This window comes from Aythya marila, assembly GCF_965140915.1.
Source record: "Aythya marila genome assembly, chromosome: Z".
NCBI lineage: Eukaryota > Metazoa > Chordata > Aves > Anseriformes > Anatidae > Aythya > Aythya marila.
In genome coordinates this window covers 30,304,183-30,415,040 of record NC_139080.1, presented here as the reverse complement: position 1 = coordinate 30,415,040, position 110,858 = coordinate 30,304,183, and the positions used below count along the sequence as shown (strand labels likewise).

At 38.6% G+C, this 110,858-nt stretch overlaps 3 protein-coding genes and 1 long non-coding RNA gene across 7 annotated transcripts; 2 read left to right on the top strand and 2 right to left on the bottom strand.

Moving 5' to 3' along the window:
- Positions 1-4,201: 4,201 nt before the first annotated feature.
- LOC309889794 (monocarboxylate transporter 13-like) lies at positions 4,202-12,527 on the bottom strand (the record flags this gene model as incomplete). Its single annotated transcript, XM_082782822.1, has 4 exons — positions 4,202-4,428; positions 6,244-7,044; positions 8,152-8,394; positions 12,317-12,527. The coding sequence occupies 4 exons, from the start codon at positions 12,525-12,527 to the stop codon at positions 4,202-4,204; spliced, it is 1,482 nt and encodes a 493-aa protein (XP_082638948.1).
- Positions 12,528-27,280: 14,753 nt separating this feature from the next.
- Positions 27,281-66,443, top strand: ERMP1 (endoplasmic reticulum metallopeptidase 1). Of its 2 annotated transcripts, none has more exons than XM_082783334.1 (15): positions 27,281-27,694; positions 27,866-28,167; positions 31,932-32,059; positions 32,403-32,508; positions 33,396-33,542; positions 35,017-35,109; positions 38,353-38,565; positions 39,483-39,703; positions 42,292-42,466; positions 42,752-42,942; positions 43,570-43,722; positions 44,260-44,462; positions 46,239-46,354; positions 46,844-47,007; positions 64,327-66,443. In XM_082783334.1, exons 1-15 carry the CDS (start codon positions 27,387-27,389, stop codon positions 64,363-64,365), a joined length of 2,559 nt encoding a protein of 852 aa, XP_082639460.1. In that variant the 5' UTR covers positions 27,281-27,386; the 3' UTR covers positions 64,366-66,443. The 2 variants fall into 2 exon arrangements, with proteins under 2 accessions (XP_082639460.1, XP_082639459.1); XM_082783333.1 differs by lacking the exon at positions 64,327-66,443 and adding an exon at positions 48,047-50,462.
- On the bottom strand, positions 54,893-104,152 carry RIC1 (RIC1 homolog, RAB6A GEF complex partner 1). 3 transcript variants are annotated; one of them, XM_082783330.1, is made up of 26 exons: positions 103,750-104,152; positions 93,280-93,387; positions 87,948-88,024; positions 78,355-78,462; positions 77,520-77,662; positions 77,084-77,220; positions 75,917-76,008; positions 74,576-74,664; positions 73,477-73,621; positions 72,943-72,991; positions 72,132-72,284; positions 71,628-71,831; positions 70,270-70,308; positions 69,872-69,982; positions 69,261-69,350; positions 68,559-68,719; positions 67,365-67,503; positions 63,548-63,664; positions 61,954-62,682; positions 61,471-61,629; positions 61,227-61,360; positions 60,040-60,326; positions 59,027-59,221; positions 57,622-57,799; positions 57,286-57,474; positions 54,893-56,947 (listed from the first exon to the last, which is right to left on the bottom strand). In XM_082783330.1, exons 1-26 carry the CDS (start codon positions 103,888-103,890, stop codon positions 56,662-56,664), a joined length of 4,260 nt encoding a protein of 1,419 aa, XP_082639456.1. In that variant the 5' UTR covers positions 103,891-104,152; the 3' UTR covers positions 54,893-56,661. The 3 variants fall into 3 exon arrangements, with proteins under 3 accessions (XP_082639456.1, XP_082639458.1, XP_082639457.1); XM_082783332.1 differs by having other exon boundaries at positions 75,917-76,005; XM_082783331.1 differs by having other exon boundaries at positions 77,084-77,217.
- LOC309890005 lies at positions 66,657-71,595 on the top strand. Its single transcript, XR_014319361.1, has 3 exons — positions 66,657-67,290; positions 70,189-70,293; positions 70,545-71,595. It is a non-coding gene; the product is annotated as an uncharacterized lncRNA (long non-coding RNA).
- Positions 104,153-110,858: the final 6,706 nt, after the last annotated feature.

The window sequence follows — 110,858 nt, the reverse complement described above, 5'->3', positions numbered from 1 at the left end:
GAATTAAAGTCTCTTAGGTATATAGGGAGAAGAAAAAAGGTATTTTGCCTGGACAGGAAGAAATATTTGGAAAAAAATATGCATATAGTATTATATGCATATTATATGCATATTATATGCCTTCAGGGATGTGTTTCTTTATTTCTATTACTCTCTATAAATGTTCAAAGGCCAGATGTTCAGTCAACATAAATTGTCAAAGATCTGTTGATTTCAGATGGTTACTAACTTATACCTGCCGACAAGCTGCATTTAGGAATGCAGGGAAGATATAATCTTAAGTTTCAGTTTTAAGAAAGTAATCTTCCAACTAAAAATAGTCTGAACAGTTACAAAGGAAAATCCACAAGTAATCATGTTTCTGTCATTTAAGCAGCACGACAACAGATCCTATTTGATAGTATCTTCCACATCTTCCTACCTTACTGGGGTGAGTATAAAAACTGGTGACCTTGCTGAAGAGAATTCTAGCCAAGGAAGCAAAATATTTTCAAAACTCACTAAGAGTCAGTTAAGCCTCTGCTGAAGCATAATTTTTAATCAAGATAGAAAAGTTTGAGTAGAATAAAAAAAATACAAATCTTACCTCCTTCAGACTTGTATTCTGTCTGTTGACTAAAAGCATGTACAGCTTTATTTGACTTGATCTCTTTTTTTTTCCTTCTTTGATCTGTTCTCTTATGACTATCACGAGTTTAAATTCCTTTCAGTACAGCTTCTGAATGCATTAATTAGCGTGAAAGGGGCCAGTAGACAACTTTTCACTTTCTTCTCATAGTCTGTATCCTTCCCTCTTCACAAGCAGCTCAGAAGTCTGTTACTTCTTCATGTTATTACATGCCTTCTTAGAAATGGCTCAACACCATTACCTGCCTAAGCAGAATGACTTCCTGAAGTGGGCAACATACTCCTAGATTAAGACATGTTTTGATTTTTGGCTGATTTTGTTGCTGAGGGTTGATGTAAACAGAGTTTCTGCAAGTGTTTAACTAAAGCTTTTTTTATCCGTGCTTTTTGTACCATTGTAACACCGAGCATAAAGTTCTGTGGAGCAGAACTCAAAGATGGATGCTGTTATGTTATGATCGAAGTGTCTTAGATCAGAGCAAGTACGGTTAAATTCTGGACTGGCAAGCAAATGCTGCAACGAGAAGAAACTCTCTTCTATGGGCTGCACAATTAATGGGGCCTGGTTTTGTGGATTTTGTGTGAATTATCACCATCTCTGTTTTTGTATGCACATACGTTACACTAATTTTGTTCATAACATCAGACAAGAAACAACAGTCTTTAATTAATCCAAAGTTTCTGTGTTCTATGGTGGGCCAGAAGTGCTGGTATCTACCAAAAGATACAATGACCATGAACGTCCATGTTCTGTTCACCCTTTTCCCCAGTGAATCAATAACTTGACCTCTCTGTCATAAATTTTTGCTTAAGTTTGAAGGACTTTGGTTATCTTTAAATGGATGAACCTGGCTCTAAATTTGGTTGGCAAGTTCAAAAAACAGTAAGAATAGGGTGTGAAATTAACATCCGTTTCCTTAGGAAATCAGGTGAAAGCCTTAACATCAATATTTTCAGTGATCATGGAGCTGGGAAGAGCCAGATCATTTCTTCTGCTTGTGTGTTCCTATGCTTTTTCCCAATGAAGGTAAAAATCTTATCTTGTTTAGATGGGATATTTGTTTGGATTGTTCTCTTTGGAGGTGCCCAGTGCCAGGACAAGAGGCAGTGGTCACAAACTGGAACACAGGAGATTCCAGCTAAGCACTGGGAAGCACGTCTGTGCTGTGCAAGTGACCGAGCACTGGCACAGGTTGCCCAAAGAGGTTGTGGAGTCTCCCCCTTGGAGACCTTCAAAAGCCACCTGGAGGTGGCCTGGGACAACCAGCTCTGGGCATCCCTGCTGGAGCAGGGGTTGGAGCAGGTGACCTTCAAAGGTCCCTTCCAAATTCAACCATCCGGGTATTCTGTGATTAACACCACAAGACCCATTAAAGTCTGAAACAACCGTTTTTGTTGTTGTTGTTTTCAGAAGGAGTAAAGGGAGGAAGAAGAACGAAAAACAGTAAGGAACATAAATTTGCTTATTTACCTAAAATGATTTGGTGTTTCTTTTACAGCATTCCAGATTAATTTAGTGAGAGTTTCAAGTGTGAATGAGATACAGAGAAACTTTCTGTAGATACCTATGTAAAATGGTAAATGTACACTATCAGTCTAACAAAATCCCAAAGAAACATGCTGGCCCTTGGGTAATACTTTAAAAATGTCACAGAGTTCCTTATCAAGACATGTGTTTTGCTGAAGAAAAGCTTCACTTCTGGGAGGGAGTTCTGACTGAAGAGTATTCTTTGTTCCAGAATAAGCAAAGCTGACACAGAAAATCCATGTGATACCAAAAGCAGTGGTTTCTGCTCCTTCCTTACCTCAAGCAGTGTTGGGGGGGGAGAGTTTCAACTGATCGAATATTCTACGTCTGAAAGAATTTCTTGTTAACAGTAAAATAAAGGGGGTGGGGGGATGGGATGGGGTGGGGTGGGGTGAGAGGACAACTTTGTCCTTAGTATGTGGTGCCAGCTGATATGTAAATGCACAATGCTGCTATTGAGAAATTGGGTGGATGAGAAGGTGAAACACCATTTTCTAGTTCTGATCTTAGTTTCCTTACAAAGCCCAATTTCTCTGAGGTGATGTTGCTAATGCCTTGAGTATACAGTCACTGGAATTTATGCAAGGATTTCACAGGTGTTACCTTTTAATACCTAACATTTCAGGAGCAGAAGATGGAAGAGGAGGTATAATTACAAGAAACACCAAAGAAATCCAAACTTTTTCTCACAGCCAGCAGTCTGTGGCAGACCTATACACTGATGAATCTTGATAATAGGTATGATGCTTCCCCTATAACTGAAAATAATATACTTGACCTTTTAAAAAGAATGGTGGTTGTTTTTATTCTGCTGACAGTGTGATTCCATCTTTCTAGGATGAGATTTTTATTAATTTGTTTATTTCCCTTAATTGATAGTCTTTATTTTTCACTGGCATTTAAGGGTTCCTGTAGCAGGCAGAGCAAAGAAACATATGTACCTTGATAAAGGCTTTAGTTTTGCGTTTGCTGGGAATTTCGGTAGAACCACTTCAGTATTTCAGTGCTGGATCTACATCAACAACAAACGTGCTACATTAAGTGTGAGTAAGGGGACCTTTCAGTTATGATGAACATCCTCATCTCTTCATGGCTTGGGGTGATGGAGGAGGGGGCAGAGAAATCACCTCCCTAGATCTGCTGACTGCCCCTGTGACCACAGCCCCAGATGCTGCCAGCCTCCTGTTCTGCCCTTGGCAGATGTCAAGATGCCTCAAAACACAGAAATTGGAGACAGGGATTGTAAATAAAATAGAGAATTTTAATTGAAAATACAGAAGTATAATAGAAAGGAAATGGCCTGTATGAAATATCTCTCTCATTCGTTCTCCCTCCAACAATTCCTCTTTCAATCTAAAAAAATGAAGGGTTATTTTGAGCATCAGAAAGCTGCAGTGACTTAGATTTCCACAGAAATCTAAGTTATTAAGTTGAAATGACTGAAACATATTTTGCCAGAAATTTCAAGTCCTTGCTACAAGTCTTTGCCTAGCCAGTTGTGTCTCTCCCACTCTTTGTTCTGTAATCCAGCCCTCACTGATAGTTTATTAGTAGTTCAGCTAATGTCCTGTAAATTAAATTAAAATTTTGAAATTATTATTATTTCAATGGGATGAGAAATAATTATTGTAGATGTGTGATTGATGTTAAACTTGGCTATGCAGTTAAAATATTTCAATGAATAAACACTCTGAAGTTCATAAGTAAGGCAACTATAATATTTGGTGTAGCTTGAAAGCCCTAACGTGCTATGTTTTTCCTTCAGCTTTTTTTTTTTTTTTTTCCTATTTTTATTATGTGATCCAGTCCTTCCTCTCTTCTCTATTACTTCTGCCCCAGATAAAATAAAATTACAGAAAAGATATTATTTGGATACAGACTCTTTTTGTTCTCATAAATCAAATACATGCTCAAAGAGCCTTAGGATAATTGCAATGTAGAACTAAAGAGGAATTCAGGAAATCCCAAGCATTTTAAAAATCCTACTAATATTGACTTTGGAGAAAATCGGACAAGTCCTCAAAAGTTGTAAGATGTCCAGTGTAGTCACACCACTACATCATGTTCTTGATACCTTCTGTTTTGCAGTTTCAGGAAATGGAGAGAAGGGTATGGTAATGTTGACTTATCTGGTTTAGTATTAGTTTGACTTCCTCTTTCACTTCTTTGTTGAAATTGATCTAAAATAACTAAAAATACAGCTGCTAGGACAAGAGTGGCTCCTGCCATGTAGAAGCCTGCTTTGTAATCTCCAGCCATGTCCACAATCAGACCTGGAAAGAAAAAAAAAGACAGTAATGTGACTGATAGAAAACAGGCTAATGTTAATTAGCTCATCAGGGTGAACATATCCTCTCTTCAAGGGAGTATACTGGCTATATAACTGTGTTTCAGATTTCTAACCCATGAGTGCATAGAATATTGGTCCATTATAACATTTTAAAATATAAAACACAATTCACTTCTCGTTTACTTTATATGTGAGCTGCTAGTAAAACATAATGTTATCCAGTTTGAAACACTTTCCAACCCAAAATATGATGGGCAATATTTTGGGTATGATGGGCAATGGCAGAAAAATAAACAAATCGTGCAGCTTTGTATCTTAGCCCTATATTCTGAGGTGTAGCTATCGTTACACACTGTACATTCGACCTCAGGTGTCGAGCAGTAGTTTAAAGAAAGAGGGGAGATGCCCTCTGCTGGACACAGGTTGATAGGTTGCCTATAGTGCTACTACTGACCTCTGCTAAACATTTTTCAGTCATAGGCGTTATTGAAAGAGAAGACGCTGTTTTTTAGGTAGCTTTAACCCAACTGAAAGACCTAAGCCATTGTGCACCATGCAGAAGAAGCAGTTGAATAGTAGCAGTGCTGCCGCAGTGCATGCACTAATAGCACTGGCTGCTCGTTGGGTACAGTGGCAGCTCCCACTCCTATCTCACTCACATCAGTCCTGCCAGACAGAAAAACTCTGAAACCAAATCTTTTGAGTTTTACTCTTAGAGTAGGAGGGAAGAGCTCTTAAAGCACTAAAGGTTCCCTCTGCTTTTGTACCTTCTTTTTTGCTTGCTGCATATATGCAAAAGGGGTCACAGTGATCCCCAAGTAATCAGCATTTGTGACCAGGCATTGTACCTGTAAGGCCTGTTACTGTTGTAGTTTATTAAGATCTTCCTGGCATAATTTGGATACTGTTTCATCTGAAGTTCTCCATAATCTGCCTTGTTTCTGTATCTTCAAAAGCAGATTAAAGTGTTACCGTACTTACTCTGACCCACTTGCAGCCTATAATGTGGTGTTGTTACCACAGAAGTCATGGTAGTCTGTGAGCAGTCTCATTTTATTCAGCGGCCTTTGGATGAGGGCTTAGATCTACTTTTTACATTGGTAATTTTTCTGCCATATCACTTCATAATGTCCTTACAGCCTACGGCTAGTTTTCCTTGCATTTTTCCAAGATGACTCTTGCCTACTGCCAACCAATAGCCTTGTACTGTCTCATCATCTGCTTTCTCTTTCTACTTTTTTTTTTTTTTTTTTTTTTTTTTTTTAATGCTGCCTCCCCATTTATTATATTGATTAGCTCAAATACTGTCTGAAAACAGCAGGCATCTCTGTGAATATTTCCTTGGGTTCACATAACCTAATGTTTCAAGCTGTTAAATGTGACCTTCTGTATAAACCTTCCAAACAATACCATCATTTATGCAACACCATTAGTCTCAAAGTTCCAAAAATCCAACAGTATCTCCTCTGCAAGTATGGATCTGCTGCTTGCTCCAAAGGCACACTTTCATAACAAGAGAATGGGAGTCCATCAAGTGTGATTCAGGAAGCAGGAACACCATATGAACCCTGCCATTCTTCCCTGCTTTCATGTTGAAGAGGTATCTCTAAAACCACAGAGAAGAGAGGAAGCAAGATATTTTTTAGAGGAATTAAACTGACTCTTTGTTTTATTTACTTCTTGGTCCAGATACTCCTGAGCTAACAGAGGGCAAAATTTGGTCCAGATACAGATTTTTCAGTTTGGGTTACCACTCCTCATACTCTTATAAACTGTACTTAGTGAAGTATCAACTTACCAGCAAGAGGAGGCCCCAGAAAACCTCCAGTGCTTCGAATGAGCATGAAAAGCCCTAGAGCACTGTCAAAATCTGACATGCCCACAACATCTGCTAGCACTGTAATGTGAACGGCGACTGTTGTGCCAAAGAAGAATCCATAGAAGCCAGTGAATATTGCCAAGGACAGGTAATTGTTAGCCAGCGGCAACAGCATCAAGGAAGTGCTGATCAGTGTAATTGTCATTGTCAGTAAATGAATAGTTTTGGTAACATGGAGATTGGCGTACCAGCCACATAGCAGTCTGCCTGCGAAGTCCACCATAGCCAAAATGGATAGCAGGGATGCAGTCCAAGATTCATCTATTCCCAGGCTGTAGCTAAGTGGAACTAAAAATAACGGAGGAACAAAAAAGCTCATAGCAGCTAATATGCCAAACATGGCATAAAGAACAAACTCCGGTCTCCTCACAAGCATCCAGTTGAAGGTTTTGTGGGTGGAAGAAGACCTTTCTTCTTTTTCCATCCTAGATGCACCAGTGACAGGTGGTGTTTCAGAATGGCTCGCCTCAAGGCAGCAGTTGCTTGTCAAGGGTCGCATGAGCACTCCACAGACACAGATATTGAGTTGGATGCCACCTATGATCAAGAGGGCACCTTTCCATCCATATTGGCCAATCAACCACTGGAAGAGTGGCCCAAATGTAAATGCAAATGCACATTCTCCAGCACTGGCAATAGCATTAGCCAAAGCTCTCCTCTTGGAAAAATAATGGCTAACAATGCTAATGGCTGGTGTCCATGAAAAGGAAATCCCAAGTCCTGAAAAACACCAATACAAATAGTACCAGTTCGAAACTGTTGAGGTATTCTGTGAAGCTGGAAATTAAAACAGTCAGTACTCTTACATTTGCAAAGTTAAAAAAGGAGGAAAATAAAAATAATTTTTTCCTCATGGGAGCATCAGTTCAGCTGTACTTTGTGTAAGACTGTATTCATAGCACTTGTTCTGTAAGAATAGGTTTTATGTTCAACTAAAAAAAGACGAGTGGGGGGGGGGGGGGGAATAAAAATAAAAATAAAAATAAACCACTGTTTTGACAAATTTGCACCAAGATTAGAAATCATATGACTGTGGAGTTGAAACTAAATAGACCAGTAGTGTTCATTCTGACCTAATTGAGGATGGTCCTAGATCAGATCTTTGCATTAAGGTGAGTTCTGTTCAGGGTTAGGAGGTGAAGGAGGATGCAAAGGAAGCTGGTGTATTACCTCTACTTTTCATTGTTTTGCCAGACTGCTTGACTTTGATCCTGCTTTAATTTAATTTAATTTTAATGGCTCTCTAAAAACTACTTAGCAGGCTCAGGACTGCCAAAGGACTCAAATTCCAGACATTTTCTCAGACATCCAGCATGCAACTGGGAATGGCTTATTTTATTCCCTGCCAGCGTGGCTTCCTATTCCAGGAAAGTCCTAGTTGAAAATAAATTTCTGGCCTGTTTTCACCTGGAGTGAAGCAACGGATTTCAATCAACTGAAAACCAGGAAAGGTGTTCAAAATGTAGTATTATGTGATAGAAAGTACAAAATTTGGGATCTCTAGGTCGCTGTGCTTCAGCATCCATTAGGCTCTTCAGATGTTAACAGAGCTGTTAGCTCTGATTAAAAGGATAAAACACTTCCCATTTGCTAGTGGCATATAATTAAGAGGTAAAATTTACTAGCATCTAATTATTACTTTACTATGTCATTCAGTTTTCTAGCACAAATTCCAGAGTGGAAAATGGGGAGAACAACTTTTAAGGAAGGTTGAAGGTTCCAGATATTTATAAAATCAAAATAGAACTGAAGTTTTAGAACTCCTACTATTAGCATAAGGGCTCTGAGTTGCTAGTGAAAGAAACCTGTAAAGCCATAAAGTCATACCCTGTAGGAAGCCAGTTGTTGCATACATCCAGACCATGTTGAGCCCAAGAAATCCCAGTGCCATTCCTGAAAAAGCGAGGAGTCCTCCAGTGACCAGAACTGCCCGATGGGAGTATTTTACACATAGTGAGCTGGCAACAGGGGCTAGATCAACAGCAGAACAGGAGCAAGATAAATACGTTAGGAACATTAAGCTGATTGACATGATCGAGCAATCAAATAAAACATTCAAAAATGAAATAGCTTTTATTCAAAGAAGCAAATACCCAGTCCTTTGTTCTGTGGGGCTGTGGTGCATGTGTGAGACAATGCCACAGCCTGAATTCTGCTGTATTCTGCTGGACACGAGGGCTGACCAAGATCCTCCCTCATAGGGAAATGACAGCCCTGGCAACACAGATTCAAAAGAAAACGCACATATCTATTCAAAAATCATTAAGTGGATTTTTTTGTTGTTGTTTTTTAATGGAAAGAACATTTCAGTGTTTTCTTTATGGAATGGTTCTACTGGATATAAAGACACAACCATGTGTCTTTTCTGCATGACAGAAATTTATGTAGCCCTTTAGCAGAAAGGGAAACCCTGTCCTCAGAATCTCTAGGTTAATCTATAAAAATTTCTTTCTTAACCTACAAAAAAGTATTATTGTGAACATACAATATATATGGCTGGCACAAAAGGTTTCTGGAGAACATCAGCTTTTTACCTTCTACACTTTGCAAAATCATCTGTTCATGAAATTGTGAGAAGTTTTATAAAGGACAAAAAGTTGAGGTTTGTTTTTAGGTAATATTTTTCCAGGAATTCTGCAGTTCATTTCTTAAATGAGTATTTGACTGGTACAGTTCCTGTCAGCAGACTGTGGGAACTCTTCAACACAGAGAGGAAAAGTTGCATGAAGTACAGAGCTGAGGTTTTTTTCCTCAATCTCACAACTTGGTGCTGCAAACAAACAAACTTTTCGAAAAACGAACAAACAAAAATACCAACAAAGAAATGTTAGGAATGTTTTTTGCTTAAGCAAAGATCAGTTCTTGCCTAATTGTTTTTCCACCAACACCAAGTTCTAGTTGTATAGTATACTTTATGTATACTTTATACTTTATGGTATGGTATACTTTACATAGAATATAGTAAATGTAGTATACGGTATGCTGTAAGGTATACTTTATGGTATACCTTAATAAGACCATTCCTGTCACCGAAAGGCACTCTGTTCTGTGGGGATAAAGTTCACGGATTTATGAAATAATAATGGCCACTAGATGGAACCCAAGTAACACGGGACAAAACCCGTTTTTCGGTAGGGTTTCTTAGAGAATACAGGTAAGTTTCATCAGAGTTATTGATATTTTGGACTCTGGAGTTCCGGGATGTAATGAAATTCAATTAATGAAGGCCTTGTTTACACACTGAAATAAGTGGTAAGACAATGAAGAGAGGGCAGTCAGCAAATAAGGTTTTGTGGTAGGTTGTAGGGGCAGGCTGTTTTCCGCTCCCCCTTTTAAGTAAGATGAGACTTTGGTAACTAAGACAAGCGAAGTAAACCTGACAGAGAGATATTAACAACCATAAAGGCTGTAGGATGCATGTTATCTGAGAGAAGCTATACAAACCCAACAAGTCCTATCAGCATTTACAGCAAAAATACAATGATTTGATAAGCGCATACAATTGATGCTGGAATTCAGGTGTGGTTTGTAAGATGTAGTGGAAGGGATGAGACAGGATGAAGTGTATGCATTTGGAGAATCATACACATATGATGAGCAAAAGAAGAGAAAAGTAGGCTGAGGGTAACAAGAAAGATCCATAAAGTGCTTAATGATGAGAGATCTGCAATTGGAACAGAACTGCTACCACAGAGCAATTTTTTTTTAGTAGAGAAAGAGAAGAAACAGAAATTGAACACAGGATAGCAGGAAGAAGAAAGGAGCTAGTCACAGAACTGGAAGTGGAGAAGACAGCAAGGGATCAGAGCTTGAAAGGATAAAGGGCAATGCTTAGAAAACTTACAAGCAACCACAGTGCCAAAGAGAAAGGTGATGGGAGATACATGCTACTACCAGGAGGAGGCCTATGTATGTGACGGGGAAATCCTTGCTCTGGTAAATTGAACTGCCTGTTACAGATGCAAGCCCCCAGGCAGAAACGTGCTCTCCTTTCATGAAAGACGTGGAGATTCTGAAAAGATGTTGAAAAGATCCAAATGGGAAAAAATTAATAATTCACCGATCATCCTTCATACTGAGCCAAATGACACTAAAGGTTTCCCAGTTGAACATGTTAGGAAAGACTAAGCCAGGCCAGGAAAGATGCTCAAAGAACTGGTGGCTCAGATGATCTTCAGCAGAAAGTCTTCTGATCCCTATAAATGAAGCAAAGGCAGGAGAAGAAGGAAAATTAATGAGTGATGCAAGAAATTGTGAACTGCTATACAGAAAGGTTTTAGAATGTTTGGCCATCAAGCCGTAAGAGATGTATTTTAAAAGGATTTTGAAGACTGAGAAACAATTTCTACTGAAAACTACAGCTTTCTTTGAAGTATACTAGCCTTACACTGCTAGACAAATGTAATTTTGCCGGTTGACATTAGCAATGTCATTTAATCTGTTCTATCCTTAAGACATTTCCATATAATGTAAATATATTTTAAAAACAAATAAACAAACAAACAAAAACACTTTTTTTTTTTGAGTTCTTTTATCTGCCCTCCTCCTCCCCCCCCCCCCACACACACACAAAACAGTATCACAGTTAGGTCACTGATTAGGCTAGTTTGTAAACCAAATTGTTAGATTCCCATTTATTTATTTCTGTAGACCATGAAATAGATGGAAAAGCAGAATTCTCATTGATTTTTCAATTAACTATTTCTGTCAGAATGAAACAATACTTTGAATAAAGCAAGGATAGCAGTTTATGGAACTAACAAAATCCTGTCAATCCATGTTTTGCTTTATCTTTTGACTTTGATTTTGAATTACTGTTTTGTTCTTCCTAATAAACTTCACAAAGATAAATCAGTTGATCTTTGGAAGTAATGCAATGATAACCAATAATACTGGTAGGTGTGGACTGAGTAGGAGGTATATAATTGTACAGCATCTATGCAATGAAACATCTTCACAATCAAAATTATGATAACATTTCTTACATAAGAATGCTTACCTGTTGCAATTATATATCCATATGAGAATATGTAGAGAGGGCCTCCCAAGTTCTGTGCAGTTTCTGCCTGCACGCTTGGAATCTTCATTATAAAGGTGAAGGATGATCCAGTTTACAATGGCAAAAAAAGACTGTAAATGACTACTAAGTGAAGAGCCAAATGCAGTACATCTGATATTCTTCCTTTAGTTTGGCAAAAACAGGCATTTGGCCAGACCCAGTAGATCACTGACTGCATTTGACTGGTATAGTTTAATTTCTCTTTCTTTTCTGTTTGTATATTCTTGTCTTCCCTTTCCTCTCCATAGGTGAACTGTTTATTTTTATTTTTATTTTTATTTTTATTTTTATTTTTATTATTTTTATTTTTATTTTTATTTTTATTTTTAAACTTCATGAGCTTTCTCTCAGATCATTGACTTGGAATCAATTTTGTCAAGAGAGACAGAACTGGCATTATGCAGAAGGAAAGGGGAAGTTTGTGAAGTGAAAAAGGAGAAATGGGAGGGAAGCAGGGCTGACTGAGAGTCACCATTTTGGCAGCAGATGGCTTATCTGACAGGGTCATGCTTCTTGTCATCAAGCTCTTAAAAAAGTGATAGTCACTGCAAAATCAGTGAATTTGCACAAACTGTTTTAAGAGCTTGATCCAACAGGGTCTGAAGTTCTTAGGATTACCTCCACTGAGTTTGATGCAAAGCCCGTAGGAAAGTTGAATCAGGAGTCTAGGTACATAAATTCTCTAAGGTAACCTGATTTCTTTGTATACACAAAGAGTCCTCACTAATATGGGTACTTTTTTTTTTTTTTTTTAAACAGCGTAAGGTAGCATTGTCTTTACATGCTTTGGTTTTATATGGCTTTTGTTATTGTTGTTGTTGTTGCTTTGTGTTTTGTTTTGTTTTGTTTTGTTTTGTTTTTAAGGAACCTCTTCAAAGTTTCTTGAGTAGTTAAGACCTTAAGCCAAAACGCTTGAAGATCACTTTTACCTACCTCCTAAATGAAAGGTGGCAATAGTTACTGACGTGATCCAGGAAATGCTGCTTGCAAGTTCATCAAAGTGTTCCTGGATTTCAACAAAGAACAGGCCAAAAGTCTTGAGAACAGCAGCAGTCAGACCCATGACCATGAAGGCTGACACCACCACAACCCATCCATAGCCACCATCTGGTGGACTGCTCTCTTTGGCATGCATCTTTTCCATGTCTCAAATCTTCTCTCAGTTTTGGTTGTTTATTTGTGCTTGTTTGTTTCCTTTTTTCAGGAGTGCTGGTGAAGATTTTTAACAGATCTGCAAATTAGTAGAAGGCCCATCTTAAAATAAATTAATTCAAATACTCTTGGAATAATTTATACAAGTAATTACCTAATGAAAATGCAATATGCATTTCAGTGGTTTGATTGAAAATATTATCTGGGAAACAAATGCTCTAGGAGACAGAAGGAAAATTAGAAAGTAGAAAAAAGTAAGTAAAAGAAGAAGAAGAAGAAAAGAGAAGAAAAGAAGAAGAAGAAAACCGTATGTATGGAGGACAGAAAAAAAAAAAAAAGACACAAGAAGAAACGAAAATGGGAGGGAAAATGATCAGAAAAGAGATGGTTCTCAAAGACAGGTCCAGGATCCTTACTATTTTAGTTAACTTCAAGAGCCCTATCCCACACATTTTACAAGAAAAACACTTTACACCAGAAAGGAGAAAAATTAATGCCTGAGAGGATATTGTGCTTCCTCATGTTCCCTGAGCAATGCAATAAAATTTACAAACTTTAAAGTCATCCAGGCAGTTGTTTGTACACATCAGCCCCTGATCATAAGTGTGCATATGGATAAAGCATAATTGTAATTTCTATGTTGCTCCTATGAGTCATACCTATGAGTCATATGAGATATTAATATGTGCTGCAGAAAACTTATGGATTACCAAATGCTTAGAAGTGGTCTCTGGCCAAGGAAGTCTCCAACCTGCAAGTAGTGAGGAATCAGGAAGTATCACTTTATGCTTATTCTATTCCTAATCATAAAAATCCCCTTTGGGCCTAAACCAATATATTTACAGTGTGAGTAAACTTTCAAGGAACCATAGAAAAGAACTTCAGGGTGATCTTTGTAACACCTGAGCATTTATAAGTCTGGATGTTCCCAACACTGCAAAGCATTTTTATCAGAATGCCTACTTGTGAAGGCATCTTTACAGGTACAAGTATATCTTGTTAAATGCAGTACTAAAAAAATGCATTTCTCCTTAAAATTTTGTAACACACTGAAGTGCATGGAAGTGCACATCATGAAGTGCATGGAAGATGTGGGATCTGGCAGAGAGAAGGACATTCTTACCTTTTTCTTGTTTTTCATGGACAGTATAAATAATTTTGAGTGGGTATATGGTACTAAATGCAAGAGACCAAATAATACAGACATGTCACAGGAAGCAGCTTTGTTCTAAAAGTGAAAATGTGAGCTACAGATGAGTTTAATATATTTATCTTCCTTGTGTGCAGCTGAGAAAGTTAAGGGTACCCCTGGAAGCCATCCAGTATGAAGCAACAGTCACAAGTTCTGTGATTTGCTCCACTGAGGTACTTGACCTCAGGGGGGGCTAAATCACGGAGAAAAGGAGGGGGAAAAGTAGCCATCAGACCCTTGTGGGGATCAGAAGCAAAATCATCCTGCCGCCATGTGTCTGACTCAAACTTCTGGCTAACATATGGCACTGGATGCATTTACATGACAGACATAGCCAGACAGATTCATCAGTTGCAGAAGGTCTCAGACAACATCCTGAATATCTTAAAACTTAGACAGAAGAGAGGAAGGAATGCCTTGTGTTTGGGGTCTATACCAAGGAACCTGGTTTTCATTTTCACAGTTTGTGGGTGATCTCCGGCAAGTTATTTGATCTTGCTGTGGCTCTATTTTCTCAGTTGTCAAATGTAGCTAATACTTTCAAAGATCATGGATTTTGAAAATGTTAGCACTTGTGTCAGTGCTCAGATACTGTAAGAAAATTCAGAAACTTGATCCAGCTGTAGCCATATCTTATATTCCTGGGCTCAATGCCATGGATGTAATTTGTTCTGAAGTACTGAAGAATGCTAAAAAAGATGCAACACTCAGGCTAAATAAGCCTTCGTGGGAAGAATGTTACTGATATTGCTGCACTCTGCACGGATATGCTTCTGAAAGGGATTTTGATTTTTGCTGCAAGACAGATAGAAGAAATCCTGCTACTTACCAGGCAGCACACTGACTAAAACAAGCATGATAAAATCTACTTCCTGACACCACGCAGGACTCTTCACCTTCATTAAGCAAACTCTGCCCTAGGAGGAGTACAAATCAGGGCACACTGCTCACAAGACTTAAATTAACTTTTTTTTTTTTTTTTTTTTCTTGACTACAAATATGTCTTCATGTCACAGCTAAGAATTCATTCTCCAGTCTGTTTTAATGATCACATTGCTACATACAACTCCAAAGTGAAATGACTAACTGAAAAGGGAAATGACTATTCCAGCTGCTTTCCAAATGAAACAACTATTTTAGTTGCTTGATTAATTAATGAAGTTATCATCTCCCATGAGCCTTACAGATGTAAAAGCAGTGCAGCTACATACTGCAGGGAATTGCTGAAATGCCTGAGATGAGTAGAAGAAAGCTTAAATGTTGCAATTGGTGGGCATGTTTCTGACACTATGCTCTGCTTTCTTCACTCCCTCACTTGTAAATGAGAGATGACTAAAAGCACATAAATGAGAAAAAACTCATCTGAGAAAAACATTCAGGATGTCTTTGAACTCTTAAGTATTAATCAATGGTAAATGGTAAGTTTTTAATGTCTTCACTTTTCCCCTTGCCCCAGAAACTGTTTTTTTAAGAGTAAGAGGGAAAGACCTGGACGGAAACTGCTGCCGCAACTCCAAATACAGCAGAGCTGTGCTAGTTACTACACTTCTGACACAAATTCAAGAACATCTCTTAACAAATTATCCTTTTTTTATTTCATTAACATAATCTTAGTAAGAGTTTATCTAATGAATATTATGTACAACACAACTTAATGACATATCATATCAGGATTGCAAAGAGTGGCTGAATGCTCTAAACAGACAGTCTGAAGTAATAAAAATAAAGCATTGCATAAGGAAATTACCTTATTCAGATAACCCAGATTTTTATGGGATATGAAGTTCATCCTTTACCTTCTAGTTGTATGTAAGTTCTTGAGTTGTGCTGCAAACCACTGGGTCATCTTACTCATTGTTCCTTGTATGCACAGTCTAGATGAAGAAGCCAATCTCTCTCACTCAGGATGTGCAAATTGTTAGATTTTATAAGGATTCCCTCCCACCTCTAGAAAAGTCATTTGGCTCCACCTACACTCAGAAAAACAAAGTTCTGTCCTGACTGAAGATCAGAGAGAGCAAAATCAGGATTGGGTGAAAGGAATGGAGAAGGAAGGCAAATTTTATAATGTATCTACATTGTACTGGTACTAGACTTGGATTACTATCCGAAGTTTTTATTTAACTCAACTATTCAGCCAGTCAAAAATTTAAGATATATCAGTCAACTTCAAACTCCCCAGTATTTTGGGGCAGTTACTGCCAGTGAGTTCAAACATGAAATTAACTTGTCTTTTCTCTTCCAGTTGTGCTGTTGGCCAGATGTTGGATACTGCTGAGTATCACATAGCCTGCAGCAGCCACAGAAATGATAGGAAGCCTGAATATGCAGATCTCAAGCCTGCAATATGCATGGTCAGAATGTTTTGCCATATCATTCAGGCATATTCCCCTTTGTTGTATGACCTTTTATTTATTTATTTATTTCTTCAGGGGTGTCAGTTTCCTAAATACTGCATTGCTCTGCTAGATTTCATACAGCTTTTATCTCCCAGATAACACTGCTAGTTTATGGTGACTCTTTCTGTATTTCCTAACCCTTGGCCTTGCACTATGCTCATGCTGGCTATAACCTGTTATTATAATACCTTGTGGCAAGGAGTAGGGTGAGAGGTCTGTTGCAGTGGTTTGTCATTTTTCTGTAATCTTATTATTTACATACCAGTGTGCTTATCTTATGATTTGACCAGTAATCTCTGAGTCAAGGGGCAGGACAATGCATGGGTTGGTCAGTTGACTTTGTATAATTAAGACAGAGATGAAAAAATTTGGTTTTATATTTTTTTATCCTCTGATGTACTGCATGAGAGAAAGCTATCTCCATAGCTTTAGGACTGACTTTTGAGATATTGAAGCAGTTCCAGCTTTTATCCAAGGATAAAACCTTCCATCTGACTTTGGGTGGAACGGACAGCACAGAAAAGTTAATTTCCTGTAAGAAAGGATATGATGAGCTTCTAAGCACTCAGTAGCAGAAAGAGGAAAAAAAGGGGCTACTATAACCATTCACCCAACACAATTAATCTGAGTATATATTCAACTTAGGTTGTATCCTCTTGCTTAGTTGGTATTACAATAGAAACAAATAAGTAAGCTGGAAAACAGAGGGTAGTTCTATATGATAAGATTTCATACAAGATATTGTTTAGTAGTATGTTCCTGTTGGTGCCGGAGAGTCCTTATAGCATGCTTCCAGCCATGAGGGATTAACTGCATCTCATAAATGAATGATTCTACTGAAAATTTCATATCGGGCAAGTAAACAGAGTGAGAGCTTATGTGCAGTTAAAGAGGTATGTCAACAGTATCACCTCACAGTTGCCTCAGTCCAGCAGAAGAAACAAAGCCTAGGGTGTCTAATAAAAACTTCACAGTCTGCCATTTAATTTCTTTATTTCATGATAGTTTTAATGCAAGTTGTTTGAAATATATAGAATGTAGGTTATCAAAGTAGACTTAGTTGTTAAATGTGTTAAGCAAGTCTCTGTATATAGCGGTGACATTCTGATTTTCTTTCATTGGGATGATTCTCTATGACTGTTTTTAAGGGCTAGGGAAATCAAAAGAATATCAAAGAAAAATTGTGTGTGTGTGTGTGTTAAGTGTGATTAAGTGTCTACTGATGACAGAAGTGTTGTTACCATCCATTCTTTGCCTTGCTGCTGTCATGTGGACTTTTACACAGAGAACCACACTGGTAGATTGGTGAGTTGATCCAGCTGGGCAAAACTCTCCACGGGGGCAGTTCTTCAGTTTGGAGAAATTTATTCCGTGCCTTCAGAAGGCAGAAGGCAGAAAAAAAGTGGACAAGAAGAAAACCTGAGAGATGAGGCTGCTTAATCCAGAGCAGAAAATTACACGAGAATTGTAGCACAATTAGTATATTCACACAGCTTGGGAATCTATGATCCTAGAAACTCTGCTTAATAGGCAAAGAAAAGTATGTGACTCCAGAGGTATAGGTGTAGATTGCCAACTGAATTGTGGACTAATTTTAAGGCAAAGTTTCGAAGTAATGTGTCAGGAATTATGTTGCTTATACCACCTTTCTCCTTCCTTCCCTTCCCATGTTGGAGGAAGCTATATATCATATTGCCGCACAGCTTCTCTCTGAAGAGCCTGAGAGGCCTTGATCTGAAGACATCTTTATGCCAGGTTTTCTTACAGCCTTATATACATATAAGGTTGTGTGTATGTGTGTGTGTATATCTATATAGATAGATAGATAGATAGATATACATGTACATATATATAATGGAAGACTTGTTAGTGTTAGGTCAGAATTTGGACTAGGTGGTCTTGAAGGTCTCTTCCAACCTAGATGATTCTGTGATTCTGTGTGATTCTGTGATATATGTGCTGGATGAGTAGGTCTGGTTCTTGCACAGAAGAATGTTCTTCCCATCCTAACTCTGTAGGCTTACACTACCTTCTGGAGTCCCACTGTGATAAAATAAACCACCTGTATGTTTACAGGTGGGTGAAGCTAATCTGTGTTGTCCAGATGGCTATGCATATGATAGATGTTGGACTAGATGATCTGAGAGGTCTTTTCCAACCTGAATGATTCTGTGATTCTGTGGTGAGGACTGTGACAAACAAGACTGTATTTCTCACTTAGAGCTATAATCCAAATGGAAACAAACAGCAGAACAAATGGATATTGTTCATCATAGCAGAGGTTAATATTCTGTAGTCTCTCTGGAAAATGCTTGCCAGTGTTTTACCACCCCCGTGATTTTGTTTTCCTCTGCATCTAATTTGAATTTCCCTTGTTGCAACTTATAACTTCGCCTGTTGTCCTTTTGCTGTGCCATTTAATACATGCCAATTTGAGTTTCTTATTCCTGAAGAACTGCCCATTATCCCAATATTGTGTCATTTTTTAATCATATAGGTTCAAGTCTATACATGAAATAGTGATCTCAGGAATAGTGCATCAGTCAGCCCATCTGATTATTATTTTTTTTAATATTCTACTCACTGAAATTACAGGACATTGTTGATGCCTGTCATGACTGTAATTTAAAACCAGAATGTTCAACCTGACAGCACACTGAATACTCACTTTCTACATTCCATCTTACTCCATACATTTCATCTTTAATCATAATCATGTAATTTGGGTTTCCCAAAACTACTCTTACATATTTCTATCATAGTAGATTTTTGCTCAGTTGATCAGGCTAAAATACTACTTCCACAATTTTCTGTGAGTATATGGAATGTTTATAGTACATGTGCAGCTTTGTACAGTACTCCCCAGTCGCTTATTCTTCCTCTTTTTTTTTTTTTTTTTTTTAATTCCAACATAAAATCCAAGCCTCTTTTTTTTTTTTTTTTTCCTTAAGAAAAAAAAAAAAAAGACTCCAGTTGTATAAATAATGTTTACACCTTTTCTAGTTTAGAATTTAAGGATGTAATAATACTCTAAGAGAGCTTTCAGGTATCCACTCATATATAGAAGACAACAGTTTATTTCAGGTGGAAATGAGATTCTCTTCTGTTCAGATCTGGTTTGTCAGCTCAGATTTCACTGAGTACTAGTTTACTCTTTAAGTGCTTGAGTAAGCACAAAATGTGTTCATAGGTAGACTTCTACACAAAATATTTGGTGTGAAGTGAAATGAGAAACTGCCTGGAACATCTGTACTTCAGGAAATAATGGTGATTCATGATCAGAAGAGATTATGATTAAATTCTGCCCAATGAAGTCACAAAGAGTTATTTAACCATTCAGGAGCTAGCTGGTGTCTTGATTTTTACTATTAGACCTGTAGAACAAAATTGGCAATGATCTAATCATATATGCCTTTCACAATGACTTTTACATTCTAATCTGGAAAGTGAGATTAGTGGCTTAATGGCTCTGCTGCTGTAAATGGTTGCAGTTCCATCGATTTCAAAGCTATTTAATCCCTTTCATCATCAGAAAATTTCTTCATTAATTTCTCTGTTGGAACAGGGCTGCTTTCATAGAGGATATACCTTTCTATCGTTTTTTGTTTGTTTGTTTGTTTGTTTTTGTTTTTGTTTATTATTATTATTATTATGGTAGTAAAAGAGAGATGAGGTAAACAAGTCTCCAAATTGTACTTCTTATTTAAATAAACTGGACAAACACAAAAGGCCAGCTTGATATAAATGCACAGAGATACACAGAGTCTGGCAAAGTCTCCTAGCAGTCAGCTGTTCTCACACAGAAGGGCTGACAGCTTATGAAAACATGTTTCCTACATTCAGCAGTCCTTGGTGATGATCATACACATCCCTCCAACTCTAACTACCAGCTCTTACCATGCACCCAGTCATTTTTATTTTTTTTTCCTGGCCAAAATATTTATGAGAGCATTACATAAACAGATAGCAAGCCAAGACAAAATATTGCAAGGCCACATGATTTCTCAACTAAACACCATGTTTATCAAAATGATTGAATCAAAAGCCTTTGTCTTTGGTTTGTTGTGTTAAGTGATTGCTGATGCAGTATGAGTAGACTGAATGTGAATTGTCTGAGGACGGTGTGTAGGGAGATGTTAGCATGGAAAGGACTAGGAGATGATTACGGAATAAATAAACAGACTGGCATTGCTGACAAAAACAGCTACATGGGATGCAAAACCAAACTGGGTAAGCAACATAGGTAATCATGGAGTGGCTTGAAGTCTTGAAGGAAAAAAAAAAACAAAAAAAAAACACAAGATAAATCTTGACGTGACTGAAGGAGAACCAGGCAGGTGATTCAGTTGCATAATGTTGTTAGGTTGATGGATGAAGGTGGCAATTTCTCTGCTTGTTTTCTTGTGTAGATAGGGTAGCTGGCAATGAGACTATTGGAGAGGTGAAGGGCAGAGACAGCAATCAAGCTATTGAGTGAACAGGGCTTGATAGAAGCTGTCAGACTGTACAAGAATGTGAGATACTTAATACATACTGGAAGAAAAAATTGCTTATATTTAGAATGTGTTCAGGTTCTCCTATTATCAACTTCACAGAATCACAGTTTCACAGAATGGTTGATGTTGGAAGGGACCTCCAGAGGTCATCTTTTCCAACCCCCCTGCTCAAGCAGGGACACCCAGAGCAGGTGGCTTAGCTTAGCAAATGATCATTAGTTTAAAATTGAACCTTTCCAAGCTGGGAGCAAAAGAAGAATCCTTCTGGCCTGAAATCACAGCAGACATGCTAACAATATCTCCCTGCCCCTGCCCTCTCTCCTCCAGCCATTCTCCTCCAAAGCCCTTGCCTCCTTTCAATAACAAAGGGAATGCTGAGCCTAAATTAGAGTATCCTATTCACAGAGTGACATAGAGCCTTAACAGGTTGTGAAGGCAGGATATGTCTATCTGAAGAAAGGTTGTTTGGGTTTTTGACAAGCAATAATCAGTCTATTTTCTATAATTATTGGTTATGATTACAGCTCCCATTACAAAATAACAGAATAAGGGAGAGAGGGAGTACAGAAAATATGTTTCTTTACACAAGAGGGAAAAACACCATTTAAGTCTATCAAAAAAAAAAAAAAAAGGCTAGGTGTGGTGTTAATGCAAACAACAATCTGCCTGTCCCCTATCAGTCCAGAAGCTATGGATGGTTCTTCCAACCTCTAGTTGCTGAAATGAGTGACAAGGATATTACCATTCTCTTCAAAGTACAGGATGATTGTAGAAATGCCCAGTTCCTGGGGGTGTCTTGGGGGCTAATGAAACTTCTACTGTCCTTGTATCTTGGGAAAGAGATGGAAATGTTTAGTTAAATAAGCTCTGAATGGCCTCTGGATGACGTCTGGGAAAGATTTTTACACGGATTCAGCTGAGAGTACAAACGTCAAAGAATACAGGCTCATCTTCTTAAACTACACTGTCATACTCAACGCCATCTATGGACTAGATGTGGAGCTGTGTGATACAGTGAGACGATAAAAACCAAGAAGAAGAAATGCAGACTTCCTTGATGACATGAAGTGTGCCTGTGTAGAAGATCTCTTAAAGTGAAAAACATCTGAGCTCAATAACTTACCAACAGTTCTGGCTAACTGGGGAGGTCCCAGCTGACCAGAGGTTAGCAAATGTGACTCCAGTCTACAAGAAGGGCAGGAGGAACAACCCAGGGAATTACAGGCCTGTCTTCCCTGACCTTGATACCAGGGAAGGTTATGGAGCAGATCATCTTGAGTGCCATCACACAGCACACACAAGACAACTGAGTGATACGAAATTTCCAACATGGGCCTGAAGGGCAGGTCTTCCCTGACTAACCTGATCTCCTTCTCTGATAAGGTGATTGCCTCAGTAGGTGAGGAAAAGGCAGTGGATGTTGTCAACCTGGATCTTAGTGAAGCATTTGACACTGGTTCCTGTGGTATTCTCCTGGAGAAACTGGCTGCTCATGGCTTGGACAGGTGTACAGTTTGCTGGGTGAAAAACTGGCTGGTTGGCTGGGCTCAAAAAGTGGTTGCAAATGGAATTCAGCCCTAGACTGATGGGCTGAGTCCAGTCACATGGCATTCAACAGGGCTCAGTGCCAGGTCCTACACTTGGGTTACAACCCTATGCAGTGGTACAGGATGGGGGAAGAGTGGCTGGGAAGTTGCCCAGCAAAAGAGAACCTTGTTCACAGGCAGCTGAACATGAGCCAGCAGGGTGCCCAGGTAGCTAGGAATGGCATCTTGGCCTGCATCAGAAATGATGTGGCCAGCAGGACCAGGGAAGTGATTGTCCCCTTGTATGTGGCACTGGTCAGAACACACCTTGAATATTGTGTTCAAACTGGGGCTCCTCACAAGAGGAACATTGAGTTGTTTGAGTGGGTGCAGAGGAGAGCAACAAAGCTGGTGAAGGGTCTAAAGAACAAGACATGTGAGGATCAGCCGAGGAAACGGGGGTTGTCTAGTCTGGAAAAGAAGAGGCTGAGGGGAGACCTCATTTCTCTCTACAGCTACCTGAATGGTGCTTGTGGTATAGAGGGTGTCAGTCCCTTTTCTCAGGTAAGAAGTTATAGGATGAAAGTAAATGGTCTCAGGTTGTGCCAGTGGAGGTTTAGACTGGACATTAGGAAGAATTTCTTTACAGAGAGGGAGGTCAAGCTTTGGAATGGGCTGTCCAAGGCAGCTGTGTAGTCCCAATCCCTGAAGGTGTTTAAGAGATGTGTGGATATGGTGCTTAGGGACATGGTTTAGTGATGGGACTTGGTAGGTCAGGTTGGCAGTTGGACTTGATGACCTGGAAGGTCTTTTCCAACCTACATGTATATGATCAAAAAGAGGATAGATCCAATGCCTGAGGTGTGGTGGAGGAGTGAAGAGCTAGCTCTATCGTCATATGTGGGCAGAGACACCTTGTGAGATCAGCAGCGGTCCAGCTCTGGCTGCAGCACAGGGAAGTAAGATTTGCCCAAACCCACAGTTCTCACTGGGAAGGGCTGAAACCATAGTCCTTGTAAACTCGGCATGTTAGATTTAGTTTCTCCTCTCTGTGGGATTTCCTGCTTCCTGCTGAGCTCCATTTTCACTCAAATCTGATCTGGGGGATCCTGTCTGTCAAACCATGTAACGCTGAGTGGCTGACTGGTACATGCTGCTGTGACAGAAGTAGATTCCCAAGCCAGCTGGACAGAATCAATGCTTTGACACCATGACCATGTGTTTATGTTAAAGCAAACAAACGGCTCTGCCTCCCTGCAGAACGATTATTTTTCCCTTGTATTTGACACAGGTGCAGGTGCTGGAATACCACTTCTACTCTTGTTTCATCAATGCAGGAAAGTTGCTGAAAAAATGAAAATAGTCAGACAACACTTAGGAGGATGAAAGAACTGGAAAAGTAACCGATTGAAGAGAAGTGTAGAAGGACACTTCATTGTGATGTACTGTGTTGGGTCTGTCTGAGCTGGAGTCACCTTTTCCCTGCAGAAGCCCACACAGTGCTGTACTCTGCACTCGTAGCTGGAACAGCACTGATATCACTCCAGTGTTGTGTCTATTGCTGCACAGTGCTGGCACAGCATCAGGACTCCTTCCAAGCCCCCAAGAGCCAGCAGGCTGGGGATGGGCAAGTGATGGGGAGGGGACATCGCCGGGGCAGCTGACCTAAACCAACCAAAGGGATATTCCATAACACCTGATGTCACACTCAGCAATAAAAGGGGGGGCTCTCGTGGGGGAGGGGGCTGTTCCTCCTGAACAACCACTGCGCGTCTGAGGCCCTGCTTTCCAGGACATGGCCGAACACTGCTCGCTGATGGGAAGTAGAGAATAATTTTTCCTCTCTCTGTGCTTCCGCGCGGACTGATTGCTTCTTTTGTCTCTGTTTTTTTCCTCCCATTCCCTTTCCCTTTAATTAAACCTTTCTTATCTCAAACCTCAAGTTCTCTGTGTTGTATTTTCTCCCCCTTCCTCTGTGAGGAGAGGGGGAGTGAGAGAGCGGTTGTGGTGGAGCTCGGCTGCCCACCTGAGTAAAACCACCACATGTACAAATACATTCAGTGGATCAAAAATCTTGTAACAATGGGATTTTCAATTTATCAGTCAAACATCCAATGGATGGAAAATTGAAGCTAAGAGATTAGTGATACAAATAAGTCACACTTTAATGAGAAGGATGTCTGATTATGGGAACAATTTACCAATTATTTGATGGATGGTTCATCATTGCTTATTTTTAATCAATACTAAATGCTTTTCTGAGGACAATGTTCTTGATCTCTTTCCCTAAATAGGTGATTATGGCCTTAACCTAAAAAATTGCATTTGTATTTATTTGCTCAGAAAAAAAAAAAAATGTAATCCTGCTACTGTCTAACTTGGGTTTGCAAGTTAGAAAACAAAGCAGGCCCTATGTCCCTGCAGATGAGATACTGGGTTTTTAATTTTTCTGCTTATAAGCAGAAAAAAAAAATCTGCCTTTTTAGCTTATATTACATGCCCAGTGAACAAGGGATTTCCCTCTGTTTTGAGGTGAGAAAATGAAGCAGTGTCATTTACAAGAACTAGGTTAAGCATCAGTCTTCTTGACATAAAATCAAACTGAATATATGCTGAATCATTTGGAAATTAGATCCAATTACCTTAAATCAGTCATTCCAGACTAACAGAGCAATAAAAGGCACCACATTTGTTGATGTATTTGACTCTGACGCTTCATTCATGTCAAAACGTGTATGCACTATACTTCTAGCTTAATTCACATTGCACACTGCCCTCCCAAATGCTGTGCTCAGAACAGATCATAAAAGGGCTGTCACTAATCCAACTATCAGAAGACTTTCCAATCTAAATGAGAAAATTACTTCTGAATTTTGCATTGACAGAGCATTAAAAAATGTTATGTATCTGGGGAGTGTGACTGTCACCAATGTCAGTAGTCTGGTCTGCTTTTTGACTGAGGGTTCTCAATACCCAGATGTTGCCCAAACAATGAAAGAAAAATGACCACTGAAAGGGAAAGGATGAAGTTCTTTTACAGCCCTAATCCTGAAATATATAGAGAGGTAAAATAAATGAATAATGCTTAGCTGCTGTTTTCTCACAGTGTACGTTACCCCTGAAATCAAGAATGCAGAGCCTGTTCAAACATAGTCAAATTGAGATTCAGCAACTGGTGTTCCTGGAGAGGAACAGTCCCTGCATAAAGCTGCCTAGGTGAGTTTTTCAGGACTGGTGGCCCCCCGTGCTTTAGCACTGATGGTGTTTTACATGAGATGAAAATACAAGATGAAAGTCCATACTTAATTCCTGGTCTGATTTCTCGGAACAGATTTAGGACTTAAAAATTTCAAATGAGAAATGCAGATCTACACTGAATACCCGGCCACATCTTTCTTCAACATCATATCTTTTTCTTTGTATTAATATCTTGTCATCATGCAGATTACTAAGATGGCATTTTCAAAGGGAGGCTTGAATAATTGTGTTGCAAGCATTTCCCTGGACTGATTATGCACTTGCGTGCTTGAGAAAACATTTACATTGGAACTTTTCAGAGTAGAGCTGATTCGCGTGTAAAATCTTCTGGGAGCCAAGTTTGGGCATGCGTTTTTCCTGATCCCATCTCGTTGGGAAGAGAGAGGTAGCATCGATAAGTGGAAAAAAAAAAAAAAAAAAAAAAAAAAAAAAAAAAAAACAGGAAGAAAAACTGAACAAAAGAGAAATCAAACCTCTCGGCCCAGAACTGTGTTACTGGGTCTCAAATGTAGTAACACAACCTAGGGTTGTGAGCCATAACTTTGTCCTTGATGAATCTGAAATGAAGCGAAGGAGAAAACTCAGTGAACCAGAATTTGGAAATTTACAAAAGCACCTGAAGACGGCAAAGAGCATAGTCATCACATTTTAAGGCACCACTCCTTCAGACTTTTTTTTTTTTTTTTTTTTTTTTTTTTTTGTCCCGAAGGGTATCCCGACTGCTGCTGGGCAGCTCCCTCCGGGCAGCAGTGCTGAGTTTATCCGTAACGCTGGGTGCACCCGGGCAGCCGCGCTCCGCTGCCTGAGCGCCCCGCACAGCACCAGGGACACCTCTCCCCCCTCAGGGCCAGCCGGGCGAGGGGCTACGAGGCCATGGCTGAAACAAGCCGCCCCTCCGCCCGCCACTCCTCGCCCCGGAGCGCGGCGGGGCTGGGCGCCGCCCGCCCTCCCCGGCTCCTGAGGGGACCGAGCCCGCGTCCGTGAGCGCCTCGCCCCGCGCCCCAGCCGCCGTCCTTCCCGTGTGTGCTGCTCGTAGTGCTTTGACTGATTTGGTGTTTTTTTCTTTCTTTTTTTTTTTTTTTTTTTTACACTGATTGGATGTTTTTCACTGATTTAATGCTTTTATCGGTTTAATGTTTTTTATTGCTGTGATGTTTTTATTGCTTGATGGAGAACAAGTCCTACGAGGAGCGGCTGAGGGAGCTGGGCTTGTTCAGCCTGGAGAAGAGGAGGCTCAGGGGCGACCTTATCGCTCTCTATAGGTACCTCAAGGGAGGCTGTAGCGAGGTGGGGGTTGGCCTGTTCTCCCACGTGCCTGGTGACAGGACGAGGGGGAATGGGTTTAAGTTGAGCCAGGGGAGTTTTAGGTTAGATGTTAGGAAGAACTTCTTCACTGAAAGGGTTGTGAGGCATTGGAATAGGCTGCCCAGGGAAGTGGTGGAGTCACCATCCCTGGAAGTCTTCAAAAGACGTTTAGATGTAGAGCTTAGGGATATGGTTTAGTGGGGACTGTTAGCATTAGGTCAGAGGTTGGACTCGATGATCTTGAGGTCACTTCCAACCTAGACAATTCTGTGATTCTGTGATTCTGTTTTTAACGCTTTTAACGCCAAGACTCCCGCAGTTCCGCCTCCACCCCCGCCTGGGACAGCGACGGGACAGGCACCCCCCCGTCAGACGCCGGCGCGCGCCGCGCGTTGCCGGCATAACGGCCTCAACGGCCCCAACGGCCGCAACGGCCGCAACGGCCGCAACGGCCCGGCGCCGCCCGGCAGCCTCCACCCCGCCCCGCGGGGAGGGGGTGGGTGCCGCGTGCCCCGCCCCCCCCATGAGCCCGCCCCGTGGCTCCGCGTCCCGGCCACCCCCCCCGGCGCGGCGCGGGTCGGGCCGGAGCGGGAGCGGGAGCGGGGCGGGCGTGGCGGTGTCGCCGCTCTTTTTTGAGCCTCGGCCTCCCCCGTAGCGCAGCGGGCGCGCGGGGCCATGGAGCGGAGCGCGGCGGCGGCGGTGCGGCGGCTGCGCGCGGCCGGCGGTGGCGGCGGGGAGCGCGATCGCGACCGGCGCCCGGCGGCACCGCCGCGACAGGACAAGGACGGCGACGGCGACTGCGCCGCGGGGAAGGCTCGGGACGGGTCGCGGCGGCGGCCGCAGGCGCTGTCGGAGCGGCGGGCGGCGGCGGTGGTGCTGCTGTACCTGCTGGCGCTGCGCGGCCTGGCGCACGTCGCGCACCGGCACCTGCTGAGCCGCCCGCAGCGCGGCGGGCACCCGCACTTCAGCGCGCACCGCGCCAGGTACCGGCCGGGACAGCCCCCCCGGACCGTGCCAGGGGTTCTTGCTCGCGTGTGGGTCGGTTTCTGTTCGGAGTGAGCCTTGGAGATGGGCAGGGAGGTGTAAAGCTTTCGGTGGGTTGTGCGTGAAATATCAAGCGTGCGGGCGCTGAACGTGTGCTGTCTCTCCTGCAGGGGATATCTCGACAACATAACAGCGATTGGGCCCAGGACGGTTGGAAGTCCAGCGAATGAAGTTCTTGCAGTTAACTACCTCCTAGAACAAATCAGGGCAATAGAAACTGAAAGCACAGATGCTCACAAGATATCTGTAGACGTACAGAGGCCGACAGGCTCCTTCAGCATTGACTTTTTGGGAGGCTTTACTAGTTACTACGCAAACATAACCAATGTGGTAGTGAAGCTGGAACCCCGAAATGGAGCTGAGCATGCAGTCTTATCCAATTGTCACTTTGATTCCGTACCAAATACCCCAGGTAGGTCCACATGCTCCTCCATTCCTCTGCGTTACATGAGCCACTGAGCTTGGCTCACTGTTGTCTCATACCAAGTGCTGTCATAGCCATATGCCAGGACACTCTGTGTGTCAATTACTCTGTGCTTGATTTCAGTAAGATTCAGTACTTAGAGTGGCAGGTTGGTCCTGTTAAAAGTCAGCATGTTTCAGTGTTTCAGATTTTAACTTTTGTTTTCTGGTAGACAGCAAATTATAGATGTTATGTGTGGGTTTCTAGGAAGTTATGTTGAATCCACCTTTTTTTTTTTTTTTAATATAGTTCATTTCCTAGGCATGTGCTCCTGATACCTGTTGTTCAGGTCTTTCCATACTTCTGTACTGATTTAAACCTGGCTTTCCTTAAACAGGATGCTTCATGCTGGGGGCTGTTCCCTCCCCCACAAACCAATCTATTTTATTCTCCTTTTTCCTGTGTCAGCTGGTATCACACTTATCTCAAATTTTTATTTTTGTACCCTTATGCTATACAGTTTCTGCATTCCTAGCTTCTGACTAAAAAAATAATTGCAGTGATCAAAAGTTAAGTTGATATGTATGTCTCTCACTGCTACTTTCACTGTTGTGTGTTTTCTCATTCTTGTCCTACTGCATTTTTATAAATCTAATCATGTTAAAGAATTATTGCAACATGGGTGTAAACAGCTTGGCAAATACATGGTTTAATATTGCCAGGAAACTGGAAACCACACAAAAACATTTGCTGTAACTCGTAGCCACAAGTATATGTTAATTATTGCAGCCGAAAAATATGTATAGGTTTCAGTCACTGACAGTGCTGTTTTTACTTAAGATTTTTTATTTACAGCCTGCACTGTATTTTTATTTCGGAAGGCAACCTCTTTGGTCTTTAGCACACAGAAGTAATCACTATGAATGATGAGATGTGAGAATTAATGAGTTGAGTGTTAGAGAAACAAAACATTTGCTATACTCTTTGCGCCTTTTTTCTGTTAACAAGTAGTGTTAGAAGAAGACTTCTTTTTCTCCTCTGGTCATGTTTAGGCAAGATGGAGTTCCAATTAAGTATAATAACTGTGTGATTGTTACACATTCACTGTGATTTAGGAACTGTGTTGATTGTAATTACTTCACTTATGTTCTAAACATGACTGCCTAGACTTAAAGAATACTTCACAAGTATAACGTAATGATGAATGAGAATTGTTTTTCGACTGATGTCTTGTGTAAGCGGTATGCCTGTTTCTTTGGGTTGTTCTACAGGGTTATATATCCATCAATAACTTTCATTCAGGCAGTGAAATATTTCACCAGCCTTGCACAGGAAAGCCAGAAAAATAATGATTCCTATAGCATAGGGTTGTACAGAATATGTGGAGGAGATAGAAATCAACCTGTATGCTTGCCCTCAACCAAAAGCAGCGCTTTACAACAGCAGTGAGGAAATGCTATTTCATTTTCCTGTAGTAAAACTTCTATATAGTATAAGAAAGAACCTTTTGTTTTCTATTCTCCTGTATTTCTATAAGTTCTTTGCTTACAGTTTCTTTTTTTTTTTTTTTTTAATTACTGAAAACGTTTAGTTTAACCCAAATCAGTATGACTCTTGTATACTTCAATGAGTAGTATACATGATGAATCAGATAGAAATAGATAATCTGATGTTGATGCTTGTAGATGTGCTTTCCTGGCATGATTAATGGCCCATGAGCCCAATTGTGTGCTGATGGAAAAGATATCAAGTCTGTATAAAGTTTTTTATTTGTTTCCTTTGGGTGTTAGTATTCACACCCTTACATTAGTTGGGGCTATTCACAAATGTATCCCTCAATCATTTTAAAGCGTTACCAAGTATTTTGGTATTCAGACATTTAAAGTTATCGTTGTTGCCACTAACGTTCCTGTGTATCATTTCCTGGAAAGCAAGGCAAGTACATCTCACTTTTGCTAATAGTACAGTAACAGTGCAGTATTAGGGAAACAGTTTAAACAACAAACAAACAAAAAAAGAGTAAAGATAGCTCAGTAAACTGTCTGAGCTTCGATGTTTAGTCTCTTTTTAACTAAAGAAGCAGGTGAGGAAAAAAGCTTGTGAAGGAAACATGTGAACTATAAGCTCCTAACATATTTCTCTTGTTCTGATAGGCCATCTACATGGAAATTAGTATTATTTGATTCTTCTCGATTAAACTTGGAGGTGGAAATACCCTTGCAAGTATTGGTATAGATGTGGCTTATGGCATGGTTTTCTTATATTACTGATATTTGCCATAAAATCTGTTTTAAGTGTGACTGTGGCTGCTTCAATCTGGTGTGTGTGTGCATTTTGAAACCAATAAGTCCTTTACTTTTCCTAGCTTCACAGTAAGATAGACAAGTGATTACTTTTCAGCAGGGCTTATCACTTCCTTGTTGAATTCTCATCACAGTACAAGTTAGATAAAAAGAACTTGGTGAGGCTAAGAGTAGGCTATGGATAAACTTCAGGAGCAATATAATGAGGAGTTTAAATTTGATATGTTTTTGGAGCTTTTTGGAAAGCCTTTGGCAGAGTGAAGTATTCTGAGAACTAGATGAACTAACCAGTGCATTGGAAACATTTTCTTTGTATATGTGTTTGTTTATTCTAAAGTATGTATATACAATAAAATTTTGACTGAGGTTCTTGTTTATATCAAGAATAATCACTTATTTTTTTTAGAAGGGGCAAGCATGTCTTTTTCCAGGTTATGAGCTCCAGAAAATATACTTGTTTTATATATACCTTAAACAGTTTCAGCAGCTAATGAGCCTTCCCTAATATCATGCTGATACATACTGTGGCAAATAATGCTGAACAAGCCATAGTCATCATCTCAGTGCAAACTGGCATTATCTATACAGCCCAGGCCAACAGGAATGATGTTAAAATTCTCTGTTTGCTCCCAGGTTTGATTAATTGGAGTCGGGTAGGGAGATGCTATGGCTTGCGCTAGAGTGATGGAAATGGGGCAAGGGCTAAAAGATGGGTACTTAATCAAGATGAAAAACTGGTGGGCGGTGTGTTGGAGGAGGTATGAGGAATTGGGTGCAGGTCTAGGGTAGTGTTGGATGAGGAATGTGAACAGACCACTGAGGTTAAAGCAAAAAAGGTCTTTCTGCAAAGAAACCAGAAAGGTGGTAGACAGCATCCAATCATGAAACTACTGCATTGCAATGTATACTTTCACTTGATGAATGTTTTAAAGATGTGAATTCTGATGTATGCTTTAATTTGTGATCTTGGCTGTACATTACTTGGAGGATTTGTCCAGTTACTAAACTGCATTGTAGCAGTATAGAATTCCTTAGCGTGAGTAGTGTGGTTTCATTTTTTACATTTACAAAATAATATTCAGCTTAATAAAAATTCGCTTTTTGTAATTTGAGTATGCTGTAAGTGAAATTTATGTCCTTGTTTATTCATATTGATCTTAAGCAAAGTGATCATTATCTATTTTTCTGTTTAGTACTTAGTTAGCCTAGATCTTGTGAAGAGTAGTACTGGATTTGATACTCTGTACATCACTTGTTCAACTTTTGAACATTAGTTTTCTTCCGCTGTTGCTTCTAACTAGCATAAATACCAGGTACAAGCTGTAGCAGAAAATAGACTAAAGTTTGACACAATCATGCCATGGTTAGATTAAATGATTGAGAGGACACAAAGTCTTTTTGTCTTCTCAGGTGTTAGTTGCAATTCTGTGCATTTGTTGTAAACCATGCTGTTCTGCTGGTTGTTTTTAGGTGCCAGTGATGATGCTGTTAGCTGCTCAGTGATGCTTGAAATACTTTACACTCTCTCAAAATCATCAGAACCCTTGCAGCATGCTGTCATATTCCTGTTTAATGGAGCAGAAGAAAATATTTTGCAGGTAAGAATATGCCAGAATTATAAAATGTGTATCAAAGCTGTGAATTAAGACTCTGTCAAAAGAAAGAGTAACTACAAGTACAGTGTTTATTTAATCTGTTGATATATTAATTAATGCCAGTGTTAACATTCTGAGAAAAATATATTTGCTGTAAAAGTGAAAAATAGATTAAGATTGTTGTCTATGTTAATTTAATTAGAATACTTTGATGTTCTGTTTTGTTTGTGTTGTGAGTGATCTGGCTGCCTTGTTTAACCTTGAGTTATAATCATACATGATGGAAAATAACACTTAGGTTGGTATGGAAGAGATTTGACCTGTATTTTCTTTGTTTTTCATCAAGGCTAGTCACGGCTTCATTACACAACATGAGTGGGCCAAGTCAATTAGAGCTTTTATTAACCTGGAGGCAGCAGGTGTAGGAGGAAAAGAACTTGTTTTTCAAACAGGTAGGAGCATGTATTGTGTCCAGTTTCTACACTGGGATAATTTGATCATGAGATAATGTAGACTTGAAAGAGTATTGAAAGTCGCTCACAAACAAAAGATAAGAGAACTGCTATGCCCTTTATCAACCCTCTGTAGCAAGTAAGTTGCTCTGCATCTTTAGATGCATGTAGGGTAAAGCACTGCAACAGAAGTTCCCTTAGAGATGGGAAACCTGTGTAGAACAGAACTAAGGAAATTGTATTTCTTTCCTACATCAAGATAGTAAGGAAAAAAGATTTCTATATCTCTTATCTCTTACATACTCATACTTTCATATGCTTTTTTAATTTTCACATAACTCTTCCAAAATCTTTGCAGAGAGATGTTGGCATTAGAACTCCATCTGCTGCTTGGAGAGCAGCAAAACTTACCACATACACTGCTGTTATACTTCTGCTCCATCCTAGTTGGACTACAGATTTCCTTCTACTACTGCGGCTGCTTAATTTTTTACTTGCATTGAATGCTTTGATGGAGAGACTGTTCAGTAAAGAATTTTTATCTGTGATAAAGAATGTTGTGTTTAATTGGATTTATCATCCAATTTTGATGATAAATTGGAAATTCTGCTGAAGGTTGTGGTTTCTGCTTGGTCTTTGGTAGATGGTGTATCTACCTTGCCATTGAACACCCAAGGCATTCATGATTTTCCCCTCAAAGTGTGACTAAATATCTCAGGTATGTGAGTGCTTCAGCTGACACTAATGAACTTAGTATACCTTGTGGGGCAACAGCATTACAACTTTAGGGAGTTCCTATGTATTGTTTTTGTTGTTGTTACAATAAAGTTATCTTAATAGAAGTTCAAAAAATAATTGTTCTGAGCTTTCTGCTCATCTTTTATTAGGACCTGAAAATCCGTGGTTGGTACAGGCATATGTATGTGCAGCCAAACATCCCTTTGCCTCTGTAGTGGCACAGGAAATCTTTCAGAGTGGTATTATCCCAGCAGATACAGACTTCCGGATCTACAGGGACTTTGGTAATGTTCCAGGTATGGTATCAGAAGGCATGTCCATTTATCTAAGTATATAACAAGTAGACTGTTCTGTTGTTCACTATGTAAAGGTCCTCAACTTCTGTTTGGGTTGTAGTCTGGGAGAAAATTTTCCTGTCTTTTTCCTAAGGCAATAGCATTCGGCATTCCTGTGTCATGTAGTTTTTAAGAATGTTTTTGGAGACTGCTGTTTTCCAGAAAGAAACTACATGGTAGAAAATCAGTCTAAAAATTAGGGAAATGCTCCAGGAAATAGCAGTACACTTAAATACTTTGTTTTTAAACACTTTAGTAATGGTGCTAATAACTTGCTTCCAGGAATTAAATAACTAATGAAAAAAAAAAATGAATAAACTAAAAGCAGCTTTTTTTAAGACAGTGACTTAGTAAGTAATAAATTTTCATTATCTGGGGGGGAAGGAGTGAGTGGAAGGCCAGGGTGTAATTAAGCACAAGACAGTGAAGGAAAGTTTTTTGGTTTTGCAGTGTGGTTTATAGATTCTTATCCATTCTGTAGAGAATTTTCAGTGGAAAAAAACGCGGAACAAAAAATGATATCTGAACAAACGTAATTCAAAAAAAAAAAAGTAAATGTTCCTCACTATCTGGCGTGAGTTGCCATTGGAATTACTTCCAAGAAAAGTGATCTTTCTGAACTGGTTTTCAGAGAAAAACTTATTCTAAACTTTTCAGGCTAGAAATGTACCACAGAACATAAAATAGCTGTCTTTCTACAATTTGTTCTGTTATTTGTTTGGAATTGTACCTGGTTCATAAATGGTAAATGAATTCTCCCTAACCTTGGCTTTTTCTAAACTCATAAAAATAATTGAGCTAGAGAAGTAATTTGTTCCACTTTGTCCACTGGTAGAATTGATTTGTTAAACCTCTGCAAAATCTTGAGGAGTCAGATTGCTGACAGGAGCTTTTTGCATATGCAACTGAGTGTATGCATGCTTTGGATATGCTGAATATATAACTTTTTTATCTTTACAAATTATTTGGGCATCTATAGAACTTTTGGACTGGCCATCTAAAAATCTGTTTACAAATCCATAGTAAAAAGAATACAGCTGGCATTTAGAGAAAGTGTTCTACAGTACTGCTTTTTTCACAGTGGAACTCTACTGATGTTTTAATAGTAAATATTTGGAAAACAAACATGTTGTTTCTTCTGAGGTTGACATGGCTAAGAATTTCCATGTGTTTCACCAGTAAAGAGACATAAATTTCTGTACAGATGTTATGTAATCAATAAGTTAGTAAGGACACATTTTCATTTTAATTTGCTTTTTTTTTTTTTAAAAGCAGGTGGAGTTCTGGTTAGTCTTCCATAAAGCAGGCTGATTTCTGAGGAAAGTACATGTGTTACAAAGTAGACCAGTGTTTTACATGAAATTTATCTGAGGTTTCACACTTGCTTTGTGTTTTTAGGTTTACATAATTTCTCTTGCTTTTCCTCTTTCTGTAGGAATAGACCTGGCTTTTATTGAAAATGGCTATATTTATCATACAAAGTATGACACATCAGACAGAATTTTAACAGATTCAATTCAGAGAGCAGGTTGGTATTTCTAAGATTTCAATAACTTACTGACTTACTTGTTACTATCAAAAATTCAGTAATAGCTACTAAGTCTTAAAGTAGGACTACATTGTTGTGTCTTCATTTTGATGTAAGGCTACTATCTCAATAAATTTATAATGTTAAGAACTACTTGACCATCTTGGTAAAAAAACAATGTTAACTGAACACATGCCTTTAAAATACATAGGGAATATGTTTGAGGAGCTCTGAAAAGAAAACTTTGTCACCATCCAGTGATGTTGATTTGAAAGTAATTTTAAAATCTAATTAAGGTAATCTAGCCATTTGAGTAATTTACATTCATTGATACCTGATTGTTCAGCATTTGTCATTCCTTTTCTCTTGGTAATTCCCCTTATTGATTAATGATTGTCATGAGAGGATTATGGTTAAGTAGATAGCATAGAGATCAACTTGCCAGTAGAGATTTTTCATTTAGAATAAGTCTCAATTGACCTAACATAGCAGTATGTAGGCTGTGGATTGTTGGCGAATAACATCGATTTTCTACTAACAGATTGGAAGTGTAGTAGGTTATTTCACAGATTTCAGTAAAGAAAATTACAGTAAGACTTCTAGTTTCTCAGAAAAACTAGCACAATCCTAAGCAGCTCCAGGTTTTTGACCACTGTCTTCTGTAAGCTAATAGAAGTCCACTGAGGGGTCCAGCATCAGTAAGAGCTTTAAATGTTTATTTGCACCAACACAACTGTAAGATAAAAAATAACACTTTCCTCTAAATTTCTGTTGGAAAGATGATTTTACTGCTCATAGTGGTTAGGGAGACCATTTCTTGGTAAACATTTCACAGCTTAAAGCAAAACAAACGTGGTTTTGGCTGTATTATGAGAGACAGGAAGGTGGTTTGTACCTGTACAAAAGAAAACAACTTCCTTGTTTCCTTACATTACTGTCATCGAGGAAAAAGAAGGCAGGTAATTCATAGTGAAACATGGAGTTAGCTACTGGGTGCAGGGACAAGAGCAAGAAGGTAAACAGAAAATGAAACTCCTCTTTTGGTAAGGCCTGAAGTCTACTGCTTATGGGCTGAAAGAGACATTGTCTGAGCAGCCAGGGATCAAGTTAGGAAAGCCAAAGCACTTTTAGAATTGAACTTATTTAGGGACATCAAGGGCAACAAGAAAAAGGCTTCTATAGGTACATCACTGATAAAAGGAAGACTAGGGAAATTGTGGCCCCTCTTTGGAAGGAAAAGGGAGACCTGGTTACACAGGATATGGAGAAGGCTGAGGTACTCAATGACTTTTTTGCCTCAGTCTTCACTGGCGGGAGTGAAGACTTGCCTTGGGCCCCAGAAGGCGAAGGCAGGGACTGTAAAAGTGATGAAACACCTGCTGTAGGAAATTGGGTTCAAGACCATCTAAGGAACACAAAGGTGCACAAGTCCATGGGACCTGATGAGGTGCATCCATGTGTCCTGAACTGGCTGATTTAGTTGCTAAGCTTCTATCCATCAGACTTCAGAAGTCATGGCATTCTGGCGAAGTTCCCACTGACTGGAAGAGTGGAAAGATAGCCCCCATTTTTAAAAAGGGAAAAAAGGAACACTCAGGGAACTACAGGCCTCCTCTGTACCTGGCAAGATCATGGAGATGATCCTTCTGGAAACTGTGCTAAGGCACATGATAAACAAGGAGGTGATTGTTGACAGCCAACATGTCTTCACTAAGCGCAGATTGTGACTGACAAATCTGGTGGCCTTCTCCAGTAGGGTTACAGCACTGGTGGATAGGAGAAGAGCAACTGACATCATCTACCTGGACTTGTGCAAAGCATTTGACACTGTCCCACATAATATCCTTGTTTCTGAATTGGACAAACATGGTTTTTATGGATGGACCTTACCCATTGGGTGGGTAAGGAGTTGTCTGGATGGTCACAGTCAAAGACTTGTGGTCAATGGCTCAATGTCCAAGTGGAAATCCATAAAGAGTGGTGTTCCTCAGGGGTCAGTAGTGGGACTGGCACTATTTAACGTCTTCGGTGACATGTACAATGGGATCGAGTGCACCCTCAGCAGGCTTGCTGATCACACCAAGCTGTGTTGTGCAGTTGGCACACTGGAGGGAAGGGATGGCATCCAGAGGGACCTGGACAGGCCTGAGAGGTGGGCCTGTGCAAACTTCATAAGGTTCAACAAGGCCAAGTGCAAGGGCCCGCATTTGGGCTGGGATAATTCTAAGCACAAATACAGGGTGGGCAGAGAATGGATTGGGAGCAGCCCTAAGGAGAAGGACCTGGGGGTGTTGATTAAAGAGAAGCTCAACATGCGCTGTCCGTGTGCACTGGCAGCCCAGAAAGCCAACCGTATGTTGGGCTGCACCAAAAGCAGTGTGACCAGCAGGTCAAGGGAGGTGATTGTCCCCCTTCTGTTCTGCTCTTGTGAGACCCCACCTGGAGTCCTGCATTCAGCTCTGGGGTCCCCAGCACAAGGAGGACATGGACCTGTTAGAATAAGTCCAGAGGAGGGCCATGAGGTTGATCAAAGGGCTGGAGCACCGCTCATGTGAAGACAGGCTGAGGGAGTTGGGGTTGTTCAGCATGCAGAAGAGAGGTCTCTGGAGAGACCTTGTAGCAGTCTTCCAGCGCCTAAAGGGTACTGGAAAAGGGTACAGGAAAGCTGGGGAGGGACTCTTTGTCAGGGAGTGTAGTGATAGTACTGCGAGTAATGGTTTTAAACTGAAAGATGGAAGATTTAGATTAAACATTTAGAAGAAACTCTTTACTGTGAGGGTGGTGAGGCACTGGCACAGGCTGCCCAGCGAAGCTGTGGATGTCCCATCCCTGGAGGTGTTCAAGGCCAGGCTGGATGGAGCTTTGGGCAACCTGGTCTGGTGGGACGTGTCCCTGCCCATGGCAGGGGGTTGGAACTGGGTGATCCTTAAGGTCCCTTCCATTCCAAACCATTCCATGATTATCTGATTCTGAAGATACGCTTTCTCCCTTCATTGATGTAGTATTTAAATATATGAAGCTTTCCAAGTGTACTTACTTTAGGGAGAACTGTGTAGATTACCTTCTGAAAATACTTTGCACTGCTAATGATCAAATAGATATTAAGAATAATCAGTTGCATGTTCATTTCTCATGTTTTGGATAATTCAATACATTGGCTTTTTTTTAAGTACATAGAAGAATGCTATGTACTAATTCATCAACCCTGATACAGTTATGTTGTGTATCTGCTTTTTTTAATAGGTGACAATATTCTAGCTGTCCTAAAATACCTTGCAACATCAGATAAACTGGCCAAATCTTTTGAGTATAGACATGGAAATGTTGTATTTTTTGATGTACTTGGCTTATTTGTCCTGGCTTACCCTGCTCGTGTTGGCACCATCATGAATTGCATAATAGCAGCAATTGCTTTTCTTTACTTAGGCAAGAAAGTATTCCAGCCCAAAACCAGAGGTAAGTCTAGTGTTTTGTTTTCAGATCAATCACGTTATTATTTAATAACAATTAGTAGATCAAGAAGTACTCAGGAGGTAATGGCAAATGATCTCCATAAGTCCCTTCCAACCACAACCTTCTGTGAAGTTTCTCTGATTTGATAAACTTAAGGAATAAACTTTAGGTGTGCAGGAATTACTTTTGTTCTAAGAGATGAAAACTCAGTTGTGAATCATTATGATGATGAAATGACAGGCCTAGATGTCTAGCATTTATGAATTACAACTATATCTTTTATCCATTCGTGAAGATTTAAACTAAATCTTTTAAAGATCTGAATATGGGGGAAAAAAAAGTTTACCTACCATCTGTATAAACTCTTTGTTCTGTTAAGACAGGTAGAACTTCAGAAATATGATTCATGAACTCCTGGCCATAGGCTGGAGCACATAACAACACAAACAGGAAAAATTATATCAATACTCAATAAAGGGTATAAAACAACTTAAATCCTCTAGTTACACATTTTCATTTGAAGCGTAGGAGCACACATTAAAATAAAAATAAAAAAAAATCCAGAAAGCATTTTTAGAATATGAAAAAGTTAGAAGAAAAGCAACTCTGACATTTGTTGAGACCTTCTAGCTTATAGTCTCTTCACTGATTCCTTAGACAAATTTTTATTATCAGGAATATGATAACCTAGGAAATAGACTAGTTGTCTGGGAATTAATCCTGTAGGGAGGAAGACTGTAAAAGGAGTAGGCTACGTGATATAAAGACTATTCTGTAAAGAAATCTGCAGAGTGCACTTCTCCTACAGACTTCATGTGGTCATTACAGAAATTATGCTGAGGGTAGTTTTAATATTGATTATAGTATTTAAAAATAATAGGTATGACTGTTGAATTAAACTTTTTTCTTCTTCTTCACAGCTATTAATAACTTGAAGAAATTCTTTACTGCATTTGGCTTAATACTGTTAAGTTGGATCTCCACACTAGTAACTGTGGTTATTGTGGCAGTGTTCGTCTCTCTCATTGGACGGTCTCTTTCTTGGTATACCCATTTCTATGTTTCTGTGTTTCTGTATGGCACTGCAGCTGCAGCTAAACTCATCCTTGTGCATACACTAGCCAAGAGGTTTTACTACAAGGTAAGCCTAATTTCATTGCCAGTTTTGAGGGGTGGTGAGTGTAGTGTTTAATCTCATTTAAACATAAGGATTATTGCTGTGTTAAATGAGAGTTAACAGCCCCTTGATTTAAGTCTTTGCCCTTGCTAATGACTTGTAGCAATTCCTGCTTGGGGCCAGGGGTGACAGGCAAGAGCCTTGTAGAAGACAATGTAAGGTATTGTTTCTTTTCCTCTCTGCACTCTCCCTTTCTCCTATAATTTCATTGGTAAGAGATCAAAGTAACAGCTGGATAATTTATTTTTTTGATATCTTCAGGTGTTCTTGATACTTACAGAATTGACATCTATATGGTCTTTGAATCTTAACAGATTCTTGCTTCTGAATTTACGTGTATAATTGAGTGTCCCACAGTTTGTTTATTTTCATACTTCTAATGAATCTTTTAATATTTTTGTTCATTATTTCATCTAATTTACCATGTAAATTTTTGTCATGAAACTTGGGATACCTGCTCTGTGTTGTATTCTGACCCATTATTATGCATGTTTGTTTGGTAAGGCCATTCGTATTCATTGCCTTCTAAGCAAATTTTTTTCAGATTGTTCACGTGAAAGCTTTTTTCTTACAACTATCAGAATTTATCATTCTGTAATGCAATAACCTGTGCTGTGTAAAGCTTTCTAAGTGGAGCTTTTGTAAAAAAAAATTTGAGTTTTCAGCCTGCCATCTATGGTTATTCTGTATGATTATTCTGATATCTGTTACTTGTTTTGACCACAACTGGACCTGAAAGAGAACTCTTTATGTTCCACATTCTTTTCTGCCATAGATAAAAGTACTTTAGGCCCCTAGAAAGTTTGATTTCGATTTTGTCATGTTACCTTTTCATTGCTGTCATTTGTCATGATTACTGCATATCTATCTTTTTTGTGCAGAATTCTTCTGTGTGGACTAACCAACACAATGTAACTTGCATAATAATGTCATAATTATAGTTCATAATAATCCCAAATGCGTAGATGATAGTTGAATTGTTTTGTATTTCTGTGGTGCCTTGAGGTATCTGGCAGATGGTGCTCTTAAAAGGGAGAAGTCAACTGCTTGAGCCTGTTTTAGGTTTACAGGTTTTAGGCATGATGGTATTTAGTCATTCGGTTTACCATTACTTATCCTTCTCAGCCGTTTGTACAAGCCTAGGGTGGTGGAATTTAAGAAACCTAAGTTGTCAGTCAAATTCAATTTCATCCAAATACTTCATGTTTTAAAAAGTACTGATATTTTACTTGACTGGTGTACGTTCTGACTGTATCCATTATTTACTCATCTGGAAGTTGTTTGTTTTATAGAGTATGTGTATGAATAATTTTCAGTAAAAGGTCACTAGCATTATTATTTTTTAAAGATGAACCATTTATAAAATAGATGGGACATAACCTCTATTCCAAAAGACTAGAATAAGGTACTTACTGACAGGAGAGCTTACTTTACCTAATCATTCAGTTGTTTCAGGTGCTGGATCTAGTTCTTACCTGTTGATTGTCTGAAGAACAGATCAGATGACTAGATACCGCGCCTCTCTCAATTTTATTGGCGCGCTATAGCGTGCAGTATTCCACACTTTATGCTGCCTCAGTAGTTTACATTGTCCCTAAGAAGTGTTGCATAAAAATTTTGGAAGCTAATCTGTTACTTGGGTATTACAGGCAATGCCTAGGTGTTGATGAAGCAGTGTGTCTTCTGTTACTGGCTCAAGAACTTGTGATGTAATAACTTTTTGTTTTGAAATATGTTTGGTAACCCAAAAGTTTCTTATCCCTACTGCCCAACGTTTTTCACAGCCCAAAACTCAACTAAGTGCTTGCTGATAGCTGTTCAGTGAAGCAGTCCTTCTTGCTGCTAACAGCATTCACAGTTACAAGTCTTGTGCTGCAAACAGTGCAACACTGCATTTAACTAAAGACAACAAATAAAAACACATTTTTAAGGGTTAATTTTTTTTTTCTAAAACATATCTGATATTAACTCAACCATACATGTCCTCTTCAAAACAAATAATGTATGAAAAAAGCAGACTTCTGAAGTGACAGCTGTGGTGTGACACATAAAAGCACCAGTGTAATGTTTATCCAATAATAACATTACTTGCTTAAGAAGTAGTATATTAACAACTGCTGTGCAAAAGCAGTTTAGAATTTCAGGAGGTATATGTAATTCTTTTCACACATAAGTAGTACATAACTTGTTGATATGCTTCACAAATACCAGTGCTTTTTATAAAAAGACCTTATTGCATATGTACCTGAAACATTAGCCTGCCATCTTCTTGGTATTGTAATTTGTACTCCACTCCTGTCCATCCCATTCTGTGTAATCTCTTCTTCAAGCTAAGTCAGAGCAGATGGTTAAGAAAAGAAAAGCACCTACAAGTGAAAACTGTCATGACTAACTCTATGGCAGGGAGAGTCATGAGATGGTAAATGTTTTATGTGGACAAAGCAATTGTAACAATTACATAGAAGAAATCGGAGTTTTTGTGTGTGTTCTTAAGAAACACGATACACAAAATATTTCTGCTCGGCAATAACTGATTCCCTTTTTTGTTACAGAATATGAATGACCTGAACCTGGGAGATGTGTTTTTTGATGCCTCATTGCTGATTTGGACTATAGCATTGGCTGTGATTACTCAGATAGGCCTTTGTTCAGCGTTCATTTGTATGTTGTGGGTGGCATTTCCATTACTCACTAAGCTGATGATCCATAAGGAATTCAGACAAAAAGGTATGAGTTTGTGGGGGGGGAGATAATTGCAGCGTTTAGAGCAGAAAACCTGTGGGTTTGTTTGTTTGTTTGTTTTTGTTTTGTTTTGTTTTGTTTGTTTGTTTGTGTGTTTGTTTTAACATAAGAGTAGTTTTGCAGTGGTTTTGGAAGAGTTACATTGGCATCGGCTATGTAAAATGGGGTCCTTTTTTCCTATCCATCTCAGGGTGAGGACTAGTATTATACATTGGGCCTTGCAGCAGTGTTTGGATATATTATTAATGCTATGTGCTTTATGTTTTGTAGGTGCCACAATTAAGTTTCTTGTGCTGTACATGCTGGGAATGTTTGTTCCCTATCTGTATATAATGTATCTTAGTTGGACTATATTTGAAATGTTTACTCCTATCATGGGACGAAGTGGTTCAGAAATTCCACCAGATGTAGTGTTGGCAGGATTTATTGTGGCCATCACTATGATTCTGTCATCCTATTTTGTAAGTAGAGTTTTTAAATGATGTTGAAAACTTCTAAGCTTTCTCTAGAGTTGAAAAAAAAAATTTTTTTTTCTATACTTCTGTTTGAAATTAATGGTATTGTTGAACATCTCAAGTGTTAATACAAGGAAATTCTAAGAAATGTGAAGGATCCTATGTTTTATGTTAGAGAGAAGTAATTGAAGCAGGGATTACAAAAAAATGTATCTGCTCAGTCGTGATGTAGTAATAACTGGTGTAAAATACAAAAAATTGATGATAGCATTTGAACAGGTATTCATTTTAGGTGGAGTGTGGTATGTGGCTGAACAAAAAATGTACTACATTTCCAAAAAAAGAAAAAAAATGTTTTTTTTTTTTTTTTTTATGCTGCCCTTGCTGCAAAGTTTTCAGGACTTTTTTTTTGGCAGATGTTTTTAAAAAGATTTTTTTTTTTTTTGAAAGTTTTGGAAAGTAGTCACCTTTGTTTCCTTCTGGTTTTAGGTATTGAGGTTGTGAAGTCTTTCTGTATCATATAGCATGTGTAATACACGTTCAATTCCAGAAGTGAATTTTAGAGTTACACATAAGTGTCTTTCATTTCTCAGTCTTGTAGTTTTATAACTGGACTGTCTCTTTGTTCTCTAGATTAACTTCATTTACCTTGTCAAAAGTACAAAACTGACGCTAATAACTTCAACTGCTGTGTCTGTAGTCACTCTGATTCTCGTTTGCAGTGGAATCTTCTTTCCTTACAGTTCTGATATGGCTAACCCAAAGCCTAAGCGAGTCTTTCTCCAGGTAAGAAGAGTCTTGCATATCGTATTGATTCTGTGCTGCATGCAAGAGGGTTCTTTTGGTTGTTTGGTTTTCTTTGTTTTGTTTCTTATTAGTTATTACTGTTTTTAAAGAACTTAAACCCTGAAGTAGTCTCTATTGTTTGCTTGATTTAAATTCTAACATTTTTTTTGTAGATTTGAACAAATTGCTGCTGTTCCCCATGTTTAATTTGCATGTATAGTCTTCTCAGAAGAATAGGTATTTTTAGGTGTATTTAAGTATGAGTTAAATAAGCAATTATCATTACAGAAGTGAATGCAATGGGAGATGTCTAAATATTTACAGGCACAGACATCTATTCAAATTACATGTTTTTATGGTGTTCTGTTTTATCTGTGTAACTGTATTCATAAATGCTTAGATTTGTGTTGAGTACATACTGAAAATGCATTAGACTTTAAGGGTTGATATGGTGGATATTTCAGAATGACTTTTGACTTGCAAACTGCACAGACTCTTAGCATCTTTCTGCGCATCTTTTTCTACTTCTACTTCCAGCACACGAGCAGAAGATTTCATGACCTAGATGGAAACCTGGTTAAAAGTGACTCTGGTATATGGATTAATGGATTTGATTATAATGGAATATCTCACATAACTCCCCACATACCTGAAATCAATGACACCATTAGAACTCCATGCGAGGAGTGGGCTCCTTTTTGTGGCCTGCCTTGGATTCTACCAGTGCATTTCATGTTCCGGTTGGTGTGAACACTGCTTTGTTTGAGCATTTGCTACAAAGCCCATTGGTTATGCAGTTTATGCAATCTTACTTCTGTAAAGGACAAAAAAAAATAAATCTAATCTTGGCTTAAAAGTAAATTATCCTTCCCTTTCAGCAGATGCTTGAACTTCTGTGTAGGTACAGTGTCATCTGCCACAATCTATGAGAGAGATTGCTGGGTCTGCTGGAGGACTTCTAGATGTTGATGTGTGGGAAAACAAATATTGGCACCAGTGGAGAAAAAAGCAAGGGGGAGCTTCTAATGGGCACTTCATAGTAGGAGTATGTGTTTCTTCCATGTTTCTTCTGTGTCAAGTCCAGTTGGAGGCCAGTCACTAGTGGCGTTCCCCAGGGCTCGGTGCTGGGGCCGGTCCTCTTTAATATCTTCATCAATGATCTGGATGAGGGCATTGAGTGCACCCTCAGTAAGTTTACAGATGACACCAAGTTAGGTGCGTGTGTCGATCTGCTTGAGGGTAGGAAAGCTCTGCAGGAGGATCTGGATAGGCTGCACCGATGGGCTGAGGTCAACTGCATGAAGTTTAACAAGGCCAAGTGCCGGGTCCTGCACCTGGGGCACAATAACCCCAAGCAGAGCTACAGGCTGGGAGATGAGTGGTTGGAGAGCTGCCAGGCAGAGAAGGACCTGGGAGTGATGGTGGATAGTCAGCTGAATATGAGCCAGCAGTGTGCACAGGTGGCCAAGAAGGCCAACAGCATCCTGGCTTGCATAAGAAACAGTGTGACCAGCAGGGCTAGGGAGGTGATCGTCCCCCTGTACTCAGCTCTGGTGAGGCTGCACCTCGAGTACTGTGTTCAGTTTTGGGCCCCTCACTACAAGAAGGACATCGAGGTGCTTGAGCGGGTCCAGAGAAGGGCGACGAAGCTGGTGAGGGGCCTGGAGAACAAGTCCTACGAGGAGCAGCTGAGGGAGCTGGGCTTGTTCAGCCTGGAGAAGAGGAGGCTCAGGGACGACCTTATCGCTCTCTACAGATACCTTAAAGGAGGCTGTAGTGAGGTGGGGGTTGGCCTGTTCTCCCACGTGTCTGGTGACAGGATGAGGGGGAATGGGCTTAAGTTGCGCCAGGGGAGGTTTAGGTTGGATCTTAGGAAGAATTTCTTTACCGAAAGGGTTGTTAGACATTGGAACAGGCTGCCCAGGGTAATGGTGGAGTCACCATCCCTGGAAGTCTTTAAAAGACGTTTAGATGTAGAGCTTAGGGATATGGTTTAGTGGGGACTGTTAGTGTTAGGTCAGAGGTTGGACTCAATGATCTTGAGGTCTCTTCCAACCTAGAAATTCTGTGATTCTGTGATTCCCTTTTTCCACGTCACCTCAGCTGGTAACAGAGGAAATCTAGAATAGCTACTTTCCCCAGAAGAAAGCTAGCTTCCATGCCTGTTTCTCATACCTCAGGAGTCTTGTGAACAGAAATGTAGAATTTTATATTTTTTTACTTATTTACTTTTTAGTTATTTTTTATTTATTTTATTGTTTTGTAAAGTAAGGCAGATCAAAGTAACAGATAAAAACACTAGTAACTGTTGTTCTGTTACTGTGTCCTTTAAATATTCGACTGGCTGCAAGCTGTTAAATTTTAACTGCTTTCTGCCACCATAAATACCTTTTGAGTATTTTGTTTATTAACAATGCGGTCAGCTAAGCTATACAAAAACTTATTCTTCTCATATTTTAGCACCTCTGACTGTTGCACTGAGATAAAATTATAACATTATATATTTATTTAAACAGGAAAAACTGGTATCTTCCTGCTCCAGAAATTTTTCCAAGAAGCCCCATTCACTTCAAAGTTCTGGCCAAAGAGCTAATGCCCTGGAACTCTGTGAGGTTAAGCTTTGAAGTATCTGGTGAGTGACTGAAGCTTCTATTTTGTGATTTATTTTTATGCCCATAATAGATAAGGTTCTAAGTCTAGTACTGCAGGTTACAGTGCCGTTCCTAAGATAGTGAGTTTTGTGTGATTGGCATGAATTAATTCAGTTTCATAACATGCTAGAAGCTGTGGGTGTTGTGTTGCAGTTGTTATTTGGGGGACTGATATCTTGTCTATTTTAAGTAAGCTTTGATCATTTTTAGCAAGTCCCTTCTTGAAGTTCATTTTAGACCTCTGTCCATTCTTTACATCGTCATCTAATTTGTCTCACTACATAGAAATAATAGAAGCTTCTCTAGAGAAGACAGTATAGCTCTATCTTGTGTTGGAAGACACAGGTAGTAATACATAGGTTACGTGTTACTATTTAGGAAAATACGTTATTGGAATGAAAGGAAGGAGGGCAAACGTTTTTATCTCCTTTCAGCTGTTCATACATCTCGATACATTTCCCTGTCTACAGGTCCAAGTCACATGTCACTGTATATTCGGCCACACAAAGGGTCAGCTTTGTCTACCTGGTCTCTTGGAGATGGAACGCCAGTAGCTAGCATAGGAGGAGACTACTTCGTATTTTACTCCCATGGGCTGCATGCTACACCATGGAACTTCTGGATAGAGCTTACAGTAAGTATGCTGCTGTTGGAAACGTGGTGACCCCTTGGTCTTCTACTTTGTCCCTCTACTGTGTGTATCAGCTCATACATATTTCAATGCTTTGTCTTCTAACTTGCCATTAAGTCAAAGGGAGAACATTTTCCTTGTTTACACAGTGTTAGGCCTTAAGCTTGGATTTCTCTCATTTTAACTCATAGTTCTTGAAGTTTTATCTTTTTTGCTGTTATTTCACAGATCTTTTTCCTGTTGTAAACAGTTCCCATGTCACATATTTTGTTAGGGGGAAATTACAGGGAATCCTTGGTAGGAAACTTACCTGTCTTGATACTGAAGAAAATCATAAAAATTTTGTCTTCTGTACTGTACCTCTGTTTGGAAGCAAGGCTTCCAGCATTCCTATTCCAGTGGGATTTATGATCCCTCATTCCCACTGTTAAACTGCCAATGAAGATTTTATTTTTTCAGATCTGTGAGTTACTATCATGGTTTTAATAATGAGGCTTATTATAGGTTTAATTTTGAGGAAATATTACTAGAACTTGTGGAAATTCAGAAAGTTTGTTGTTCCTTCTTAGATCATACAGTATAAACATGTAACCAAGTAATCCTTATGAGGATACCTGGTAAAGGCAGACAGGAATCTACAGCATAACAAGCTTTGTGAGATCGATAACTGCAAAGCCTAGGCATAAAAGGCTTTTCATTCTAAGCGTAAACAGTAGAAAGATCAGTGAAAATACCATGTTAGTGTCCATGTCTTGATTTGCTAGCAAAACGTATATATATACAAATGTTGAATTTAGAACATGCAAGTTTGACATGTCATAGGCCCTGCGATATAAATACCTAGTTGCAATTTCAATTTAAATTTAACTTCTCATGATACTGACACAGTTGAAGATATGAAATGCTTTAACTTACAGAACAATAACCTGTGGGATGTAGTTTGTTGCATAGGTAAGTCTGTGGAAAAGTACATCTGGATTGGGTTTACACGTTAAACTCCACAAACAGTCATAAATACCATGTTGCCCTCTCTCACTTGCAGGCTTCAGAAAAGCATTCTGATGGAATAGTCTCCCTTGCCATAGCAGCACACTATTTTTTTGGGGAAGATCAAAAATCACCTCAACTCTATGCCTTACTGGAGAGACTTCCAAACTGGACGTTTTCTTCTGGTTGGTCCTGCACCTATGACCTTTTTGTATTTTAATGTTAACAGTAATACAACGCTGATAGGGTGATCTCTCTCCAACATAGGATGCTGTCATAGCAAACATCCTAACAAGATAGCACAGACTTTCACAGTAATTTAAAATACGTTGGCTGAAAATGGTGTTTCTTTGGCAGTTTGGCTATTTAAAGGCTACAACTGTCTTGGGGAAAAGGTGATACCCTGTCAACTGAGCTGGTTCTTCCACTGAAATGGCAGTTTGACCAGTGAGTTTCTGAACATGAAAACTGCATTTTAGGAATAACGTTAGCATAATACAATGGCAATTGTAATGAAAGGGCCTCATTAAGTTATTTTAATGTAACATAAAATATAACTGTACTTCACACACACCTGCCGTCCACTCAGGGGAGGTTCAGACTGGACATATGGAAAAACTTATTTCCTGTGAGCATGGTCGAACCCTGGAATAGGCATCCTAGAAAGATGGGTGATGCTTCATTCCTGTCAATGTTCAAGAGACATTTGGGTAATGCCCTTAATAATATGCTTTAACTTCTGATTAGCATGGTCAGGCAGCTGGACTTGATGGTCTTTACAGGTCCCTTCCGACTGAAATACCCTTCTGTATGGGTACTATCACGTGTCACTCCTATCTGTCCTATTAAAGTAAGGCCTTCAGACTTACTTGCAGGTGGCTGTTTACATGATGGGGGAAAGAAGCAGCAAAGCCCTAATATTACTTCTGTCACTGGATGAAGTCACTGAAAGTTCTGATGCCTGTGAAGGTTGCAAATGTACAATGCAGAAAACCCAGTATTCTGGAATGTGGTAATTATTTATCCAGATTAACTTTACCAATTAATATGTTTCTTTTAAAAAATTTGGTTCCTACCTTTTGCCTGTCTTTTTGGTGTTGAAACTTGGGTGGGTAAGTTTGACCTGTCTCCTTGTGCAGGTGTTCCCTTTAGGATCTTTTAGTATCAGCATACAAGCATATGACTTACTCTTGTATGTAAGGCTGCCAAGGAACCACTCCTTTGAGTGGATGTCTTATAATTAATCCAATCTAAATTTCAAGTTATCTTCTGATTTACTAGAATTAGCGAACTTTTGGTATCTCCTTTGGAGAGACTTTTTTTTACTAACGTGACAATATTGCACTTTGCTGATACATATAATTGTTTCTTCAAGTATGCTATTGTTCCTTACGGAAACCAGCAGTCATCTTTAGAAGAATGTATGATATCTCTGGGTCGCTTTTCTTGTTTTTATTTCCACAGGATGGGTTTATAAATGTCTAAATGATCTAGAGTATCTTCCAGTTTCAACAAGCTTTGAATTCTGAAGCCACTTACCTGTTGTTGTGTTTTTATTTTTCCCTTTACACCCTACAGGTTTTTTCAGTGCACTGTAATAATTGATGTTAGTTTCTGAAATTCAAAGAGCTCTGTGCACTTGAAGAAACTTTTAATTTTTTTCCAAACTAAATATAAAATATTGTGACATCAACACCATGCTATGAATTACACAGATTCATGTTTTGCCTCATGAACATTGCCAAAGAGCATGCAAAGCAGACTTTGTGCATGCATCATCATTTCAAGTAGAAACATGCTAATACTGGGAGGCTTACAAGGCATATGGAAGAAATTTGTGACACTTTAATATGTGTGAGCTGTGACAGATAGCAGAGCAGTTCCCCATTCAGGTATTGTCCCTTCAGATTGGCCTGTAGTTGTGTAGGTAAGTGGCAAGAAACAGTTACATTTGCTGCAAGGTCCATTTGCAAACATTGTTGACTGACTTATGGACTAGGGGCAGAGATTTAATTACTGTATTTATACTGAACTGGACATCAGTATCTTAAAACCAGTGTCATCCTACATTAACGTGAATTGATCATCACTCGCTTGATTGTATCTGATTTGAAAGTACAGTCTGTATACTATGCATTCATATTTAAAAAACAAACTTGTGCTATTAATGTTTTGGGAAAAAAAAGCTTCAGAACTGTTACGTGTCTTGAATCTCAACAAATGCTGTGCGTTGTGCTGTAGCCAATGCACAGCTGGTTAACTAAAGCTGCACTGATATTTACTGTCTTCCCCTGATTTGATTCTTATTCTGTTCTGTGTCTGATTTACAGCTTTTTAAAAAAGTGCTGTGTGAAGAAGTCATACTGAGAGCCAAAAATGTCAAAATGCCTGTTAGCAATTTCTGGAACTTCCGTGAAGCAGTAACTGTTGCTAACTCAGGATTTAACCTTTATTAAATAATTTAATTATGAGGGATGTCTAATTTGTTGTAAATCACTGGATTTATAAATAAAAGTGAACCTTAATCAGTAAAACTTGATGGTAAGCATGATTGTTAAAGACATATTTGAGTTGTCTTTATTTCTTGTGTTAATGTTGTATTTTTGCTTTGAGTGGAAGTATTGCTAAGTGATACTGGAAACATCTGGAGTTAGAGCTATGTGGAATACGTGCATGGCCAAGGAATGTAAAAAATTATCTGAGTGGAGGACTCTGGCCCTAGTTGCTTGGACAGAAAAGTTTTCCTTGAAACAAGATACATTTTGGAGGAGGAATTGGTAGCAGAGTTGCAAATACTTTTCAAAACTGGTAGTTGAGAACAAATGATGTTGTTGATCACAGGCAGAAAAACACAGTAGAAAATTTTGCTGTTTGTGTGTGTCTGTTTCCCTATTCAATAAAAGCAGATCAGTCTGCTGCTGCTGCGGTTTCTTAATTCTCATACGAAGAACTGCATGTCTTACTCCGTGAAATAAACACAAAGAAAGCAGGTGGTGATTTTGAGGATAGCAGGGCATAGGAATAGAAAAAGGTTTTATTCTGAGTGGGACAATAAGCAGCTAGTTGACTGGAATTCACCTATATTAATCTGAGATAGTTCACATGCACAGCCTTTTCTAAGCTGCTTTGCTTTATGTTAATTCTGGGTCTCTCCTAATTTTTGATGTCTTTAAGAGTCTGTTACATTATTTATTAACACACATCATTCTGTTATGTATCTAGAGGGAAAAGGGCTTCAGAAATACGTTACTTACCAATGTAAGCGTGTGTTTGCAAAGGAGGCCTGTGTCTGTTGTGACTGTGCAATCTAATGCAGCATCAGAATGTGTCACGGTGCCTTCAGATTGCATGTCAAGTGAAAGTATGCGTTTGCAGAAAAAACGCTGGGATAAATGCAATGAACAGGAGAGTTTCAGGCACGACACATAAAAGAACAGACAACTGAACTAGGTGGAGCTGTTCTTTATTAGCAATACCTGTTTTAATGTCTGTTCAATTTAGGTTGAGTTGTAAGCCTGCTGGAAAACGCTAATCAAATAGACAAGATCTAACAAGTCTGTACAGACCTAATTGTAGCATATAGGACAGAGCTGCTGAAGAGTGCTGCGTGTGTTGTAACGTTCACTATTTTTTTTTCCTTTTCCCTTGGGGATGGAACCTAATTTGGTGCTTGATAATGATCTAGAAGGAGTTGGCAGGATGACAGATCTTAAAATCTGATATGCAGCATTAGTGAAGGATGGCTGAAAAAAAAAAAAACAAAAAAAAAACATGGAACATCAATAGCCCTGAATTACGTGCTCTAGCCACAGTTTTGTGATATGAAATTGCTTAACCAGGGCTTTTATTCTGAACTCAAAAATAGTCCTGAAGGTTTGTAGTATTTAGCCTAGAAAGGAATCATTCTGTCAATCTAGTCTGAAACTCTGGGACAAATACCAATAGGTTCAAACAAATTTAAGTTAATTACCTAGTAATAAATTAAGCTTCAAAGACAATAGGTACAGATGGATTTAAGTAAGTGTCTTAGTTGTCCATGCATGTTTTGTTTGGGGATGTTGGTTTTCTGTGTGAGTGCATGTTGTTGTTTGATAATTGGTCAATATTAGAGAACTTTGTCATTTAGCTTCAACTTTCAGTTCTGGGTTTTTATAAAGCCTCTTCTTGGCGTTACTAATTTCAGATGGTACATGGTATGTAGAGAACTCATTAAGATCTCAGGTTGCATCTTTATTTCAGAGTTAACTTAAGAGTCATATGAGAAAGCTGCTTGGAAGAAAAAAATTAAGGTGTCTAGATACACAGTGGATTTATGGTCTCTGTTCTGGAGACTAAAAAGTAGCTTATTTAGTGCTGAACTTTGATCTGTCACTTTCACTTTCTGCTCTTTTTGTTTTCTGCCTGACTTTGGCTACAGATCTTTTTGCTACAACAGTGCTGGAGCTGAATTTTCCTTTCTTTCTTAACGTTTAATTTTTCTTTGCTTTTTTTTTTTTGTTGTTGTTGTTGTCTTTCTTTGATTTGGTATGTCTATAATGAAAAAAATCTTAGTTCTTCCTACCTGTTCTCAGATTGCATTTCCACATCGGCACTTGCATTATATTCACATTACGTGCCCAACTTTATCTTTATGTGATCAAGAGCTGCCTGCCAGGTACGGATGAGAGAGTATCGATTGGTATCTATTCCTTGTGTAAATAACCCATTTAAAGAGTTTTCTGCACTTTAACCTCACTTATGAAAATGGAGGTAATTAGTAGTATACAAATAGAGCAGCACAAACCCAGAAAGTCAATACATGGTCCTGTCCTCTCCGTTATGAGTTCAAGCACTGGGATTATTTTTGCCGGTCACCGTTAGCGAACATTCATCTCATTAACCACTACAATCTTTCAACAGTCTTCAGCACTCAGCTATAGAATAAACTATCATGAGACAGTAAGTAGTGTCTGTGGCTATTTATTTTTTCTTAAGGCTTTTTGTCCCTTTGGTTGTTGCAGCTTACTGCCCTAAACAGTGGGTGACTACCTATTGTTTTATAATCTTATTGTAGCAGTACACAGCTTTTTTTCCCCTTAATTGATAGCAACAAAAAAGGGCCTCTTTTGCACAGGTCCCAGCTAGATTACACATTAAGGTATTTCTATCTACTTAGCAGTGGATCTCAACCTATAGCTTATAGGAGCTTTAAAACTAGCTTTTTACATTTGTTGCTTTGCAACTGGCTAAAACAGTAGTTAAAAATAAAAATTAATCTACTTTAGCTGACCAAAGTGGTGGTTTAAACTTCCCAAAGAACTATTACTTCAGTCAACCAGTTCTGCAAGTACACCCTGTGAGAGTTTTCAGTGAGCAGCAAGTAACCCAGCATTGTTGCTCTTTTTCAGCTGACATTAGTGTTGTACAGGATGAGACCCAGATCAAGAAAACATGGTCATGAGCAAATGCTGGTGAAGGATGAAATGTGTTATCTTTAAATATAGACATTAAATGGTTATGTAGGCCGGCCTTGCAAGAACTAGGGCAGCCTGCTTTATGTTAGCCGGATAAACGAAGTGAGAGGCAAGCTGGAATGCCATAGAAAATGTTGATTCTCAGTGTGTTAAATGTATTTTCTCCCCTGTTTGGGTTGAGGTAATAGCTCTTATTTTGCAGAAGACTAAATGTGTGGGGTGTTAACCTGGGCCAGCTTCTTAGCTGCTCTCCCTCTCCTGAAGAGGATGGGGGGAAGAATGTAAGATGAAAAGGCTTCAGCGGTGAGCTAAGGACAGGGAGATCACCGCTGATTACCATCACCAGTAAAACAAACTCAACCTGGGGAAAAATGATTTAATTTATTCCACCCCCACCTTCTTCCCAGGCTCAACTTCTGAACTCCCTTGTCCCAAGCCCTCTGCTTCCTTCCCAGCAGCACAAGCCAGGCTGGGGCAGTCACTGCTGCTCCTTCCTCTTCAGGCTTTCCTCTGTCGCCTGTGGGGTCCCTTCCAGAGGGTGGGAGAGGGAACAGCTCCAGTATGGGCCCTAGTCCTACAAGAAAACTCTTATCTCCCACCCCTCTGCCACCCTCACCTAGGCTGGCAGTCCTGCTGGGAGCTCGTGCCTTACACAGACTGGTGATGCACTGCAGCTTCCTGCAGGGTCCATTCACCACCTGCTCTGGCATAGGCTGCCGTGGGGATATCTGCTCAGAAATGGCCCCCTGGGCCTGCAGGAGAGAACCTGCTCCCCCACAGTCCATTCCACAGGCTGCAGGACAGTTGCTGCTGTAGTGCCTTGGTGTTGGTGGGGCTATTTTTCATTTTTTCTCCCTCACACCTCTCTCTCACTTACAGCTGCTCCGCAGTGCTTTTTACTCTTGAATGTTACCACAGCGGTGCTCCCAGCATTGCTGATAGGCTCAGCTTTGGCCAGCAGGGGGGAGGTTGGAGCTTGATGGAAGTGGCTGTCTGATAGTGCCCCTCCTAACAGGGGCCACCTCTGCAGCCTACTCTGCTAGCACAATCTTTCCAAATACATCTCTTTCAAAGCAATAGGTGTACTTAACTTCCAAGATGCACTAATAAAGCAATTTTCAACGTAGAAGCCTGATACCTTCATTCTGTGAAACAGGCCACATGGAGACAATGCAAAGTAGAACACTTCATCTGTTATTTCCTGTGAGAGTTTAGCTTCTCCAGGAAAACATGCAGGAATTGTGGTAAGGTTCACTACCAGTGGCTTGAAGTGTGATCTTCCACAGGAGTAACTTCAAGTAAGGTTGAATACATTTGTCTTTTAATTACAACAGCAGTGGGATTGAAATACAAAATTAGCACAGATAATTTGCATAGAGATAATTACTACTAAAGTACAAACTTCTAAAAGTTCAGAACTAAAAAGATTTAACTGCTAAACAACAGCACAGTAGTAAGATGTTTAATACCAAGAATCTTAGTATATCAGTTAACGCATGTGTTCACTTGTACAGATCCAACCCTGAACAGCAGAAAGATGGCTGGGCTGGGCTTACAGCATTACCACAGAATCACTGAAAAATATTAACTTGGAAGCAGTTTTTATTTGTTGTCTTAACATGAAAACTTATAGATTAAATATTTTTTCCATAGAAAAGCTTTCTAAATATCCCCTTAAAACAATGGATTCTGAAGTCCAATCACAAGAGGCTTGTAGGTACTAATTTGGAAGGAAGTATGATAGACATTATCAGTAACCAGTAGCTATAATGCATACTAAACTTAATGCTGGGACTCAAACTGGATTTCTCTGCTGTAAAACTTTGATATTAGTTTCAACTCTTAAGTGGAGATTCGAGCTCCATTCACTAAAATCTCCAGCTTTCCAAGTAATACTATTATTGCACTTGTACTGGTTGTATTGGCTTAATAAAGCCATTTTAAAGCAACCATTTAATATTTGTACATTTTAAAGCACTTGATCTTATCTGCAAAGAAAATAGACAATAAAACCACAATTTATTTCAACTTCATTGTGAATGTTGTTAATTTTTAGAATTTAAATAGATTTGCATTTTGTAACTACGCTATGGAAGCAACGGATGCTGTAACTACCTTTTGACGACTTGTTTGGTCCATGTCAGTAATCAAGTGATGTTATAAAAAATAAACTAGTTTATTTTGTATAAAATGAGCAGTGTTGCATTTTTGTTCAGATTGCACAGTACAAACAAGCTAATATCTAAATTAATACTGTTACAGGTAGTTATTACATAGGGACAGCAGCTAGAAAAAATAAGGTACCTCAAAGCAACAGACTTTTGCAGCCAGCTTTCCATAACATTGTATGAAAGTTAAATAAGTCTTAGTTACAAGTATGTATATTATAAAATGTTTGAAAATTGTTTAAGTATGAGCTGTTAAACTAATTTTTCATAGCAAGATTATATGATGAGTATTTACATTTTAAAAATCCATTTTTTTCAGAAAAGAATTTACAATGAAATAAATAACCTTCAGCAATCCCTTAAACCCAACTATAAGATCTGTAAGTGGCAGTTAAAAAACAAAAGAAAACAAACAAAAAAAAACGAACAGATAAGCCACCTTGTGTCACTGCTAGGTCAGTAAAGTATGCCTCATCCAGAAAGAAGTGCAACTCTGCTTTATCTTTACTAGGAATCTAGAAACATGCGTGATACATATGGGTACCTTCAAATATGGTACAACCTTGAATATTTGTACAAGAGTATTCACAAAAACATACAATATATTTTACACTCCTTTCATACAAAATATTGATATCAAACCAATCTGCATTGATCAGACATTTCTTAGGCAGGCAAGGTGGGAAGGAGAACAACTTTTAGTATCCACTTTACCTTTTAAACTCAAGCAAGAGATAAGATAGTAGCTTGTCCCAAGTAAGCTGTGATGTAGAGTGACCGATGAACATTAGCTGAGCCTGTATACATCGCTATTTGCTGTCTCTCGGCACTATGAAGTATCAAAACCTAAAGCTGCAGTCTGAAGATTGCATCAAAAAAATCTTGCCTTCTTCTGAAGTTGTTAGATGAAACTGCTCCTTAGTTAAATTATCCCCAATATAGATTTGAAAGATTAATATAAAAAAGTTCAACTCCAAAACACGGAAGCATGTCTAGAGCTGGTTTGCTTCCTTTCACACCTGATGTTTGGGACGTAGTTCATCTTTCATTTAAGACACAATACAGTCATAACTGCCCTCTTGGAATGAATCCTCATCCTCTGTCTTGGACTTGTCCTCTTCATGTCTGCTAGCACTGCTGTTGCCAGCATCACTCTGAGGATTAGTGCCGTGGCTAATCAAAGTCCTGCTTTCCTCAGCTCTGGTGTTTGCTTGTTCTGTAATTTTTGAAGGATTCACTGGCTGAAAAGCTTCAGGCTGCACTTGCTCTTCTGCTATTTCACTTAGCTTCTGGATCTGTGGTTTGATGATATTTAGAAATGGCTTGTACCCAGGGCTAGGAAAATAAAGGTATAGAACATCTTTAGTGAATTAGCAATGGTACTTTTGTCAAATGCCTGAAAAGCAGAATTTATTGGGAGATACTTGCTATAAAAAGGTGTATTCTAGTGTACTTCCTGTACAGAAGTTGTCTTTTTTAATGAAAAAAAAAAAGCGATCATAATTGAACAGTAGAAATTGGTGGTGTTTTTTTCAGTCTTAAGTGACTGTCTGTCCATAAATTTCCTGCAGAAGTGTATTAAACTTGGGGCTGAGATGACTCCCAAGTTATTTCTTTGGATAACTAAGTATCCGCAACTGGAACAGAAATGAAGGTGGAAAAATAACACTTACCAGTCTGTAGAAGCCCATTTGTCAACAGCATGGAGGCCAGTCTTGATATTCTGACAGATTTCTCCATCAATATCGGAGGATTGCATTACACTGAAAACTTGGTTGATTACTGAAGATTCTCTGAGGATAAGACCTATGATGATACACCAGTCCAGACATCCTGCTTCCATGAAGATATGTAGCAAGTACCTATATGGAAAAACACTCTTCTTAGTTCTTTTCCCCCCAGCCAGAGACAAAATCCCAAAGCGCAAGCAGTATAGAAACACTGCAGGCTGTTTCTTTCTCATAATGCTGGGTATTAGTCATTTCAAGTTTCAAATGCAAAATACTTACCGCAGCTGGACCTGTGACTTGTGTGGCCCTTTACTGGCCAGTTCCAGAGAGATATGTTCAAGCTCTGACTGAGTTAGACTTAGGCTGGAGAAGTTCTCATCCACCATGGTCCAGTCACCATCCACCATAGAACTTGTTTCAGTCAGGTCTGTTGCTGAACCAATGCTGCATTCGTCACCTATCAAAAACACTCAGAAACATAAGGGGAAAAAAACTACTCACTTTACTAAGACTCAGAATTTCTTAACTACTTCCTACAGAAAATGATAAACTACACAGTAGTTAGCCACTGCTGGATTAGTTTTTAAATTATTACTAGAATTCACCTGACAGTATTTCAAAGATTATTAATTCACTTTAAAAACAAACTGTTTCAAAATGCTTATCAAAGTCCATTGAACTCAAAGGTCTTCGTTCAGCTCAGAAAAAGGTGAGATACTTGTCTATAGAAATGACAGTAGTGGCAGGCAGCAGTACAACTGCAGAGAGATTTTTTTTCCTCATTAAATTCTGTTGTTGTTTTTTTGTTTGTTTGTTTGTTTTCAGAAAAAATACATTTTTGCAGTCTCAGAAGTAATAAATACAACAAATAGGAATGAAAATACAGGAAGGCAGTGCCCAAGGAGAGGTACAGAACCTCATCCTTCATTTTTTAGAGCCCATCAACCTGTTAAATAGTAGCTCCAAGTGTTTTTTTCTCTTACAGGAGGCTCTAGCATCTTGGAGAGATTGTACTTCATGCTCAGGCTTTGCCCTAGTAAAGTGGAAATCACAGGATATAGATGGTTGAAGATGTTGCTCAGTGCTTGAGGACAAGAAGGAGTAGGGAAAAAAAAGATGAGAAATCTTTCAGTCTTAACAGTTGTCTCTTGCTGGTCAGAAAGTGCTGCACAGAGAATCTTATTTCCTTTTATTTTCTTGAGCTCATCATACATTTGAATTTTTAGAACAGCGATAAAAAAAACGTTTTTGGGAAAAAAACACTGTATCAGACCACACTTTCCTCAAATTCCTCATTAAAGAATGCATCTAACGTCTTTTAAATAATCCAAAAGCACAAAGTTCATGCACTAAAACACTGCTGACCTGGGCAAAAGGCAAAAATAAACTTCACTCTTCTCAGACAGAGTACAAATATTAAATTGCAATTTACCATCAAGGATAGGAACTTCACGAAGTATGGATTTCATATTCTACTTCAAATACTCACAGATGTATGACATGAGTATATTTCTGTTATAAAAATTTCAGGTCAATTTTCATCAGGTCCTCTATTTTTTCCCCTGCATTGTGGTATCAGCAGTTGAGAAGCAACAATACAGTAGTCACATGCAAATATGAGAATGTAGGTGCTTATTTCCAGGTGCATTTTTCCAATAGGCAAGTACAGGGAAGAGTGACTAACCTTTACTTAGCAAAGGAGAAAGGAATGCATCTTGCATGTGTGGTCCATGGGATGAAGCTGTGTCAATTTCTCTCTGAGAGGAGCCAATAGCGCCAAGCCAGCTGCGACTCCTAGGTGTGCTTGAAACCCCTGCGTCCATTTCCATAGTTACAAAGGTGTCTGCAGACTGAGATTTTAGCAGCTGTTCCCCCATGGCTTAAAAAACAAACAAAGGAAAAAAAAAAACACACCAAAGGACAGATCATATAAACATCAAAAAGGAAGTTTGGAAAGTTCTCTCCAGGCATTTAGGGAAGCTAAAACTTGTAACTAAGTCAACAGTCAATTAATTTGTTGAGATCACCAGAAGCAAGGGAATGCAGTAAATTCCAGTACTTCAAGAACTTCTGGTCAGCTTTTTATGTCAGCACTGGCATCAACAAAACATCAACTAATGAAGTATTAGCCTCAATAAAACTAAGTAACAGGGCTGCTACTACTGGGCAGAGAAAGCCTTGGCAGCTACTATCAACTGTGCCCTAAGAAGGTAAACCAGAGACTAATAACGCAAAGAGGTTTACAGCAAGCTTTCAGAATTCTAGTCCTCTACCACATGGAGAATTTCAAAGATTAGGAACATTATTTTTTAATATAAAATAATTAAGTAAATTATGTACATCCTAAAAACTGTACAAGTTTTGATTTTTTTAATATAATAATTTTCCATAGCAGATATACATCAACAAACAGTATCCCAGTTCAACTTACTACCTGCACAAGTCATATCCACTCCAGTGCACCTAAGAAAGTAAGAAACCTCAGAAGAAACAGTAGTGTAGTCAGACTGTGCAAAAGATGAGGTCTATGCTAAACAGAATCCCTTCAAAAAACACACCCTGTATGAGAAGGCTATGCAGGTCATAAGCCTCAGCCTGTTCTTTGCTTGGCTGAATTGAGGAAGGAGATATTCAGACTGATGGGTGTAGGATTGCAGAAGAGAAACCTAGTCCAAATCAACTCAGATGTTACAGCACCTGTCTTGTACTTTCCGTTCTTGAAAGGTGAATTAATGGATGAAGCCGGTATGACTGGGAATGGCCAGAGGAAATCCTTGTGTAGCTTTTTCAAAGCGAACACAAAGTCTTCGACACGAGCAGCTCTGGCTCGCTCCTTGCACAGCCAGCCAATCAGCTCAAAGCCCAGCTGTGCAGCAAAACAACCAAGGTCTTTCAGCTTGATTTCTTCTAGCAGACGCCGAGCATGCCGCCAGAGCATCATGTCAATGTACATGTTCTCAGCACAGTCACTGTCTTTACTCCACCTATGGACAAATCAGAGGACAGTCACATCAGGTGCTGGACTGAGTTGTAAGGATGGCTGGCCACAGCCACAGTACAAGTGGCCACGGCAGTTTCTACCACTCCTTCCTGCTTACGTTCTCTAAATGATCCCATTGCCACAACGGACAAGTGAAATAAAGGAAGAAAATTGCAGCAGCAACAGCATCTATTGAGTTTCAAACAATTCAAAATGCAGAAAAAAAATAGATAGAAGAAGCTGATGCCATTGCAAAGTGACTTCTGAGATACAGCTTTAGAAAACAAGACTAACTTTAACCTAAGACACTTCCTTTCAAAACTCTTGTGATAGTACTATCTATGGAAAGTTACTATCTGAAAGAATTACAGTTGGTAGTGAAATTGTTTTGAAAGTCTTATATAGGAACAAAACAAAACCAAGATAATAACGAATCCTACCTCTCTGCTTCTTCTCAATATTAATACTCATCAATATGAATTCTGTGTACAGCAGTTTGAGGGAGATCTACCCAAATGTATAAAAGACTTCATGGCTCATCAACACACTGCTAGGTCAAGATATACACAACAGCACTGTGCAGTGTATTTTATGACACTGTGAGGTGTTAAAGACATTTTTCAGCAGAACAGATCCTCCTAATATGAGGCCTGTGTTCTCACTAACTAAATTACTACAGGGGCATCTGCTGGATTTTGGTGAGCAATATCCATTTAAATGTGTCACTATATAAATACACGCATGTATGTGAATGTGTCTTCTCCCAGGAGGGTAAGAAGGCTGTGGAGGGAGGTGACGACAGATTTGTCTCTAGAATACAATGCGCTTCTATAGCTTAACCTAGGAAGAAAGCTAGTACATTACCAAACAAAGTAGGGAAGGAGAGAAAATTACTACCAATTACCTTTTTCCAGATGGGCCAGAGGGCATACTCAGTGTTTTCGTCAAGTTAAATTTGCTGTGGAGATTCTCTGCTGATTGGGATAAACTAATGCTGCGATGTCTGAAGAATTCAAAGCCACTACTTGAACTGGGTTCCTGAAACCAAGAAAACACAGACTTGAAATCAACTGAGTAAACATGCTACATGATAGCAAGATTAATCATTCAAGTTTTGATGTGTAGTATTTACTATTTTCACCACAGACCTGAGTTGTTGGTGTAGCTGGAGGTGTCTCTGTTTCTCCAGATCCAATGGCTTTAAGAAATCTGATCATATGACGACAAAGATCCCACTTTCCCTGCTCTAAGGCAGTGTTAAACAGGAGAGTAGCATGTTGTCTGCTAACTGCTGGAACTTCCATATTCTGCAAGTAACAAAGAATAATTAAGTCCTTTGCTTTTGCTGTTCTGTTGTTGAGCAACAGAAAGATTATTAAGTCGAGTCATACCATGTCACATTCAAAAATAAGAGAGATTAAAGGAAAGAACTAGCTTTCTACCTTTTTTTTTTTTTTTTTTTTTCCACCTGTAAGCTAACAACTTGCATTGCCTGATATTGTCCCCTTCCCCACTGGGCATAGTCATTGAACTTAAAATGTGTTCAACATGCGTAACTTTGATTTAACATTTTTTAAGTAACATAACCTCAGTAAATACCACCTTTCTTACAATATACAGGGTACCGTTACCTGTAGGATAATAAGATAAGAGGCAGCTGTGTCCAAGTCCTGGGCCATTAAGCACTCTTCAAATAAGTCCTTTGGGTTTCCAACAGCAGCAAAAAGGTAATTCCACAGGGCATACTCTGTCTTCCTAGCACAATGGACTACTGTCTGCAGGAAGAGGGGGAACTCTGTAATGAACTTCGCCACAGTGGGAAGCAGAGGGTCGGGAATGGGTTCCCGCGAGGTAGCTTCTTCTTCCAGCACTTCATGAAGCATCAGTTCTAGTACATGAGGGAAGTATGGTAATGTGGCACAGGAGTGAGCCAAAAGCAAGGCTTGTTCACCAAGGTTCCTAACCAACAGCTGGCGTAAAATGTGATGGAGGTAGATCTGAGAGGTTCTCTCAACAATGGAGAAAGGAAAAAGAACCTCTAAATGTTCTCTAGCACTGGTTTGAGTGTATAAACAGTCATAGAGCACAGTGTCATTAACAGCACCAAGAACCAAGGCATCTTCAAACAAAACAGCCAGTGGGTATATGTTGATGTGGAAAGGCAGCATGATCCGTCTTGACAGAAAGGAATGTGGTTTTCGATGATCTCTGGGAAACAGGGGAAGCCAGACTTTCATACCTGCCCCACCACAGCTGAGCCAAAGAGCTTCCAATAAGTGGCGTTTCTGTTTGTTGATCCTGCAAGTAGTCCACACATTTTCAACAGACTGGGCTAGAACAACCGGAGCACAGAAAGGCAGCTATAAAAAAAAAAAAAAAAAAAAAGTCATTTCATTGTACCTTTTTTTTTAAACCCTTCACAAGAGCTCTTCTTTCAGCTAAGAACTGTTCTCTCTGCAAAGCACCTGTAATATATTACCTATGTTAACTCAATAGACACTTCTTTCCTTTTTCTAACCACCTTATAGCACTCACGAAACCTGAGGGGAGAGGATAAGGGAGAAAGCAAAAACCTGCTCTCTCCTTCTTCAGTTATCCGAAAGTCCAAAGAAGAAATGACAGAATTACTACAAAGACAAAATCTGCTAGTGTTTGATTGAACTACAAATGAGTCTTAGTATAAACTTTTCAGATTTCACTTTCCTTAAGTCCTTGTTTCATGTAGCCAAAGGGTTTTTCAACAGCACAGAAAAACTAGTACTTGAAAATTCAGTATGTGATTTTTATTATTGTTGCTTCTAAAAATTTTGTAGATATATTCTGCAAGAACAACATTTCATAAATACGTAAAACAGTTTTAGATAGACTGGAGACTTTCTATTATTACTGCATACCAAGTGTTGCACAGGACCTTTACTCTTAAAAACTTACATTTTTCATTGCAACACAAATAGTAAATACTTGTAGTAAAAACAAGTATTGAATACTTAGTTAGATATTTACACAGGTAACTAGTAACTTTTCATAAATTCTTGGAAAAACATCGTGGGAATTGTATTTCCAGCTAACAATTCAGCTTGTAAGTATAGATACTGCCTTGTGTAAATACTTCTTTATTTTCTTTTTTGACTCCTGTACTGCTTCGTTTCACAAATTCTCCAGTTATTGACATCTTTTAAGCCATACAAAATATTACAAATACATACAAAATATTACATCACTCACATGCTTCCTTTGATTAGGATTATTATCCTTATCCCGTATCTGGGGTCCAGATCGATCCCGTTGCAACATGATGAGCTGTCCTGCTAAGTTTAGCATAATACTTTCAGCCTCACAAGCCTAAGGAGAAAAAAGTTTTAATGCAAATCACTTGTTTAAACTTTTTGCATGGATCATTTTATCCATAACCACAATATAAACCCAGAATAGAAAAAATAAATTAACTGCACAGCCTCTGCAAAGAGAGCTCACAACTATTATTCATGGACTATAAGATGCTACATTTTTAGTTACCCTCCAAGAGGGATTCTGGCCAGAAAGGGACTAGGACAGTGCTCAGCTTCTGCTTCTCAGGCAAAACAAAAAACAAAACAAAACAAAACAAACAAACAAAAAAACCCTATCCAACAGGTTCCCTGCAGTTTTGCTTTCCAGAACTAGCATGCATAAGCAGGGCATGTTTGAACTCCACACACTTCTTTCCTTGGATGTTTCATACCTGGAGCTAACAAGTTACAAGATAAGTTGGTGTATAAACTTGCAAGATGTTAGTTACCTAGCTGTAACTATATTAAAGCCAACAGCCACCCCCTAGTAAACTTAGTACTCTGTTCATACATGCCCACAGTTGATCAGATACTTCATTAGATAGATGGAGACACGTCTCAACAGTTCTTAATCTGAATTGCATAATGCCCTATTAAAAAAAAATCATACAAAGATCTCAAGAATCTTTTTTTTTTTTTTTTTTTTTTTTTTTTTTTTTTTTTTTAAACACACAGGGATGGTGGCTTCAACCTAGACTGCAGCAAAGCCTTTGACATGGTTTCCCACAGTATTCTCCTGGAAACGCTGGCAGCCCATGGAGCTCTTTGCTGGGTTAAAAACTGGATGGATGGCTGGGCCCAGAGAGTGGTGGTGAATGGAATGAAATCCAGCTGGTGACCAGTCACTGGTGGTGCTCCCCAGGGGTTGGTGTTGGGGCCCATCCTCTTTAATATCTTTTTAATGATGATTTGGATGAGGGAATTGAGTGCATCCTCAAAAAGTCTGCAGATGACACCAATTTGGGGGGGAAGTGTTGGATCTGACAGAGAGTAGGAAGGCTTCTGCAGAGGGACCTGGACAGGATGGGTCGATGGGCAGAGGCCGATGGGATGAGGTTCAACATGGCTAAGTGCTGGGTCCTGAACTTTGGCCACAACCCCATGCAGTGCTACAGGTCTGGGGGAGAGTGGCTGGAAAGCTGTGCAGAAGAAAAGGATCTGGGGGCGTTGTTAGATGCTCACCTGAACATGAGCCAGCCGTGTGCCCAGGTGGCCAAGGCCAACAGCATCCTGGCTTGTATCAGGAATAATGTAGGCAGCAGGACCAGGAAGGTGATCATCCCCCTGTACTCAGCTCTGGTGAGGCTGCACCATGAGTGTTGTGTTCAGCTCTGGGGCCCTCACTGCAAGAAGGGCATCGAGGCCCTGGAGTGTGTCCAGAGAATGGCTACAAAGCTGGTGAGGGGCCTGGAGCACAAGTCCTGTGAGGAGCGGCTGAGGGCACTGGGGTTGTTTAGTCTGGAGAAGAGGAGGCTCAGGGGAGACCTTATTGCTCTCTACAACTACCTGAAAGGAAGGTGTGGGGAGCTGGGGGTCGGCCTTTCCTCACAGATGACTAGACATAGGACTAGAGGGAATGGCCTCAAGGTACACCAGGGGAGGTTCGGGCTGGGAATGAGGAAACATTTCTTCTCAGAAAGAGCAGTCAGGCACTGGAAGAGGTTGCCCAGGGAGGTGATGGAGTCACCATTCCTGGGGGTGTTTAAGGAAAGGTTGGTCGTGGTGCTTAGGGATGTGGTTTAGTGGGAGATATTGGAAAAGACCTCTAAGATCATCTCGTCCAACCACCAACCTTAATGATTCTATGATTACCCATGAGACTGATTTTAAAATAGTTGATACCTCATTCATAGAGATTTACTAAACTGCAAAATTGGAAGTGAAATAAATTTACTTCACATACTACAAGCATTATCGTTCAAAGAAGAGTAACAGTAAATAAATCAACACAAATGTTTGAAGGAATCAAGTGTTTCAATTTATAAAACTTGTATTTCCTTAGTCTTGGTCTTATACCTCCATCCATGTCTCTAGGCACACAGCACTTGAAAGAACTGTTTTAATTGGTTTTGCTTTTCTGTTTAACACTAGGCCTTTCTGTCCAAGTGAACTCAATAGCTTCTCAATCCATACAGAGATCACTAAGTCTAATTCAATGCAAAAGGACTCAGAAGACTCGAGCATAACAGAGTACCTACAGATACATTCATTTATACAGGTCTTATGCCAGAGAGTTAACACTGGAGTTTTTCTGTTTACTAGATTCCATGTTTATTTTTTATTGCCTAAAAGTAAGAAGGTCTTATAATGTCAACTAAACCTGTTGACACAGGCAAGCCACCAGTATTTTAAGATAAAGCTTTGCATTCTTATCAGTATCACTGCTACACGCTAGCATCTTACAGCAGACTAACATTGGTAAATGTGCCAGAAGTTTAGCCACAGTTGTACAGTATCTTGAACCTTTAGAAGCTACTGTTGAAGAAAAATAGTTATGTGTATCAAGAAAGCAAAGTATTGCTTCTAAAGAGTTATTTAACTGTTTCATATTAATCTTAAACCAAGTCACTGGAGCTTCTACTAGGCTATGCATTAAGTTTAATCTGCATGGACATAGGGCCTGCATGGTAAATTTGCAGAATCAGGGAGTAAGATCAAAAGTGGTTAACAACACTGAAAAGGCTGACACACATTAAGTCAGGCTCACTGCTTTGTCCAAAGGGCAGTACAACATCATATTCAGTACTAACATTAATGCTTTTCTTTTGATCAGTACCAACTTTTAATATAAATCCCTGACATCAATTGCTTGTATAAATATGTAGTGTACCTAGAGGCTTAACTGTCTACTTGCCAGTCTGGGTTGTTTAAATCTGACCATTTGACCACTCTATGGGAACTAGTAAGTCTTCCCATGACTTACTAGACAAGAGGTAAAGAAAAAAATTAAACAATTTTGGCACAGGGACATAACCAGAGCAAGCTTGCCCAAGATCACATGAAAGTCTTAGGATACATGTTTAGCACACTCAATTAGAATACACTGGAGAAAGCAATGCAAACCTTTGGATTTTACACACTTGTGCTAGTGCTTTGTTATCTGCCAATGGCTTTGTTATGTGAAGAAAAAATACATGTCATATATCCAGGGCCCTAATTCACAGATAACACAACTTCAGAACTATCTTAAAGTAGCTTCTGTGAGGTAAAATGCTTCATAATGCAGCTAATCAAATAATCAAACTTTATTTATTTACACCACAGACAACAAAAATCCAATTTCACTTTACATTGTAGTGTAAATATAGTGTAGGATGAAATTGACTAGAAGTAACCTTATAAAATAATATGCCATCTTTTTTCTATGGATGCTTTTGTAGTTGACTTATTACTGTAGAATAGGCACTTCCGAGTGCCATGCATAGCTCTGGTGTTCAGCATTTTCCCTAGGCATAGTTAATTTTTCCCCCAATATTTGGTCCCAAACTTTACAAGATGACAAGAGAAGACATGAAACAGAAGTAAGAATTTACTTTTTTTTTCTTCCAGTTTGAAGTCTTCATAGTAAGCACCAGGAAAAAAACATAATGGCATTTTACCACGCAGAAGAACCACTGACTTATGATTTTCATCACTTAGGTAAGCTTTGAGAACTAAGCTAACAAATCCAGGCAAAAATTTCTTCCCAATTTTGAGCACTAATGTCTTTGTACCTGCTGAGGCATCTTCAAGCTGATGCCAGTCTCTGTCCTCACCGATGTCAACGTAACAGACACTACAAGAAAAGGATGGGGGATGTATCGAGACATGGACACTTCTTGAAGAACTTGGACACTGGCAGTAGGGTTAAGACTGAAATAAAAGATGACAAGGGTTACAGTTATTTAATAGTATTTAATATAAAATCAGTATTATGAAGCAAGGCTAATGAAAATAATCAACTTAGCAAACAATTTACTCTACAGATCACAATTACTTCCCCTTAAACAGAAATCTCATCGGCCCAGATATCTACACTACCTAAAAGTTACCAAATAAACCTAACAGCAGCTTAGCTTGGATCTTGATAGTTTTGGGGAACAGAGCTTTATGAGTCATCAGATACTTCAGATACTTCAGAATAAGTCTCTGATCAACCTCCAGCTTTGTTGTTACTGTGGAAAACATTGCAAATATTTTCCTCTGAAGTGGGTCAATAGCTTACTTTCTGCTTAAAAGGGTCCTTTATTGCTGAAACCTAGATATCATATGGAAGAAAAATCACCTGTTCAGACACTCAAAAACTATGTGGGAATCTGTCTCTCTTCTATGGTCACTAGACTTAACTATGCAAAAGTATCTGGCTCTTTGTTGCTACTTATCTTGCAACAAAATAGCTCCCCACAACCACAGAACGGGCCAAACTTTCCTTTTCCATCTTCATCTTTGCTACTCCACCCTACCTCCACCAATTCCTACTTCTATTGTTAGAAATATTTTGTTGTTAAAATATTCAGATACATGGGTGTCTTTTGGTACCTTTTTCTTCTGTTTACATTCACTTTTCAAGTAGTTATCAAGTAGAACAAGCCACATGTTTGTGCATACATAGCTTGGAATATGCATTCCTCCATGCACACCCCCACACTTAGCTTGTGTATTTGCTTGTCACATCCAAGTGACAAGACTCATGAATTATCACTTGCGCATACAAGTGACATTTACTCCTCTGACACTATTTAAAATTCTGATTCAACAAGTTGTCAAACAACTTTATACTGCTGAATATAAATCTCTCTATATATTCATTTCTATATATTTATAAATATACTCATATATATGTGAATTTACTCAGACTGAGAACACACTCAGACTGAGAGCAGATTTACAAAAACTTTACAAAAAATTGTTTAAGTACTAATACTCACCCTTCAGGCCTTCTCTCAATACTGTAAAGGCAAATGGAACAATCTGCTCTGAACAATATTACGATGTCCCGGAAGACACTCAGTAGTAACGTGTTTGCTTGCACTTTGGTGATGTGTGCAAATGCATTGTCAAGATTAGATGTTCGCAGGTAGATTCTCAGCTACAAGGAAAACTAGTAGTGTAAATATAGGTTCTGTTTACTAACATTTGATAGTACTTCCACTTTTTTTTTGGTGTGGAATGGTTGTCATGGATTTCTAGCAAGATACATTACTGTGTTTGTTTCAACAGATGATTTAGGCATTACATTTTACTATTGCATCCAAAGCAGTTGAAGTACAGTCAAATCTGAAATACTAAACAAACATAGGGGAGTTTCATTCATTAGTTAAAAAAAATTGAAGTTTTCTGCCCATATTTTTCTTTAAATATTACAAAAACTCTCCCTCTTTCTACAATGGAAACCTCAAAACATTTAAAAATACCACAAAGTTTTCATATCAATGAGCAGATTCATGGTTCTCAGCAGAAAACAGTTTTTCATAGCAATAGTAAACTTATGTGCAAAGAATTAAAGCATTAATATAGATTTTTTGAAGGTGACCTGAAGTCACCTATAAATCAAGTTACTCATTTATACTACTACTTTTGAACAGAACTGATATTCTAAGCAAGATTTAATAATTTTGAAGAAAAAATACCTCTTCCTGATGATCATTTAAATTATAACATGCAAGAACAATGAAGTCATTCCACCACGCTAAGCCTCCTGTTACGATCATATTTTGCTCCTGAAAAGAAAAAAAACACAGCAAACTGTATTGATAAGAGCAAGGTGATCTATTGATATGAAGTTTTTGGCTGTTTGAAAATAACAAAGAACTAAAGAATAGTATGTGAAGGACAAACTTCATCCTATGAGACACAGCTCTACTGTTCCCTAGTCTCCTGGCATCCCTGAACTTAGCTTCAGCTTTTTTGCTTTTGGCCAACTTAGCTTTTTGCCTTTGGCCAGAATTTAAAGGTTAACATCCAAACCTGGGTTTCACACAGACTCTCAGATAATACATAGTAGTAGTGTCTGACTAAATGAAGTCATATTTAGAAACAATAATCAGACATGAATTATTGCACCAAAACCACAAGACGTTTCAGCTATTTTATGGAAAATGTGGAAAATCAACTACCCTAATCCCAAGTGCATTGTCAGGTTGTTTATCTGAAAAAGATACTTTTAATCATCCTCCAAGAATCACATTCCAACATATTTATCCTCCCCAGTATACCCAAATAAAATTCCATAGCCTCTCACCTGGGTAATGTTTCCAAACAGCTTCCATTTTTTGGTGAGTAAAGAATAATGTGCAAAACCAAACTTGCCAACAACAGCTACATTCTGCCCAAGCTTGTCAATAGCTGAAAACTGGCCAAAAGAACACAAAACAAAAAAAACCAGAACCTCAGTAGAGAAATAATCTAAATGGTATATCCTATCCAAGTGCATTACAATACGACAATAAAATGTTAGAGTCAAAACTTGTGAAGTATCTTGTTTTTATCCCATTTTCTACTTTTCCTGCCCAACACATTCTTCTTACTGTAACTTAAAGCAATGTTTTCATCTTTCAGAGGTCATCCAACCCTAAAGGACAGTTGTTAAGAACCCCAATACCTTTAAAAAAGCAAGAACGTATTCTTAAAATCGCTCACCCTTATAGGCCAGTTGCTCTCTAGGTAAGTACTATGTATCTAAAAAATAAAGAACACCAAAACAAAAAATTACTATACTCTGAACCATTGAAGTAGTGATTAATTATAACTTTTTAATGTTGTATTTCTTTTAACTACAATTACTTTTTTCCAATTAAGTTCCTGAATCATACGCGTTAAATTGTTTTTAATACAAGAAGTGCATTAACAACATACAACAGGTAATACATCACAAATTAACAGTCAAATTTTGCTGCTTCCCCCCTCCCCCTTAGGTACGTCTCTTTTATCAGAACCTCTCATGGGAATGTACAAGCTTTAATAAACACAGCTGCCAAGAAGGACTTCCAGTGTTGCAATGAAATTTCTAATCCAGTCAGAAACACACACCAGCACTGTCAAGAGCCCTGTTAGGAGAACACTTCACTGTGATGCGTCAAATTGAATCTTGATCCTGGACTTGTCATGTAACTTGGGATGATACAATCCAGGATCAAACTTCAGTCCCTGGTCTAATACAAAACAGATAAGTGCCTTCATTGTTCACACAGGTACGTTGATTCCCACAAAAATTCCAGTTGTCTTAATTTTTGTTTTCCTATACAGGAGGAAGACCTAGACCTTTCTTTGAACAACAGCAGCAACTGGCTAACTACACTGGAAATTCAACAGCATCCAGATATGCATGCCTACTGTAACATGCTGTTTAATAATACTAATTCATGCACTGTGAAAAATAAGATGTTGGTAGATATTTTTCTGAATAAAGGTTTTTAGAAGGTCTGAAACTGTGGAAGATGGCAATTGCATTACAGATTAAATGTTACTTATTTTTTCATCTATTGCAGAGAAGTGAATCTGTGCTATGATTACCCCTATAAATAAATTTTTCTTTCCAAGCTTTATTTTGTGATGTTTTAATTACATGCTTAGACAGATGCCATCTAAAACTGCTTGAAAATACAGCCAACGTCCTAAGACTATATTCATTAGTTGAATTTGCTTAAAGCAATCTGCAAAAAACAACAGAACGCATCCCTGAAGTGTTTTCTGCAAGTCACACTTGCTTTCCCTTTCAAAGCATAGGAAAGGAAATTAATTTCTTAATTTCTTTCATACAGTTAAAAGACATTTTGATTCTTATTAGCTGGAGTGCAACACAAGGTTGAGATGGTCAACAATCCTTTGTAATTTTTCAATAAAAAGCTGTACCAGTCAAAACTCAGAAGGAAATAAAAAGGCAAGAATTTCACAATAGGAAAAAAAAGAGTATGGCAGAATGCTAAGATTCGCTGCAAATTCCAGCCACATAAACTCCAGCAAGCTCAGAACACACACAGGCAACCAGCGAGAATTACCTGTACAACGTGCCAATGCCGGTGTCCTAGTAAAGTGCTTAAACCCTGAGAATCTAAATTGCCATCTGAAAATGGACCTCTTTCCCTGGTAGGCTTGTGTTCAGAGTGTGCTGAAGTATTTCTGGGGTTCTGGGCCTGTGTTGCATCACCACAGTTCAAATACAAGCGATCTTCTCCTTGCAGAAGGACTTGTTCCTGGTTACTCTTTTAAAAAGAAAAGAAAAGAAATGCCAAATAAACCTTTATCTCCATGTACAGGGAAAAAAAAAAAAAAGAAATTATCACTGTATTAACAAGTTAAACAGCATGAAAAATAGGTATTAAGGCAGTTTTTTGTCTTTGTATCGCTTACACAAATAGGTTTTATGTTACATTAGTGCATACCAACATTTTCAAAGTACCATTTTAAAGATTTTATGATAAAATCAGTCTAACAAAAAATAACTAAAAAAAACACCACTAACAACAACAAAAAGAAAACAAATGAAAAAACAATACTCTTACCATGCAAGGATTAACAGTGAGTGCACTCTTGATGAAATGAAACTGCAGAATACCAAACTGTTGAGGTTCATTTTTTGCATCTCTGTCAGGCTTAGTGTTTTGAGAAGAATTCCCCTCAATGACCCACAGATGATATCCTTCTGAACCCCAGGTCTGAAAGCAAAATAATAAAGAAAAAAACATCAGCATTCATTCTTACTATGACAAGCAAGGCCAAGAAAAGGCTTTGTGTGCATACTTGATGATCAGGCATAGTACATGAAAATCATCAGCTGTCCCCTCTTCCCTCAACACAATATTTGTATTATGAAGAATAGTAAAAGCATCTTACTCATTAAACACAATAAAGCCAAATAAAGCCAGTTTGCTTTTCTGAAAGTCTTTCTTAGAATGGGTTGGGTTGGAAGGGAACTTAAAGACCATCTAGTTTCAACCTCCTGCCATGGGCAGGGACACCTCCCACCAGACCAGGTTGCCCAAAGCCCCATCCATCCTGGCTTTGAACACCTCCAGGGATGGGGCATCCACAGCTTCTCTGGGCAGCCTGTGCCAGTGCCTCACCACCCTCTGAGTTCCTCTTAATATCCAATCTAAATCTCCCCTCTTATATTCTCTGCCCAACCTGTAACTGTGCTTGAGATTGTTCCAGCCCAGATGCTGGACCTTGCATTTGGCTCTGTCAAAAATCATGAGGTACACACAGGCCCACCTCCCAAACCTGTTCAGGTCCGTCTAGAATTATTTTACTAAAAATAATTAAAAAAAGTAACAGGCAGTCTCCCATTACAGTATTTTTCACATTTATATTTACCATAGAACTGATCTTTAGAGGGTCCTTTTTAGTACCATCAGACTGATACCTTAAAAATAGAACAGAAGTTTGAGTTCAGCATTGCTTCAAAAATAAGAAGTTATCTTCCTACCTTTCTATTGTCATTTGATGCCATATTTTTGCCTTACCTCTGACTAAAAAGCATAAAAGGCAAAACAACTGTCAGGTGTCTAGAGTAAACTGTCTGAATTTTGATTTGTGTGTTGGCAATTTTTCAACAAATACATACTGGTACTGAAGGAATTTTAATAATATTTGCCTGTTGAGGCCTAGCTTTAGGGTAATTTGCCTTTATGGCCAAAAGAGATCACTACAAAAAAAAATACAATTTTTTTTTTTTTTCAAATTATCTCTTCCTAAGTATTCAATGACTCCAACATCTATGGAATTATGATGGAAATAGATTACAAAATAATTCAATTAATTAATTTCTAATTATGTATATTTTAATTAGAAAAATAACTTTTTCCTAATAAAACATTTTACAATTTCATTAGAGAAAGACATACTCACGCAAAATCACCTCCTAAAGTACAGATAAGCTGAGCACCAAAAACACTCCATAAGGACAAGCCTCCACATTCCCAGGTCACCATAACAACACAGCTATCAGGTGACCATCTGATTAGTTTAACAGGTCCTGTTTTATTCCAAATATCTGTTTAAAAACAGACAGTAAAATACCATGTGAGAAATGTCATGTCCTTCAACTGCTCTTAACAGTAGAAACAAAAATATACAGAAGTAAGTACTTGATTTTTCAGTAACTTTTTGCTGCATTCATTGAAATGAATAAGCAGCAAATTAAGAATTCACATTTTCTTTCAAATGTTTGGTTTCATAGAAAACTAAAAGCACACGAAAACAGGCCAAAAATATACTGTGCTATGACATAACTATGTAACTGCAATTCTGCTAAGACAGTATTTAGGGGAAAAAATATAGCCACTCTTGAAACCCCTTACTTTGGCACTTTGCTGGACTATAAAGGTTTTATTTACTTATTTTTATTTATTTATTTATTGTTAAGTCACATATTTTCAACTGAGGATGAAATTTACCCTTTTATACATTCCTCACTCACAAGTCAGCAATACTTATCACTACACTACATGTAAAAATTTATTGAGTTTTTGTTCACTGCAGTTCAGGCAAGGGATTGATGGATTACTTCAAGAAAATGTTTGTAATTTTGGGACCCTGTACATACTGTTTCAAGTTGACTTCTACCTCTTTTAAACCTCTATTATGCTCATTTCAGTTTTTGACAATAATCTCATTTTCCCAGATAAATCATGAAAAAATAATCCAAAACTCTATGTGGGAACTACAGACACCTGCAACACTTAAAAAGGCACCACATGACAGCAGCGAGATCTGTAACCTACTAACTCAGATCAAACCAAAAAACTCACACATGAAACACATCCAAATGACAGTTAAAAGCAATCAGCAAAAAGAGCAAATATACAAGAGTAAATTACAACACATGTGCAAGAGTAAACAACTAATGCTGTCAGTGGTAATAGAAACAACAAATCGTTAACTGGTAAAATGTTCTTTGTTCCTCCTCAAAAACAGATGGAAAATTCTAGCATTAAAATTAGCTCACCAGGATATTGTTTTGGTGTCAACTCCAATTTATGAGAAAACTGCATGGCTCCAGTGGTGGTATCTATTGTATAAACCTGCACAGAGCCACTGAAAGAGATTACACATGCTTTAGATTACAAACCATTCGGATTTCTCATCAGTTTCAAGATATTAATAAAAGCTGTTCCATATTATTTGAGAGCAGTGTTCCCACTCTCAGAAACAGTTCACTCTTTACTTTATATACAGAAGTTATAAAAATAATTTAAAAAATTTGTCAATGCAGATAACACAACTTTAGGCTGCATTAAGTTCGTTAAAAGCCAAGGACTTTTATAAATACCCACTTGTCCTTCTAAAAGGAGAAAAAAATTAATACCTTAATTTTTATGTCTGCTATTTTCTCATTTGTGCAAAATTCATCCAGAACAGATACACTATGCCAAGTAACACTCATAGCACTTTACAAGACATATTTGTAAAACATACTTAATAAGGCAGTGGAGGACCTGAAAAACCAATCTTATTATAACCAAGACCGTATTTTCTGAAAACATCCATGTATACACAACCCACATAGTTCATAGCTTCCAACCGTGACAATCCACATAAAGAAACTCATTTTTTTACTAGTTGCTAAAGTTTCATCAGCAGCATAGAAGTAACTAAAAAAAATATAGTAACTATTTTTCAAAGGCAAATGCTAGCATACTGTGTTGTTACTATAACTGAGAATACTATTTCAGACAGTTGAAGACCAAACCACACAGATTATCACATCTTACGAAATGCTCTGAAAAACAAACACTTTTTTAAAAGCTGCACTCAGAACTATCTGGAATAGTATTATATAGGAGGAACTGTCTTGAAGGAGCAGTAAATCAAACACTACAACATTTTTCAAGTTTAATTTATAAATATTCCTAGTTATTCAAATAGGCATCATTTTTCCTGACCAGAAGAGATCACTCTGCCAGCTGGGTACAAAGTGCTACTTTTTGTCCAGTACTATTATGATTAACAGCTTAAAATTGACTTTATAATCCTGCTTTGAAATTAACTGGGACAGTACCACATTTCCAATCCTCACTACTGGTCCAACCACTTTTTTTCTCCTCCCCAGAGCTGAAAAAAGCATCAACTGCAATTTCAAGCAGGCATTTTTTATGTATTTATTTATTAAAAAAAAAAAAAAAAACACCTTCCCTCCTAATTTCTTGACACAGCATATTATCCTAGGAAGACTGATCCTTTTCATCTTTAAAGCTTTTTCAACACAAGTTGGTAAGAATAAATTAGTACTTCTGTTTTTACAAGGAAAGACTTCCTTTCCCCATTGAACCAGTCTTGCAAAACTTACTTAGCACATCCAAATGCCATTAGTCTGTATTTGTTATTCACTGCCACACAAGTTCCATCAATCACATCTTGTGCCCAAACACCATGGAGCTGCTGTAAAGGAAGGAAGTCAAAAGATTTGGTGTTCAACAGTGCTTTTACTCATGCTAGCTGCTTTCTACCCACATGCTACCTATGCACACCATATAACAGATTTGCCAGTTGACCTTCATCACCTTGGTAAATTTCAATTGCAGATATCAATATTAACTGACTTGCTTCAGAAGAACAGTTTCCCTATGTACTGGCATCTTCCTGATTTTTTATTTTTTATTTTCTTATTAGGAACAGTGAAACCAGTTTTATATGCAATAGTTTTTGTGCATCACAGGTCTGAATGACCAAAGCAAGTCAGTATTTATAAGGCAAGTGTGTTCTTGTACCATCTAAAAATCGGTAGGTGGTACCAAGGACAGAGGCAAAACAAAAACCAGAAAAATAAATTCCCATCTCCAACAAATGAAATTGCAACATTAAGAGTGTGAAGGAGTTTGGGTCTGAGTAAACAATTTTATTATTTTTTTGTAATTAAAACAAATAGAATGGTTGAAAGGCACCTCAAGAGATCTAGTCTGATGGCCTGACCACTTCAGGTGTAACCAAAAGTGGAAGAGATTGAATGCTAAAATGTAGGTTTGTAGGCTGAATTACGGGTAAGAAAGTGCTTAGCTTACAAAAGCTTCCATAAAAAAAAAATATCTGAAACATGCTTGTCACTATGAGAAGAGTTAAGACTTAATTACAGCTAGAAATAGCACCTATGATACTTTGCCATAGGAGAAACCACTTTGTACAACTATACCTGTGGCTGGTAAACAGAAAAGTCTGTCACAGAGACAGTAGTAAGACCTCAGAACTAGAATGACATTCTGAGACAATAAACAATTAGAAAGTAAATCTACTACTAGTTATGTTCTCCCATAGACATGTACTAGTCCTAAGAGATTCTAGTTCAAACTATGGTATGAAATACAGTACTGTTTCTATTTTCTCTCTCAAACGTTTGTTATCTTTTTTTCTTTCTTTGTAGCTGAACATAAAGTTAAAATGGAAAGCTAACTGGAATGCAGAGACCAGGGGAAAAATTTCTGTCGAAGAATGTGTGCTATAAATACTAAAGGAAATATACCTCAGCAGTGAATCTACTTGACATTGGTGTAATGAAACCAACTCTGCCATCATTAAAAACAACAGCAAAACCATCAAGTGTGGCACAGTATTCCATATCTCTGATGTAAACATCTTCAAAGCCCAAAAACGAACCTGCTGAGAAAATACCAGTAATTTAAAAATACATTAACACCATGATATTGAAAGCCAACAGACTTTTCAGTTGCTTACTTGCTACTTCACAGCAAAAACTAATTTAAATTGGCTACTTTGTCCACATTTATAAAAGGCAATTTTTTCTCATCTCTGAGAACAGATTGTGTTTTATATTACACAGTATTTCTCCAATAGCTTAAGATCACAAAAACAAACAAAAAAACACAAACCACCAAAGAAACCACAGATGGCCACAAAACAAACCAACCGAAAAGAAGAAGAACAAAACACAAACCTACCTCGAGAAGACTGCAGATCCACAGAAAATGGAACTGTGCACAGGTTGATAGCCTTCCTTCCATTGGTCATACCATCCCAGTGAACAAGATGGAGAAATCCATCAGCAGTAGCAACAAGTAGATCCTCTAACATGGACTGCAAACTAACAAATGTATTTGTCATTCTCTAAAAATCTCTATCTCAAACCCATGTCACAGATTTATCAACTAGCGTAACAAACACTACACAGCTGCCTTTTGTATAATGAATAACTTGAGAAGTTACACCAAATAAATTATAACCTGAGTGCATAAACCCTTTATACAATAAGCTATAAAGAATATAAAATACAGTGTCTCTGTTTTTCTCTAGGTATCAGAAGTCATTAACAGGTCTGTATTGTCAGAATAATGGTTTAGCTAGCAAACCACAGAATGTCATTTTCATGCTTCTGATAGGGAATAGGGAAGGCAATCACCACAAAAAAAAATGAAACTTTTTTCAGAAAAAAATGGGGATCATCTGCAAACAGCTGAAGAAATGTTGAAATTCTGCCTACAGTTTTGCTCGGATGTACCTAGGTTTCCATGAAATCTCTAATCCATACTTTCAGCCCAAGTACAGTAACATTCGTAGTAATATAATGTAGTACTGAACATAAACATAGCCTTTTCTTCATGTTTCTACATACAAACAGTACCAGCACAGGCAAACACAGAAAGAAATAATTCCTAAACAGCAATACACTTTCTCAACTTCTTAGGCTTACGAGAAAGTTTTTTCCATCCCCTTCCTGTTTCATATGAAAGTTTCTCATTAGGAGAAATATTCTAAACACGTGATTATTGAGCATACCTTGTGATAGAAGCTTGCAGATCCAGCACTTTCTTCATTTCTAGACTTAAAGAAGGAGCACATTGCTCTTCTTTATAATGTGGTGTTCCCTTCAGATGTGGACTTCCTCTAAAAACAAGGAAAATATTAAAATTGAAACAAGATGGCAGTCGAAAAAGGTAAGAGTTAGTTTTACATTTCTCACTGACTTTTTGCTTTATATTCATCTACAACCTGCCACAAGGAACACTTGATATGTAGAACGCAATTGTAGTGGAAAAAGCGTAGTCATCCTACATGCCTAAAAGGAGTAAGCAAGCAAAATAAGACAGCAAACAGATTGTGAATGCTACAATAGCCATCTCAAATTCATTCCTTGCCAACATGCATTACAGATATTTTAGACTGAAAAATACTCATGTTTCTTCAGTTCTTTTTGCCAGATCCGTGTTTATACTATCAATTCATCATGCACAACTCAATAGGTAGACTTTATTATACTAATCTGTAAGACTCTTTCCCTCAAGCAAATTAACAATACATTTATAGCCTACCAAGAGAAGAAGAAAGATGACGGAACTTCCTTAAAATTGACCATTACACTTTATCAGCTTCTAAACGCAGAAAGATGTATTTTTCTCTTTTTACATTTTGCATTTCATTCTCTAATGAAACTCAGTACAGCATTATTAAAGCATTCCTTATTTATCTAGGTGTCTATTTGATGTGCCATGTGTTTGGCTAATGATTAAAAGAACAAACAAGAATCCTGAACTATCCTAAGTATTGTGACATATATGACCCAGTGGTGAAATGAGCATTATACTAGTAAACAACACCAAATGTGCATGAAAAAGGCACGGCAGACAAGTTAAGCATTTTGTCTAACATCGTTAGTCAGAAACACATGTGTACACAAATCTACCTCACCTTAACTTAGGTTTTAAGAAAACACTATCAGCAGGGTAGCCAATGCAACTACCTAAGATGTGGCAGAAAATTAAGCAGCTGCAGTTTTTGGTAAGTTTGATAGCACAACAACACCTTAATCTCCTTCCTGCCTTTCTTGATCTCAGATGGTGTCAAGTGCCTTAATTCCACTACCATTTTATAACAAAATGTAAAATTTAGATCACCTGTTCTTCAATGGATACAACATCCTCTTACACAAAGCTATACATACGCTAGCTAAGGTAAGACCAAAGCAACCTCTGACAAGCTGGAGTTAACAGACATAAAGAGTAACATCTCTTAAGAAAAAAACACGGTGACCATAAAGTCCAAAGGAGGGCCATGAGAATGATCAAAGGGCCAGAGCATCTCTCCTAGGATGACAAGCTGAGGGAGTTGGGGTTGTTCAGCCTGGAGAGGAGAAAGCTCCAGGGACACCATATAGTGGCTTTCCAATACCTAAAGGGGGCCTACAGGAAAGCTGGGGAGGGACTCTTTGTCAGGGATTGTCATAGGACAAGGGGCTTTTAACTAAAAGAGGGGAGGTTTAGATTGGATATTAAGAGGAAATTCTTCACTCAGAGGGTGGTGAGGCACTGGAGCAGGTTGGCCAGAGAAGCTGTGGATGCCCCATCCCTGGAGGTGTTCGAGGCCAGGCTGGATGGGGCTTTGGGCAAATTGGTCTGGTGGGAGGTGTCCCTGCCCATGGCAGGGGGTTGGAACTGGGTGGGCTTTAAGGTCCTTTCCATCCCCAACCATTCTCTGATTCCGTGATTCTTGTACATTTCTGAGACCAAACCCATCTGCTCTGGCTTGGCATCTTCTAGAATCAGAGAGGTCACAGATAAAAAAATATAGTATACAGAATTAATTTATTCACATCTGTCACTATCTCCAAAGGTATCATCCTGAAGGTTGGAGAAGGGGACAGAAAACACCCAGAAACCCCCACGTACTTGAATGCATGCCTTTCAATCTATGCAGTCATACAGTTCCAGACAGTATAATCACAAGCAACACAAAAGGACTGCAGCTTATCAAGAGTCAGTGTTACAACAGAAATTTGTAATGAAACCACAAAAGGTGAGAGAAAAGCATTGTGTAATATTTCACTGTTGCTGTTATGTGTATATAACACACCACACAACATGAATCTTGTTGTACACTGAGGTACATAACAAAAGTATAAACTCTGTTTCTGCAGAACACAAATTATAAAACCAGAATGGGAACGCCACAGTTTAGTATTTATTTTTTTTGTGTGTGTGCTGAAAGAGAAACTTCCATGGGGGCAGGGTTCTTCTTCTTTAAACACCTTTGATAAAAATAGTTTGTAAGACTATTTGAATGTTTTCAATTTCACAAGCTAGTTTCAGCCAATTTGTTACTAGCTGCAGAGAATATCTTTTGCCACTGTGCCCCTGTTGTCACGATTGAAACTCAATGTCAGTATTTTAGTTCATTACCTATGATTATGTCAAATTCATCAATTCAACCTATACCCTTACTATGGGTTCAGGGGTTGTACAATCCAAAGTACGCTGTGTTCATACAGTCCACATCTGCATGAGTCAGCCTTACTAGTTAAGCTACTTTGACCTTTAAATGAAGAACGTGCTCTGCTGACGAAGGCAGGAAGGAATGTTTGGTCTGCCTTGCCACATCAGCATCTGCTACCGTTGTATCCAAATTTTAAGTAACTCTTTTACACAAGAATTGAGAGGAATGGACACATCAAAGTGACCAACTAGCTGCATGTTGAAACAAATGTAATTATTTCACTTCTATATTTATTTCAGTAGGTATGTAAAAACATTGTCATAAAGGTAATGAGTTTGTACTTGAAATGACAGGGCAGAAATTTTAAGTGAAAAATCTTTCATCTGTCCCTTAGTTTCAGAGTTCAGTCTTAATTCCCATATGTAGCTGGAGGGTTGTCAAAGCCCCACGTTTTGATACTTCATACATTAAATTTAAAAGATATTGGCCACATCTGTTAATATAACTAAACCTTTGAATAAGTCTATTCTCAATTCTGAGTGCTAAGAATCTCCCATTGCATCCCTGATCCAAGAAAAATATTTTAAAAAAGCAAACAACAACAAAAATATACCGAAGAATCATTTCCTACTATTCAATTTAGAGATGCTTGGGAAATAATTGATACTCTTTATCGGAAAAGATGTTAACACCTGAAACCGTATTAGAACATATTAAAAGTTGAAAACATGAACAGTTCTGAAACAACTTTTAAGAAGTTGCACTATGAGCTCTCATTTCCTTACAGCTTCAGCCTTCTGACCTCTAAACCTACGAATCTCCACCAGATACTGCAGCCAGCCACCAGCAGATGAAATATGTCCAGCTTAATCCATAGTTATATGCACACAGATCACCAAAAGCTGGACAAAACTTTAGAGAGAGCATATGGATACAACTATAAAGAATGAGGAAGGGTTTAGAAAGGTAATTCTTTATAGAGCCTTTTCTACCAAAATGGGTAATATGTTCCTGTGGTTTGAGAATAATAACCAGCTAGCATATTAATCAACTCTTCATTTTCAAAAGTGAAATGGTTTAACAAATTACCCAGTTTCAAAGATTTCTTGATGACATTTTAATCCTCCTGAACCACAGCCTGGGCTAGTAAGTGCCATAATGCTTAATAAAAATTCTGCAACTAATCTAGTTTTAAATATACATTATCCAACCAAAGCCAAAATCATCTTTGTTGTTTTAATAGGGAAAAAACACACAGTTAAGTTTTAGCACAAACTGAACTCCGAAGAAAAATTATTTAGTAAGTTAATTAACTGTACACCTCATCAGTTACCCATGTAGAGTTGAAAGTTCAAAATATTTGTACACTCTAATCTTAAGTCCACTGAATCGGGCAAAAAGTCCTCAACTGATGAGGTAATTTATGGCACCTATAAACAGACTTATTATAGGAAAGAAGAAAGGTTTGAAAAATGCCAAAAATAAGTAGGACACGAATACTCTAACAAGACGTATAAGCAACAATACAAGAATGTAAACTGGCATACAAACATTAACTTGTTCAAGTACCCATGGTGGTTAGAATACAACATCCATTTTTAAGCTTATCAGCCACAAAGTTTTTTTTTTCTTTTTTCTTTTTTTTTGTTGTTTTGTTTGTTTTAAGGCAAGAATATCCTCAGCATTAAGCGACTGCACGCTGTCTCTTCACTGACAAATCTTGTATTAATCTCTTTGCCAAAACTCTAAACAGAAATAATTAACAGATCAATACAGGGAAGCCTCAGTTGTGACGCTGTTGCACATCTCTTCCCTATGACACGATTTATACAGTACCTGTACAAATCCCTTTGGGAAATCCTCAAAGAAATATTACCATACTTTGCCACAACTTAAAATGTTACAAGCGTGCTTGTGTGCACTGCCACTTTTCTTAAGCATATCACTTGTGGAGATTAATTATATTTTACCATTGTATTATTTTATACATACATATTCTTCAAGTTTTATTTTGTTGTAATTTTAGTAATATGGTGGTAAAATTAGAGTGAACTAATTGAAGCAGGACTTTGTACTTGTGTTCACTGCAGGGAAGCATCCCAGTACGTGGGCTAATAGCCAATACTTGATTCTCTTCCAAGTCTGCTACGAACTGGATCAAAGATTTTAAGAGCTGGAGCAGTTGCAGACTATTCTGGCTCAATTTAAAAAACAATTATTTTTTTTTTAATGCTTTTAGTGTCCTGCTTGATTTGTTAGTCTAAATTTTCACTCAGCATTCACTCCAAGAACAAGCTAGCAAGTCCTAGCCAAATATAAGCAGAGCCAGAAATATTCCCTTCAAGAGAACAATTTCAACTCCTAACACTCCTAAAAATCTTTTTAAAAAGTTTGACATACAAACAAACAAAGCCAACAATAACAAAAAATACAAACACCCCCACTATCAAGTGACTCCAGATGAAGTGTAAAAAGTGTCCTTTTTTAATCTGGAAAAAATACTCGGAATTCACAGAGAACGCTGCATTTCTGATGTATTACTTTTATGACATTAAACTAATTTTAGCTTTTACATAAAATGTGGATAACACTGAACTGGTCAGTTCCTTAACCCTTACATTATCTACATCTAGATACAATATCAAGTACATTTCAAACCAGTTAAACTCTGAAAGGCACAACATATCTAAAATTTAAGAATTGCTCACTCAATCATCTTAAAGTACATAATGAATTCTCAATTTCATAAGATTTATGACCTCAGGTATTGATAGAACAAATTTAGGATGTTTTGTAGGCTGTAGCTTCTCTAATCTTGAATTCCAACACTTTCATTAAAACCAAATTTCAGAATATAAATACCATTATGGTAGGTTGATAAGAAAAGGAGGAAGTCATGCCAAATGGGCATTTTTCAACAGGAAATCAATTTTCCTAGATTCCAGTTCCTGTCTGGTTTTAAACAAACAGTAGCAGCAAGGAAGACGCGTTTTTTTCCCCAGGCTTACTTTCCAAAATCTGATTATTTTACATGACTAAAAGATATGGGAAGGCAGAGACTCTTGCATTCAGACAACGAGATTTTAGTCCCAATTCACACTTTAATCAACACAGGCTTAGTAGAAGAGCTAAACTGGAAGAGAGACTTGGCCCTAAAAAGAAGTGTCATAATCAGATATACTGCAATGTGTATTGAAGTATAAGCAGCAGAAGTGTTTCTGTCACTTCCCACTACTTCCATGCAGCTTTTTTTTTTTTAGGCATTTGTTCGAGCTGTACCAGCAAAAAAAAATTTGCATGCATAATTACAGTTTACACAATACCTGTATGCTGGAGTAGTTCTATTAACATTTCAGTTACAGGCAAAGTCTTCTGGATTATCTTGATCAACAGCTATATATCATAACAATTTTATATTAAAAACAAATTAAACAGGAAGGACTGTATCTCTCTCCCAGAGGAATGAAAGAGGTGATTTTTATTTTCAGTGACACCTTTGGTCCATTTCTTCAAGTGAAGGCTAAACCAGTATTTGGACACTTCAACTACCAAGTAAATTCTTAAGCAATTCTTTCAAAAATACTAATGCTTTACAAAGCTGTACCTCTACTGCACCTACCAGTGTCCTAAAAGAGAGGAATACAAAAACCTAAAGTTGAAAAAGTTTATCATAGATATTAGCACCTTTTTTTTTTTTTTTTTTTTTTACATTTTTTATTTATTTTCAGTAAGATATGCGTGTTGTGTTTATATGAGAGCTAAGCTGACAGAATAATTTGAACACAACATTTCTTACTTTTTTTCAAAAGTTATTTTTGATCAAACGTAAACACAAGTTCAACTTCATAATGCTGCTTAAGCAAGAAAGTCTTGCTTCAGGATCCTGGTGAAGAGCTGAGGATGTTGCTGGCATGTATTTCCAGTACACCACAATCTCAATATGTTTAGCTGCAACACACAAGAGTTCTTTTCAAGCTGAAGGTGTGTTAAAAGAGTTTTCCTTTTGTTATATTTTTTTTAGCCATGATGTTTACCCTCTATGACTCAGTCAGAACTGGCCATTATTACAGAACTGTTAGTAGATATGGACAGATCGTCAACACTAAGCAGATTTTCAGAATTTTACAAATTACAGCAAGTACAACTTTTAGGAGCACTGACACAAGTGTGCCCATTAGCTAGAAACAAAACAGAACTGATAATATTCTATAACATATCTTAACTTTCCAGTACATTGTGGAGATAGCCAAAGAGAAGTAGAGGAAAAAAGTACTTTACCTAAAATATGCGAAGTGTGTGGTCCTACAATTGAACGTGTTTTTCATCCATTTCACTGTTTCTAATGACTTGTTTCTAGCAGTTGATAAGACACAGTCCTACCATACTCATAATGCCAGGACAGCCTTAAATCTTCCTTTTACTTTGCAAAAATCACCGCCCTTCCACTCACAGATAACTTAAATAACTATGTAAGACAGAGCTGGACAAGCCAGAATTAATATCTGCATGAGAGCTACAACACAACAAGCAATTCCTTCATCACCAACTAAAGAGAATCATCACTCAAGTATCACTACTAAATCCTGCTAAAAAACAAAGCTGTAATGATTGCTTCCTTGCACTCATTGCTACTTCAAGGTCACCAGTTTCTACTACCAAACCTCCATTATATTTTATGAGAGCCTGTAAGCTAAGCTACTAGAATCCAGGGAAGGTAAAGAAAGGAGAGAGGCAGGTTTAGCTTCTGCATGGGGTCAGCAACCTGGCTCAGCTGCATAATGACTACTGCCAACATAAAGGAAGGAGCCAAGAACATCCTGCTACAGTGGGACAAAACAGTAAGATGACCCCTTTCATACACCATACAAGTCAAGTACAAGCCCTTACAATGACTTTTCATAATTTCAAAGTTAACAGAATGCATTTTTTAATACTGTTCGGTCCAGTAGAAATGAAATCCAGTGTTTCAGTGAAATAACCTACTCTTTGGAAAACAAACATATCCTAAAAGAAAGTTAGTTTCAGTCCAGAGATTTTGGATTTGTGTGTCTGTTCTTTTTTTTTTTTCCTTCATTTGTTTGTTCAATATTTGATCTACAAAAAAGAAACTACAAAGAACTACAGAAACTGTCTACAAGACAAAGCAATGCAGCTGCACAGAAAATTCAACTCCTCATAAGAGCTTACAGAAATTTGAAGTTAATCACAGCAGATAATTTACACACAAATGCTATTGGGTTTATGTCTTTCTTTTGATTAATATAATCAGAACAATGGTAATGTTAAGCAGGTTTTCAAAATTGAGAGCTAAATATAGACAGTCTAGTAATCCCAGTAAATTCAGTGAGATCATTCATCTTCTTAAAGTTAAGTCCATGAATTAGTCTTAGGAGATTGTGAGCAACCCATCATAAACACTCTAGGGACATTCACCTTGTCCTTTTCAGCCATAGAAAAAGCATTATATCCTTTTGGCTAGATAAACACATCTAAAATATATTGCCATTCAACACACAGCTCATCTAACAGATACTTTTTCATAAAACATACACTTTTAGGTTTACCACAAAAAACATTTAATACTTTTATATGAAAGGTAAACTAACCAGTCATTAACTAACTTAACATAAACTAACAGCAATCATTAACTGCTTAATAGATATTTTGAAACCTGCCTTCATGTGTCATGTCTAAAATTTTTTTAAGATTTCTTTCTTGCTTACTGCATATTTTATACAGACTTCCATTCAGTTTTAGATTTTAACAGTTGAAAATTACATTCCCAATGGAAGAGCATAATTGTTTAGTCTTCTGCTTTATGTGCAGCTGTAGATATTCTACTATTCCTTTATTCATTTCAACAGGTTTTTATCAAGTTAAATTTCTCTTTTCTTCCTTCTTTTTATCTGATGACTGTAAGTCGGATGTGAAAAGTCAGCGTCAAAATCTGTCTCAGAAAATACAAGTAATGTAATATAACTTATCTATATTGGTCTTAAGTTTTTGGAAAACAGACAAATATGGGAAACAGTACATTCCACTTAATTTCAGAGCTTTGAGGGCTGTTTCAGAGGCAAAAAGATGCATTACAGTATTGTCGTACACACCATTTTCCACTTAATGAAGCAAGAACTAATTCAGTTTGAAATCATCTACTAGCTGCTAAGTCATTTCTTCCTATAAATACTTGTAAATGAATTGAGATTAAAAAACCCATATCTTCACAAAAATTAAAATTTTAAACATTAATGATTTAATAGTTATTTTAAAATGTTTTCCCCTTATGTGATATCATCAGTTACCCAACACTCTTCACAAATCTCTACTTGCAGACACCTACCCATCAACTTTGTTTAAACTTGTTATAAAAACATGAAAACATACATACACTATAAAGGAGCATTTCACTGTTCCTCTGGGCAAATTTGATCCTATCAATGACTACAGATTCTACCCATGTGAACATACAAAGACACACAAATACACCCCTTAAGGTTTTCATGTCTCCTAAATATTTTTCAGTTTTGCCAAATCACATTAGAACTCAAAGAAGTCAACCACAAACATATCCAATGTGATTTCACTTTACATTTTAACAAAAGGAATGTATTATGTGGTTCAAAATAAGGAAAGTAAGATAATGACAATATAACACATTACAGCTAAAATATTTGCATATTCTTACTAAGAACAGTTCATATTCTTTCTTTGAGAATTCCTTCCCTCTTTGTTTCAAAAATCTCTACGTTATTACAAAGCTGGAGGGAGGACAGGAACCTTTAAAAACCTGTACCCTAGTAATTCCTAAGAAAAATGATTTATTTAACTGAACTATTCTAAACTAACTATTAAGGCTTGTGACAAATCAGGAATTCAATAGACTGCCTTAAATCAATTACAGAATTAGATGATTTCAACCCTGGTATTTAGAATTTTGAGAGCTCATAAAATTGACCTAAGGAATCCTATCAGTGAATAGCAAACCAAGTAAATCAGCTTCCTTCTGAACTGATTACAACTCATGAGAATGGTGCTCCATATACATATCAATGTTTAAAACACACACTGGAAGAATACGTTTTTAATCATATTATCTGCCTAGGACTTGTCTGGTTGTATTTTTCCACATCGTGGAGATGCAAAAGAAAGTTTAAAATACTTACTTTGGATACATTGGCTCATAAAGATACTTGTCTCTCGCTGATGGAATTTCAAAAAACAAGATGTATCCCTTTGCAGTCTGAAAGAGAAATACTGATAAATATACACCTGGTCTAGAAGCATGAGTAAAGTCTATACAGATTCTTTTAATTTCTATGTATGTCTCACGTATATTAAGCACAAACATACACTTGTATCAGCTTTCAGACATATTGAAAAAAATGGTACTTTGAAATTCATTCTAATTAAAATCCCTACTACCCCTTAAAATCCACTGAATGGATCACTCAGAAAAGAAAGAAAATATGAAAAAAACATTGTGGATGTATGTGTCCAACAGAGATTTCCCCAACTCGTATAGATCTAAATACATAAGATCAGACAGCTACAGCAGATATTCAGAACTGGGGCACCTAATTATCAAAAGGAGAAATGAGCCTGTAGAAATGGCAACTTGTGCTTTGAACAGGAGACAAGGAACTATGTTCTTGCAAAGGAGAGAGTTAATGTAGTAAGCATCTAGTATTATGTGTCAGGCCTTCAGAGCAAAACTTCCATCTACTTGAACGCAGATGGACATAACAGTATCACAGAATGGCTGAGACTGGAAGGGACCTCTGAAGATCGTCCAGTCCAACCCCCTTGCTGAGCAGGATCACCTAGAGCACACCATGCAGGAGGGCATCCAGGCAGGTTTTGAATATCTCCAGAGAAGGAGACTCCACAACCTCTCTGGGCAACCTGTTCAGTGCTGTCACCCTCACGGTAAAGAAGTGCTCTCTCATATTCAGCCAGAACCTCCTGTGCTTCAGTTTGTGCCTGTTGCCTCTCATCCTCTCACTGTGCACAACTGACAAGAGACTGGTTCCATCCTATTGTTACCCTCCCCTCAAATTTGTACACAATGATGAGGTCTCCCCTCAGTCTTCTTTCTTCCAGGCTAAACAGGCCCAGCTCTCTCAGCCTGTCCTCATACAACAGGTGCTCCAGTCTTCTAGTCACCTTCGTAGCCCTCCTCTGGACTCTCTCCAGTAGCTCCATGTCCCTCTTGCACTGGGGAGCCCAGAACTGGACACAGGACTCCAGGTGAGGCCTCACCAGGGCAGAGTAGAAGAGCAGGATCGCCTTCCTTTACTTGCTGGCAACACTCTTCCTAATTTACCCCAAGATCCCATTGGCCTTCTTGACCATCAGGGCACATTGCTGGCTCATGGTCAGCCTGCTGCCCACCAGGACTCCCAGGTCCCTCTCTGCAGAAGACTGCAAAGAAGGTAAGCACAGCCTCTCGCTGTTAGTCATCCAGGTAGGTTTTGAAAAATTCTCCTGTCAAACAGTATCTTTAGTTGTCATAATGCCTTTTTAAAATCTTCCAGTGCCTGAAAAAAAGTTTTACTATAATCCAATACCAAGTCACATTCTGTTATTCTGGAAGACTGACTTTAAACTACTATGCTATTCGGATAACGAATATAAATCATTTAGTTATCAGATGTTCCAGTCATCAGTAGAAGCTGATCGAGTGTTTGTATAAGCACAAGACAAGCAGATGACCAGTAAGGTTAGTTGTTCAAAATTAATATATAAGATTTGTTTAAAGCACAAATTTGACCTTCTGGCAAATACATTTCAGTTAACCAGTAGTTCCATACAAATATTTTAATATGAGCTAGGCATGTACCTAAAGCACTATTACTAAAAGACAAGAAGCACCAAAATGCATAGTTTCAAGTTGCTTTGCAAGGTTGGTTTCCTTTTCCGGGAATAAAGGAAACAGCAGTACTTGTTAGCTTACTTTATCAGTTCACAGAAGCCATTTTTTACCCACTCAAATATTTTGCTTTATTGCGAAAGAAATTTCTTTCAGTTTCATAGAAGTCAAGAATATACTTAGAACACAACTGTTTTCATTCAAAGCAAATATTTTTCTTATGCAAAACTAAAATCCAAATGATAATGGTCATCTTGAGACAGGTCAAAATTAAATGGAAGATTTTCCACGTGCAGCAATATCATGTTCAAGCATTATGCAGTAAAGAAACATGCTCATTTCTAACATCTTTACAAGTTCTTTCCATTACATCATTAATTATTTAACCTCTAAGTTACCTTATACTGGAAGGAAAAGTAAAACAATACTGTGAAGTAATCTTTATACTGATATTAAGGTACAAAGGCCTTAGCTAAATCCCATTCAAAGCACAACTTGCTATTGTTACAGCTTCATTTCTAAATTGAACCTCTAATTCCATGAATAGCTGGCTGAAATGCAGAAGCATTCGACCATGCACTTGTTGCAGATTGATTAGGGAACATGTGACAGTGCTGGTTACTCCAGTGAGTTTCACTGCGTCACAAACATTTCTAAAACAATATAAAAACCTATCAGAATGAATATGATCAAAGTATAAACATTCAGTGCCTTGCAAGAGACGTCACTGCACGGTTTCTCATATGCTACAGTACCTAATAAAGCTCTGCTTTAGCTATGGGAATGCACCCTGAAGAGTAGCTTGTATCAGAGGACTGCCCACACCAGGGGAAAGACTAAAACGCCTGGGATTTTTCTCTACATTTAAGCATCTTGATTCACTTCACAGGTTTATTAAGGTAGTAGAATTAGCTACTATGGGTGTATATACTAATCTAGACAGTAACAGTAGTAAAATTACAAATACACCAATATGAGAGAAGAAACTCTACAATACTGGGAGGGTGAGGGAGTGGGGGGGGGCGGGGGGTTGAGTTTGATCCTGGTTATTTTCTACCAAAATCAACAATATACGAATGATAGTGAATATGTGATAGTTCAACGCAAGACAGTCAGTTTAAACATGTGCCAAGAGTTTAGCAGTAAAAGATACTATTAGTAACAGAAGCTAGAATTTCTAGAGGATGAGTGTGGGAACTGCTTAAGCTTGTTTAACTACATACCATTAAAGCTACCTGAGGTATTTTATAATGCCTCATGTGTTAGATCAAAGTTTGCCTTTAGTACAATAATAATCACCTCACAATAAACGCTATGAAGTAATTTTTTTTTCTGAGATTCTCGGAACACTTTGGCAGAAAGAAAGAAAGAAATAGCACTGTGGATCACTGCCCCTAACTCCCAACTCCCCTGCCCATCATTGGCACTTAAAAAAAAATAGCTAAGTGGTACATTTGCTAAGAACATAAAAAAAACTTCTGTTCACATTTGAAAAACAAAGTACAATGATTTTATTATTACACACACAACTACAAACAATAAATTCAAGGGCACAGGTAACAACAGCTAAAAACTAAATCACTGAAAAGCTTTCAAATTAAGATGTTTAAGCTATGGCATAGGACTGCACTAATAACTTCAACAAAACTAGAAGTGTAAAATATTTTTTTTTATTTATTAGCTAGCCTTGCTACCAGCTCCTTCACTTGTTCCTATTAGTATTCTCCTTAAGGAAAAGTCACAAAAAATGGACACAATACCTTTTCTGTTGGAAAGAAGTGCATAGTTTTACTTGGGGACAAGATTGCCATGCATCAGCAGAAACACCTTCTTAATTAGGCCTCCCATTACTGCCTTTCGTCCACTGTCTCTCTATAACAAAAATATCTGTGTTTCTATATCTGAGTAGTCTTCTCTGTTTTAAATTAAACCTCATATCTGTTTTTAATTAAACCTCATGTTTCAACAGCTTACTAAAAAAAATTGCTATCCAAAGCTGATGATAAAACTAGTATAATAAACATATTTGTCTACACTATTTGTGTGTATATATATACACACACACTCTCAGGAAATGCAATATTAACATAAGAAACACGGATATTAGAAAAGTCGTGACAGTTATTTTGTAAACTGACCATTTTGAGTTTTATTTTGTGAAACTTAAGTTTACAAACAGACTTTAAGATACAAGCATTTACAATCTGATGTCACTTGGAGAAAAGAACACAATGCTTTTAGCTGCAGAAAAACTTAAAAGTGCGGTAACTAAACGGGCAAAAAATAAAGCTAGTCCGTATGTTAGCTGAACAATAATGTCTCTTCAGCAAATTGATCCCAATATCACAGGAAAAAATAATATACAAACTAATTAAATTTAAAAATCTAAATCTCTTCTGAATTCCGGCATAAAGATGTAATTGAAATAGGTAGTTCACTTGTGACTATATTCTGTGTTTTAAAAATCAAAGAATTATTTATTCATTCATGGCAAATGCTATAGAATTCTCCTTCTTGCCTTTACTGGTAATTATTAACACATAAGATCTGCAGATAAAATCTTACACTAATAGAAACACTTTCCTGCACTGGTTTCATCAGTTCCTTTTAGGCAGTTTAAACATTCTAAATCAACTACTGATAAAAGTCTACCCCAGCATTATATACACAAAAATGGGATCACCAGCAGTTTAGCTGATTTGAGGCATGAAGGTAATGGTAGAGGCAGGAGCTATTCCATAAACCATCTGGTATTTTCCACTATAACAATGCCTGATTGATTTAAAAACTCCAAGACACTACAGGCATCATTGTAAGTACAAAGAGTGGTTTATATCAGGAGATTAAGTTACTGTACCAAACAATTACAGTAGCTACTGTCCGATTTGCAATTCCACATGCCCGTCTTCTGATGGATAGTTTTAACGATTTCCGTCTTCCACACCTTCTCACAGCAACAGCCTTGATTTAAAATGCTATTAGAATTAACACACCTGAACTCGAGACCTGGTCAAAAGTTGCAAGATACTGTATTCTGACTTCTGAAATTTCTGCTCCCACCTTTACTGTGACTACCTTGCACCTCAAAATTACTTCTGAACACTGGAGCTCAAATAGTCCACTCAACTTCCGTGAGCACAGCACTAGCAATGAAACATGACTAAATGTTTTATTTTCATATGCAAGACAAGATTTCATCTTTCCATCCACATTTTCATCCACTTAAGACACCTTTCCGAAATATCTGTAAATCCTATTTATCAAGCTACACATGCTTATGTCACCTAATTCCTTAGTTATTTCTTTTATTCACATGCCTCTAAATTCCCTTTTTATTTGTGATCAGGTTACTAAAATAAAGTGATGCTACATCAGCCCCAGTGAATACATTAAACATCATTTTAATACAAAGAAACAGTTCATTTTTAGGGGTAAAAATGTACTAAAATTACTTAAAAAAGCTTCTATCATCCGAAAACACATTTTGTACTATTACGTATTTGCACACAATAAGTATCAGTCAAATGTACATACCGTCTAAAGATTTCTGCAAGGAAACTGGTAGTAAAGAACTCTCTTTACAACCATTTAACTGCAATACATAAAAAGACAAAAACCCTACTTACTGAAACAGCTATCATGGTGCTGTCAGGCCGCCATTCTGCTTGTTTGTACGGTCCAAACTGAGAAGCTGCTTTTGACAGTTCCTTGTAACTCACAATTAATACACTGGGCTGAAAGAAAAAAAAAAAAAAAGGAAACACAATAATAATTACATCTTACGTCTAGAAGGAATGCAAAATATAAACAGTTATGTTTCCTTACCAATATGTCTCTCTTGAAAAGGGAATTTAAAAGATTAATGAGTATTTCACAATGCATAATACGATTGTGGTTTTAAAGAGTCTATGGTGAATTCTTGCCACACTGTCATTCCTAATCTCACTCTTTTAAATAAAGGGTACTTGAATAAAACAGTTCATTTGCCCAGAAAAGCATCATTACAGAGTACAAAAGTAGATTCAAGTTACACAAAGGATAACTGATGCTTAAGGTGAACAATTGTGTCTCTAGTAGGTTCTAATAATGAAAAGGACTGTCAAATTAGCTAAAATGAAACATGCTACATAGAGGACTTAGTGCAATCTATCTGTATTGTTTTTACTAAATGGATGGATCACTGTATTAAATAGAATGATAACCAGAGAACTTGTTTTATATCTCTTCAAGAAGAGGTTGCCAGAAATCATGCAGAAAAAAAACACATCTCAAGTTCACTGCAGAGATTTTTCATATGAGACAACTGTTAGCACCTTTCTTCTTGGGAATGGAGAGCTCTGGAGTCCTGAGGCCCAGAAAATGCTACCAAAGGCACCAAGTCTTCATTCCCTTCCTTGAAAACAATTTAGAGCTGTGATATAAAAACCTTATGGAAGGGTATCTTTTCTTGCTCCCATGCTTAGAAACAGATCTTAAATATATTTACGGAGTAAGAATGTTTGCACTTTTGTGCTCTTGGACTAGTAACAGCTTTCAGCTTAGATAGGTATTCCCCTGTCTGCTACCCTCCACCACTGGGAAAGAGGGAAGCAGAAAGATATGTGCTTATACATCAGTCAGATCACAACTGCACTTCCTCAGCCTTCAGCTAAATTAAACAAGCCATGCTTTTCGTGAAAGAAGCTCCTCCCCAGTGTTGCAGTAGATGAACTTTCCATAACCATTTAAACGCTGATTTTTCTTCAGAACTTTAGCAGCAAACTATGTACCAACAGGAGCACACTTCTCCAGCTGCTGGAAGGGAAAGAAAAGGCTGAGTAGCAAACACTGTTTGCCGAAAAGAATTACAGATACACTTGGCAACGCTCATCACCTGCCATGAGGTCCAGAGGTGATGGCAATTTACTATTGTTCTTCGTCTACTAGCTCAAATGGCAAAAGACGGCACAACAAATCTAAAATGATTAATTCTACCCCAAAATCATGTCTGTTCGCACCATACCCAGAACTAGGAGCGTATCTAATACCATCACATTTGGAATCAATTGCTTCAGTTTCCCTTAAGAATAAGCAGAGCTACAAACAAATTAGTACGAAATTAAGTAATCAAATACTTTCACCATGCATATAAATTAGGAGTTCAATTAATGTCACATAGGCCTTGGTTAATGCATAGTATAACTTTGCTTTCTGTAAGCAGTACCATCACTTAAATTTCAAATCCACATTGAACCAAATTACCAAAAATAAAGTTCAGTGATTACACTGGAAAGTATAACAAGCAAACTAAATCTTTACTGTAAGAACTATTTACACAGGCTTTTTCAATTCAGATGGCTTCTTTTGCAGCTACTTGCAAATCAAGTAAACAAACATTAAATAGACTACTCTTAGCAAAATCTTCTTGCTTGTTCTTCTAAGTACATAGCCCTTCACTGCTTGACTTAAACCCACGTGAAATGCCTTAGATAAAGTGCCTTGTGACAGCACAATCATGGTAATCTGTGCTATTGATTGAAACCAACCTTTAAGCACTCCTGTGCTTCAAGCATTTTAGCAGCAGGCAAAAAATGTTTCAGAACCTCATTAATGCACAACAATTTTCTTCCTATGTTCTTACTTTTACAAAACATAATGACGGTATTTATACTGTAATGCTCTTGAGACATTAATGAGAAAGCTGCTATTATACCTCAGAATCTGGAAGAACATTCTACTTACATAGCAGCTGTAAAATTTATACAAAATAGACATCTAGATTCATTTCATTTTGTGTTTTGCAGAGGAAGAATAAAGATGAAGAGAAAAGAGTAAAGAGTAAATTAGGAGTACATATAAGCATTTTGGATCTTTTTGCAGATTCAGTAGCTTTCTTATTAGCAAGCAGTTCCGTTTCTAATTCAATAGGTCCAAAAGTCTACCTAGCTAATGGTTAAACTGTAATTATTTCACTAATGCAATTTATTTCCACATACAGAAACTCAAAAAAAAAAAAAAAAAATCCATCTTCCTCTGTGAAGAAAACACCTGACATACAGACTTTCACTCCGTAGGTTTACAGCACAGCTACAGCACAACCTGCTCTCCTGCTCTGCTCATGCAGGAGAAATCGAAGCAGCCATTTTACATCTGAAGTCATTTCTTACCGAAAAAAAAAAGTGACTTAACTTTTCTTAACACTAAAGGTGTAAGAACACAGAATTCTGTTTTATAAACATGAGTCTATCGGCCTAATTTTAAGTACTTGCCTCAAGTGAAACAAGCCATTCAACACACATTTAAAAAAAATAAAAAAAACAGAAGGGTCTAGTTAGTACAATACCTTTCTCTAGTTAGTTTTAGATAATTAAGTCACAGTCTGTACAGAAGCAGTAGTTTAGATTTCGCTACATGAAGTTTTTCCTAAATTTTAACATTTGTTTCTGTTGAGAAAATCAACTCCATATAGCAGCTTCATAACAAACCACACCAAAAAAAAACACATGGAGTTTTGTCCTCCTCGCATTTATGCGCCACCTATTAAAAACTAAAACAAATCTAGTTAAGCACAACTGTAATCAAAGTCTCAGATAAGTCAAGCAATTGATTCTCCTTCTTTACAATGCTTAAAATTTCCTTTCACTTGAGTTTTAATGGCTGAGTCCCAACTTTTCAAGAAACTGGTGTTTCAAGAAACACAGGAAGTGACCAAACAAAAAAAAAAAAAAAGTTCGAAAAAATGATTTGTCTACAGGACGAAAGTAAACACATTTGTTTTTTAAGGAAGTAAAAACTGAAGACATTCTGTGCAAATATTAAGTAATTCACTCAAACTGCAACCTAAAACTAGCAAAAGCTTTCCGAAATAGATGAGAAGCATATCTGGCATTTCACAATCTGCTGCAGAGAGTATCTAGCATTTTGATATAGTACGCTTTGCCTCTCAGGAAGGAATATAAGGTCAGCCAAAACAGAAGCCGACACTCACTTATGAATAGAACAGGGTGGGTGGATGCTCAAAGGACAACAAAAATGAAGGAGGGGGAGGAGAAGGAAAAAAGATAACCTTAAAAAGAATACACTAATATCATCACCAAAGAGTAAACAAATTCTCCAGTGTGCTCCAGTATTAAAAAGAGGACAACAGAATACTATTTCTTGTTCCCATAGCTTAATATATTGTATCTCCTTCCTTTCTTGTCCACCACTCATCTGTCTTGCCTCCCTCCTCCACCCTTTCTACAGGTCCCCTACTCTGAAATCTTTGCTTCTCAATAAATACTTCCCATCTTAAAAAATGCCCTCCCCCCTCCAACCCCCCCCCCGTGTTAAAATTATTTATGTCAGACTATGACAGCATTTGTAGCCAGCAGATGAAAGCAAATTTGTTTTGGATGACCAATTCTGAAATACAGGAGCTACATCATTTATAAAACAGTAATGCAGCAAACCAGCTTAAGAGGCAAAGACACCTAATTCAACAAACTACTTTAAAACCCCCTTTGATTTATTCTAAGTTGTTGAAAGATTGTTCAGTAAGAATTCCTTTGGATTTCTGACTGAGAAATACGAACTCTTCATCAACAACAGGCCAAAACAAAACAATACTACAACAAATACACAGTGAAAGTATTTTAAGTGTGGTAGTTTTATTTAACTCCACCTGCCAGAATATACCGTATTTTCCATCTCCTTTCTTTAAAGGATAAATAATCTCATTAGACTGCATCATATGAAGTGGGTTTTGCGAAGAGATCTATCAGGATACACAAACCCTACATCAAAATCTCTTTGCATGCTAGACGTGGGTTATTCCCGGTTTACTTCTCCAAACACAAGCATTCCTTAATATGTGATGTGAATGCACATTGAGCAGACATTTAAATCCCGAACTAAGATGTGAATGCTGCTCCAAACTGGCTGTCTTTAAATAGCACAAGTAGCACAGACTTGAACAGCAACCCTCACAGGAACAAGAGACTGTCTTTAATCGAGGTGCTTAAATGCATTAAAATAAAATAATACATCAGGCAACTGGAGAGAGGTACAGTCATTGTTTGACAGAATATAATATAATGAAAACAAAGGTTTTCCTTAATTTAGAGTCTGTGGTTTGACTGCTGCAGGCTAATGGCAAATTGTGCACGTAGTACATTTAACATGTTAAGTAGGTCAGCAAATACAGTGTAAAACTACTGGACTAAATTTGAGAATTAAATACCTAGCAGCATCTTTGGATTCAGATACTGAAGCCTGTTAGTGTTCCTTAATTTTCAGTCGCTCTCTTAACACTAATTCACTTGAACCCATAGTGAAACAGAGAAAGAGCAAGACAGGAGCACTGCCATTTATAGTCATCCCAAAAATTAATAGAACCATGAAGTAACACTTTCTCTCAAGCTTGTAGATGTACCTGTCAGACATCAGCAGACTCTAAATTTTTACACAAAACAAAGAAGTAGTTATTCTAGTCGTATTAAATATGGATAGCAACACTGTATCCTAGGCAAGGATAGCAATGTCTCAGGCAGTTTATAAATTTATGCTCAAATGCTTATGCATGGCAAAAAAAGTTACATGAATTCTTAAAAGTAGTGATAAAGGTTTACAGAATCTTATCATTTCTGTTGAAATAACTTTGCAAAGTTCTTTCTTCAAAGTTCTTTGCAAAGTTCTGGATGTTTTGCCTAGCCTATACACATCCAACACGTTCAACTCCAAACCACATTTTTTTCTGCCTTTTTTATTCTAAATTTAAACCCAGAGGAACTTGATTTTTTTTTTTTTCCAGCACAAATAAGTTACACAATCCTTAATACCTTCTTTTCTTTATTTTATAGGATTTTACTCCTCAGTTCTCCTCCATCAATTCACTTCTACCAATTTACTTACGGAATAATTTTTTGCATTTAAATTATAGTTGCCAAACACCAAATATCTCGAAGACAATCAGCCTCCTCACAACTGCCATGTCTAGGAAGAAATTCTTATGTGTGCTGACAGCATGCAGTGGTACCAGCAGCTAGCAATGCAGTATCATGTACATTTTTTCCTTCTTAACAGAAGCAGTAAGAATCCTGCATGACCATAGAATAATGTCAAGCCCCTTACATTCTCATCCTCCAACAATTCAGTATTCTAAACTTTAACATTTAATCTCACTCAGAATCAGGAGGCAATTTCTTTCAAAAACACAGATGTTCTGTTTTGTCTTACAAGACAAATCTTTCAATGCAGTATTAGGCTGTACGCACAAGACAAAAATCAAACGTACACTGTTCCGATGAGCTTACAGTCTAAGTGACAGGCTGCAAGAAAATAGACCCAAGAACTGGTGAAACTGCACATTGTATTTTGTCATTAAATGACTTGTGCTCTGCTTTTAAGGTTGAAGCTTCATAGGTTTATAAAGTTATAAAAGGTTAAATGGAGAAAGAAGAAGTATACACATTTAAGAAAGGAAAATTCATTGGTAAGAACCACAAGAAGAAAAGAATACAAAGTATGAATAGCTACTTTGTAGTTAACACAAATACAAGGTAGCGGTAAAAGAATTTCTAAAAATATGGTTAATCAGAAAAATATCACTTAAAGCTTTAACTGAGTTTTAAAAAGCTGCATAAAGTTTAGAATCAGCAGAGTATCCATTCAAGAAGCTAACACGCACAACTCCCAGTGACATGCTTCACACAAGCTGCTGTCAAAGAGCAAAAAACAAAGCGCATCAGAACCATCTAGCAGATGACAGTCACTGCCTCTCACAAGCTAAAGTTTTCGGTTAATCTACTGCTCAAAAATGTTGACAATATGAAAGGTCATATTCTGTAGATTTTTGCTGTTCCCATGAACTATCAAGTGCTTAAGTTTAAGTTAAATAGAACTCTGTGATGAAGATCAGATTCACAAAAGCTCTAACATGATCTCTGATCTTGTACTGGCAAACAACTTCATGAGCAACTGCTTGCAAAGTCAAAACCCACAGCTGAAGATGTTCTTCTTTTCACTGAAGTAATTCTACAATGTCTTTGAAGGGTCATCTATTTGATATTAACATAAGATAAACCAAAAAACAGTGAAGATGTGCTGAATATTAACACGGGAACTTTGTATTTCATGGGACAAATTCATCAGTTTAATAGGTATTTTCTCTCTCTTTTTTGTTAATTACCTAATCATAAATACAACTTCATAATACGAGCAACAGCACACCCAGTGCTCTTAGTAAAGTACAAATAGAAATGGCCTTCTCAGACCAGTACCAGATGGGTATCTGTAAGAAGTCTGCATTTCAGAGGTTAAGTTACCATGGGGAAAAAAAAGCACAATAGAAGAAGCAAGACATGATAGTTTGCACTGATGCCATCTGTGCCATACTGTTCACAACAAGCAACCCCGAGCATCACTAGGAAGACGTCTGTTGTCCATTTTCCAATCAAATTTCAGATAAAATGCTACAGATTGTATCTCATCCTCCCTAGGAAGAGGCCACGTATAGTATTCAGCAGTGATATTGCTTAGAGTTCTGAGATGAATGTGTGATCCTGGAAGCAGAGTTAGTTTTTTCTTTTAATAGCCACCTGTAATAAATAAGATAAAAGAAACAACCGCACCTTTTTTTTTTTTAAAGAGTCTATTTACATATCATATTAACTATAAGCAGTGGTGTCACAAATAACTTTTTATACTGTGCCAAAATTCCAGGTTGGAGAGAGCACTTCTCTAAGGGAAGCACAGACCCCTGTTGTTTTCAATTTGTTTCAAGCATGTAACAAGCTCTACTCTAACACTGAACCAGTTAGAGACTGAAAAGAGCAAGACGAGTGTGTTAGAAGGGTTGCCTGAACATAAACTAATTCAGCATTCAGAACAAATAGAGATTATTCTGTCATCTGGGATTCTGGAATGTATGTTTTCCCATAGGCTTACAGTTCATTTGAGTGATATTCAGTGTCAGATTATCACCAAAAAAAAAAAAAAAACAGGAAAGTTTAAAAGCAAGGGTAGATGTAAATACTAAGTTGGTAAACACCTAGGTAGTTAAGAAATTTTCCTCAAAATGAACAGCTGAGCAAGCTACTTGGACACCACACAACTTGCAAAACAGGTTAGTTATGACAGGCAGCCCAACCACCTCCAATAGTTTTCATTAAATATTCAGGGCCAGTACTTATTACTGTCACAAGCCATTTAAGATTAAAGAAAGGAAACGCTGAACTATATTTGGTACAAGTGTGCCATCAGACACTATTCCTGTTCCACTTACTTTGCTGTTCAACATTTACTGGGGGAATTCGACTCCACACCTCTGTCACATCTCCTCCTTCAGCCACACACAGCTTCCCTCAGTATCCAGAGTCCTGTGGGTGAATATCTAGGATTCACCGAACTGCCTCAAGCTCTTACTTCATGAGATAACCAAGCTGATCTAAAATTGAAGGCCACGCTGCTGTCAAAGGAGTAATGCTTTCAGTGAGCCAAGTACAATGCTCCTTTGATCCCTCCATGAGCAGAAAAAAAAGCAGGTTTCTATTTGTTCAGCAAACTGAACAGCCTCATAAAAGCCAACACTAGCTCCAAAAATACAGGTCTAAGCAGGAAAGATGACAACCCTTCAGACTGCACAGCTGCCTCATGAAGCCCTCACCTCCAGTACCCAAGCCAATTAACTGCCTCTTTTTAGCATTTCAGAAAGTTTCTTTCATGAACTGAAGTTTCACATTTCAAACATCCAAGTACTTAACTTTAGCAGAACAAAAACTCCTCGACAAGCTTTCCAATTCTGTTGATGAAAACAGTTTCATTGGCTTTCAATGTCGATTAATCTTCTGAGGTACCTAAGCCATAAATTTCTTATGAAATACTGAAGAAAGCCACTTAGATAAGCTGTCTCCAAACTGGGAGATGTGCCAGACAATCCACTGGGGAGCAAGAAAAGAAAAAGTTTATGCCACTGACAAACAAAAATTAAAAGTATTGCTTATTTCATCTTTATCTTTTTTAATTTCTGTTTTGTGTCTGTTTTACAGCATACGAATAAGTATATTACTCAACACACACAGTTTGTAAGGAACTATACACACATTGGGGGTGCATGCCCAAACATCTTTTATCAGTATCAGCATGCAGTCAAGTCAGTTCGCCACTCATTAGTGGTCTTTGTATCCACAATCCAGCCTCCCCCTTCAAAACAAGGTAAATCATCTGGAACTCAACCACACCAGGAGAACTCCATCTGTTTTTACACACATCATGTAAATCAGCTTCTAATCTTATCACCTATATGGCTTCCAAACCAGAAAACAATCCACACTTTGGCGTAAACATTCCCTAATGCTCGGTCTTAACCCACAGCAGATGAAAAGGAGCCTTAAACATTACCACTTCACTTGAAACATACACAAGACTGAATATAAGTTCACAAGCCTGAAAGTATTTCAAAGGGCCCCTTGTTCTTGAAAACCTCAAAACAGTTTCAGCAGCCTCACATCCTTATTCTTACAGGAAACCTTTCATATACGTTTGAGACAGTAATAAGTCTTAACAAGGACATTAGCCTAAAGGCTTTTCCACTTCGCAAAACTGAATTAGTTCAACCTGACCAGAACCTTGCCTTGTTCTAAAGAAGATACTTCTGACAAATGGTAACGTTTTCTATAATGTAAAAATTTTGTTTGTTTCAAAGAAATTCAACATATGACTTTAATAGTCACCTGATTAAAAAAAAAAAAAAAAAGAAAAAAGAAAAACAACACACTATGTTTAGCAATAATACAAAAGATTCTCATAAAGAGACTGCCACATTTTATAGTCTAAACTCAGTTACTGACCAAGTCTGGCAAAGTCAGCACGTTCGTTAAAAACACCCATGACACACTGGAACCAGAACGGGTTGAGAAATTTTTAATGACCTGTAAGTTTGCTCAGCCTTTTTTTGCAACAAGTGAATTCTTCCAGTGTCCTGCCTCTTGCCAATTATACCTTGTTTAACATTTCAAAACAAGCCCAAACTTGTAACATAATGAAGGCAGTCCTCAAGAACCAACCATAAAGCAAACTGCCTTCTGCACAATAGCACACATCTACAGAAGCACTCTACAAACCTGTCCTCATTTATATATTTTCCCAGAAAAGGTCATCAATTGTGCTTCGTTGACAGCTACAACTACGGCTTTGACAGCTGGAAGACTGTGTAATTTACCTACAGTAGGTGCCATGAAGCTCAGGGACCGCAGGCCACGCGATGCTGTTCACACAGCACAGTTACTGGGCTGACACTCCCTGGCCGGATACTTGTCGAAGTTAAGAGACAGCCACGGCAGCAACCCACCCAGGAACCAATTATCAGCCACGCAGAGCACAGCAGAAAGCCAAGTGATGAAACCTCAGCATAAATCAAAACAGGGTTTTAAGGCTGTGACTGCTGTTTGATACCTTTCTACAGCAGCTTTCTAAAACTGGATTTTTACTTTTCTCTGAAATCCGACATGAACTCTGAAAATTATCTGGAGCCGGAGATATTTTTAGACAGAGAGGGAATTTAATTAGGGCAGTATTTTAGAAGATCCAGCATCAAAATTTGAAGTCAGCATCCCAGCTGTTTCATAAGACTGCGTCAAACCAAGCTGACAAGCAGCACTTTCATGCTCCCAAGCCAATTCAGAGCTCATTTAACGCAACGCATCCGATGCCAGTTACACACGGTCCCGGAACAACGGGGTGCTGCTGGAGCAGCGACTCCCAGTCAGCAGCCGCCTCAGTCCTTACGGCGTTCAGGGCCACAACGTATCCGACCTGCAATCGCAAAAAGTTATTTAACTTCTCACGGGTTACGTAACGGCGCGGCGCTACAGGTGGCTCTGCCTTGCCAGAAGCAGGTGCTGGGTGTGTTTCACGTGTGTGTGTGTGGTGTGTGTGCGCTTTGATGTAAAGCGTAAAGATGAAGACAAAACGCACGGAGCACGTCTGCACAACCTGCGTTGCTGTGAGCACCCCTCCGCGTCAAGCTCGCCCGCCGCTTCACTTCGAGGCTTAAAAACAAATAAATTGATAAATACAGAGATAAATAAATAAACAGGCTGGGTAGGAGCCGGGGGGGGGGTGCCCGTGCCCGCACTCACCCGGCAGTACCAGACGCTGAGCTGGGACGGGGCCAGCACGGCGAAGAAGGCTCTCTGCGGGTCGGTGCGGATGTGGACGGGCGGCTCGGGGCCCTGCAGCGGGCACAGCAGCCGCCGGGGCCAGCCGCTGAGGAAATACATGGCGGCGGCGGCGGCGGCGGCCTGCGGGGCGCGGCGGCCTCTGGCCTAGGCGGGGGGCAGCGGCGGCGGCGGCGCCCGTCAGCTGCGGGCGGTCACTGCTCCGAGCGCGGCCGTGCCGGCTGCGGGGCCCCCCGCTGCGGCTCCTGGCTGCCGCCCGTGGCTCGCCCGCCGGCTGCCGGCGTCGCTGCGCGGCCCCAGGCGGCCGCCGCCATCTCCCTGCCGCCCGCCCCCCGCTCGCGGCGCCCGGGCGCTGCGCGGCGGAGTGAGGGGGGAGGGGGGGGGGAGCAGGGGGCGGGGCCGGAAGGGCGGCCGCCCATTGGCCCCGCCGGCGGGCCCCGCGCGGATGTGGCGTCAGGAGGCGGGGGAGGATCCCGCCCCCCGGGGGGCTCCGTGTGCGGAAAGGAGGGGGGAGGGGGAAGGGGGAAGGGGGAGCGGGGGTATGCGCATGCGCGTGGGGGGGGCTCGGTGTGCCCAGCCCCGAGCAGGGCAGGCTGAGGGGAGGCCTCATGGCGGCCTGCAGCTCCCTCACGAGGGGAGCGGAGGGGCAGGCGCTGAGCTCTGCTCTCTGGGGACAGCGACAGGACCCGAGGGAACGGCATGGAGCTGGGACAGGGGAGGGTCAGGCTGGGGGTTAGGGAAAGGGTCTGCACCCAGAGGGTGCTTGGGCACTGGGACAGGCTGCCCAGGGCAGTGGTCATGGCACCGAGCCTGAGGGAGCTCAAGAAGCGTTTGGACACCGCTCTCAGACACAGGGTCTGATTTGGGGGTGGTCCTGAGCGGTCCCAGGAGCTGGACTCAGTGATCCCTCTGGGTCCCTTCCAACGTGGACGCTCTGTGGGCCAGTGATTCTACGACGAGATAAACCTGACAGCAGCAGGGCTGGCACGAGCTTCCGTCACTGCAGCTGTGTTTGGGGGCTCGTGGACAGGAGGACTGCAGGTGGAGGGAGCAGCCGCACCCGCGGTGTGTGTGCAGCAGGGTGGTTTGGCACTGAGTTTCTGGCAGGTGCTGTCCCAAGCGTTTCTCCCACCAAGTGATGAGTTAGATTAAGGAACTAACCCATCTGGAAATTATGTGTACATGTATATATTTATATATTTCTCTTTTTTTTTTTTCTTTTTTTCCCTCTAGGTTATTTTTCAGCCAACACCTGTTCCCTCTTCTTGTTTCCAACATTGTCCAAGTGTTTTTATACACACATTAAGGAGAGAGCAGGAGCATGTGGTGAGAAGGGTGAGAAGTGGAAACTGCCAGAGCTCAAGGTAGCTGTAGACATAGTGACAGGTTGATTAGTCTCTTGTAATTGGAGATTAAAAAAAATAATAATAAAAATGAAGGAATATCATAGAAGATGGAAGAAAAGTGACAGTAAGTGTTCATGCCATTGCAAGGTCAGGTCATGTGTTGTAAAGATACAGCCACTCATAGAAATAATTAGGGAAACTTATTGAACAACTCTTTCTGTTCAGTAACCTACTCAACCACTCTCTCCTGCTGCAGCAATTCCTCTGGACTGTGGTGTACCAAAACAGGTAAACATGTCTAACTGCCTCCATATTAACAAGTTACCTTCAAAGAATGTGACTTGTCCTCACACCTAAGCTCTGTTCTCTCCTAACATCTTTTCTTGGCAGTAAATCATAGAATTACAGAACAGTTTCGGTTGGCACAGACCTTCAAGATCATCTCATTCCAACCCCCTGCCCTGGGCAGGGTCTTCTCCCACCAGACCAGGTTGCCCAAAGCCCCATCCAGCCAGGCCTTGAACACTTCAGGTATGGGGCATCCACAGCTTCTCTGGGCCCTCACTTCTAGTGCCTCACTGTCTTGTCCAGGTCCCTCTGGATGCCATCCCTTCCCTCCAGTGTGTCAACCGCACCACGCAGCTTGGTGTCATCGGCAAACTTGCTGAGGGTGCACTGGATCCCAGTGTCCATGTCGCCACCAAAGATGTTAAGTAGTGCCAGTCCCAGTACTGACCCCTGAGAAATACCACTCGTTACTGATCTCTACCTGAACACTGAGCCATTGGCTGCAACTCTGTGATCATCCGGCCAGTTCCTTACCCACCAATTGGTTCACCCGTAAAAACCATGTTTGTCCAATTCAGAAACAAGGATATGCAAGACTGTCAAGTGCTCTGCACAAGTCCAGGTAGGTGATGTCAGTTGCTCTTCCCCTCTCCACCAATGCCATAACCCTATTGGAGAATGCCACCAGATTTATCAGGCACAATCTGCTCTTACTGAAGCCTTGCTGACTATCACCAATCAACTCCTTCTTTTCCATGTGCAAATGTTTGTGTTCCTGTACAAATACCATGTTCCAGCTGAAGTCAGTCTGAATGCAGACATGAAGAGGAATGAGTTTTCATGATGTATGTTTTAGAGCTGAGAAAAAAAAAAAACTAAGATCCATTGAAAAGATATGTACTAAGGAAGCAATGCGTCAAGATATTTCTTATCCTTGATCTCTAAGTAGGTAACTTGTAAATGTCTTATCATCAAATTCCCACCCCTCAGACAGATGCCAGTCAGCGCTTCTGCTACCAACATCCTCTTTGATATAGGCTCTTCCCTGAACCGCTTTTGGACTGCTTTTCTGATAACCAGCCTCCTAAATTAATACATCGGATTAATTAGGAGCATAGCAGCAACTGATTTGTTAACTTCCTTTCTGTTCCTGTTATTAGGAAATAAATGCCATGAAATACACCCCGAAGGATAGGTGTGACTTTTAGAATCAACTTTCTTCTGGATTAATTACATTTTTCACCTTACTTAATGAAAGGAAAGTACAGATAAACTTGACAAAGAAAATTCACACACACACAAAAACAATAATTAGGAGACCTGCATGTGTTCTGTAGCTCCTCGTAGCTTTTTAGTTAATGCTACAGTGTTGTAACGCATATGTATGCATAGGAGGTAAACATGCCTCCAGATCATGCTGTTTCTGGTGAACAATACCAGGTTGTATGCTGAGAACAACATTAATGAAAGAAAGCTACTGCAGTCAACGGCAACTAGATTTTAGTCATTTGTTGTAACAGTCCAATGTGCAAAAAGTAAAGGCTGAAGTCTTCGTAATGTTTGCGTTATTGCTGTTGTTGCTGCCTGTGGAAAGGCATGGGGCACACTATAAAATCATAAACAATGATGGTGCATTCACTGGCACAAATGGTGCAATGTTTTATTCTAAAGAATGTAATTTTGGGTACAATTTGTGGGCTGGATCAGGAACATACTTTGATGCCTAGAATGGTAATTTGGTGACAAGGTAACAGACTTGTGAATCACAGGCTGTTTGTACTTGAAGATAAATACGTAAGCACATTTCTCAGTGTTGCAGTATAGGAAAATAAGTCATACTGCCCTGGGAGGGAAAAGATTTGTAGAAATGACAAGCATGCAGGCAAACAATCTCGCAGAACTTCTTCAACAGATCCGGCAGCGGCTGCCAAAGCACAATAAGAGGATGTAGCAGAGAGGCTATGATAACATGGCTGGACAGAACTGTGGAAGCCCTTCGTGCACAGATCCAGTTGTCAGTCGTCATCAAGTTCACCTAGTTAAGATAAGATACACTTGCTTGCAGCTGCCTACACAATGACAGCCATGTAGTTTTGGAAACTGCACCCTTGAGATAACAGTCCTGAAAGGAAAGGGCACATGCAGAGGTGTGGGAGCACGCAGGGACACTGAAATATCGTAAGCCTAGATAGGTCTCAATGCTAGCAGGCAAGGAAGGAGAGGGCACTGCTGAGACTGACCAAGGGCGAAAGCACTGCAGTGTTGTGGGTGCTCAGCACAGCTGCCCCTGTTACACTGACAGGTTCCCGGCACAGAGTTGCCTCTGTTGCTACAAACTGTCATGTAGATTGTGCAGTGAGCTCTCACCTAGAGCTCTATCTGCAGCTCTTGTTACAGTGTGTCTGCGTGAACAGGGAGGGTCAGTCCTTGCATGTGAGGGGAAAAAACACGGCTCAACCACCACCAATATTACCACTCTCAGCAGCATAGCTTAGGCCCAAGAAAGGCTTACAGAAAGACTGGTAATGAAGTGTGGCCATAGTCAATGGCACCAAGCTTTTGCCAGTGTGCTTAATGATGTTGCATAAACAACAGACAGCCTGTGACAATGTGTGAGCATCTCTGCCACGTACATCAAAAGATACCGGTTTATCTTGGCTTCTTAAAGCTACTCATAGAACAAGTCGTTCACCTTGCAGATTTCTGCTGCAGAAATGTGAGAGTTGCCATAAGCTAGTCTGTCATTTAAACTGCCTGTTCTGTTAGTCGTCCCTTGACCAACCAAAAGTGTTGTGGTTTTTTTTCATTATCAGGAGATCCATATGAACAGAATGAAGCAGGGCAAGTATTCAACTCACTTTCCTGTAGAACATCTACTGAGATGATTTCAAAGAGAGTTATCATGGTTGTTACCATCCTTAAAGATGAAATCTAAAGAAATATCGAAATGTTAAAATCAGAAATGTAAGGAAAAATCAGTGCTAAAAGGGAAGTTATTTGCTGCAAAATGACAGGATAGTTTAATGTACTTCTAAGAGAAAAAGAAAGCTATCATAAATAGAGGGAGTTTCTTGCGAATGATTAGTGGCTCTTAACCTTAATTTCATCTTCCACATCTCTTCATTTTAGGCACTGTTCTGGACTGAGAAGTACACTAAATAATCTGTGACAGGGTATTAATGTGCACTTGGCATTGGCAGGGTCTTCTGTGGGCTTATATCTAGTAAGCAAAAGGAGCTGTAGTAACCACGCTTTACTTTGATAAAGTATTTATTCTGGTTGAGCCAGTTCTTGTAAGATATTTTGCTAGTAAATCATCATCTGAACTTTGGAGTTTTATTGCCAAGGCTGCCCAGGTACAAATACAGTGTTTTAAGTGAACATCCAGAAAACAGTAAGCAAAGAATTTATGGTCTTGTTTGAAGAGCCTGTTTTCCTATCAGTTTGTGTCTTACAACTTTCCTACACCCTGAAAAACAGTAATTCCAGCTCCCATCTCTTTTCCCTGTAGGAGCTTATTTCTGTCTATACTGAACTGGACGAGTCTGAAAGAAATGGCTAATCAATTCAATTTTTAGTTCCTTGTTGTCAGTGACTACACTGAAAAAATAGTCTTTTTTTTTTTTTTTTTTTTATAATGGCCTTGCATCAGATTCAGCTAAGTTACCAAGGGATATATGTCCCAATATTGCTAGAAGACAGCTGCAAGTAAAGTTGAAATTGTTTTTGTCACTGTCAGAGAGGGCATCAAATTTTAAGCTGTTTCTGTTCAAGTACAATGCAAAATAAATGATGTTTGAACTCTGGTGTTTTGTTTTGTTTCATTTTTTATCTATCACAAACTTAAAATATCTTCCAGTTGCAGGAGAAAATTCAGAAATCGATTATCTCATGGTAAATTGCATGAAAACCAATTGCTTATCCCAAGCCATCATTGATTAAAAGTTAATCCAATCAACACAAGAATGTCAGCAGCATAAAGTAAAGCCCTTTCATTACTGTAGTAAATTTTTCTTCTTTGTGCTTATCTCCGGCACATCAAACAAAATAAATGTTTTGATCAGGAGGCTCAGAACAGTGAGGACAGCTATATGCCAAGAGTTTTGTCTTCTTCTCTGAGACCATACAGGGACATCGATGTGGTCTTTTGGAAGTCACCTAGGACTTTTTTATTAAAATCTTGTTAATAATGCATGCTGTATCAAACTGTAGTGTATACAAATTAATTAAAGAGCTAGGAGTCCAAGTTCTTTGTCAAGCAAAAGCTCATATTTGCTTCAGATGAAGATCTGAGGGGGCAAAAGACGCAGTGTTATGCTTGGCTGGCAATATGCATACACATGAAAAAAGTGAATATTGTCAGTTATATTCTTAGATGAACCTCGTAAATATTAAATAACCCATCAGAAAAAATAAACCCATTAAAGAAGAATGCAACAGAAAAATTCTAGAGAGTCGGTTATCTTTATCCACACTTAGAAAAATCTTTAGTGAACTATTCTGTGATCTACCTAGAGGTTTGAAGTTATAAATAAACACTGGGTGGAGCTATAGAGCTTGTTCTTCTGGATTTGTAAATAGGCATCAGAACAGCAATGTAAAAGAGGAAGAGCTACGTGAACTTCTGCTTTTAGGCTACATGAAAGTAGTCACACTTTTTTTAATCACTGAACCATGCCAACCTTTCAACAGTTCCTTGACAGAGTTAAATAGGCATTTTCCTAAAGGTAATCACAGCATATCCTTTCAGTGCTATGATCTTTAAAAAAAAAAAAAAAAAAAAAAAAAGTTGTTTCAGTTTTTACAGGCTATGCCCACAAAACTATAAAATGGGAAGCAAACTGGATGTAATGCTGGCAAAACAGAATACAGCACTTCATATCAACTTATTTTGGTAACTTGGCTTCTCAAGTTGTGTATCAGTGGAAGCCATGTGTGAGTTGAGGACATATCTATGTTTTGCTATTACCCTTCAAGCATGATCAGCCAGAGAGAAGGAAATGGATCAGGTCACCTGCATTATCCATGCTTATGTGAGCATGGTTTGCATTTATGCAGGAAACATGGAAGGCACCGTTTTCTGTCAGTGTTGATCTTTGTGGCTGGCCATGTTTGTATTGTGTGTGTGTTTGCATCTTCAGGTTACGTGCTCAGCCTTGTTTCTGGCTGGACCCAGGGCCTTGCCAGTCTGATCTGGAGGACTTGGCAGCAAGCAATCCCCTATGTCTTAAAAGTCCACTGTATTCAACTCCTCTTAACATCAGATATGGAATGACTTCCATACATGGAACAGCTGAATAAACTAGGATTACATGTATTTAATATTGAAAAGAAATGAGGGGGAAATGCCAGAACCTGTCACGCTGAATGGCGTGAGTAAGGATCTATATTTCATTGTCTCTCCCAGTATAATACCTAGGGAGCATCCAATGAAGC

Bases quoted from the DNA above. Each gene is read 5' to 3' on its own strand.
- ERMP1 (XM_082783333.1), top strand. From the start codon at position 27,387: ATGGAGCGGAGCGCGGCGGCGGCGGTGCGGCGGCTGCGCGCGGCCGGC. The intron at 35,110-38,352 runs GTTGGTATTTCT...TTTTTTTAATAG, and splicing joins AGATTCAATTCAGAGAGCAG to GTGACAATATTCTAGCTGTC. The intron at 39,704-42,291 runs GTAAGCCTAATT...TTTTTGTTACAG, and splicing joins CCAAGAGGTTTTACTACAAG to AATATGAATGACCTGAACCT.
- RIC1 (XM_082783330.1), bottom strand. From the start codon at position 103,890: ATGTATTTCCTCAGCGGCTGGCCCCGGCGGCTGCTGTGCCCGCTGCAG. The intron at 77,663-78,354 runs GTATGCTCAATA...TACATTTGTTAG, and splicing joins CTGCAAGCTTCTATCACAAG to TTTGCAGTCCATGTTAGAGG. The intron at 69,351-69,871 runs GTGAGAGGCTAT...TTTTCTTTTCAG, and splicing joins TGTTTGGAAACATTACCCAG to GAGCAAAATATGATCGTAAC.